The sequence below is a fragment of the Cynocephalus volans genome, chromosome 2 (genome assembly GCF_027409185.1).
Source record: "Cynocephalus volans isolate mCynVol1 chromosome 2, mCynVol1.pri, whole genome shotgun sequence".
NCBI lineage: Eukaryota > Metazoa > Chordata > Mammalia > Dermoptera > Cynocephalidae > Cynocephalus > Cynocephalus volans.
Genome location: NC_084461.1, coordinates 134,331,282 through 134,475,460, shown reverse-complemented (window position 1 = coordinate 134,475,460; position 144,179 = coordinate 134,331,282). Strand labels below are relative to the sequence as shown.

Sequence of the window (144,179 nt, the reverse complement as noted above, 5' to 3'; positions counted from 1 at the left end):
GGCGCCAGAGCTGCTGTGGATGCAGCCAGGATCCCGGAGGCCGGGGCCGCGCTGAAGGCGGCCAACTGCCCTATTCAGGATTCGAGGATTCAGGCCAGCATTAAAGAAGATTCCTGGGAGCGCCCGAGCCGCGCCGCGACTGAACAGCCCGAGGCGGCAGCGGCCGAGAACTGGGAAAAGCGGCAAACCAGAGACAGAGAGCGAGCACCAGACCTGGCACAGCACTGTGAGTGACCCCTGGCACAGCTCTGTTCGGGGAGTGGATGCCCACGCGGCTCCCGCCTGCACCACCAGGCCACTCACCGCCCGGTGCTGCCTCCATTTTCCCAGGTGCGGGCAGCTCCGCCCTGCTCAGCCATCACTGAGCCCTCCCACTTGCTTGGCCTGCTGCCGGGCTTTCTGGAGCCTGTGGACCGGCCTCCGCTCCCACTCCCTCCGCGGTTCTCTGGCGGGGCTGGTGGCGGGGGGTGTCCCGGGCCAGTGTCGGGAGGGCAAGGAAGTACGGGCGGGCTGACTGTCACTGCACCATACCCTGGACTCCGGCCCCAGGTAAACTCCCTGTTACTGGGAGGCAGATACCATCTCTGCGGCCACCAGTTTGGAAAAAAGCCTAACGAATTTCTGGTTGGGAATAGTGTGGTAGGAGAGTTCCCAAGTCCGCTTGAACCTGCCGGAGAGCAGGCTGCAGGTGGGCGCTAGACTCAGTTTATACTGGCGGGATACAAAGGTGAACAAGACCCAAGAAAGATCTACATAGTGCTACAAAGGCACCCAGAGAGACCGGTCGTCTGTGCCCAGCAGAAACCTGGTAGACTTCCTGGGCGAGGCGGTGCCGAGCAGGGTTTTGAAGGCCCAGTTGATAGACGAGGGGTGCAGAAGACACGCCCCAGCCCAGCACAGTGCGCACAGAGTGGGGAGAAGTGCGGCCAGGGAGGCAGAGACTCGACAGAAACCACACACCCGGTGGGGTCGCCACTGCACGATCTAACAGCCTGGGCCAGAGCACACGGAACAGGGAGAAGTCCTGCACAGGAAGTGAAAGCTCAACAGAGATCACACACCCTGTGGTACGTGATCCACCAGCCCAGCAGAGTCCAAGCTGACCAGAAAGGTGGCTCCCCAGAGAAGCCCAAGACCCGAGGCAACCACACACACAAGGCACTAGAGGCCAACTGAGCAGTCACGGTGGGAGCCATACCAAATTGGCAACCACAGCAACATCCTAGTTAGTCATTAGTCTCAAACCGGTGGACTGTGAAACCCCCTGCCACAATGAATAAACACCAAAAAAAAGATACCAGAAATACAAAAAATCAAGAAAGTACACCACCAAAAGATAATAAATCTCAAACTCTAGATCCTATAGAACAAGAAGCCCTTGAAATGACTGACAAGGAATTTCGAGTGATAATTCTAAGGAAACTGAATGAGATACAAGAAAACTCAGCTAGACATCATGATGAAATGAGGAAAAGTATACAGGATCTGAAAGAGGAAATGGACAAGGAAATCAATGTCCTGAAAAAAAATGTAGTAGAACTTGCTGAATTGAAGAAGTTATTCAACGAAATAAAAAACACAACGGAGAGTTTAACCAGCAGGCTTGTCGAAGTTGAAGAGAGAACCTCTGAACTTGAAGATGGGCTGTTTGAAATAACACAAGCAGACAAAAAGAAAGAAAAAAGAATCAAGGACATTGAAGAAAATCTGAGAGAGATATCAGACAACCATAAGCAATCAAATATCCGAGTCATGTGTATTCCAGAAGGGGAGGAAAATGGAGATTCCATTGAAAACATATTCAACAAAATAGTGGCAGAAAACTTCCCAGGTATAGGAAAAATCACAGATCTTCAGATCCAGGAAGCTCAACGATCTCCAAATGTATTCAACCCAAAAAGACCTTCTCCAAGACATGTCATAGTCAAATTGGCAAAACTCGGAGATAAAGAGAGAATCTTAAAAGCTGCAAGAGAGAAGCGTCAAATCACCTATAAGGGAGCCCCAATCAGGTTAACATCAGACTTTTCATCACAAACCCGAAAAGCTAGAAAGGAATGGGATGATATTTTCAAAATACTAAAAGACAAAGATTGCCAGCCAAGAATACTCTACCCTGCAAGGCTATCCTTCCGAAATGAGGGGCAAATAGTATATTTCTCAGACAAACAAAAACTGCGGGAGTTCACTACCACTAGACCACCCTTACAAGAAATCCTCAAGGGAGTACTGGGTTTGGTTCCTGAAAAATAACTACCACTGCCATAAAAACCCAAGAAAAATCTAAACGCGCTAGTATAATAAAAATGGCATTCATGAAGAGAAAACAAGCTAACAAAAACACTATCTACAACCTAAGGAACCAACAAACACAGAAAACAAACAGTAAATCAGAAAGCAAGGAACAAAAGACACCTAAGACAACCAAACAACCAATAAAATGCTAGGAATAAATCAACACCTTTCAATAACAACTCTTAATGTTAAAGGCTTAAATTCCCCAATTAAAAGACACAGACTAGCTGACTGGATCAAAAAGCAGGACCCAACTATATGCTGCCTACAAGAGACCCACCTCACCCATAAAGATTCACACAGACTAAGGATGGAAAAAGATTTACCAGGCAAACAGAAAAGAAAAATGAGCTTATATCTGACAAAATAGACTTTAAACTAAAATCCATAAAAAGAGACAATGAGGGACACTACTTAATGATAAAAGGACTGATCCATCAAGAAGACATAACAATCATAAATATGTATGCACCCAATGTTGGAGCAGCCAGATTTATAAAACAAACTCTATTAGACCTAAAGAAGGAAATAGACACTAATACCATAATAGCAGGGGACCTGAACACCCCACTGTCAATATTAGACAGATCATCTAGGCAAAGAATCAGTAGAGAAACACAAGATCTAAACAAGACTCTAGACCAATTGGAATTGGCAGATATCTACAGAACATTCCACCCAACAACCTCAGAATATTCATTTTTCTCATCAGCACATGGATCATTCTCCAGGATAGATCACATATTAGGTCACAAATCAAGTCTCAATAACTTCAAAAAAATTGGAATTATCCCATGTATCTTCTCAGACCACAATGGATTAAAACTAGAAATTAATAACAAACGAAACTCTGGAAACTATACAAACACATGGAAATTAAACAGCATTTTACTTAATGACATATGGGTCCAAGAAGAAATCAAGCAGGAAATCAAAAAATTTATTGAAACTAATGAAAACAATGATACATCATACCAAAACCTGTGGGATACTGCAAAAGAAGTATTGAGGGGAAAATTTATTGCATTAAACGCTCACTTCAGAAGAATAGAAAGATGGCAAGTGAACAAACTAACACTTCACCTTAAAGAACTAGAAAAACAAGAACAATCGAAACCTAAAGTTAGCAGACGGAAAGAAATCATTAAGATCAGAGCAGAACTGAATGAAATTGAAAACCAAAAAACAATTCAAAAGATCAACGAATCAAAAAGTTGGTTTTTTGAAAAGATAAATAAAATTGACAAACCATTAGCATGGCTAACAAAAAAAAGAAGAGAGAAGACTCAAATAACAAAAATTAGAAATGAAAAAGGCGATATTACAACTGATTCGTCTGAAATACAAGGAATCATTCGAGACTACTATAAACAACTATACGCCAACAAATTTGAAAATCTGGAGGAAATGGATAAATTTCTGGACACACACAAGCTCCCAAAACTGAACCGTGAAGACGTAGAAAATTTGAACAGACCAATAACAATAAAGGAGATTGAAGCTGTTATCAGAAGGCTCCCAACAAAGAAAAGCCCAGGACCAGATGGATTCACAGCAGAATTTTACCAAACATTCAAAGAGGAATTGACACCGATTCTTTACAAACTATTCCAAAAGATTGAAACGGAACCAAATCTCCCAAACTCATTCTATGAAGCAAACATCATCCTGATACCAAAACCAGGTAAAGATATAACCAAAAAAGAAAACTACAGGCCGATATCCTTGATGAATATAGATGCAAAAATCCTCACTAAAATACTAGCAAACAGAATACAGCAACACATACGAAAAATTATTCATCACGATCAAGTGGGATTCATCCCAGGGATGCAAGGTTGGTTCAACATACACAAATCAATAAATGTGATACACCATATTAATAAACTCAAACACAAGGACCATATGATCATCTCTATAGATGCTGAAAAAGCATTTGATAAAGTTCAGCACTCATTCATGACAAAGACCCTCTATAAGTTAGGTATAGAGGGAAAGTATCTCAACATAATTAAAGCCATATATGACAAACCCACTGCCAATATCATCCTGAATGGGGAAAAGCTGAAAGCTTTTCCTTTAAGAACAGGCACTAGACAAGGATGCCCACTCTCACCACTCCTATTCAACATAGTGTTGGAAGTACTAGCCAGAGCAATCAGAGAAGAGAAGGAAATAAAGGGCATCCAGATTGGAAAAGATGAAGTCAAACTGTCCCTGTTTGCAGATGACATGATCCTATATATCGAACAGCCTAAAACCTCTACAAAAAAACTCTTGGAATTGATAAATGATTTCAGCACAGTAGCAGGATACAAAATCAACACACAAAAATCAGTAGCATTTCTTTTCTCCAATAGTGAACATGCAGAAGGAGAAATCAAGAAAGCCTGCCCATTTACAATAGCCACCAAAAAAATAAAATACTTAGGAATTGAGTTAACCAAGGAGGTGAAAAATCTCTATAATGAGAACTACAAACCACTGCTGAGAGAAATTAGAGAGGATACAAGAAGATGGAAAGATATTCCATGCTCTTGGATTGGAAGAATCAACATAGTGAAAATGTCCATACTACCCAAAGTGATATACAAATTCAATGCAATCCCCATCAAAATTCCAAAGACATTTTTCTCAGAAATGGAAAAAACTATCCAGACATTTATATGGAACAATAAAAGACCATGCATAGCCAAAGCAATGCTGAGCAAAAAAAATAAAGCTGGAGGCATAACACTACCTGACTTTAAGCTATATTACAAAGCTATAATAACCAAAACAGTATGGTACTGGCATAAAAACAGACATACTGACCAATGGAATAGAATAGAGAATCCAGAAATCAACCCACACACTTACTGTCAGCTGATCTTTGACAAAGGCACCAAGCCTATTCAGTGGCGAAGGGAGTGACTCTTCAGCAAATGGTGCTGGGATAACTGCATATCCATATGCAGGAGAATGAAACTAGATCCATACCTCTCGCCGTATACTAAAATCAACTCAAAATGGATTAAGGATTTAAATATACACCCTGAAACAATAAAACTTCTTAAAGAAAACATAGGAGAAACACTTCAGGAAATAGGACTGGGCACAGACTTCATGAATACGACCCCAAAAGCACGGGCAACCAAAGGAAAAATAAACAAATGGGATTATATAAAACTAAAAAGGAGTTAAAAGACAACCAACAGAGTGGGAGAAAATATTTGCAAAATATATATCTGACAAAGGATTAATATCCAGAATATATAAGGAACTCAAACAACTGTACAAGAAGAAAACAAGCAACCTGATTAAAAAATGGGCAAAAGAGCTAAGTAGGCATTTCTCTAAGGAAGATATACAAATGGCCAACAGACATATGAAAAAATGCTCAACATCACTCAGCATCCGGGAAATGCAAATCAAAACCACATTGAGATACCATCTAACCCCAGTTAGGATGGCTAAAATCCAAAAGACTATGAACGATAAATGTTGGCGAGGCTGCGGAGAAAAAGGAACTCTCATACATTGTTGGTGGGAATGCAAAATGGTGCAGCCTCTATGGAAAATGGTATGGAGGTTCCTCAAACAATTGCAGATAGATCTACCATACGACCCAGCTATCCCACTGTTGGGAATATACCCAGAGGAATGGAAATCATCAAGTCGAAGGTATACCTGTTTCCCAATGTTTATCGCAGCACTCTTTACAATAGCCAAGAGTTGGAACCAGCCCAAATGCCCATCATCGGATGAGTGGATACGGAAAACGTGGTACATCTACACAATGGAATACTACTCAGCTATAAAAACGAATGAAATACTGCCATTTGCAACAACATGGATGGTCCTTGAGAGAATTATATTAAGTGAAAGAAGTCAGTCACAGAAAGAGAAATACCACATGTTCTCACTTATTGGTGGGAGCTAAAAGTTAATATATAAATTCACACACACACACACACACAGAGAGACACACACACACAAACCGGGGGGGGGGAGAAGATATAACAACCACAATTATTTGAAGTTGATACAACAAGCAAACAGAAAGGACATTGTTGGGGGGGAGGGGGGGAGGGAGAAGGGAGGGAGGTTTTGGTGATGGGGAGCAATAATCAGCCACAATGTATATCGACAAAATAAAATTTAAAAAATAAAAAATAATAAAAATTAAAAAAAAAAAAAAAGAAATTTTATGCTTGACTGTCTTAATAGCAAACTCTGGCTCCTGCAACTTAGCTTGCCTGGTTCCTGCACCTGTCTGTATCCATGTGTTAATAGGAGACAACAACAGTCTCACATCGCCCTAAGGTCTGGATGCAAATTAGGCCCCAGAGCCGACCAGTGGACTGTGTCCCATAATCAGCCAATACAAATTAGCAGGACAGAGTCCCTGATTTACATAAGAGGACCTGAATGGGAACTTGGGCGGGAAGTTAGGGTGGGAATTTTGGCTATATAAGACTGCCTCTTTCCTCTGTTTGGAGAGACACTGGTCTAAGAGTCTTCACTCCCTGGTGCTCTCCTTGCTTGCAAGCAAAAAGGTGCCATAACACTGAACAAAAAGCTGTAACACCAAATAAAGAGCTGTAAAACTGCAACACTGATGCTGGTCTTGGATTCCTCTGCGTGATCCACCCCCCAACACAACCTTCCCATCATGGACCCCAAGTAATATTAAATAATGAATAACCTGCAACAAACTTATGTTTTTCCTTTCGAATAAACTTACATCTATTGACAAAACATCTTTGAGGAAACAGAGCAGCAGTAGTGCAAGCCAGAATCGAATTAATTTGTGTCATTTTATTTAAAAAATCCAAGTTATACTTAATCTTAGGCCAGCAGCTATAGAGAACAAAATCGATACATTAATCACAAATTTCTCAAGACTCAGGTAATCTTTTCTTAAGGGCCTATATCTGCAACATCAAGGTCATTATGTAGCAAACAATTTATATCATGGGTCATTTTCACTTAACATAATTCTGGAAAACATGGAGGACACTATTGTAAATTCATAAAAAACTAAGTTCTCAGATAATTTTATATATGTTATATAAAGAAAAAGCTGGAGATCCACTCCTGCCAACAGATTCCTACAATAAAGTGTTGCTGTGGAAAAAAAAAAAAAAAAAGAAAGTAAAGAGCATTATACACTCCATTTCTTGCTCCTACCTTCATTTGGAAACCCATATATAAATATGGAGACTGTCCTTCCTTTATAGACTGCAATGAAATCAGAGAGAAGCAAATACAGTTTGTGGGAGCTGCCTCCCACCTGCAGTGCTCCCAGAGTGTTCAATAACCCAATAACCTCACCATTGGTCGATGCATTGACAGTGGAAGGCAATGTGGCTGCAATGCAGCTGCAGAAAATGCCCCGGAGGGCCTCTCCAAGGAGCTCCCATGAAAGCAACAGGAGTGGCTCCTGGCAGAATTGTCAGAGAAACAGGCCCATCCTCCTACCTCCTTAGTGATAGTCATCCCCCAGTATACACAGGGCTTTTGAGGCTTGCAAAAAACTCACCTGGCCTCCTTCCATGCTCTCAATCTCCTGGGATAGAAAGGGGACAAGACACCTCAGTTTCCATGTACAATGTGAAGTGACCTGAAAACTCCCACTGCCTAAAATGACCTCTCCTGACCCTGCTCACCACAACCTGAAATTCACAGCTTCCTATTCTGGCATGGAAAATCATTCCATAAAAAACAAAAACACTACAAATTCATTGTGGCTTTCCCGTGTTACAGGAAACACTTGCTCCCACATTCCTAGGCCTGTGTTCATTTCTAACCCAACTTTGCCTGCCCCACCTCCAACCTCCTGAAGCTGCTCGCCAGCACTTTCCCCACTTTGGTTTGCCCTTGTCTCTCTGGCTTTCTTCCCCACTGCTCTCCTCACTGTCCTCTGTTGAGACCCGCCCCCACTCCCCACCTTTGCCCCAACTCTAGAGTGCCCTCCTGTCTATGGCCAACTACTTGCTGGTCTCCAAAGTCTGAATTCCACCTCCTCCAGGAAACCTCTCCTGACATCCAGGCCATGGTGACCATCTCCCTGCCTCTCACACACTCCCTCTTAGAAACACTGAAGAGGCCGCAGGTCCCTCTGGGGTGTGCCCTAGGCCCTCACACTGCTCCCTTTATTGAACTCATCCTCCCACCACCACCACCATGTTGTAAGAGTCCATTTCCTAGACAATTAATTCCTTATGAGCAGGGATTATGCCATTTTCCCCACTGAATATCCAACACTGGATCTAATATCTCCTCCAGTGGACATATTCAAAGAAAATTGCCTAAATAAATATATCACTAATCAAATAAGTGAGTGAATACAGGCTTGGGAGTCAGATATAACTGGTTTCCAACTCTGATTCCACTACTACATAGCCTATTACCTTGGGTAAGTCACTTCAACTCTCTAAGCTTCAGCTTCATCATCTGTAACATTTGCAAGAGAGCCTGAATACCTTCCTCAGGGATCGTTGGTAGGATTAAATGACATAACACATGCCAAACTCTTAGCTCATGCCTGAAGCAAGAAAATCACTCAATAGATGGTACCCATAGTGGTAGACCTAGAACCTCAACTGTATGCCAGGCACAGACACAGGTATTGAAGATCCTGCAGTTATTAAAATATACAGACTGCTTTACATTTTCATTATTGTGTTTATATAAATCTTATTTTCCCAACTAATGATAAAAGAGCACATGCATTTTGCTAAACAGTTCATATTAAGTATCTCCTGTAATATTCACAATAACCCTATAAATTAGGTACATTTAACAGATTAAGAAACTAAGGCCAAAGAGTGAATTAACTTGCCTAACTAAGGTCACACAGCTAACAAGGGACCAAACAGACACTTGAATGCATGCTATCTGACTCCAAAAACCTCTTAATCTCAATACCAAGCTGTCTTCTGGTCTCTAAGAACCTGTCATTTACCTTTTCCTGTCCCGCGCTACCGTCTCGCCAGCAAGAACGACGCGGCACACAAAGGATCCTTCTGCAGATCAGCTTTAATGCATCTTGAGAGGGAGAGCATAAGCTTGCCAAAAATGGAGACCCCGAGCGAGGGAACCCGCGCCCTTTATATAGAGACTGCTCCTCGCCTAGGACGTGCTCCTACCTTATTGGTGGCTGCCTAATCGGCCCAGGCGTGTTACCGAGCAGCCCTGCCCTCCACCGGAAATCAGCGCCATCTTGTAATGGCGATTTCGGGCAGCTCCTCACATTTTCCCACCGAGGGTAACACTTTAGGTTACCGTAAACATCTTAAAATGCAGTTGGCTTATGAGCTATGAGATAGGATAGGTACCTAGGGGAGATAAGAAGTGCAGAAAAGAAGGCTAAAGCAGGATAATTGGTAAACTCTTCCCTCAGCAACTACCATGGTGCCTGGCATACTCCATGTTGACTGAATGAATGCCTGGGATGGAGACACTCAAGAAAGTACCAGATTGGAGACCCTGAGTAGTCAAGAGAAACTGAACAACTCAAGGAATTGGGAAGGTAAGACAGGACAAAAAGTGAAATGAAGGAGAATCAAAGCTGAGCTTCAGACAAGTGAGAAGGGCTTGTTCCAGCCCTTCTTGTCCCTTGTCTCACTGTTTGATGTTAGCAATTCTTCTGCGTCAGGGCTCTCATTTCTAAAACAGGACACCAAAAGTCTGTCCAGCAAGCTTGTAGGGTCACTGAGAGGCTCCACGAAGATTACTAAAAGTGCTTTGAAGAAAAGTTAAAGATATATTTTGTGGGTGATTTTTAAAATTTATTTCTTGGAGAGCTACAACTGTGATGTGGTAGAAAGTGCTTCACCCAACTGTTCAAGAAGCAGGGTTGGCATCCTAGTTGTGCTTCCTTGGGCTAGTTTGTTACCTCAGGCAAACTCAACCTCTTGGAGTCATTTCTTTATTTATAATCAGGGATATGAACATTGACTTCTCAGAGTTGGCCCGAGTGCTAAATGTGAAAATGTATACATTAGCTCATTCTATGTATATGTTAACATGTCTGAGATTGTCTACAACTGTGTTTTCTTCATTTGTTAAATTTATTATATAAATAATAAATCCTCTCCTGTAGCCCTCCTAACAGAAGACAGCATAATTTACTGTAAATGGTCCAAGGTTTAGGGTCAGACAGAGCTTCCTTGGAACCTCAACTCTATTCCTTACTAGTTGGGTAGGGGCAAGTTACTGCACCTCTGTGTTTCTTTTATCTTTAAAGCAGAAATGATAACACAACATCATTCCTCTTCTTTAAAATGGAGGTGATATTAAGTAGACAAAACATATATTTAAGTGCCTACCATGTATAATAATTTCTTATCAAGGAGCTTACATAAAAGGAGAATTTATATTTTTGAGTAAATTTTGTGCCACCTCAAACCTTGTAGGACAGACACTTACTCTAGGAGCAACTTTGCTCTCAACCAAAGGGTAGGCTGGGAACTGAAGATCTTTCCTTGCTGTTTTCTAAATGACCAAAGAACAAGAACGTATTTCCTATTCCCAGGGCACATGTTTTGTTGATGCACTAATAACCCAGCCACTGGAAATTCAGGTCAGGGATTTAGGGGGAAAGTGAAGAAACTGCCGTCAGCCTGTTGGGAACCTGATGTTAGACTCTAAGGTTTTAAAACAGCTTCTGAATCCAGGAGAAAACTGTCTTTATGAATGCCAGCAGCCAGGATCCCAGAAGAGATTGGAGAAATGATATTGTGTTTTTATCTTGCATTGTTAGCTTTAGAACGTGGCCAGAGGCCTCAAAGACTCAGATCTCTAGTCTCACAACCAGCTGTCAACTATCTTCTCAGAGGCACACACTCTGGGGTCTCTGAGGGAACTGCCCCGACCTCTTCTGCCTGCAGCCTGAGATGTTACCAGAAAGGAAGGACTGAAGCACCCCCAGGAACTGCAGGACACAGACATAGGCTAGAATTCATGGTAGGAGAGGGGGAGTGGCAGAAGTAATAACAACAGTAATAGTAATTGGACATTTTCTCTGTGCTAGGCACTGTGCTAAGTGTTCTTTGTGTATGACTTCTCAACATCCCAGTGAGGTAAATATTATTATCACACCATTTTACCGATAAGGGAACTCAAGTTCAGAGGTGTTTAGTAACTTTGCCAAGGTCACACATTAATAAGCAACGCAGCCAGAATTTAAGAACCTACATGGTCACTGAATACCACTGCCTGTGAGTATATCAAATGAGTGAGCATTTACCTCTTGAGTGTAAGCTTTTCTTCTAAGAGCATTCAAAAGCCAGTTACATTGAAGATCTCCTAAATACTGTGTGATCAGGAAGGGAGCCTGGAAGCCCAATCCCCCCTAAGAGTAATGAATCTCCTCTGCACTTTCCTTACCAAATGATCATCCAATATCCGCTTTCATACCTTCAATAACACAGACCCCCACTATTTTAGAAGGTACCCCCTGCACCTTTCCACAGCTTTGGCTACAGGAAATCCTATACTGAGCTGAAATATAGCTCCCTGAAATGCCTACCAATTGGTCCTATTTCTACACTTTGGGATAGCACAGAACAATTTCAACCCTTCTTCCACATAACAGCCCTCTAGGTACTTTAGAAACAGCATTTCTGGACCTTTGAAATATACCATCCCTCCCTTCCTCTACCCGCCCCCCCAAAAAGAAAAATAATTAAAACATTTATTTACTTATTCATACTCTCAATAAATAATTGTGAATTGCCTATGGTAGATATGCCTGAATAACTACCACAGATCAAACACACTGCTATCTGTGTGCTGAGGGGACTACAGAGCTTAAACTTTAGGAGAGAAGATAAAAGATACAAATGATTATATTACAATGTAGAAAATTATAAAACTGTACAGATACCTGAAAGAGTGCTGTGCAAGTTCAAAGGAGAGGTTTTTCCCAGCTGGATGATATGTGAAGATAATATAGAAGAGATGTTGTTCAAGCCTGGTCTTGAAAAATGAGAAGTATTACTGATGACCTGCTGTTGCAAAAAACTACGTGGTCAGAGGGTTATAGGGTGTTGTAATAACGAGAGCATTGACCTTGGAATGGATCTGCTACACTATTGCTGTGTCTCTCTGTACCTTGTTTTCCCCAGCTGTAAAATGGAACTTTTAACACTTGCCTTGACTATCCCCAAAGTGCCATAACAATCAGGTGCAAGGCTTTTGAAATGACATGAAAGGGAATTGCCCCCAAGTGTTTAGGGAATTGTTCAACACTATTTCCCTAGACCTGAAGATTACCCTTACATTTCCACAACTTGGTGAGAGCTGGGGAATCAGAAGACACATGCTTTGGTGAGAGCTCCATTGAGAGGCTCCCATTCCAGCAGAAGCAGAGAAAGAAGGAAGACAAATGCCAGAGCCAAGCAACATGGCCTAAGTATGAGCCAAGACAACCAAACAACAGCCCCAGCTCCTTCTACCATCTCATTACAGAATAATCCTGTAAGACATGATCAAAGAAAGGATCAACAGCTCAAACATATTATCAGACACCTAAGCCTTTAGAGAAGGCCCACTGAGAGATTAAGACACTTAGGACATGTTTGAGAGGTTTTCCTGCAGTTAGAGCTTCACTAATTGATATCCAAGCATCAGCAACCACTCCATCTGGTTCATTATTACCACCACCTGAGAAATAAGAGGCTGCCCTCCTGCAGAGGCAAGGGCCCAGAGCAGAGAGCTGAGGAAGTGCATGGTGAGATTATCCTCAAGGTCATACCAGACACCCTTTTGCCTCTAATCAGGCTGCACAGTTATCTCTTGGGTTAGGTACAAGTTGCTGTCCACACAGCTAATCAACCATTAACAAACATTTATGAACCACTGTACAAATCAGGGTTCTTTCAGGTGTAAGGGAGAGAGAAATCAAACTAAAACTCAGTTAGGCACAAAATAAATTAATTTGTACATTAAGCCAAAAAGGCCAGAGGAGATAATGGTTTGAAGCTGGCTGAATGTGGGTGCTCAAACTGATTCTCTCCGTATTGGCTTCATCCTTTTTGTTTTCTTCTGTGAGAAGGCAGGTGAGTGAGTAGTGGGGTCTTGATAGGGGGCTCTCCTATTTACACGCGTTAAGTCTTAAAGAAAAATAAATTAAGTGAGCCTCTTTCCAGCAAAAGACTGAGAATTAATTGTGATTGGCTAGATTTTGGTCATATGTTTATTCCTGAGCAAGTCCCTGTTCAGGGGCTGGACTACACTAATTAAGCATGGTCAGGCATTCCCTGGGTCAGGCCCTCCCTGTGTCAGGCACTCCCATGCCTGGATCTTGGGCTAACCACCCCCAGCCCCAAAGAACCGGGACTTACAGTGGGTGAGGAAAGGATATCTTTCAAGGAAAATCCTTGTGCTGTTACAAGAGAAATGACAAATAGATGCTGGGTGAGCAAATAAAAAACAAATGTTAACCCTCAAAATTCTTCTGGTGGAAACTCAAAAAGGAAATCCACAATAAGAACATATATTTATCAAGAAAACTATTCTCTAATTGAGAAGAGTTGCCGCATGTAAAATTGATAGAAAACATAGTTTATTATAACAAACAAATAACCTAAAATGTACAATACATATCATAAGTCTAAAAAAGAATAAAATGACATTAAGAATTAAAAGAGCAGATTTGGGTTAAATCCCAGTACCACCAGTTACCTGTTATAACTGGACAAGACACTTGATCTCTCTCTGCACCTTAAACATTATTCCTCTGTTAACTGGAGACAATAATAGACTCTACTCCATAGAATTATTAGAATAATTTAATAAGAGAGCGTATCAGAAGCATGAAATCAGAAGCATGTAACATAGTAAATAAATCTTGTAAGATTTCATTTATTTATTTAACGCTTACTGTGTGCCAAGAACTACTATGGATACTGGCAATATATTGGGTAAGAAGAAAGTCTCTATTATTCTGCTGCTTATATTCTAAAATGAAAAACTAAATACATAAATGAACAAAAATTTTAGATAAGAATAATTGCTATGAAGAAAAACAAAACAGAACAAATGATAGTGATGGGGAAAAGGTACTTCAGGGATGATAGTCAGAGAAGGCTTTATTGAGGAGGTAACTGAGATCTGGATGACGAGAAGAAACTACCATGTGAATATCTGGGCTCAAAACAAGAGGGAACAAAAGTCTGCAGCTTGGTGAGAGAGGAGGAGAATGGCAAGAGGTGTAGTCCAAGAAGGAGGTCAGAGCTGATCATATAAGTCCATGGTGAGTAATTGTATTTCATTCTAAGTGCAAAGAGAATTCAATGCAAATATTAAAAATTAATATTTTAAAGATTACTCTGGCTACCATGTGAAAAACAGACGATGGGTTGGATGTAAAACTAAAAGTGAGAGCTAGAGAGAAAAAAAAATCTTGGTGGAAGAAAAGAAGTAGAAAAGAAAAATTATTATTTTAAAGACTACACTGGCTACCATGTGAAAAACGGACTATGGGTTGGGTGTAAAAGTAAAAGTGACAGCTAGAGAGAGAAAAAATTCCTGGTGGAAAAAAAGAAAAGAAGTAGAGAAGTGACAACTGATCCCTGAAGAAAGAATAAGATGAGATAGAGAGAAAGGCTGAAAGTGAGCCAGTTGAGGGGAGCCATGGGTATACTGCAGAGTAGTGGTGGGAACACTTCAGTGGCTCCCCATTGCATTCCAGCTATTAAGGATTAATTTGTATCTGACAAACCCTCCTACTGAGAGCAACTATAAAAACTAAATCAAAAGTAAAATCAGGTGTTTGAAGACAAGAGGAGTAACCAAGGTCACCATGCCTTCACATACCAGAGAAAAGGAAAATATATTGAGATGGAGCTTTCTCCACTCAGGACATTGTCTGATCTCCTTGAAGAGCAAAATGGCAAAACAGAAAGCAGTGGCCTAGAGCTCATAGTAATTTCACTGGGAAAAAAGAATAATAAAATTAGTTAAAGGCAGCCAAATATTGCAGAGCCAATATCCCGGAGGAAAAGGAACCACAGAGAAGTGAGTCCGACATTCTGCATGTAATTTCTCATCAATGCATTTGCCAAATTCTCAACTGCACATATGTGTGGTTAGAGCTTGAAAAGCCAAGTAAACATAGCTGATAACCTCCTCCAGGAGGTGGAGCTAATTTCCCTCTCCTTGAGCGTGAGTTGGACTTAATGACTCATTTCCAAAGAACAAGAGTATGGGAATGGAAAAAGAGTGGAGAAACCTGGCAGACACTACCTAAATCAAATGACCAAGGTTAACATTAACAGTGATAAGTTATGTTGATATCAGTTACTCCCTGGTATTATGTGATAAAGGCAATTTACTTCTATGATATTCTTCCAAAAACTCATAACCTCAGTCTAATCATGAGAAAAACAAAATTGTCTCATCTAATCACTAGACAAACCCAAATTGAGTGACATTCTATGAAATACCTGACTAGTACTCTCAAAAACTGTTAAGGTCATGAAAAACAAGGAAAGACTGAGAAACTATCACAGTTCATTGACACTAAAAAGACATGGTGACTAAATGTAATGTGGAACCCTGGATTGGATCCTGGAACAGTAAAATGACAATAAGGAAGAAACTGAATATCCAAAATCAGTCTATAGTTTAATTAATAGTTATCTACCAGTACTGATTTCTTAGTTTTGACAAATATACCATGTTATGTCGTGTGTTAACATTAGGAGAAACTTGCTGAAGGGTGTATGGGAGCTTTTCTGTAAATCTAAAAATAAAACAAATGATAGTGATGTGGGGGTATTTCAGAGAGGATGGTAAGGGAAAGGTTCATTACAAAGTAAAATAAAAATATTATTTTTGAAAAAGTAGCTGCTAAGAATTGAAAAGCTAAGCAATAATTTTGGCAGTCTCACAGAGCTGGGGAAACAAAAATTGGAGTTCAGGGCTCACCAAAGAGAAGGTGCTGGATTTCAGTTGAGACACTTACAGGCTATGCCCAAGGAATAAGGTAAATCAGAAATAGATATGCATCACAAAGCCTGAAACACAGCTTCCAATCACCGCAATCCAGAACTGAATCAAGGTGATCTGTCCATACTCTCTCCTCCAACCACAAGGAAATTTAATCCTTTCCAGAAGATAACATAATTGTGCTACTATATCTTTCATATACAATTTAAGGTATTCACTCCAAAAATACTGATCATGTCAGTAAACAGACAGAAATGACCAAAATCTAAGGAAAAAATCAGATAATGGAAACATACCAATATATGACCCAGATTTTAGAATTATCAAACAGAAATTTTAAAATAATTGGGATTAATATGTTCCAGAAAATAGGCTTATAAAATGGAGAATTTCACCAGAAAACTGAAATCTATTTTTAAAAGAAAAAAGAAAAAAAGAAGGAAGTGGTAATGCTGGAGCTGAAAATTAAAACAATTGAAATTAATATGATGGATAATTGTAAAACTAGATTCAACATAGCAGAAGAGAAGATTAGTGAAAAGAGTACAAAATATCCAGATTGGTGCAGAGAAAGGGAGGGAAAAAGAATAGATAATGCAGGAAAGGGCATTAGCAACATATGGGACATAATAAAAATGTCTAACGTATGTGTATTTGGAGTTCGTAATGGAGAGAAGAGAGTGAAGAAAAAGCAATAAAGAAATACTTACTGATGATGAAATATACCAAAACACAAATTCGAAAAAGTTTTGTGAGTCTCAAGCAGGACATTTATAAAGAAAGCCAAATCAAAGTGCATAATACAAAGCTAATAAAAAAAAAAATCTTTAAAACCACCAGGAAATAAAGAATAATTTCCTTTGAAGCATCAAAAATAAGACTTACTGCTGACTTGTCAAAGATATGATGTAAGCCAGAAAACAATGGAATAACATTATTAAACAGTACACTTCTAACTACCTCTAAAGATTAAAGAATAAAGCAGAGTTGATACTAAAAAATATTTTGAACTAAGTAATAGTAAAAATGTAACATCACAACTGTGGGATGCAGCTAAAGCATGGCTCATGGGAAAATACGAAGTCTTAAATATGTATATTAGAAAATAATATTGAAAGTCAATTATCTAGGAATCCATCTTAAGAAGCCAGAAAAAAGACAAGCAAATTAAACCTCTCTCCCTCCCCACAAAGAATGCATAAGTTGAGAGTGAAAAAAAATATTGAATAGAAAACAAATTTATAATATAAAAAAATAATAATTTGGTTATTTGAAGTAACTGATAAAAAGACTAATCTGGGAAGAATAATCAAGGGGAAAAGAGGGAAAGCACACATTATCTATATTACAAATAAAAAAGAACATATCACTACAGGTTCTATAAGACTAACAAGGTAAAAGGATTATGAAGATTTTGAGCAAATAAATATAAATAAAATGACAAATGCCCAGAAAAATACAACTTACTATATAACCAACACAAGAAGAAATACAATCTGAATAGTCCTATATCTATTAAATAAATTGAATCTGTAAGTGAAAACCTTCCACCAAGAAACCTCCAGGTCCAGATGGCTTCACCAGTGAACACTCCCAAATATTTAGAGAAGAAATAACATCAATTTCACATAGATGCTCAATGTATATTAAAATTAATGAATGAGCCCATGAGCAAATGAGCAAAACCCAGAAACAGAATATCTTTTGCCAAGCCTTCTTAATCCCAAAAGTCCTTGTGGAGGCAGTAGGAAATGAGAGACCCAATCTGACTGAATAAACATGGAATAACAGTTAAAGGCAGAATGAAAAGTAGGGGGAAAGAGGCAGAGATGGTTTGAGGGAAAGATGGAAATAAAGCTCAAGGAGAAAATGAAAAGTCTCATGGATGTCAAGGTGCTAGAGCCCTGGGTATAGGTGTAGTCTTGGCTACAAAAGAAAATTAAGGAGTCTATGAGCAGGAAGCCAGGGTCTGATTAGCCTTGATATGAGGTGTTTCTTCCTCACCTATCCTACCTCCTCTTCTCTTATTTTAGTTCTCAGAGTGAAGGGTTTAGGAGCCATGACTTAAGAGAAAGGAGTCCTGAGATCTAAATTCAGTTTTGTATTTATATCTTAAGCCAACCATTCCACTTCCCTGGGACCTGAGTAACTAATCAGCAAAATAGGAGGAAGGTCTCAGTATTTTAGGCATCTATGCATTACAACTAAAAATTCTCCTGCTGCTACTGAGATTTCCCAAGTAGTTCTGAGGTTCCCTCTTTAAAACGCAAAGAACAGACTACTGCTTTGCAATAAAAAAGGTATCAAGAGCATCTCTAAGTTGGATTAGGAAAGGTTGGCAACAAGCCTCCAGTTACTTGGAGGAAAGGCTCTTCGATGGTCCCGTTTGCAGACCCATATTCATCATAAGACTTCAGCACAATTAGTCAAGCAGCTTGGTTGCTCAAAATATCCATCACCTTTTACAAAGTAACACTGAAGCCTGTCAAAGCAGTGTTGAAACATCCAGCACTCTCCTTTGTGAATGTCATTATGGACAGAGGCTTGTCATTATGTTAATTACATTAGCTGGCTCAGGACAATGTAATAACACCTGATTAACGTTATTCCTTCCTCTCCTTTTCCTCTCTTAGGCCCTTTGCCTGAATCTTTTTGTTCATTCATTTATTCACTCATTTATCCTTGCAAGAAATATTTACTGAACATCTCTTATGTGCCAGATACTGTGTAGGAATATTTATACATATATGTATATGTAATAAGCCAGGTATAGTCTCTTCCCTTATATATTTCTTTGACCTTCTTTCTGCATGCCCTTTACATTATTTGGAGCAAAAATGGTGGAAAGTCCCTTTAGCTATAATTAGGCTACCTGTGTTCTTGTCCCAGCTATGCTACTAGTCTAAGGGCTAAATCAATTAACCTCTCTGGATATAATTTTCCTCTTCTATAAAGAAAAGCGTTGAACAAGACCAGTCTCTAAGAATTTCTCACAAAGATTTTGTTTCAGTAACTCCTAAGTAGTCTTCCTATTTTCATTTTGCCCACCTCTTCCATCTTATTCTAAACACAGTAGTCGGACAAATCTTGTTAAAATGTTAAGTCAGATCTTGCTATTCCTCTGCTCAAAATCCTCCAATGGCTTCCTGTTTCACTCAAAAATAAAACCCCAAATCCTTACTACGTCTCGATGGTAACCTCATTTCCTGTCCCTGTCCCCTCACTCTGGCCAGGCACCTTGGCCTCTGTGTTGTTTCTCATACACTCCAACCATACTCCTCTCCTAGGGCTCTTGCATTTGCTCTTCCCACTGCCTGGAAAGCTCTCCTCCCCTCCTTAAGATTCACATGGCCGAGTGAGAACTTCCTTCAATTATTTGCTTAAATGTCTCCTTAGCCTGACCACACTAGACAAAAGAGCACCTCCACATCATGTCCCTTACCCTGCTTTTTTCAATCCTTATGATTAACTAACACTTCATATACTTCCTTGTTTACCTTCTATCTCCCTCTACTAGAAGACACAGTCCATCAGAATAGGGATCTTTACCTTTTTTGTGCCCTGCTATATCCCCAGTGCCTAGAATAGTATCTGACACATAGTAAATGCTCAGTAAATGTCTGTCAAATGAATTTTTAAAAGAAAATAATCTTTTCTATCAATAAAGTAAGTTTCATTGTGTGTCAAAATTTACTCAATTGGGTTCAAATCTGACTACTGGGATCTATAAGAGACTAATCAAGTATTGAAATTACCCTGGAATCAGGCTACACAGAATTCTTACCAATAGAAATAGACCATTAGTTAAAGCCAATTCATTCCATTCCATGAAGATTTTTGTTTCGTAGCACAGTGAGTTACAATAAGATTAGACCTAAATACCGTTTCTTCTGTGCAGTTTCTTCTGGTGAGAAGAGTGGGCTTTGTTACCTTCACTTGACTTATGCCCAGAGAGGTTTAGTCATTTATCCAACACATCCAGTGTTTCTAAAGCAGAGATAAAATAAGCATATAATAAATACCTGACCACCAAACCATGGTTGTTTATTTTCAGTAGTGACCTACACAAGAATAAGAATATCTGAGTAAACCATTTACAGGCATAAGAAATATGTGAGGTTTGGGGCAAGAAGTGTGGATTAATAACCATGAGGAAATTTTCCCATTGAACTTCTGAAGCAATTGCATATTCCAGGGTTCAAAGTACTGTTTATCTTATGTATTGTTATATCTCCAGTGTTTTACACATGCCCAATCCCTGTGTACTAATTAAATGAAAATATCAGCCTCATAGTAAACAGAAGCTAATTAGAAAACAGGTGCTCCCTGGGTAAAACTTACTTTCATCTTACTTTCATCTCACAGGCCACAGCCTTGGAGCCATTCACACTCAGGAACAGCAACAAACACACACACACACACACACACACACACACACACACACACAGCATCCCTTGAAAGAGAAGGAAATACAACTTCTACACACCGCATCCACACCTGACTAGGCAGGTGAGAGGCAAGGACAAAGTTGCCAGCTCACAGTTTGTTTCAGTACCTCTACAGGCACCACAGTGATACATATAGGTACATATATATATGCCTATGTGGAGAGAGATCCATTTACAAACACAAATGTACAAATACACATATCCACTTCAAATTCACTTCAGAATTAGGCAGAATACAAATCACAAATAAATTTATATATGCAGAAATATATATGCTGGTTTGCCCAAGCATACTCACAAATGTACATACATACATGTACAAGAACACATGCACAAAGATAATAGAATATTTAACTCAAGATGTGACAGTGAAAAGTAAATGAGATTATGTGAACATACACTAGTTCTTGGCATATAGAAGGCATACTAATAAATTAGTTATTGATTACATATATAATATATATTATGTAAATTGGTATCAGACTCATGGGAATACCAGCCTTCAAAGCAAAAGTTCGTTCTTAGTCACAACTCAGAACATCATGAAAATTCTGGTATGTGAGAGCCAATAAAAGGAGTAGCGTGGGATGTGCTGTTACAATGCAGGGGTCGGGGAGGGGAAATCCTACTGGTAGGAGTCTGATAAACAAAGCTTTCCAGATTTCTTTGCTTGGAAGAAGGCCTAGATGTGCAGAGAGCTGAGCTGTTGCAAACTTTTCTAGGGAGAACTAGCCGCCAAAAACTCCAAAGAAGGAGTTCCTAAAGTTACTGGGCAGAAGCGAGGGAGGGTTTTCCTCTCTCAGTAGCCTTGGGAGGGAGAGCCCCCAGAGTCCCAGTGTGTTCAAATCAGCCAGAAAATCCTGCAGAGGCTATTAATCCACTAAAGTCCCATAGCTTGGCGAAAATCTGATTAACTCCACATCCCAAGTAGGGCTCTTGAGTGAAATGTATAGCTGGTTTCTGAGACTCAAATCAGGTAGGAAAACAGAGGCAGACAGGAGAAAGAAAAAACAGGGAGTAGGAATAGATACATTTGTGTACAACTTGACTCTCATTAATTGGGGGCAAGCCACAAGCTCTATAAGGCTCAGTTCCCCCAGCTCATAAAATGTGAATAAAACTGTCTCCTGTCCAGTTGGAAGAGGGCATATCTTCCTTCTCTCCCAAAACTACAGCTCCCTCTTAACCCTGGAAACCACTCAAAGAATTTCTCCTGTATTTTCCTGCTGCAGTGACACTGGAAGGGGTCTTTCTCTATCCACCAGACTTCTTTTTGAAAACCTCTTCTCTTCTTCAGGAGCCAAATATTATAACTTCAGAGCTCTAAATATATTTAGGGATCTGGTTCAACTCTTACCTTTTAAAATGATAAACTGAACTCAAAAGCACATCTGAACTGGGACGCATGGTGTTTTACTCACATACATCTACATTCTTTTAAAATCATGGCAATATTTTGAGAGACCTCGAGAGATTAACTCCATAACTTACCCCCACCCCACCGCCTGCCCGCGAAGAAGCTGGGGCAGGGGGTCGGGGTCGGGGTGTGGGGGTGATGCGGTTCTCCTCCAGCACTCTAAGAGTTAAATTCAACCCAGAGTCTAACATATGATTGGCCGAGTACCGGAGAAGATCTGGTTTTTGTAGCCGCAGGCCAATGAACACCTCGAGTGGGAGGGTTTGAAGATACTAAGGAGTTTTCCCCCCTTTTTTCCCCTCTCCACCCTCTCCCATCGGCCATCGCCCCCCCATCCCCCACGCCACCAGTTTGTTAAATTAATGCAGTAAGAAAGTCTGAAGATCTGAAGGAGTCTTTGCCAAAGGAAGATGGGTGAGCTCAGAAAACCGAGATGTATGTAAAGCCTTGGGCTCCTGAGCCCCGCGGGGTAGCCATGGACCGCGGCAGCCCCTGAAACTTGCCCTGGGTTCTCTCACGCCTGCAGCCCCGAGCAATGGGACATCTTTTCTGCAGCAATAATAACTTATACGGCGGAGACCAGAAAACAGGGATCGCAAGGAGACAGCAGATCTGCACGGAGACAGGGGAACGAGATTCCGGGACACGGTCACGTTGCGCCAGCCTGGCAACACTCTACGAGCTTTAACTGAGGGCAGCGCCGTCAACCGCTTTCCTCTCGCCCCTAAGCCCCTCGGGCCAGCCCAGAGCCATAAAGCCCTGCTCTCTCTACCCAAGATGCTCGCCCAGTCTAACGGTCCTAGGCCAGCGCTCTGATCTCCACAGAAGATTTTTCCTTGCATGGAGCTGGCCGTTTAAACAGAAAAACAGAGGATTTTTTTTTTTTTTTTTTTTTAAAAGGAAAATATACCAACCCCCAAACGTGCCTCCCCAGCACCGCAGGAAGCCAACAGACACTCTGGAGTTTAACAAACAGCAATACTCTTCGCGCTCCTGAAAAGCAGTGCTGGACGCTCTCCGTGGTGCTGAAACGCTTCGCAGCTGCTGCTGTCCGTGGTACCTACAGCCCCCTCGCTCCGATTTCCCCTGGAGCTCTCCCTCCGTGCCCCTGTTCCCCGCCTCCCCTTAACATCTGGATTATTTTTTCAATAGCGCTCGCTGGTTTTGTAAGTGCCAATTTAAAACATTTTTGCCCTCATAACTCGTGGACTACAAAGCACAAGAACCTGAAAAATGTACAGCTTCAATACTCTCCGACTCTACCTTTGGGAGACCATTGTATTCTTCAGGTATGCAATTTTCTACTGACCACATTGCTTTGATGGAAATTGGGGCAAGGAGTACGGAGGGTGACTCTGTCCATGATCCCATTATTTGGGGGGAAGGGGTGTTGTATACCACTGCAATCGGGTCTTTCCATCCCCCGCCTCTTTTCTCGCCCCCCCCTGCCCCCCCCCCTGCCCGCAGGATGTCTGGCTTGTGCGTGGAGGTCTGAGACAGTCGCTGCTCTGGAAGCTGTTTGCCTGTTTCTTGCTATTTGTTTGTCCTTCCACCTGCTACACCCCCCACCACTGGTCCCCGGCGCCCCTGCATATTGGTTCTCACTCTGCTGAGGACTTTAAGGGGAAGCTTTAGGAGTTACTCAGTTTAATTAGGACTGCATTCTCTCTAACCGCAGTGCCGAAAACCTCAGCTCCCCCGTCTGGAGCCAAGTGACAACTAGCGGTGACGGGGAAGGTTGCACTCGAACTCGCTGGACACAGAACATTTTATTTTCTCTCTTTTGTTTTTGTTGTTTTGTTTTTCTGCGGGGAGATAGGGGTGTTACTGAGGCTTAGTGCTTGCAAACAATAATGTTATGACCTCAATTTGTAAAGCCCTGAACATGGGTGCAGAGAGGATCTATTTAGGAACAGATACTGAGAAACATTTCCCTTTTGGAACTTTGACTCCCTCCTTTCCCCCATCCACCTTTCCAAACTCTACTTTGTTAGCTGCAGATCCTGAACTGATGAACAGTTATTGTTTCTTTTGTTGCTTAATTTATGCCTATCCCTGACTCAATAGCTGAGTTCCCCCATCCATTGTCTTCCAGGTTAAAATTTTCTGCCTACAAGCTTGGCATTCTTATATTAGTACAAGTGAAAAGTGAAAAATCACTGCTTCGGGAAATATTGAAACAGATAGTCTTTTTGTAAGTGGGTGAATCATGCCATCTTCAGAGATGGTTATGATAAATTCCCTTTACATAAATTGAAAAAAATTATTCTTCTTCCATGTCCTGCAGGGATCATTAATCTTCCTCATTTTAGATGCCTGTCTTTCCTGTTTCACCACAGCATTGAATTAACAGGCATTTGAAAAACTACTCCAGGTTGTTTTTAAAAATAAGTGACCACCAAATATTATCCTCTCCCATCATAAGACAGGAAATAATTCTTGTTTTATTACACTACGTATTAATTGTTTCTTTACTAATCCATTGGTTGGTTTATTAAATGAATGACACTTCTCCTCAAATCGTAAGTTCCTGTATGTGAGCCTCTCTTGATGTCTTTCTCTTCAGATGATGAGAAGACACCCTCCCTTCTCCAAGACACCCAGAGCTAAAGCTTCTAATCTCCAGTTCAAATAATTCTTTCATAGGCCACAGTTCTGACCACAGCTCAGAATGCAAATAGTCAGGGATTCAGTCAGATAGAATGAAAGAAGTACAACAATCCAGGTCCTTGTGAGATATATCAAAATTTGGCTACTTTGTGGGGTAAAAAGTAGAAAGTGTCCTATTAGTAATCCTTTCTTCCCTATGTACCTAGCGGAACTATGAAATGCTGTGGAGGTGGGGTACTTGGTAACATTTGTATGCAAATTGATTCTCTGTTTGGCTTAATGGAGAGAGAACCAAACCAGAGAAATTAAAGAGCAAATTAATAAGACCAAGCACATCATTGTCCCCCACCCCATTCCTTTTTTCTTGATGAACAGTAAGTAATGCCTGATTTTCCTCTCCCAGACATTGTCTTCCAGAAAAGGAAGACTTGGTCTAAAAAGTCTGCATTGTAATCATTTTGATAAGGTTATGAATCCAGTGTTAATTCTCCAAGTAAACTGCTGGTGGCCTATCAGGAAGCATCACTTTACATCCCTTTCCCCTCTGTGTGTAAAGGCACATGTGAGCTACAATGGATCTGAGTTATAATTCCATGTGTTTATAAGGAAAGAAGAGTCATGACTATGGAGAGCTGGAAAGGCAGTGACACCATTGCACTTTCAAAATATAGGAATGGTTACTTCATTTGAGGAGTAAATGTTCATTTTTGAAACAAAAAATAATAATTGAACTTGGAAAATACCCTCAGCAATTTTTCAGATTAAAAAAAAAAGGTCACAAAGAGGTAAAATGACCTCATTTGTCTGTGTTCAATTAGTATTTCTAACACTCATTTTTAAAATTTTAGGTGAAAATACAGAAGCATTAAAATCTGGGGGTTGTAGAACTTATTAGAATGTATGTGGGGGTAAATGGAGGCTAGCAGCTCACTGGCAGTTACCATGTGAATAACCCTTCTACCCCGAGGGATAGGCACTGTGTTGGAGTGAGTCAATCCAATCATCTCAGGCACCCAGGTACTCCTTAGATTAAATTGTGCCAGCTGCTCACCTTGTTGGGAAAACCTGGGGGCTAAAAAATGCTCTCAATAGCAGCAGTGCTGCTGCATCAGCACGTAACCACCGAAGTGGCAATAATGACAGCAAAACAAACAAAACAACAATCAAAGTGACTGAGGCAGAAATCTCATAGGATGCCAACACAGAGAAGGAACTGAGGCCTTAGAAAGGGAGACATGGGGTCTTGGGGGACAAACAGCATTGCGGTGCTGACCAACTGTGTCTCCATAAGTAAAATGAGGTGATTTGGCTGAAGTTTCCGCTCTGATATTTTTAAAGGTTGAGGTGACATTTTACGATTCAATACCCAAATTCTGTCTCCTTATTTTCAGTTGGGGATGGGGCCTTTTATCCATACTGCACAAAAAATAATAGGCAAGGGTATGTTTTTTAAGAGGTAGAAGCACATTTCTTTCAAACCTCCTTTCAAGCCAGAGGGAACTTGGCTTTGATCCCCACAGTCCTTACAGAGGCTTATGGGTGGGACAGGCCCAGTATGACCCCCAAATTCTCTTGCCTTCTGAGTAACTCAAATAGATGTTTCTCAACCTCTGCAATATTGACGTTTTTAGCTGGATAATTCTGTTATAGGGGCTGTCTTGTGCATTGTAGGATGTTTAGCAGCATTCCTGGTGGCAGTAGTACCCCTCCCCAAATCATGACAATCAAGAAACATCTCCAGATATTGCCAAATATCCTGAGGCAGGAGGGAGGAAGTGGAGGGGGGAGCAAAATTGCCTGAAGTTTTGGACCACAGTATAGAATGACCAAATTTTTATTTTTATTTTATTTATTTTTATTTTTCATAAAAGATGACCAGCAAGGGGATCCCAACCCTTGACTTGGTGCTGCCAGCACCACGCTCTCCCAAGTGAGCCACGCAGCCATCCCTATATAGGGATCCAAACCCGTGGTCTTGCTGTTATCAGCACCACACTCTCCCGAGTGAGCCACGGCCGGCCCTGAATGACCAAATTTTCAATCAGCTGCTCTGATGTACCAATTATGAGGAAAGTCCAGTTTCCTTGAGAAAATGCCCCTCATGAAACATGCAAACCACCCCAGTGAAACAAAAATGGACCTAGTAAGTGCTTGAGAAGGTAATAAAAGCAGGGAGATAAACCAGGTTTTCATGTGCGTTGTTTTCCCAAAAGATGATCAGCTTTTCTTTACATGCCACTTCCATCTCCCATCCCAGTAGATGCTTCCTTGCATAGGGTTTTGGACTGAATATGGCACTCACCTGCTAAAAGCAGGTCATCGAAACCTTGAAGGGAAGATGTTTCTATCCACACTAGAATCAAAAAGAATATGATTTTAAAAGTATTTTTAAATACATTGTTTCATATCTCGGTCCTAAAAAAACACCCAGTTGAAAGGTAAATGAGCTTTCTCTTGAGTTGGCCCCTCTGACTTCCCAGTCTCCAAGCTTGCCAAGAGAAGCAGATGACCACCTTGATCGTTTCCTCCTGGTAACATAGATTTATTCTGCCTTGAATCTTACCTGCTGTGTTTTGGACACTGCGGAAAGTGTCTAGGAGCTTCGGAAATGGGCCAAGGTGTTTTTCCTAAGGAAAGAAGCCCCTTGGGCAAGTTTGCATTAGGGTCAATCAAAATGTCAATCAGCCCACCCCTTTTTTAAGCTTAAGAACCTTAAGAGAGAGAGAAGAAAACATCATGTTTTTGTTCCCAAGGGACAGCTTGGAGAGGGATCCTACGCTGGTAAATGGAGTTATGAATCAGCACATAACTTCTGCATATTTGCAAAACTGGTAGTGATCTATCAGGGGGCACTTAAGGAATTTATTTTTGAGACCATCTTATGAAAGAGGTTGCAACCATGTGTTGCAGCAGAAAGAGCAGCCAGGCTATGATTTGAGAGCCCCTGCTTCTAGAGTCAGCCCTGCTCCCATCTTACAGCATGGCCATAACAAGTCTCTTATCCTCATAGGGACTCAGTTTTCTTACCAGTCAACTCAAATGACTGAATCCAACACTTTTAAGTTCTCTCTAGTTTCCAATAAGTTCTTTATCAAAGACAGGGTCCCAAACCCACAAAGGCTTAATATGAATTGGCTTTAGTGGTGATGCTGCCTTCATTACTTCACCAGGCATTTATTAATCATGTGCCCATGTGTCCAGTCCAAAACTAGGCATTCTGCAGGGACAGATGCCACAGTACCTGTCGATGCAGAAAGGGGGGACACTGCTCCCTTTAAAGGTATTTTGAAAACCTATTTTTCTTCTTCAGAGGACCCGCAGAGCTCCCCTCCAGGCAGCTTGTGTGTGCGTCCTGCGACAGCATCACATTTATGTGGGTGTCATTAACTTTATTTCCTTCATCAGCTGGCAGAAGCCAGCATGATTTTTAAGATGGATGGCACTATCCCCTGTCTGGCCATCTTGGTGCTATTTTGCAGGTTTTAAAAGCATGCTTTAGGCAAAGCGGCCTTAGTCCAAAGGGCAGGAGACCTGGGATCTAAAATTTAAGTGGCATGACCTTGAGAGGATTCCATGACCTTTCTGGCCCTAACTTTCCCCTGCTGTAAAATGAAGGGATTCTACTGATCACTCTCTCCCAAAATTGTTTTTAGTTGTGCCAGTTCAGGATTATCTCATTCCAGTCTCTTCCATGATAGTACAGTTTTGGTCACAGCTATTGCAGCATATTTCAATTATTACATGAAATAGCCACATTAAGGTATATGCAGCCTAAAAGTTCTGGAAGGATTGAGAACCTCACTAAGCAACTTCATTCTTTGGAGAGTTATCCCAACCTGGGCACAATTATTCATTTCCTATAAGTACATCAATTTTCCCAGGAAATGCTTAGTATAAGGAGAAAAAATGACATCTGATCACTTTTTATCAATGATTCTGTTTGGTCTTTTTTTCCCTCATAAAGCCTATGTTTTAAAAAATTGTTTACTAAACCCCATTCATCATTGCCTTATTTTCCTCATCTTTATGAGTATTAATCAAAGGCATACATAACTTCCATAAATACTGAACATCGGGAAATAAGCAATTCCACCACACTGAGTTGACCAAAGAAAAAACAAAAGTAAAGACGTGATGCTTTTTAGTTAGTCCATAGAGCCTTGTCAGAAGTAAATATGCAATTTGTTAGGATCTTTGAAATGTTTAAAATGAATTCTGAGTCCTCATTACTATTTCATGAACCTCCTAGGTAACCAGGGATCCCATATAGGGAAACATTAGGTTTGATTTATTCTATACAGATCCAAGAGAAGAACTGGAGTAAAATTATATATATATATATATATTTTTTTTTTTAATGCACACACACAAATTCTGACTCAATGTAATTCAGAACTTTCTGGCAGCTCTGTCAAATGGTGCAGTGGGCTGCCTCAGTGGTACTGATGGTCCCTGTCAGTAGAAGGGTGCAAGCAGAGACTAGAAATCCACCTGCCAGGAAGGATGTAGAAGAAATCCAAGCTTCTTGGTGGATCAAGGTTTGTAATTTGCTGCAGAAGAGTAAATAAAATGCAGCTCGGAGACAAATCCTCACAATTACTATGTTTCCTCCTTTCCTGATTCCCAAATCACCATCTGAACTTTGTAAGCTCTCTGAATCATGCCATGAACACACACCGTTATCTTTTCCTTCTTTAAATTGGATTAGATAATGAATAAATTGGGCAATGAACATACACATACAATGTGACAAAGAATTATTAAAAGAAAATCACCTTGGTTAGGTAAGAGCCCAGAAATGAGAAGGACCTCAGAGTAAGTCAGAAGGACCCATCAGCAAATGCATTGGTCCACAGACAAGGCCACAGACCAGGATGGTGTTCACAGGACTGATGGCCTCTCAGCCCCGAACTCCAGCTGTCTCCCCTGAAACAACTCCCTGCTAAGCCTAACACACAACTGAAAACACCATAGGACAGCCAACAAATTCATTCAGAAGCACATTAGAAGAGAACAATGCCCTGAGATGCTGGGGAGAGGGGTTTATCCACACAGTGCCTACGCTTTGTAATGCAAGACCTTACGAGGGGTGCAGAGGCCCCAAAGCTTTTGAAACTCCTTATAAAAGATCCTTTTGTGGTTTTCTGAAGTTAGTACTGTCCGAGACTCCTGAGGCTAATTCAGTGCAATTAGATTACCACTCTCTGCCTTTGAATTTGGCTGTTTTTCAGTGTCTGTTTCTAAATGAGTTTACCATCTTGACAGAGAGCTGCCGACAATCATTAATGTGCAGCAACTTCTGGGCAGCATCCTCTCGTGCCTCATATACTGGACAGCCCACAGCCACTTAGAGAACAAGCCTCTGCTCCCTTTCTCATAAGGTTCATCCTCAACTTTCTTACCTGTTCACCCCGAGAATCACACTCTCCTTCAGAATGTCTTAAGTCTCAACAGAATCATGGAGTCTTGGTGCAGGAAGAGCTCTTAGCAGTTCTGGAATTTAACAAGCTCTCAAACCTAGCTGTGAGGGGCTTGTCAAAAAGACTGACTCCCAAAAATTTGCTAAGAGGGCAGATTTGATATTAAGTATTCTTATTACAAAATAAAAACATCAATACTAATAATAAGAGGACAGGAGGAACCTTCTGGCGTAGATTATGGTGACGGTTTCACAAGTATATATTTATCTCCAAATGCATCAAGTTGTATACATTAAATATGTACAGCTGTTTGTATGTCAATTGTACCTCAATGAAATGATTTTAAAAACTTAATAAAATAAAATACAGATTCCTAACATCATACCAGACTGCTGAAACAGAATCTCCCAGGATGGGGACCCAGAAACATATAATGTTAACAAGAGCCTCTAAGTCAGTGCTTTTCAAACTTCAGTGTGTATGGGAATCACACTGTAATGTAATCGATCTCATTAGGATGCAGATTCTGACTGGGAAGGTCGGGAGTGGGGCCTGAGAGTCTGCATTCCAAACAGCCCCCTGGTGATGCCCTTGCTTCCATGGACCAAAGGTTTGAGTAGCAAGCCTCAAATCACTCTGACTCTGAGGACCCCTGACATAGATCAACTCCTTTATTTTGCAGATGAGGAAAGGATAAATGACTTCCTCAAGGTTATGGAGTGGGTGACAGAGCTCCTGAAGTCATACACGGTCATGCACATTCCCCAAACTCATTCTCCACAGGTCATCTAGGAAGTCCATCTTCCCTGACTCTGCTGCTTCACATTCACTCCTTCCATTCTCTCACACACTGTCCTCCCTCATAAACATAAACACACTCACACTTCAAGAGGGTTCCTCAGGGAGCTAGTACCATCCCCGAACTGGTGGTTTGATCCCTGAAGTCTGGGTGCACCCGAAGCTCTTATTCACACAGTTGGGAACACTGACTGTGTAACGCTGGATAAAAAGAGGGAGACCCATGGAATGGGTTTTGAATCCCAGTACCCAGAGGCCCTGGGACACAGCAATGAGTCTGTCAAGATTGGTGAAGGAGGCGATTCAAGATGGTCAGAAGGAGGGACTCTGTTCTTTCTTTCCCCAAAGATGATCTCACTTACCAGTCATCCTGTGCACATTGATTGTACTATCAACCTAGCATAACCAGAGGCTTGCTTAGGACTCCCAAATGTTCAGAGACCACTGCCCCATTCTACCATTTGTCTGACCTTAGGACCATGTCCTTCCTTTTTCTCTACCCCTTTGACCTATCTTTCCACAAAGCATGTTAGTATCTTATACATAAGATATAGAAACTGCTGTGATCTTCAGCCTTTTGAGAGCTGCCTGTTTATTACTGTGTGCTCAGTTCTGCAACACTCTGCAGATCAGAGGAATGCGGCAAGGCTGCTGCACCCACACCTGGCTATCAGGCAGATTTGCAATACTCTTTTACAGAAGCACGTTACAGTTTATAGAGTGTTTCAAATGCAATCTCATATGAGCTGTCCAATCACCTTAAGAAATAGATACAGGACAATGGTTTTTATCCCCATTTTAGAGCTGAGAAAACTGAGGCTTGGAGAGGAAACATAAGTTGCCTTTTGGTAACAGCCAGTAACCATGCTGTTTATCTCAGAGTAAAGCCAGGATTCAAATATGGGTATCCTCCCAGCTCACCACACTGATGAATATTATATTATATTATATTATATTATATTATATTATATTATATTTATTATATTATATTATATTATATTATATTATATTATATTATATTATATTATATTATATTATATTATATTATATTATATTATATTATATTATATTATATTATATTATATTATATTAATTATATTATATTATATTTATTATATTATATTATACTATATTATATTTATTATATTATATTGTATTGTATTGTATTATATTGTATTGTACTGTATTATATTATATTACATATGAATATACATATATTCCTCTTAAAGCTGAAGTGCAGCCCCTGTGAGCTAGTGTAAATATCAGGCTAATAGCCCTTCCCCTCTGCCAGTGGGCCACTGGGGTGGAAATAATCCTACAAGAGAAGAGCTGGGAATTTCCCATCAGGCCCTTGGTTTGACAGAGCCATATTCTTCCCATTCTTAGCTAGACATGCATTTCTTTCTCTGCTCTTGATCATTTTTAATTGTACAATGTATGCATACATTCTCTTTTTAAGAAATTCTAATACTAGACATAAGCCTAAAATCCCCTTTGATAATGACCTCCAGGTCCCTTCCAGCTGTTATCCTTCTTCATCATTTTTATTCATATACTTATAAATATACTATATATATACATACATACACATGTGTGTGTAACTATTAAAATATACATACAATCATTTCATGGAATCATATTTTCCATATAATTCTGCATTTTGTCCACATAACAACATGTCTTGGGAAGCCTTATCTGTTGAGGCATACAGCCCCACCTCATTCTTTTAACCACTGCATTTTATATCATGGACGTCCCCTTGTTTTCTAGCCATCCCCTATTAGTGGGCCTTTATATGTTTTTCTAATTTTTCCCCTGCAATCAATACTGCAAAAATCACAGTGTACCTATGTCTTTGTGAACACATGTGGCATTTCTCCAGGAAGACAGGAACAAGAAGTGGAATTGTTGGGGCACAGAGCATGTGTATCTTTTGTGTTAATAGATACTGCAGGCAGATATTCCTTTCTTCCTGAGCCTTGTCTTCTGCCCTCTCTCATGATTCCACATCTTACCCTTAACTGTAATAACTCACTAATGATAATCATTAGCATTTATTGTGTTTATTGAAGGCTAGGGACTGTGCTAACAACACCATATGCTTCATTTCACAATTCTCACAAACATTCTAAGATGTAAGTAGTGATATCCCCATTTTACAGGTGACGAAACTGAGGCATAGGGAGGTTATGTAATTTGCCCAAGGTAAGACAACTAGTAAGAGAGGCATGGCCAGGATTCAAAATGGATCTGACTCCAAAAAACACTCTTTTAACCACTACACTGTCACTGTTACTCCAAGGACCAACCAGGGAGGAAGAGGGAGAAGCCTGAACTAGATGAGGAAGGTGGAAGAGATAAATTTGCCTCTCCAGATAATCAAGAGCTAATCTCTTACAATGGTTCTAGATAATAATAAAGTGAACAAGCATCTATAAATAGATATGAGTTTTCAGTCTCCATCCTCACATCAGAGAGAAATTGCTCTAACTTCTGCCCCCATCATAAGGAGTGTGGTTAGAGCTCTAAGGACAGAGATGGTTTACCACAACATATGCAACATTCTTTCTTCTTTGTCCCATCTGCCTTGTGACCAAAATTACTCAATTGAAAGAGCTAACTAAGATCATGGAAGAGAATTTCTGACTGAGCTGGGAGGTCAGGAAAAATGGCAGCATAATCTCTGGCCCAGGAATAGAATTCCAAAACTGTTGGTCCCTTGACCGAAAACCAAAGACCTTTTCAGCCTCATACGCTAACCCCCAAATACACAGGATTGGGCATCCCCAGTCTCCTTTTATCTTCCACATGGGAGGTTAGAGAGGCAGCCCAGACTCCAGCACTGCAAGTCCCACCACATGCCCCAGATTTGCTGCTTCTAAAGCAGACCCAAATGGCTTCTCAGAACATCTCTAGGCCAGGAAACCACACCCAGTTCAGATGAGGCAAACAGCCCTCCTTTATAACCATGAGCCTCACTCCAGACATGGCCTATGGGAGGCCCAGGCAATGCTGTCTCCCAGCACCTGTTGCTAATAGCTCTCCGAGTGACATCAGAGACATCTATCTCCCAATGTGTCCCTTACAGGTCTGTTGCCAGTAGAAGAAAAAATACAATAGAAATAAAGTCCACTCATATCAACTTTTGAAATAGACCTGATAGTGTCTTCCTTTGTTTTGTTTCTTACCTTATTTTTTTTTCATATTTATTCTCTTTTTTTAAATTTTATTTTGTCGATATACAATTATAAACATTATACTTGTTTGTTGTAAAATATTAAACAACATAGAAAGATATGTTTAAAACTAAAACACACAGAAATCTTACTTTCTAGGATAAATCATTTAACAGTTTGATATTCATCCTTCTGAATGATTTTAATAACATAATAACAAAAACATGAGTGCTTACTATATGCCTGCCCTCTTTCTAAAAGTCAAGTATGTGTTAACCCATGTAATCCTTAGAACAATCCCATAAAACACATACTATAATTCATCCCATTGTATAGATGAGTAATTTTAAGTAATTTTCCTAGGGTCATCCAGCTTGGAAGTAGCAGTGCCAAATTAAAATCCAGGTAGTCTGGCTTCAGAGAGCCTTTAGCTGCTGTGCTACAGTAATAAGCTGTTTCTGTTTTACAAAAATGAAATTATTCTAAACACTGTGTTCTGAAACTTCCCTTTTATCATTCATAGTACCTTGTCGATGTACATACAAATCTAACTCATTCATTTTTGCAATTGTGCTGACCTTCACTTGAGAACACCAGGTTTTAGTATAACAAAACTCTTAGCTTGCTACATGCAGCCCCCACCTCTATTTACAGATCCTTTACTTCACAAGAACCAAATTCCAACCCAAAATGGATTTCTCATTGTCCATAGGTATTGTTTCCATAGGTCTCATCTTTTTACTTTAACTCATGCTGTTCCCTACCCCCTCCATACATTTAGAAAACCCCCCACCCCGTTTCTGCCCTGAAAGGCGCACCAACCAGCTCTGGATTCAAGCTAATCTGATTCTGAATCCTTCCTCTGTTACCTCCTTGCCATGTGATCTGGGCAGTTTGCTTAACCTTTCTGATCCTCAAGTTCATCATCTTAAAAAGTGGGAATAACAGCTCCACGGATAGATACATGAAGTCCCATTTCAAATGCTTTTTCCTAGCAAAGCACAAGCCTTTAACAAATGGTAATTCCTTCTCCACTTCTCTGAGATCCTATCCATGCCCTGAGATCCACCTCTAGCATCACTCCCTCCACCAGGCATCCCCTGGATTGCCTCTGTTCCTATCTCGAACTGGCCATGGATTCTCCTTCCTAAGTCCCCTTGGAAATGTAGGCACATTACTCAGATTGCTCGAAGTGACTTGGATGTCCTTCTAACTTTCCTGCTGGATTGTAAATCCATCAAAGGCTAGGAACTTAATGAATTTCTTGGTGCATGTGAAAAGTGAACAAGAAGACAAGGAACACACCCGCTGGTGCTTCCCAGAGTTGTCGACTTGCTCCACGTCCCCCTTACAGAGAGTGTTATCCTAGTGTTTGCTGAATCAAATTGCTTTGTCCCCATATCCCTTCTCCCATCCTTCTCTTATTGGCTCTGGGGAAGGCCAGGACCTAAAGGATTCCAACCAACCAACCCAGAAGCACTGCCGTGTCTCACCATGACCTCTTTTTGCTTCAAGAAATGAGTCACAGTGAGAGGATGAGCTGGATAAGGCAGCTCAGCCCTGGCTCCATAGCTGTCGCAGTGAGTTGTCTAGCCTTATCCTTGCTGTCTGGTAGGGCACGTCCAAACTCAGGGCCTCTCAAAACATAAGGCTGCTCCCCACCATGACCCAGGCCTGCAGAGAGGCCCCTTCCACAGGACAAGGTAAGTTTTCTAAAATGGTTTTAATTGTGAAGAAAGCATGGATTTCATTGAAGGTATTTTTTTCCAATGTGACCTAAAACATCTAGTAGAAAAGAAAACCTCTTCACAGGAGCCAAGAAAAAGACTGTATTATACCCAGATAGAGGGGGCCTTGAAGGAATTCATTGAATATATCTTGAAATGTAAAAAGCTACATCTCCTGAAAAAGAGTGTGATAAGGCTCATTAAAAGATATAATGCTTTATGCTGCCTCAAAATTGGACAGTCTAGAGATTAGAGCAAGATTTTTCTCCCCTTTCAAGCTCTGCTCTGACTTTGAAACTGAGCCTCAGTTTTTCCATGCCTAAAATGAGATTCAACTATATAAAGACTACCAGTCCTCCCAGTGGTCACTGCATAATTCTTAAATTAAGCTGGCTCACAGAACACCCAGCAGTTAAAAACTCTAGCTTGGGGATCAGTCATGGATGTTCTGAGATTTTGGTTATGCCACTTGCTAGGTGTATGTCTTGGAGCAAGATTGCTTTTAGGATCCCTAAGCTTCCATTTTCCTCCTCTGTGAAATGGGAATGATAATTATCTACCCTGCCCTGACAGATTACCATAAGTATTAAATGGGAAAAGGCAGATAGAGTGTTAGCACTGCATATATGGTACACAACAATTGCATAAAGCAAGAAAATCATTATTACTATAATTAAAGGCAGATAGGTACAAAGTGTTGTAGGAACATGAAAAAGAGTCTGACTAACTGTGGAGGTGGGGAGGAACATAAAGTTGAAGACAATTTCACAGGACTCAGGACAATTAAACTGGGCCACAAAGAATGACTAATTCATCAAGTGGCAAAGAGTGCCAAGAGAGTGATGCAAGCAAAGGGAAAAGACTTGCAGAACAGGTCAGCTGACTGATGCCGAGCTCAAGGGCACTGGATGGACCAGCCTCCACCCTGTTCTCTGGGCTCATCTCAGTCCTGCTCCACCCTATGCCCTCCCAGCAAGCCTTTTATCAATCAGAAGCCCAACTGAGAGTGGATAATTTGTTCACTATCCAAAAAATATTTACAAGGACACTTCAAAAACTTCATGGAAAGATTCATTTTATCTTTCACAGATAGATACACTGATGAAGAGAAGAGTCATGGTCCCTACTCTCATGCAGCTTAACTTCTAGATGAGGGTAAAAGCAAATAAACAAATGGGAAACTATAGAATTTCTAGGCCTGGTAAGTGCTATAAACCCAATAAAACAGGATAATGGGACAGAGAATGACCCACAAGCGTCCACCCTCAGGACACCTACACTTTCATACATACCCGTTATCTCCCTTGAGTCTTGTATCATGGGAAGAGGGCAGGGTGAAGAGGACCATTCCTTTGTACAGATGAGGAAACGGGGAACTTTGAGAAAAGCAATGATTCATCTAAAGTCACAGGGCCAGTAAGTGCCATAGGCAGGTGATCTCACTCCATGCAGAAAAGACAAATATAACCAGGATGAAAATTAAGTGAGAGGGAAAAGCAAGTAGCAAAACAGTATGGATAGTAGGATCCCATTTTTATTTTTTGTATGTATTAGTGTTTTCATATGGGGAAAAAATGTCTAAAGAAACAGACCCAAAATTGTTCATGGTTGTTATAATCTCTTGACAATGAGACTATGGGAGACTTTAATTTTCTGCATTAAATATTTCAGTAATGCTTGAATGCTTTAAAACAACATGTATATTACTTTTGAAAGCTGAAAAAATTGATTTTTTCAAAAGTGGATGTCAAAGAGCATGGGCAAACAATCAAACTTAAAGCCCACCTTAATAAAAAGACAACCTGCACCAGGTAGGGAAAAATCTGGAGCCATCTGAACCCATGCTGAGTTGATTATGTTTTCTCTAAGTAAAAACCAGCCTAGGGGCTGAGACTTTGGTGTATTTAGAGAAATTTTATGAGCAAATGGAAGCTGCTTTTCCCACTGACGTCATTGTGCTGAAAGTAATACATCACTGAAAAATGGAAAGCCAAAGTTATATTATAGATTTGGGTTTCTAGAACAAAATGATGGATGAGACATAGTCTCATCAGGATGTCTGGAACCCTACCCAATTCGGTGCGCAATTTCACAAAATCCTCTTTAGTCATAACAAAAATAAAACAAAATAAAATAAACTCAGATATGGAAAGAATTATCTGGCCCAATTCCTTCCTTCAGGGAGGAAATGAGGCCAGAGGGAAAGGGACTTGTCCAAACTCAACAACAAATTAATGCCCAGCCTAGACAAGATCTGAGGACTCCAAGTCTTGTATCACCATGACAACTTTCTCTAAATCTAATAAAAGTTCCACCAGTAGTATGCAAGAAAAATTTCAATGTTATAGGACAATTTTCTTTAATTTTAGTCTTCACGAACTTTATATTACTAAGTACCAGAATTTACCAACTCTATTATAATATTGATAATGTTTAAGAAGAAAAACAAATTAAAAATAAATTAAATAATAGTACATTAATTGAGCAAAACTCATGATATGGTAAGCAAGGGATTTTGGTTTGGAGAATACCACCCTCTACCATTCTTTCTTAGGCACTATCTTGGAGAAAATGGAAAATATCAGGAGGACTTGTGAAACTGGGTCAGTTCTGAGCAAGGCCTAACTTTACCTTTAAGTCCCAAACAGCTTCTCAGGGTGTCAAGGACATTGGCTGCAATTTGAATTCAAATAGTTGAAGAAAAGATGGCACATTTGGGTTGAAAAGTGGACATATTCAGCAGGCAGAGTACAGCAGGGACCAGGTCACCCTTCGTCTAATTTACCAAACATCTATTTTGACATCTGTGGCTCCCAACCCTTTGCCTTGTGGACGGGATTCCTCTAAATAATATTTATAATTAATAATATTAGCAAATGACATGTATTTAGAACCTACTACATGCTAGGAATTTTTCTAAAAGCCCTCTATGTGTTAACTATTTAATCTTTATAGCAACCCTATGAAGTAAGTATAGTTATCTGCACCATCTTGTGGATAAAGAGACTATGGCATTAATTTTACCAACCCAGGACCCTTGTAAGCCACCTTGTCAATCCAGGTTCAAGGTCTTCATATGGAGAAAGACATTGTACAAACCCCTCCAGAGATGTGGTGGGGTAGGGTGCAGGGAGTAGATAGAGTCTCTGAGGAATAAAACTGAAAGATCACCCCAAATCACAGCTTTAAAAAAGGGGGAAGTGGGAAGAATTTGACACCACATTTCCCCCAAAGTTCATCTACCACCATGGAATTTATAAAGAGACAAAAGAGAATAAGAAACAGTATTGAGCTAGAAATAAAAGGAAAATTAAAAAGAAAAACAAGAAAGGGGAGAGAACGGGGAGACACAAGAGTGATAAAGAGGGAGGACTCAGCTCAGGACTCTGCTGGGTGCAGCCAAGAACCACTGCATGAGTCTCTTTCCCTCCCTGGCCACAGTCTTCTCATCTGTAAAACGGATGAGTGGACTATACTAGATGACTTTCAAGATCTTTTTCAACTCTGTCATTCTAGGATTCAGAAACAAATGAAGGAAAAGGAAGAAGGTAGAGAAACCAGAAGGGGAAAGAAATGTCAAAGGGAAAAAGCGAATGCTAAGAAGGAATGATAAAAAGAGGAGGAAACAAGAGGAGAAATAAAGGAAGGCATTTTCCAAAGCAAATGGAATCTGCTTATCTTGTTTAAAGAGGAGAAAGAAGGATCCTCACATGAAGAATCCCAACAATAAAAGCTTTATCCTCAGGCAGCCAACTCCATGTCTGCCACTGGTGAGACCTATGGCTGATGCTGGTAGGAACCTGGGTGGCTGTCTGCAGAGCAGGGGCCTGAATGGCACCCTTGGAGGAGGGATGATGCTGCCTTGTTCTCCATGTCCAGGAAGGAGGGCTGCCCCTCCTACTCTGGGCCTGACAGTGGACAATAATAACTAGCATATTCCCAGGCTCTGGGGGATGTCCTCGGGAAATGACTAGAGAAGGTGCCCGAGGGAGTCACAACTGCAACATTACCACATTGTGCCTGCTACAACAAATCCTGTGAACAATCAAAAGGAGAAAATCCCAGACCAGAAGAGATCTTCCAAAGTCATCTTCTCCAACCCCCTGCCTCTGAGCATTTCTTCCCTAACTGCTCAAGGGCTATAATCCAAACCAAAAGCTTTATCGCAGAATGATACTCAGTCAATCTTCTCACAGTTGTCAGAGCCATCACAGGCCTTGCGAGCTTTGCAGACAAAGACAGTGCCTCCAATTGAGTAGACATCCCTTAATCCACATGGTACATGCAGGGCACATGTGGGCTCTTCAAGCCTATCTGATATCTGACCTATAAGGTAAAGTGGCTCTAATCTAGCTCCCAATAATACCTGTTCTGCTGCTTTACATTTTGGTCTAAACATCTTTCTTTTGTTACTGCCCCTGTTTTAAAGCCTGACCTGTCATTTGCCTGAGGGTACAGAAACTGGCAGGTACCTGCCTCTGCAAAAATGAGGTAGAATACCCACTCTGGAGATGATCTCTCCAAATCTGGAATTGAACCCAAGGAAGAAGTGAATAGATAGTGTCACCATATAAATGAGAGCCACAGATGCAGATAGAAAAATCATAGATAATTGTTTACTTAATATGTAATGAACAACTTCTGTACACCAGGTTCTTGGCTGAGTATTTGATCTATTTTTTTTAACTCTCCCCAACAATTCTAAAATTAGGTAGTATTCCCAGTTTACAAATGAAGAAACTGAAGCTCAGAGAAGTTGAGCATCTTTTAAAAACACATAAGTAAGCTGTAAAGTCACAGTTCTAGCCCACTCCTCAGCTGTCATTCTTACCATATGCTACTGAGTAAAAGTTCAGCACCTACTTGGACACTTCCAGTGACAAGAAACTCGCCATCCACTTAGCCTCTTACATTGTTGGGTAGCTCTAATGTTCAAATATTCTTTCCTCACATATATCAGGCAGCAGCCTCTCTCTCTGAAAGTCCCACCTGCCTTCCCTGGTCACTTGGAACAAGTCAGTGGGCTGTAGAAGTTACCCAAACTATGGAATTAGAAAGATCTGGCTCCATTCCTACCCTGTCACCTATTAGCCACGTAACTTTCAACCAAGTGATTTCTGCCATTTACGCCTCAGTTACCGCACCTGTACAATAAGAACACAAATATGTACCTCATAGTGTTTGGGGGAAGAAAAAATAAATAATATTTGCTAAGGGTTTAGCTCAGTGCCTGGAAAATAGTAAATACTCAAGAATGTTATTTTGTTAAGTTGGGTCCCTCTTCCCCACAACAGCGCAACAGACTGATCCCTTCTGCCCAAGTCTTTTCTGCCCAAGCACCCACAGAGTCTTTAATTATTCCTTACAGGTCAATTTCAAGACTGTTTACCATCCCAGTTGTTCCTTTCTGGACCTGCTCCAGCCTGTTAATGTCCCTCTTAAAATGCAGGTCCTACAACTGAATATAATAAATTAGCCAAGAGTTGAAGTACAGCCCACATCCAATATTCCTGCCATTCTTGCCCCTTTCAGTCTTTAGATTTTTCTAAAGTTCTTCAGCATTATTATGTTTAACCTAGGCCGGCATAAAATTTTACTGAAGAATATTTGAACCTTATGAGCAGAAACTTTAATTTTTGTTTTTATTTATAATAATGCCTAACATACGAAGTGGTTTTTATATGCCTGGCACTGCAGTCAACACTTGACCCATATTTTCTCATTTAACCCCAACAATCCTAGGAAGTAGCTCTATTACTGCCCTTATTTAACTGACAAAGAAACAAATTTAAAGGAGTTAAGTGACTTGTCCAAGATCACACAGCTAATAAGTGGCAGAATTAAATTCAAGTCCTGTCCTATTCCCCATTTCAAGTGTTTAGAGGAGGGATGCTTGCAACACATAAGCACTTTCAGGGATAAAAATTGAATATGACACAGGCAGAAGACATAAGCAGGGCAATCTAACAGAAAAGAAAATGCAGTGCACCAAGCAGTGCTGGGCTTCTGCAAAATGTGATAAAGATCTCCCCTCTTCCCTCCAGCACCTTCCAAGGTCTATAGCTTCATGGTAATATGAGTCAATAGCGAAAAAGGAAAAAGGTAGAAGCAGTCACCCCTCTTCTTTTTAACTTTTACCTACTCATCACTGCCTTCAGCCCTTGCCCCTAGCAGACTTTTCCTCATGAAGAATTAATTTTCAATGAGGAGCCAAGTTGCTGGTTTGGGGTTGGGGTGGGGGGTTAGAGGGACTCCTTTATACTAATGTATCCTTTCTGCCTTAGAAATATTTCTACCCTTTAACTCAGCAATTCTGCTTGTAGGAGTTGAACAGGGTGTTGTGACCAAGGAAGTTTTTCACAGCATAGTTTATAATAGCTAAAAATTGAAAATAATATAAATGCCCATCAATAGGGAGATAACTAGATGAATACTAATTCAGCCACGCATTGGCATATGCAGTCATTCATTTAAAATTGTGTTTCTAAAAGTTTAGTAACAAGATAAAATGCTCATTTAGAATCTTCAGTTAAAAAAAAACAGGAAACAAAATTAATTATAATTTATAGAGAAAAATAACCTGAAAGAAATTTACCAATATGTTAACAGTAGGTATCTTAATAATGGGATTTTAGAAGGGTTTTATTTTTTTCTTTGAACCTTGTATTTTTTCCAATGTGCATTTATTGTTTTAATCATCAGAGAAAAATGTTATTCTTTAAAGGGTTGAAAGAATCTGGTCTGAGGGCAACCAGCCAGCTTGTGAAGAGCAGTTTTTGCCACTGGACAGTTTCCATCTGTGCAGCAGCAATTACTACCAAGTTACCATCAGATCATCTTAATCCTATTGATTGAAATGGCAAAGTAATGCTATTAATTTACTACTTAGCAGATAAATCACTAACAGTACAGCAGAAGAATCACCTGAGAGTGTGCTGGTACTCTTCTAGATGTGAGAGTGGATGGCCCTCGTAGATTCCAGTGGAAAGCACAAAGAAGCCTCAAGAAGTTCATATATTCATCCCCCATCATAGAGCCCAGATCAGCCAACTCTCTTTGAATCAATAAAAATTGTGTTGAACATTTATAATATGACAGGCACCAAAGTAAGCACTGTGAAATAATATTTATATTTTACAACCCTACGAGCAGCAACTATCATCCCCATTTTACAGATGTAGTAAGATTCAGATAGGATAAGTAACTTTTCCAAGGCCACACGATTAGTAAATGGCAGTGCCTGTCCATATGCTTAACCTTAGATCCTAACCCTATTTCAGCCAAAAAGTGAGTTTTTACTTGTGTAGTATCTTATGCTTTCTTCAGCATAATTTCAAGTAGTAATTTATAGTTAGGATAGGAGGTATCTATACTCTATTAATGAGGAAGCTGATGCTTATATAATAAAGGATTTGCCTAAAATTATATGAATACAAGAAAGAATTACAACAGGTAGAAGTCATACCCAGGATTTCCGACTACACATCCACAGCTCTTCCATTCCCTGGGTCACTACTCTTTGCCTCTGAGACATACGACAAGAAGCAGGAGGCAGTGAGATTCAGGCTCTTATTTGGTACCCCTGTGATCTGCTAAGAGGTGACACTGAAAGATAATCCTGAAGGTGCAGAGTAGAAAGGAAAGAAACCCAAAAGGAAAAGAAAGGCTCAGCAAACCAGGAAGGGGCACTGACCATAGCACCTTGTCCTTCCCTCAACATCCATCAATCTTCCTTCCATCTTGTTAAGTCCCACGAGCTGTCACTGACACTTCTGAATTCTCCTAAGTAAATATTCCTTATATAGGCTTCTACTGAACCACAGAGGTGCAAGAACTTTAAAACATGCAAGTTTGAGTTTAGTGAGCTGTTTTAGCAGATTTGAACAGCTGCTCCAAAGCTTATGCTAAAATTTCACCTCAATTAGAATCACGTATCAACTCTGCCACCAAGTCACCTTGATTAAGGCAGTCAACCTCTCTAAACATCAGTTTTGTCATCTGAAAAAATAGAGAAGAAAATGGTTGGTATTTCATAGAGTTGTTGGGAGGATTAGAAAACTTGTACAGAAAAGTTCTTAGCACTGTGCATGGCACCCAGAACATGTTTTCAGCCAAAAAAATGAGTATTTTATGTTGTATCTTAACATGATTTCAAATAGTAATTTATAAGTTAGGACAGGAGGTATCTACACTCATTCGTAGTCACTGCTATTCTTAATCTCTGAGTCAATTTTCTCATCTATAAAATAGAGATAATAGTCCCTACTGACATTGCAAGTTGTAATGTATGGTCATTAGTATATAGTAGGTGGTCAATAAATGTCTTTTCTTTTAATGCACAGGATGACCAGTTCGCATAATTCTATTACTCTTTTACCCACTTCTTCCTCAAGACTCTGAAACATGCTGAGTGAGACAAAGAAGTTCCACCCCAGTGGGCACAGCTGCAGCTCTGACTGTCTTGGAGGATTCAGGGGAATCAACGAGGGTTATTTAGAGAGCATTCTTCGAGTCCTGGAGCTTCCCTAAAACTCTGTTTTTACATACAAATGCTCACTTCAGCTAAACCCTCTCAACTCACAGTTAAGTGATCACTTTTTGAAGACCAGTCACTCAGCTTATTAAAGGCAACTTCAGGTGTTAATCCAAATTGCTCTTTCTACAATTTAAGATCATTTCTTCCTCAGGACCTAGTGAGGATTGTCTATTCTCTGAACATCTTCCTTTGAATTAGTCTTTTGGATGCTTGAAGACCACACACATCAAGCTCCACTCCTATGGAAACCTTTGTTTTCTCTGGAATAAATAGCACTGCTTTGCTGATGTATTTCCTATGGGTTTATTAAACTTGGCTTTTTTTCCACTGTAAGTTTGAACTAGTATAGATTTGGGAGGGAAAAGTGATATGTTTTTTTCTAATGGCTCAGATACTCAAGCACTTATTTGTTTTCACATAGGTTTCCCTCTACTACTTTGAGAGCTCCCAGAAAGCAATGAGTATTGTGTATTCATCATTGATGTAGTGAAGACGAAAGTCTATGAGGTCAGGTGAACCTGGATAAGTTATTTAATCTCTCTATGAACCTCAGTTTCTTCATCAGTAAAATGGGGGTACTGATACCCAACTCATAGAATTATTTGGGGGATTAAATGCTGCAAATAAAGCTCTTAGTGTAATGCCTGGTACTTTATAACCACTCAGTAAGGACTAGTTGTTATTATTTTATTATTTATATCCTTCTCTAACACCTAGTACAATCTCTGACACATAATAGGCACTCCATAATTATTTTGAATAAATAAGCAAATAAACAAAATGAACTAATGCCATCTCAACTATGATCATCATTACCTCAAAGTGCCTAATAAATGAAAGAATTTAACTAACCCAAGAAATAAAAGTTTGTTTCCACATCATCTGTAAAAAGCACCGTGACCTATCACCATTCAAACAACAACCACTGTTGGTAAAGGCAGGTAGTATTTTAAAGACAAGGAAGGGTAAAATGAAAGGCAAGTTGACTACAGAGAAATTCTGATAGAGATGACTTAATAAATAGTCAAAAGGTTTTGTCCATCCCCTTCCTATCTTTTGAAATTAGCCAAATCATCAAGCAGTTATTGCAGAACAGATCTGGAGATGCCCGGTTATGTTATGGCTCCATCCAAGACCCTGAGCAGGACTTTTAGCCTTTCAATTGAGCCTCAATTTCATCACCTGGACATGGAGATGCTCTCATGGGGATGGTATGAGGACCAAATGCAGTGATAGATTTGGAAGTGACATACAACTGCAAGTGTTAAATGCATGCAAGTGATTAGCACATTATTCTCAACCCATACTTTCCAGTTCCCAGAGCTCCAAATTCTCACTTGTAATTCCAAAGACATGAAAATACTTACATCATCAAGTGAGAGTGGCTCCTCAAAGGGACTTTGCAAATCACTATCACTTGGAAGAGTCACTAGAATAGTGTTTAATAGTGTAGGCTTTAGAAACCAGTTGATTCATGGGCTTGCCACTTATGAACTGCAAAACTTTGGCTAAATCTCTGAAAACAAACGTGTCAGCCATCTCATCTGTAAAATGGGGGCGATGATGTCATCTTAATGGGATTGTTGAGAAGATTAAATACAGTAACATACATAAAGTATCCAGCCCAGAGTAAATACTCAGTGAATGGCAGCTATTACTATAACTAGCTAATATCATGTCTTCATCTGTTTTTATCCTATTACTATTTCTCCTCAATGTTCATACTCCCAGGCCTTTGCAACTTCAAATGACCAATCCCTGCTGATCAATGCAATCTTTTTTCCCAAAACACTTTGTACAGAAGCCCTGAGCTACATTCTCTCCAAAGATGCATTTCTCCAGTGAGATTTATCTGATTAAAAAGAAAGCTGCATTGAAGTAATGAGAGCCATTTGCTCTCCTGTCCAACTCATGGGATGCATGCTTGTTGTACGAGGCCTGCTAAAAGCTTTTACTCAGGCAGAGTAAACTCCATAGGCCTTTTCTTTGGCACTCAAGCCTCTGAAGAATCCCACTGGATTCTTCACATTGTAACTTATCTAGGGGCTACTTGATGCCCAGAGGCTTAAGCCAAGAGTTCTTTCACCATGAGACCAGACTGTAGAATGACACTGAAGGTGAGAGGCACAGGAAAATTTCCCCAAGTGAGACATATAGGGATGGAACTGGGGGAAGCCAAACCCAGCTGCAACGAGGCAAGCTGCTGCTACAACCCTAGGGCCCCACCAGGGTCCTGAGGCTTAGAGCCGAGGAAGCTGAACCCAGCCACAACCAGGTAAAGAGCACACCAAAAACACCATTTCCACATGGGTAGCCCACCATAGACATCACAGTTGCCATGGCTGCCGCAAAAGTGGCTAGTCTCTACAGCAGTAGTCACAGCCACCATGAAGATGGCATGCCAGACTCTCAACTGCATCGACACAAGGAGAGACACCAGTGAAGACCAAAAAAAAAAAAGACGTCCTCTCTCTCCACAAAAATCCAGAGTAATAAAAAAAGCATCTGCTTTATGATAATAGGGGAGGACTTGATCACACCTGTCTCAGCACTAGGCAACAAACCAACAGAGGAACAGTTAATCTATCAGATGGAGAGAACTAATCTATGGTTATTAGAGGTGGGAGGGAAGGAGGAAGGGGGGGAAGGGAAGAGATTGGATAAGGGGCATAAAGAATAAGTATGATTTATAACATTGAATATGCTAATAAAAAATGAATTTTAAAAAATAAAAAGAGAAAAAAGAGAAAGAAAATTACCCCAAATGAGACGTATAGGGATAGTCAAAGCTGAGATGGTTGTTGTAGAATTACAATTAGTGGCAGAAGAGGGCAGAAATATGTGGTTTATGCACAGACATAGGTTTGACCTAGGCCAGTGATCCAAGTCATTCCATGGTAAGGTTGTGAATGTTCCTAAAAGAAAAAGGGATGTCTTCTTCCCCTATTTTCTTGCCTTGGATTTTCCCAGAGTATATCAAGTATTTTCCCAGGAGCTGGCTAAAGTTATCAGGGCTAGAGTTTAGGGCTTTTTTTGACTCGAGCCAAATCATATCACTGATGCCAAGTGGCTACACAGCTAAATTAAGCCTCCTCTGGAATTCGAGGTATATATCATCCATTTCACAGATATGTACTGAGTTCTGACCATGTGCCACACTCTGCACTTCATGAAAACCATGTTTATTAAGAGCCCAGAAAGAAGCTCGTGAAAATCATGCTTTCAGGGTCTTGTTTACATAACACGTTGCCCCGATTCTGAGAAAAAGGGAAGCTATAGAGCTGAAGGTTGAGCTTGAACCAGAAAAGACCAAGTGCTGCCGTGATTCTAGCCTCGACACATGCACATGGAGTAAGGAGAAGGGAGATGAGAAAAAAAGGAACATCAATATAATTTAAGCAAATACAACGTGGAATGACCGAGTTGGACAGACCACGTCACACGCTCCTTAAGCCTCAATTTTCTGTTCTGTAAAATGGGGAGAGACATCCCTACCTCTCAGGCTGTTTGGAGTATGAAAAGAGATAAAATATGTAATATGCTGCTCAGAGTGCACATTAGGGATGGTAGGTGCTCAATTAATGTTGTTTCTTACCACCAAATGAGAAAAATAAAAATGAAGCTTTGGGGAATTAGAATGGGAGGCTGCAAGAGGTACAGACTCCTTCTTCAGTTGAATACACTTGTTTCTACAGAAAATCTTACCCTGTCAGTTGGCTAGAGTGCAGCCTTATAACCCCAAGGTCACAGACCTGCATTCCTTTTACTGGCCAGCCACCAAAAAAAAAAAAATCTTATCCTAGGTGGACTGGGCTTGAAGATCTAGGATGCTGTAGCAGGGCCCCTGGACTAGGGCGAGGCAAGTGAGGTACAAAATGTAAGGAGGCGCTCACTCTCAGGTTCCTGCAGATGTAGGGTTGGAACTTACACAGCCCAGAGAGTGAGTGCCAACTTCAACTTAGCTAGGCACCTCATTCACCTCGTTCTTCTGCTGGCCCTGCTTTGTGAGGATACATAAGATAAAGCAAGAGAGTTAGTGGATGGAAGGCTATCCAGAGGAACACACTGGAATCGATGATAGAGTATTAGGGATTCCCTACAGAATCGGACTTCTTTAAGGGCAGGAGAAGAACTGAAGGAATCTCAAGGTTCCTTTCAGCCCCAGGAATCCAGGATTTTATCTTGCTGGCAAAAGACAATCATGTTCAAATACATGTGCTTCTTACCCAGATTAGGTTTTCTTATAGGAGGCAGAGAATGCTGCGGGAGGTGGGACAGGAACGGGGAGAAGGGTGTCTTGTTCCATAAGACCCTGAGGAGAATTGGGCTCAGGGCATGCCAACTGTGACATTCTGCTCCCAGGGGTGCTTAGCAGATCATGAAGTGAGAGTAATAAAATGTCAGGCACTCCCCAACCAGCCTAAGCCCTTTGCGGCAATCAAATAAAATTGGAATTGCACAGCTGGCCAGGGGAAGCCAGATGTTGACCTGATGATGCAGCCCAGTTAAAGCTGAGGTTGACTAGCAGGGCTCAGGCTGCAAAACCACCCCCAAGTCCCCTGTGGCCAAAGCCAGAGACAATGAAACTGGTTCAGTCCATAAGGCCAAGAGTGCCAGCCTGGCTCAGGCTCACCTCTTCCCAGGAGTCCAGGACACGAGTCCTCCCCATCACCCTCCATTCCTTTCCCAAGGACAGCTCACAGGCACAGGGACAGAAGAAAACTTTCTCCCCCAAATACACAGCTTGAACAATGACAAATGTTGGGAATTTCTAAAAGTGCACAGAGGGTAAAATTAATATAACTCAGAAAATTTCTGTGATTAATCCCCACCTCCCCCTTCCTCCCCCCACCACCTTTCTCCTCTGAACCACCATAGCAGTCCAAGTGGCAACCTCGTATTATAATTACTGAAGTAGGGGTGGGGGTAGGAGAAGTGGTAGACTAAGGGGTACAAAACTATGCTACACCCTAAGTGAATCATTGTGCAGTATATGCGTGTATTGAAACAACACACTGTATCCCACAAATATGTACAAGTAAATGTTAAAATAAATTAATAAATAAATGTATACATATAAATGCTAAAGTACATAATCTGTTCTATCCACTGCACAATAAATAATTAGAGGGCAAAGGCCACTCACCAACAAATGATTATTGATTGCTACTACATGCCAGGCAGTGAACAAGCCCCACCCACGTGGAGTACTTTTTCTGGTAGGCAGCGGCATATTTATTTGCATCTCCCCCACAGTGCCTTATGCATACAGTGGGTGCTTAAAAAATCATAAGGATTATAGGATTTTAGAGCAAGATAGCCCACAGGAAGCAGAAAAGCCAGTATTCCACAGTATAGTACCTTGGCAGAGACTAATAATCCATCCTGCTACCCTTTCCTGCTGGTTCAGGCCCCAGAACGCTTCCCTGAGCAGCCACCACCAGGTGAATGGCATCAGAACTCAAGGTAAAACTGTTTACCACGCCTAATCTAATCCAAAACTGCCATTTCACAGATGAAGAAACTGAGGACCATCCAGGGAAGAGAATTAGCCCAAGGTCATGCAGAAAGTTAAGAGAGTGAGCCCAAGCTAGCGCCCAGGTTTCCCAGCTCCCACCTTGATGTTCTTTCCTCTATTCCACAGCGACGGTTGAAATTGTGTATTAAGTAAATACTCATGGAAACCTAAAGCAGACCTTCAAACAACCTCTAACTAGTTTACAAGGCACTTTCTGCACAGAATAAATACCAGCTCATTGGACTACCTCCCTGCCAAGGCAAAGGGGATATTCTGGCCCCTGTCAGGGGACAAGGGGCCTGGAAACCAGAGATACTGACAATTTCAAGGTGTCTTTGCAGGGCCTATTTCCCAAGCTTGTCCAGTCCACAGTTCAATTTAACCAGAAAACAGATGAGAAATCAAGTGGATTGTTTTTACTGTAAATGAATTTGGCAGGAATAATCTTCCCTTAACTTTCAGACCCAAGATGAGGACATAGAACAGAGGTCCAATTGTTGCTGCTCCCCACCCTGCGGAAGCGTTCCATTCTCATCTCTTACCATCATCCATTCTCTCTCACTCTTTGTCTCCCTCTCTCTCACTTTCTCTCTCTCTCTCCCTCTCATCCTCCCTCCCTCATATACACCCTAAACTTCTTTCAGTTTCCCAAGTTCTCTCTCACCTCTAGACTTTATGCATGCTGTTCCTTCTACCCCAAACACTCTTCCTCCCCTATTTTTCCAGGTCAACTTCATTCCCAACCTTCAAGTTTCACTAAAATAGTCATTTTCTCCACAAAGCCTCTTAGAAAGCCCCCAGCCCTCCACCAAGTGCAGTTGAGTGCCTGTCCTCTGTGCTCACTGGCTTTCTCAACTACAGCGCTGACCATATTTCAAACACCTCTGCTTTCATGCTTTCCTCTTCCTCCTTTCACCTCCCTTTCCTTCTCAATCTGCACCTACAACTTCCCCCTCCAGCTCTATTGGTCCCTCCCTTCGTTATCCTCAGCCTATTAGTCCCTCTTCTGCCCCACACCTTGTCCTTCTTCCCCTTTTCCCAACCTAACCTCCTGAACCTTTCTGCCCATGCGAACTGGGAGATGGAATCTGTTGGAGGGATCCTTTCTGCTAAACCAGAGTGGTTCTTGGGGGTGTGGTACCATGGAAGGTGTAATTGAAATTGTTTCTCCCCAGTCTTTTTGCCAATCCTAGTTCATTTGAAATTCAGATTGACAGCTCTGTATTGATTTTCTATTTCTGATTGATGCTGCAACTGGAGAATGAGAATCTGAACACTGATCTGGACTTTCTTCCAACAAATCCTTGAGAAACAGGTTGACCCACTGGAGAGAAATCTTAAGACTGGATGGGGAAGAACCAAGACACAAACACACTCACATTTCCCCACAGAAGTCCAGAAAAATTCAGATCCTGAGACAAGATGTATGAAAAAGGAAAAAAGGGAGACAATATAAAAACTCATAAAATGATGGTTTAGGACCAGAAGGACTCTTAGAGGTTATCCTAGTTCCCTCATTCTATATCTTGGAAACTGAAAGCCAAGAAGAAAAGTGACTCACTGAAGCTCACACAGCCCCTACTTTGTGACATCACCCTGCCTCCAATCCCTCTGTTGAACTCCATTCCTGGACCTTTTCATGGTCTCTGTCATTAGGAGTCACCTGAAGGCCCTTAAGTACCAGAGTCTCTTAGTGTGACAAATCCTCCAACTATAAGGTGATAGTCTAATACTCTGTCTAGCCAGTGCATCCATCACCATAAGCCTTCTCAGTGAGGGACGGAAAACTTGGTCTCAGAAGACTTCACTGTCTTTCTGAAAATTACTGTTAATCAAATGTGTCTAAACCTAGTCTGATCCATACTTTACATTTTAGTAATCCTTGAAACAATTTGCATCATTTCCAAATACTTTTATAAGGTCAGAAAATCCTAACAATTGAGTATCTCATTTCTCAAATTCCTTCCCAGCTTCTCTGTCCAGTAGCTCATAGTCTATAAGCAAATGTTTAGATTAACCAGAGGTAGTGGTTTTAAATATGTATCAAGAGTTCCTTGATGCATGTTTACCGAACACAGATGCACAGAGCACAGATTCACTGGTGGGAGGAGGGGTGTGTGAGATAATCCCATGCAAATTGTACTGTCTAAATATAGACAGAAATGTATAAGGATTATCAAGTGGAGGAACATGGCCATTTTGGCAATAAAATGGAGCCTTTGTATTTGGAAAAGAATTAGGGAACTTTTGAACTAGGTCAGTGAGGTATGGGGGAAGATTTTACGTAATTCCCACACAATAACATTGAATTATTATTGATCCAGTTTTTTTCGTTTGTTTGTTTTTTTTTGTCTTTTTCGTGACCGGTACTCAGCAAGTGAGTGCACCGGCCATTCCTATACAGGATCCGAACCCGCGGCGGGAGCGTCGCTGGGCTCCCAGCGCTGCACTCTCCCGAGTGCGCCACGGGCTCGGCCCAGTTTTTTTTCAATCCTCCTCATTATCTCAAGAAGCAAGTCTCTGTTAGGTGTTAATCTGTCTCTAACACCTTTCTAACAGTTGCTGATCTCTCTTTGTAACTTAGTGTAGGCCTCAGGCAAGCAGCAGCAAGATAACTAGAATTTTAAACTCTTCTCTTTTTGTTTAGTTTTCACTTTATTTGCTATAATGTTTATCTCCTATTATGGCGAGTAACACTAGTTTTCCCTTTGTCAGTACTGAAATATAGTTTCCTTTTTTAAAAAGTGTAAATTTAAAAGAAGTAAGGCAATTTAATTTTTAAAACTAAGTGAATAATAGTAGAGGTGGTACACAAACAGGGCAAAAATTATGAATGCGATATCCAGGAAACCACTGGTAAATGATATGTGGGAGAAGCTGGACTAGAGAATCTCAAGATTTCAAAGAAGACTGCTGTGAATCACATGACAAAACAGAGGATCGATAATTAAGTAGTAATTTTTAAAAAGAAGAAAGAAAAACAAACCAGAGGATCATTTGATAATTCACAACTATTTTCTTCCCTATTTTTAAGTGTGGTAAATTCAGTGTTATGTATATAAGGATCACTAAAAGTTGCACATTTTGATTTTCTTGGATGTAATAGGATATAACAAGCTTCAAAAACAAATAGTAATAATAGCAACTATCATGATTTATACTCTCCACAATTTACAAAAGGATTTCCTACATGTTGTAGCATTTGGACAAGTCAGCACTTAAAAATTTGAGGTCTAATCCCCTCTCATTAAAGTACTGTGTGACCTGAGGTCAATTACTTAACCTCTCAGATTCTTCATTCCCTCCACTTTGGCTCACTGCCAGGGTTTTAAGTGAACCAACGGCAAGGAAACCAAGCTGCAAATACCTTGCTGCAGACAGCTAAACTAGAATAACCAGAATAACCAGACAATTCTTCAGCTTTGGAAAGGATTCCCCTGTTAAATGGCACATTATGCTATAGCAAATGGCATGAGATAATTTGGGGTGAGTTCATTCTCCCACTGTACCACCTAATAGGATTCAGGCTTATGAAAGAGGCCTAAGGGCAAAGAGATCACTTGTGCTCTGGTAACTGCTGGGAAGGAGTACTATATTCCCAAATCTTATTATCAGAGAGGAGGGGCTGGAGAGAGAACAGGAGCGTATGAAAGCTTCATAACTGCCACTCCTAGAGAGGTTCTAGAAGTGAATTATAGCAGCAGAAAAGCTGTAAATCACTAGTTGTGTGCCTGTGGTCCCCTCTGCTCACACCAGAGCCACATAGCAGCCACGAGTCTGGTGCTGAATGGAGAAAAGGCTGTGATGCTAATTGTGGGCCACAGAATGCCTCTGGGAGGACTTTCCAGCCATGTGGGGTCCATGGTGCTGCTGAAAGCTGTGTGAGACAAAAAGAAGCCCCCAGACTAGCTCTGAACTGCTTCAGATAAAGACAGGCGCATGCGCGCACGCGCATATGTGCTGCAAGAAGAAAACAATGCACTGAGGGCCTACTGTGTTTCAAGAACTGTTCTAGGTATTTTTTACCCATTACTCCTTATGCAAAACTCATTTGATAGGTGAAGGAACTAAAGCTCAATCAGGTTAAGTAACTTTCCCAAGATGACACAGCTAATAAATGTCTGAGACAGGATTGATTCCAAATTATCTGTTCATTTCACTCTTTTGCACTATTCTGTATTATATCTCACAGTACATTTCAAAAACAAGCACATGCAATATACACATTACAGACATACATCTATAAAGGCATCTTACATATTCATACCCTATACCCCATGCACATATATACCGCATACATACACAGAAAAATGCGCCCAATAAACGCCACATTTATCAACATACTTTCACCTGAACACTGGTATTCACATTTTTGCACATATAAATCTATGTAACACAATCCACTACACATCCGCAAACACCATCATGCATACCCAAATCCCAGCGCATATCCATACATATCCATCTGTCCATATACATCACACATACATACTCATACATCACACCTAGAAACCTATTCACATCATACAACTCACCTACATATTCACACACATAGAAACAGTAAAATGCATTTGTCCTTCATTCTGTCTATCAAAACTAGCCTTCAGGATATAAATAAGGGCTATTCAGACTGCAAGAATGTCTAAATAATCCTAGAATACCTTCTGAATCTTCAAAGGAATACAGGATTACTTTCAGTACTTTTCATTAATGTGTATAATATTTTAATTATTTTAAAATTGCTCATCTATATATAAATATTTATAAACACTATCTACTAGCCAGGATATTTGATTAATTCAAGTAGCATATTATTCATTCATTCATTCACTGTGCAATTACTGAGCATCAATTAAGTTTGAGACACCATGGTAAACACAGTTGGGGACTAAAACAAGAAATAGACAAACAATAAATAAAACCACCATTATTTCTTCTCTTAAATCACAGGCGCAAATGACTATATTCCATGGTAGCATAGCCCTGTGGCATGATAGGAGCTGGTAAGTGAGGAGGTGTGAGAGGAGCGGGAGACAAGGAAGCTAGGAGAGGGGGACAAGGAGGCAAATGGCTCTGAGGCTTCTAATCCTCGAGAGTCGGAACATATTGGTGTCATATGGGGAAACTGTGATCTGAAGGGGCAAATTTGGGAAGGAAACTGTGGCGTCCTATTTGGGAGATGAGTTTGAGGCACAGGCAGGATGTAGAGATGGACATGCCCTGAAAATGAGGAAAGAGGTTTCAAGGGAGAGACCAGGGTGGAGATATAGAGTTGAGAGTCGTACAGTAGAGGAGATCACTTAAACAGTTACAACTAATGAGATCAGAAACAGAGCTGAGGCAAAGAACAAGAGAGGCTGAGTACAGATCCTTAAAGAACACCATGTCCTACTTGACTAGGTGACAGAAGCTACCATCTTTCACACACACACACACACACACACACACACACACACACACACACACACACCCCTCTCCATCCATGCACTTCCTCCAACATAACAGCCCCAAAAGCATATGACAGGGTTGCACATAGCTTCCAGCTATCTCCTGGGTATAATTTGAGGACTAGGAAAGTTCAGTTGTCCACAGCAATCCAAATGATTGTTCTCTGATCCTTGAGCCTCTGCTCTTGACTCTTATTGAAATCCGTGTGCCTTTGAGAATTTGGCAGGGTGAGGGCCATTCCATTGTTCTTAGACATTACTAATTCATACTATGGTGTGAATGAGGACCTGAAACCGCTTTGGTGAGTGGGTGAGAGGGGGATGGTGACATGCTAACAAAAGTAGTGTGAAGCATCCCCAGAAGTTTGATTTCAAATCACCGAACTCCTGACATAAGGAGACAGGCTACCACTAATTATTCTGGGACCTGCATTGGCTTCCACTAGCTGGCATCAGTTTTCCCAATTGAGTGTTTCCTAAAGTGTATGTTTCATGAGATAGTAGTCCCGTAAGTATAAGCATATAAGCTTGTTAAAAGTTCTGAGGAGAACTGAGGTAAAAACGCCTGATTAAATTTGTGTTTCCAAATGTATTTGACTTTGACAACTTTTTTTTAAATCAGTGACTCTAATTCTGAAGAGCAATCTTGAGTAAAAGCTAGATTGTTTGATTTCTAAATTCCTTTCTTGCTATGTTGTTCCATGGACCTGTGAGAGTACAGGTACCCAAAACGCAGGGCCAGGTCTACCAGAAGGTTAACCCTTCAACCTCCTCTCTCAGACAGACCCTGCAGCCAAGTGTGATTACTCAAAATCCCAGAGATGAAGCCCTAAAAGAGTCAGTGGCTTCTCAGCATCAATCAAACACTTGGCTGCCTGCCAGGATTCCATGTTGGCTGATACTTGGGCTAGGTAAACAATTTAGTCTGGACCTTACCTCATTAAGGACCCATATTACCTATTTCTCAGGCTAAGAACACTCTAATGGTTCTACAGGAGCTGGACAAAGCTGGGATCTGATCACAGCATGAGAAGGAGCCTTTGTTAACCCTTTGCTTTCCTCTCTCCCTTCTTAGCCTTGCTGCTTCCAAGGAGGCTGAAGCTGCCCGCTCCGCACCCAAGCCTATGTCACCCTCGGATTTCCTGGATAAGCTAATGGGGAGAACCTCTGGATATGATGCCAGGATCAGGCCCAATTTTAAAGGTAAAGGAAACATTCCTTCCAGATCCACAGGAAAATGCTTTTCTAGGTTATAGAAACAAACAGCATGTTATCGTATATGGCTGGTGATCCAGGATAGGAATCTCATGAGTCTTTCCTTTACCTAAGGCAGACAATGTTAACCAATTCAGTCTTCTCTCCCACTAAGCCCAGACAAAGTCTCAGAGAATACAACTCAATAGTACCTGTGGTTGTCAGGAGTCATAAGTGAAAAGAAGGATAAACATGGAGTGTGGAGAATTAATGAGTTCAAGTTTGGCTCCGATACAAACTTATTTTCTGAGCTTGGATAAGCTTCTTTCTTTTTCTGGGCCTCAGTTTCCTCATCTCTGCAGTGATGGGCTTGGCTACACCTGCAGTTTTTAAATATACACTTCATGGAGCACTTAGGACTTCCACCAGGTGCCCCAAAAGGGAGAAGCAGAGGGCATAATGAGCAAGCCCAGCCCTGCTTCTTTCCAAACTGCTCCACTTTTGTTTTAGATAGGGGCTTCCAACTAAAATTCATCTGCTGAAAAGTTCTCATGGATTAACAAATAATTTTGAAAGTTCCTAGTCTAAATTCAGTTTCAAATGCCTACTGTGGTTAGGTAGGTAAAGTAAATGAACGAGGTGAGCCAAGAATAATATACTAGGGAGTGGTAGAGGCTACGGAGAAACAGAGGTGCGGGCACTTCTCAAGGGGCAGCCTTTCCTTAGCCCAGCCCGTAGTTGCCCTACAGGAATGTGAGTCCCATGTTGCCAGATCACCAAGTATTCCAAGAAGAGGCAGAAATCAAGGTCTATGTGAAACTGCCTAATTCCTAAAACATGACGATTCAAATAAAACATGTCTATAACCCAGATATGCCTTGTGGCTTGCCAGTTTACAAAACCTACTCCATGTGATCAGAGAAGGTTCTTTTCACTCTGTTAGTTCTATGGGATCTTAATGTCTGTAACAAAAGGAGACCAGTTCCCTTTGTTCATTAACACCTTAGGAGGTTGTAACCATCTCAAACTCCTGAACAGAATTCTGCAGGTACAGTCTTAAGGACATCTTTGGGAATCTATGCACTCTTCCTTCCCAGAACCCCTGAAAAATCTACTTCAAGGACCTGCAGACAGCCTCCTGATCAATTCTGGATTCCAGATGTCCTTCCTCACTGTTCCTTTTGGCTCAAATCCAAGACCAAATAAGGGATGTGACAGCTGATAACAGCTTCCTAATATTTGATCACTTTGCCCCCAGTTCTCCAAGTCCCCTTCTCAGAGTGCTCCCTCCACATGACTCTACAAAATGATCTGGGAGATGCACTGAGGTTTGCATTTGGGCCCACCTCTCACCACTGTTTACAGGTTCCTTCAATCCACCTGCACCTTACCCCTGAGGCCATGTCTTCACCGTCAGCATAACCTTGGTTTCCCTAAGGATAGGTGAGTTGGGACCAAGGTTGCCATCACAGCACACTCCACCCAGGCCGTTCACCAGGGTCACAATCTCAGATACCCAGAGGGGCCATGCAGGTATGGTGTATGAATGCTGCAAGATAGGGATAAGAAAAGAAAACCAGAAAGCACAGGGCTCATCTAAGGGCAGCCACTTCTCAGCACCTGCCGATGGCTGCCAGATAGGAAGGGAGGCCCAGGGCATCCAGGCCTTAAGTCAGGTTTTATGTAAGATCTTCCAGATCGGCAACTAAATCACATCTTTTAAAAGCACTGTCTGCCAAATCAAACAGATCAGAAAACTGGTGATGGCCGTTGGCCACCAGGTTGCATCCTCAGCCCCTAACAGTTTCCACGAATTCTGGTCCACCTCTCCCCCTGGTGGGCTCTCTCAGGACTTCATCTTGAGAAGAGGCCCCATGGTCTTGCTCTCCTGAGAAAGGAGGGACTCACTAATTAGTTGAGTATGGGTGCATCCAGGGTTCATGTGTTAGTATCCTTTGTGCATACCACTGAACCTTTCTTAAATGAGTGAATGAACAAGTGAACCAGCAAATAAGCTAGGCCTTAGAGCATTTAAGTGACTTTCCCAAATTATGCTGTCAAGACCAAGGACTTTAACGCAGCTGCTCTGATTCAATTCTTTGTCTAATGCTAGTGATTTCTTTATTTGTTTATTCATTCATTTATTTATTTACTTACTTAGCAGTGGGTATTTTTAAGGAATAAAATTTTCCCCTCCCCACTCTGAGAACCTTACTCAGAACACTGGGCCTAAAACCTACAGAACTAGATAATCTCTTAGACTTCTCCCAACCCTGCACTGGCTCTAACCCCTTCAACCCCCTCCTGACTCAGAGTGAGATTCAGTTTCCTGGAATCCCATCCCAGGAGCTGGGAACATTTCTCTACCCTCCCTTGTGGTGAGCGCTGAAACACTGACAAGAAGGGATCTCCTTCCACAGAGCCCCATGGTCTCTTTCACACTTCCACTAAGACACAAATAAGATTCACAAAAGCCCCACACAAACCACAGAGCTCCTGAAAAGGCCATGCAGATCAGGACCCCTGTGATCCCAACACAATAGGAAGAGACCCGCATTGTTGGAAAACTTCAGAGTGATTAATCACTCAGCAGCTTCCTTAAGCACCAGAAATTTTCCCTGTTCCTAACCGTGAGGAAGATAGGGGTGGCCAGGAACAGCAAACACAGTCTGCAGAGCACAATGGCAATACAAATCATAACACGGAAGTAAAGAGCACTAAAACTGGACTCTAGTCCTCCCTTCTACTTACCTGATATGTGTGACCCTGAGTAAATCACTTACTGTGTCTGGGCCTCTGTTTCTGCATCTGTAAAATGATCCAGCAGGACTTAGCCCTTCCAGCTCTTATATTGCGTCTTCTCTAAGACTTTGTGTATTATAATGGCTCTTAGGATCAGAGGCACAGCCTGATGAAAATACATACACAAAAGCAAAATTAAATTTTAATATTTAATGAAATATATACATTATCTTGCTGCCAAAGGCAGCCAGATTGTAATTTTCTCAAGGCTAATTTAATTTCAGATTTATTTCAATGAACCACACCTCCCCATGGGGCTATTTTGGCTGGTGCCCTCTTGCATACATAAATCAGGATCTAATTTATATGGGAGTCACAATGCCAGACACTTGCAGGGCCTGGGTGGGAACTCTGTGCACGTCATTTCAAGGCACAGGCAGTAATTCTTTGGGGCTTCTTAATGGTATGAGGCTAAATGAAAAGAAAAACCTGGGTCTGAATCTAAATGAGTAGAGAAAAAACCTGAATGGGCCTTTGTTTAGGCAGAAATGACAAGGAGGCAGACTTCTGCTCAGCATAAGGAAAAATTACTTTTTTAACAAAGCTATCCAGCTATTGAAAGGGCTGCTCAAGATGAAACGAGTTTCCCAGCATGGGAGGTGTTCAGGCACTCAGCCTTGGATGGGAAGCTGGTCTATAGTGGTGGTCCCCAAACCTGGCTGCACATGAAAATCACCCAAGTAGTTTATTAAACAATAGACTCTGGGCTAATCTCCAGAGACTTGGGTTCACTGAGTGTGGGGTTGGGCCGAGGAATCTGCAGTTTAACAAGTTCTCCAGGTGAGTCTACTGCCGATAGCCCTGTCTGCACATGAGTTGGAGAAGCAAGTGATGAGGTGACCGTTTAAGAAAACTTCCACCCTGAAATCCCATAATCCTGAAATTCAAATGGATAGCTTCCATAAGGGAATTCCAAACCACTGGAACTGAGAATGACTACATAGATCAAGAGTTACTCTCCCTCCAGGGAGTAAGGGAGAAACTGGTAAACGGCCACAAAAAATGTTTACACTGTGTAATGACAAAATAAAAAATAAATAAAATTAAAATTAAAATTTTTTTTAAAAAGAGCTACCCTCCCTCCAGATTGATGGGGAAATTGAGAACCAGGGAAGGGAAGAAGCATTTCTGAGGTCAAACAGCCAGTGAGTGCTGAAGTTACATCTAAGACCCAGAGGACCTGACACTCCCTTGAAGGAAAAACCTAGATTCTCACCCCAAGACTGAGTCCCCTCCTAAACACCAAGATTTTTGAAAAGAAGAAAATTTTGGCTGAGTTTGGGTAAAATGTTTGGGCTACTTTTTCAAAAGCGACAGAATGAAGTGGGTACCAGAGGACACAAGGTTAGCTACTTCCTTCTTTCCACAATCAGAAAACTTTGGTTCAAGTTGTGGCTCCACTGCATGTTAGCTAAATGAGCCTGGAAGAGTTACTAAAACTCTCTGTGCTCCATTTATGAAGTAGGGACAATAATTCTGCCCCACCTACCTCAGTCCCTCATGAGGACTAACAAAAAAGTGGGCCTGAAAAAATTCACAAATTGCTAATTACAATCTTCATGTGAATGATTATGACCTATTACCTAAGTCCTATCTCCACCTTAAGGTCATCACAAGGTCATCACCTTTATGAGGTCTTTCCTGTCTCATTCTTCAGAACTTCTCTCACCTGGACCCCTACTGCTTTTATCACTCTTACCCATGGTCTCACATTCCTCTCTGGTTATTTTATGCCAGCCCTCTTGTCAGCTTCTGTGGAAGCCCAGTGCTTAAAATTCTGGATTCTGCCACTGTCTGTGTGACCTTGAGCATGCCCCTTTCTTAATTTCCATTAAGATGATCACCATTGGAGTTAGACAAATATGAACTCAAACTGGCTCAACCATCTACCAGCTATGTGGCCATGGACAAATAATCTAACCTCTCTGAGCCTGTTTCCTCATCTATAAAATGGAGGTAATAACAATACCTTCTTGTGGATTTGTTGAAAGCATGAAATGAGATGATGCTAATAATACTCTCAGCAGAGCAGCAAACCCTGTAATGCTCAGTAACTGGTAAATGCTATAATTAATAATATAAAATAAGAGATTGGGCCTCAACTAAACAGAATTCTCTCTAACAATGAGATACTAAAGCAGAGAACACCCCTCCATTTCTTTCCTATGCTTTGCAGTAGGATTCAAAAACTTGCTGGGAAAGTATTTAGCAAACACTTGCGAACTTCCCCTTGAGGTTCCCTCTGGATTCTTCAGCTGGTAGTTCCCATCAACACCCTTTCAGACAACCATTCTTGGTTCATAAGTTCAAAGCAAGCAACTTGCTGTTGCTTGCAATTCCCAAAATGGTCTCCAAATGTTGTAGCCATAAATACATTTCAGCCACAAATTAGAAGGCAGCCGATGGGGTTTGGGGAAGGGATTTCAACCATATGGCAGAATGATGAATCATCCTGTGTTAATGAAAGTACATCTCGGCTCAGCCTCTGGTGTTCTGTACCTGGCACTCACTTAGGAACAAGGGAGTCTGGCATAGAGATGTTAAATGGTGGCTGGGAATTCTAGGTGCTTGGGAGTGAAGTGGAGGGCAAGTAAGGGTCACCTTCACCAAGGGGATCCATCCCTGAAGTCAGTGTTCTAGGAACGGGTCCTATCCTGTAGGTTTCTCTGTGGCCATGGAGCTAAGCAGGAATCTCTCTTGATTGGCAGGTCCCCCGGTGAATGTGAGCTGCAACATTTTCATCAACAGCTTTGGTTCCATTGCTGAGACAACCATGGTGAGTGAGTCACAGCACAAGCTGCTATTTCCTGCTGGGATTATCAGTCTCCCTGAAATATTTATCCTCTGCACTGGTCTTCCCCAAGGAGGTGGAGAATCAGGTGCTTTTTTCAGGTCTCCAGTGGTATACCATGAGGCTTTGAGGTTTTTACTGTTCTATTCAGTAATTTTGGTAAAGACATAACATTTGAAAATAGCCAAAGAGCTAGCAGGGCTAGCACATGCCAAACACCCAAAATTACAAAAACAAAATTATACAACAGGCTAAACTTTTAGATTAAAAGAAAATATGAAGACCTCCTGCCATTTAAAATTCAACTGCAGAATGATGGGAGACTGCTGATTATAGAAGTTGAAATGGGTAGATTTTGTTTTTTTTCAAAACATATGAAACATTTAACTCAAAATATGCAGATAAAAATATGGTATGTGAAAGTTTATTGTTAGAATGGAGTGGTTACTTTTTTTTTTTCCTTTTATTCTTTTTTTAATTATCATTAGCATGTTCATTATTACAAATTAGGATTTTTTTTTTTTTTAAGACAACCAGTAAGGGGATCTTAACCCTTGACTTGGTGTTGTCAGCACCATGTTCAGCCAGTGAGCGAACCGGCTATCTCTATATAGGATCCAAACCCATGGCCTTGGTGTTATCAGCACCACACTCTGCCAAGTGAGCCACGGGCTGGCCCCAGGATTTTTCTTTATGCCCTTTACCTGACCTGTCCCTCCCCAAACCCCCTCCATCCCTTCCCCCACTCTCTGCTAACCTTAGGTTTGTTCTCTCCTTCTGAAAGTTCAATGAATTGTTGTGGTCTTGTCTTTTTTTGCTATCTCTCTCTCTCTCTCTCTCTCTCTCTCTCTCTCTCTCTCTCTCTCTCTCTCTCTCTCTTGTTCTTTCATAGAACTTAATTATACATGAGAACATGCAGTATTTTTCTTTCCTGGTCTGGCTTTTTTCACTTAACATAATATTCTCCAAACTCATCCATGTTGCTGTAAATGGCAGAATTTCATTCTTTTTCATGGCTGAGTAGTACTCTATCATGTATATATGCCACATTTTCCTTTTTATTCTTATCTTAATCTATCAATATACAATGTTGTTGATTTTCATGTTCCTCTGCCAATTCCTCCTTTTCCTCCCTCCCTCTCCCCCTTCCCCTCCACCCCCATCATCATATCAGTTCACTTGTCTTAACAAGTTCAAGGAATTATTATGATTGCTGTGTCTTCTCCCCCCACCCCTGGTTTATTTGTTTGTATATTTATTTATTTATTTTTATTAGCTCCCACAAATAAGTGAGAACATGCAGTATTTCTCTTACAGTGCCTGGCTTATTTCGCTTAATATAATTTTTCTCTAAGTCCATCCATGTTGTTGTAAATGGTAGTATTTCTTTTTTTATATAGCAGAGTAGTATTCCATCATGTAGATATACCACATTTTCCTTATCCACTCATCTGATGATGGGCATTTAGGCTGAGTTTCCACTCTTGGCTATTGTAAATAGCACTGCAATAAATGTGGGAGTATAGGTGTCCCTTTGACATAATGATTTCCATTCCTCTGGGTATATACCCAGCAGTGGAATAGCTGGGTCATGTGGTAGATCTATCTGTAATTGTTTGAGGAACCTCCATACTATTTTCCATAGAGGCTACACCATTTTTCAGTCCCACCAACATTGTAGGAGTGTTCCTTTTTCTCTGCATCCTCTCCAGCATTTGTCATTCTCAGTCTTTTGGATATTAGCCATCCTAACTGGAGTGAGATGGTATCTCGAAGTGGTTTTGATTTGCATTTCCCGAATGCTGAGTGATGTTGAGCTTTTTTTCATGGGTCTGTTGGCCATTCACATATCTTCCTTTGAGAAATGTCTACTCAGCTCCTTTACCCATTTTTTAATTGGGTTATTTGTTTTTTTGCCATAGAGTTCTTTGAGTTCCTTGTATATTCTGGATATTAAGCCTTTGTCAGATGTATATTATGCAAATATTTTCTCCCACTCTGTTGGTTATTTTTCGATCTGTTAATTGTTTCTTTTGCTGTGCAGAAGCTTTTTAGTTTGATATAATCCCATTTATTTATTTGCCTGTGCTTTTGGGGTTGTACTCATAAAGTCTGTACCCAATCCTACTTCCTGGAGTGTTTCCCTATGTTTCTTTAAGGAGTTTTATTGTTTCAGGATGTATGTTTAGTTCTTTAATCCATTTTGAGTTGATTTGGGTATATAGTGAGAGGTACAGGTCTAGGATGTATACTTAATTCTTTAATACATTTTGATTTGATTTTGGTATATGGTGAGAGATATGGGTCTAGTTTCATTCTCCTACATATGAATGTCCAATTTTCTCAGCACCATTTACTGAAGAGGCCCTCTCTTCTCCAGTGTGTAGACTTGGTGCCTTTGTCAAAGATCAGATGGCTGTAGGTGTATGGGTTGATTTCTGGATTCTCTACTCTGTTCCATTGGTCCGTGTGTCTGTTTTTATGCCAGTACCATGCTATTTTGGTTACTATAGCTTTGTAGAATAGTTTAAAGTCCAGTAATGTTATGCCTCCACCTTTATTTTTTTTCTTACTCAGGATTGCTTTGGCTATTCATGGTCTTTTGTTATCCCATATGAATGTTTGAATTGTTTTTTCCATTTCTGAGGAAAATGTCATTGGAATTTTGATGGGGATTGCATTTAATCTGTAGATCACTTTGGGTAGTATAGATATTTTCACAATGTTAATTCTTCCAATCCAAGAGCATGGGATATCTTTCCATCTTCTGGCATCCTCTTTAATTTCTCTCAACAGTGGTTTGTAGTTCTCATCACAGACCTTTTTCACATCCTTGGTTAACTTTATTCCTAGGTATTTTATTTTTGGGGTGACTATTTTAAATGGGCTAGCTTTCTTGATTTCTTTTTCTGCTAGTTAGTCATTGAAATATAGAAATGTTACTGATTTTTGTGTGTTGATTTTCTATCCTGCAACTATGCTGAAATCATTTATCAATTCTCAGAGTTTTTTTGCAGAGTTTTTAGGCTATCCTATATATAGGATCATATCATCTGCAAACAGGGACAGTTTGACTTTATCTTTTCCAATCTGGATGCCCTTAATTTCGTTCTCTTCCCTGATTGCTCTGGCTAGCATTTCCAATACTGTGTTGAATAGGAGTGGTGAGAGTGGGCATCATTGTCTAGTTACTGTTCTTAAGGGAAAAGCTTTCAACATTTCCCCATTCAGGATGATACTGACAGTGGATTTGTCATATATGGCTTTAATTGTGTTGAGATATTTTCCTTCTATATCCAATTTTTAGAGAGTCTTTATCATGAACAAATGTTGAATTTTATCAAATGCTTTTTCAGCATCTAGAGAGATGATCATGTGGGTTTTATCTTTAATTTTGTTAATGTGGTGTGTCACATTTATTGACTTGTGTATGTTGAACCAACCTTTATCCCTGGGATGAATCCCATTTGATCATGGTGTATAATTTTATGTATGTGTTGCTGTATTCTATTAGCTAGTATTTTATTGAAGATTTTTGCATCTATATTCATCAAAGATATTGACCTGTAGTTTTCTTTTCCTTTTGTATCTTTGTCTGGTTTTGGTATCAGGATGCTGTTTGCTTCATAGAATGAGTTTGGGAGAATGGCCTCTGTTTCAGTTTTTTTGAATAGTTTATAGAGAATTGGTATTAATTCTTTAAAGGTTTGGTAGAATTCTTCAGTGAAGCCACCCCGTCCTGGGCTTTTCTTTGTTGTGAGACTGCTGGTAACAGCTTCGATATCTTTGATTGTTATTGGTCTGTTCAGATTTTCTGTCTTCTTGGCTCAGTCTTGGTAGTTTGTGTGTGCCCAGAAGTTTATCCATTTCCTCCAGATTTTCAAATTTGTTGGCATATAGTTGTTTATAGTTACCTCTAATGATTCCTTGTATTTCTGAGGTATGGTTGTAATATCACCTTTTTCCTTTCTAATTTTTGTTATTTGTGTCTTCTCTCTTCTTTTTTTTAGTTAGCCTTGCTAATGGCTTGTCAATTTTATTTACCTTCTCAAAAAACCCACTTTTTGTTTCAATGATCTTCTGTATCATTTTTGGGGTGTCTATTTCATTTAGTTCTGCTCTAATTGTGGTCTATCCTGGAAAATGTTCCATGTGCTCATGAGAAGAATGAATATTCTGAGGTTGTTAGAAGAAATGTTCTGTAGATATCTGCCAAGTCCAACTGGTCTAAAGTGTTGTTTAGATCTTGTGTTTATCTGTTGATTTTTTGCCTAGATGAGCTGTCCAATGTTGAGAGTGGGGTGTTCAGGTCCTCTCCTATTATGGTATTAGTGTCTATCTCTTTCTTTAGATCTAATAATGTTTGCTTTATAAATCTGGCTGCTCTGATTTGGGGTACATATATATTTATGATTGTTATGTCTTCTTCTTGGATAGATCCTTTTATCATTATACAGTGGCCTTCTTTATCTCTTTTTACGGTTTTTGGTTTAAAGTCTCTTTTATAAGAATAGCTACTCCAGCTCGTTTTTCATTTCTGTTTGCATGATATATCTTTTGCCATCCTTTTACTCTTAGTCTATGTGTGTCATTACAGGTGAGGTCAGTCACTTGAAGGCAGTATATTGTTGGGTCCATCCTTTTAATGCAATCATTCAGTCTGTCTTTTGAGTGAGGAATTTAATCATTTCACATTAAGAGTTATTACTGAAAATGTTAATTTACTACAGGCATTTTATTGATTTTTGTTTGGATGTTTTAAATATCTTTTGTTCCTTTCTTTCTGATTTACTTTTTATCTTCTATGTTTATTGGTTTCTTGGAATGGTAGGTAAAATTTTTTTCTCTTTATTGTTAGTATTTTTACTTTACTGGTGGGTTTTTTTCTTTCTTTAGTATTCATGATAGTAATGGTTGTTTTTCAGGTACCAGACCAGTACTCACTTCAGAATTTCTTGTAAGGCTGGTGGTGTGGTAGTGAACTCCTGCACTTTTTGTTTGTCTGGGAAATATACTCTTTGTTCTTCATTTCAGAACAATAATCTTGCTGTTTAAGTATTTGTGGCTGGAAATTTTTATCTTTTAGTATTTTGAATATATCATCCCATTCTCTTCTGGCTTTTAGGGTTTCTGATGAAAAGTCTGATGTTAGCCTGATTGGGGTTCCCTTATAGGTGACTTGACACTTCTCTCTTGCAGCTTTTAAGATTCTCTCTTTGTCTTTGTGTTTTGCCAATTTGACTATAACCTGTCTTGGAGGACCTCTTGGGTTGAATACGTTTGGGGATTTTTGAGACTCCTGAATCTGAAAGTCTCTATCTTTCCCTATACCTGGGAAGTTTTCTGCTATTATTTCATTGAATATGTTTTTGATGCCATTTCCTCTTTCCTCCCCTTCTGGAATAACCATGATTCAGGTATTTGAACACTTAAGGTTTTCTGTTATCTTTCTTAGATTCCCTTCAATTTTTTAAATTCTTTTTTCTTTTCTTTTTTTTTTTTTTTTTTTTTTTTTTTTTGGTCCACCTGTGTTATTTCAAACAGGCTGTCTTCAAGTTCAGAAATTCTCTCTTCTGCTTGTTCTAGCCTACTGGTTAAGCTCTCTGTTGTGTTTTTTATGTTGTTGAATGAATCCTTCAGCTCCACAAGCTCTGCTACTTTCTTTTTCAGGGCACTGATTTCTTTGTACACTTCCCCTTTCAAGTCCTGTATACTTTTTCTCATTTCATTGTGTTGTCTGATTCTTCTTGTTTCTCATTTAGTATCCTTAGAATTATTGCTGTTCTATAGGACTTCCTATTCTATAGGATCAAGAACTTGAGAATTATTATATTCCTTTGGTGGTTTCATACTTTCTTGGTTTTTCATATTTCTAGTATCTCTCCATCGGTGTTTAGTCATTGTGGCAGAGGGTTTCACAGTCCACTCGTTCCACTCTGGTGTCTGAAGCAGTGGTAGGGAGTTTTGCTGATGCTTAGCTGCCTGTGCCTGCCTTGGGGTCTGGGCGTCAGCAAGCCAGGCCTCTCTGGGCAGGGACTCACCTGGCCTGGATCCCGCAGATGCCGTGCTGCTGCCTCAGGGCCTGCGGGTGAGCAGGTTCAAACTCTTGGGGCTGGGGACTCACCTGGCCTGGCCTGGATCCCACAGCAGGTACAGGTTCAGTGCTGCTGCCTCAGGGCCTAGGGGTCGGTGGGTCCCACATTTTCCTTATTAGTCATCTGTCAAAGGACACTTAGGTTGGTTCCATATTTTGGCTATTGTAAATAAAGCTGCAATGAACATGGCAATGCAGGTATCCCTTTGACATGATGATTTCCATTCCTTTGGATATATAAACAGTAGTGGGATTGCTGGATCATATGGTAGTTCTATCTGTAGCTGTTCGAGGAACCTCCATACTGTATTCCATAGTGGCTGTGCTAATTTGCAGTCCCACCAACAGTATAGGAGAGTTCCCCTTTTCCCGTATCCTCACCAGCATTTGTTATTCATGGTGTTTTAAATAATGACCAGTCTAACTGGGGTTAGATGATATCTCAGTATGGTTTTGATTTGCATTTCTCTGATGACTAGTGATGTTGAGCATTTTTTTCATGTACCTGTTGGCCATTTGTATGTCTTCCTTTAAAAAATGTCTATTCATCTCCTTTGCTCCAAAGTGGGTATATTTTGTTAATTGTACTATTTGTTTTACTTTTGGATGTATTTAAATTTTTACATAGTAAAAAGTTTAAAATAAATCAATTACCCTAGAAAAAAAGGCTAGAAGGAAAAAGACCAAAATGTTAATAGTGATTATCTCTAGATCATGGACTTACAGATAATTTTCATTTTCTTCTTTCATTATCTCTATGCTTTTCAAATTTCTGCATGGACTGAATATTACATGGTAATTATAAATAGAAGCAATGAAACTTTAAATTTTTTCTCAGCCCTTGAAAATCGATAGTACTGGTGTAATCAGAGCAGCCTAAAGTTAACTCTTTATGTGTAGAGTGAGAAGCAGCCAGTCAATCACCTAGTCCTATACATGTCACTTTCTCAAAGTTCTCTAAACCATCTGCTTCTAGACATCCACCTGCCCCTAGTGTACTTCAGGCTTCCATCGTGGCTTGCTCACATTGCTGCAAAGGGTTCTCATTGGCTTCCATCTTGCCCACCTCCAATCCATTCCTTTTCACACGGCAGTCTCTCTAAAACACAAATCTTACCACACCACTCCCCTACTTTAAACCCTCCCCACGGCTCTCCATTATCTCCAGCATTAAACCGAAATTTCTTGCCAAGTTTAGAAGGCTCTTTGTGATTCTGCCCTGCGTCATCTCTTTTTTCGCCTGCTGCATACTCTACTAGTTGTTTAGCGTTCTCCCCATAGGTGGTCTCTTGATCTCTGGTTTACAGGCCTTTGCCGGGCCTCTGCGGAGAGCACCCACTCCAAGCTCCTTTCCCTTGCCAATTCTTATTCTCCTTTCAGACTCTGCTTAGAATTACCTACATAGGAAGCCTTCCCACTCTAACACAGGTGTATTTGTATGTGATTTCACATATGTGCTTGGCCCAAGGATGAGATGGTCCCTTCTGTCCATTCTCACGACACATTTTACAATTCCCACAATAGCACTTGTCACTTACATTTACCTCTGTACCAGTCTGCTTATTTGTCCCTCCTGTCACTATAATGTAAGTTCTTTTCAAGCTGAAATCTTGTCTCATTTCCCATGGTAACTTCAGCAGCTAGCAGCACAATGATTCAATAACAGGTACTCAATCATTTTTTAAAATAAATAAACCAAATCAGATATATCGTTTGTCAATTCAAACCAACATTTGGTCCTAAACACTTATGGAGATTAGATTGAAACTTTCAGTCCCAGACTGATGAAGATCACTGAGCTCTGTAGATCACAGGGCAAATGGTCCAAAGTCTGTCCCTTTATAAACAGGCCTGTCTTGATATGTCAAGAAGACCCTGCCCACATTAAAAGGACAACCAATGAAACTCCCTAAAGCTAACAGACCTCATCTCCAAATGGATATGATCCCACCGATTAACTAGAAACAAACACAGCTACTTTTCACTGGGTATCCAGGTCCACACTTTGAATGGATGTCTTACAAGAACTCTTAATGATTCCTTCTGCTTTTCTTCTTCTCCTCCCAAATCAGAAGCATGTTGACATTTGCATTATTCATAATGTTTGTGCAGTGAGTATGAATGTTTCTACTTTTCTTCCCAAATGGTAAATGTTTATCATAGGTTATCTAGGTGACTAGACCACCTGATTATGTAAAGGATGTTATTTAAGGACAGGTGCACATATCTGCACTCTCCTCTCCACCAACACAAGCCCCACCCCCAACCCCACCACAACACACACACACACACACACACACACAACTTGTTTCCCTGTAAAGACCAGCAGGAATCTATTTCCTTGATACAGATTCCTAAAAGAATAAGGACATACCCTTATTTTGTGTGGTGATTAAAAGTCCAGCTCTGGAGTCACTTAAACCTGAGCTCACTCACATCTGTGAGGAGCTTATTTGCTTCACGTCCTTAAGCCTCAGTTTCCTCATCTGTAAAATATGAATGGTGATTAAATTACTGACCTCCTTAAGTTATTGCGTGTGGGGTATGCAGGAAAATATTGGTTTTTGGTTTTTAATTCCAAGTTTTTATTAGAAAGCAAATTCAGTAATTCACTCTATCTTAATTTGTACCTGAATTTTCTCCAGAACTTCATTCTGGGACTTTGAACAGTTTGAAATCAGAGCCTACTGGGGAAAGGCTGGCAGTTAGTGACCTTACATGGGCTGTTGGGGCTGACTTAGAATGATGGCCTTACTTAGATTTTCTAATCTTTAAGTTGGGTGGAAAGAGACAACTTAAACATTAGACAATCTAAGTAAGTAATCTAATCTTTTTCTTCCAAAATTTTCTTCCAAACTTGAGTCATATAGCTCACTCACTTCTTTTACCCATGACACTCTTATGGCTCCAACCACACATACTTTCTGTCAACCTTAAATGAAGGCACTTTCCCTGAGGGAGAGTTCATCTGTCTCCATGGCTTCAACCTTAGGCTTTTGGCTTCAAACTTTACACCCCTATGCTAAATACTTTTCTGCGTTGCAAATCTCAGTTTCTATCTGTGTACAGTATGTCCCCTCCTTCTTCAAATTCCTCATGTCTAAATGCACACTTACTTTCTCCTGGGGGGAAAGCCTGCTTCTCTTCTTTACATGCCCTATTTTAGTTAGTTGTAACACCTTTTTTTATTTAATCTATTATTTCTATCATGGGGAAAGACATAGGGAAGGAAACAACAATTCTTATAATAGCGTATCTACCTACAGTAAAACACCTAATTGCTCCCTTCCTTTTCATCCAGCAATTACTCAGATAGAAACCTTTGCAATGGTAGCCAAATATTCTTCTGGTAGGGGCTTCCTATTTGAGGGAACCCTGGAAGAGAGGGGTGCACGTGTGTATATGAGGGTGTACACACAGGCATTCACAATTTCCTTTATTAGGTCACAATGATATTTTTGCTGACAAATATCCCCAAAGAAAGTAATGTTGGAGGGTGTGGCCAACACGGAGCACACCAAATATTCCATGTGTCTTTGTACTTTATCCAGATCTTTCTGCAATTAAGTTGGGACCATATGACTAGCTCTGGTCCTTGGGTATGAATTGAAATGATGTGTAACATATTTATGGTAAGGCTGGTAAGAGTCAAGTGTCTTCTCCATCCTTCTTTCCCTGCTGCAAAAATCATGGTCTTCCAGAGAATGTTGCTTTATGAGGTTGCCCGAACCATACCACACTTCACATAGGAGAGAAATATACCTTTACTACGTTAAGCCATTGACATTCCAAGGTTTGCCTGCTATGACATTAAGTCAGTTACTCTAATAAAGATTGCTTGGTTATCCTTGTTAAATCAACTGTAAATTTTAAACAGTAGTTTATTTTAGAACTCCTGGTATTTTGAAATTTATCAAAAATCTTCACTTCCATTAATATTTCCTTTTAGTATCATCTTTAAGATAATGAATCCAGAAGTTTATTTACTTAGTAAAGGAAGGTATCCAGATCAAGTTTCAAGGATTTCCATTTTAGTATTTGCAGATTTGGTAACTCTCTGTACGTGTGTGTGTGTGTGTGTGTCTGTGTGTGTGTGTGTGTGTGTGTGTGTGTGTAGGCATATTTTATAATGTTCTCTCGCATCTGCGTTCAAGTCCCCCAAATCATACATTTAGAAATTGCTTTTATCCATCTGTTAATTTTAGTTGTTTTATTCCATTGTACCTATCTTGAGGTATAACAAACATACAGATACTAAATGTTTGCAGTAGAGATATAATAAATGTTTGTGTCTTTGTATTTATTTGTAATTTTGACTGAAGGTAATCACTGGACATCAATTAGATGTTCCCTCACCAGCCATCTCTGAAATCCTTGTTTACGCCCTACAGTCTGAATCAGGTGCCCCTACAGAGACACCCACAGCACTGGAGCATGGGGGTGGGAACAGTTATTATATTACTGCATAAATGCTTGGTCAACAACAGGAAAGTGTTTATCACAGTAAACGCTTTGTAAATGTTTACTAAATGCTTTTGATGATAATGATAATGGTAATGATAGCGACTGGATATTGAAGCTGCAACACTATCACTGATTCACTGTGTGATCCTGAGCAATCCTTAGACTTCTCAGAGCCTTGGTTTCTCCCTCCCTCCCCTCCATGTCTTCTGTCTACCTTTACAGACTTACTCCTGCTGCATTTTTGCTTTCTACAGAGACAGTGTACAGCAAAGTAATTAGGACAACGTCTTCCACACTCAGACAAAATTTGAGGCTCTGCCCTGTGACCTTGGGCAAGCTAACCTTAGTCTGCTTCCTCATCTGTAAAATGGGGATACCCACAGCATCCACCTCGTGGCCTGTTGTGAAGACTAAGAGATAAAGTATGGAAAGTGCCAAACACAGTTCCTGACACAAAATATATGTGCAAAGAATGTCAGCTATTAATATTAAATGCCACTTATAATTCTCAGCACATTTTCACATTTACTCCCTCACCTGATTCCTTCATCAAATGGTAGGCCTTACAACCACTCTGTAAAGTAGATATAGGCCACGCTATGCTCCCCATTTTACAGCTGAGGAAACAGATTTGGCAAGATCATATCACAGAACTAGTTAGTGACTTAGCAGGGATTACAACCTAATTCTCATAACCTGTAGATAAGTGTGTGTTCTGCACCACACTGACATAACATCGAAGAGTGCAGACTCAAGAAATTGGGGGCTGGGGACCTACAAAGCACACTTAAGCTAAGTATTATCAAAAATGGAAATCCAATCCCATATTGTGCCAGTCTCAGCACACCTCAGGAGAAAACAGTAAATAATGACAAAAGAAATTACCAACAAGAGGAGCCCAGAAGAAATGGCCCCTGGGTGGAGATGAATAATCTTCAGAAAGGAAACGAAGGATCAAAAATGATGTGCTTCCTCAGGAGTGGTCCACAGGTGACATACTTTTCTCCCTGTTTATTAAAGTTAATCCAGCGTAGGGCAGAGGTTGCCATTTCCAGCTTGTACATTCCATAATACTGTAATTTTTCTTACTGGCTTCTTAATTATCTATATATGTTCAATTTCCTTTGACAATGACTTAGAGAAAAAAACTAAAAATATAAGCGCTAGAAGAAACCTTAAGAAAGCATTTAATTCAGTGCTTTATTTTACAGAGAATGACTCATATGGCTAGAGTGGTGACGTCACTTGAGCGAGGTCACAGAGCATGAAACGGTTGTGACAGAAACCCAGGTCCAATGGTCTTTGCAGTGGCCAAGGATTCCCCTCCCTTCAGCTTCTTTCTTCCCTAGATCCTGCCAACCAAACCCTTTGGACCACTTTCCCATTCAAGCCTCTTTCCTTGTCACTCAAAGTGTGCTTAGGGTGCAAGACTGGGCTCATATTAATATAACAACAAAAACCACAGCCTGTTTTTGAAGAACACATTAGATGCTACTACGTGCCAGGCAGTATACAGAGCACTTCTGTATATGTCATCTCAGTTAGGCCTCACAACAACCCCCAAAAGGTAGAAAAGGTTATCCTTAGTCAATAGATGGGGAAATGGAGGATCAGAAAGGTTAGGTTATTTACCTAAGGACACACAGCTAGTAAGTGGCAGAGGTAGAATTTGAACTTGGACCTATCCCAAAGCACATGGTCTCCTGAGCCAAATATAAATATTTATTTCCTGAATGTTTGGGATTATCCAGCCTTTTCTTGTCTGCTTTCATCACAGGGAATTAGAGCTGACAGGGAACTTCATTGAACAGACATGGAAACTGGAGGCCAGAGAGAGAATTGCACTTGCCATTGGACATGACACACAGCTAATTAGTGGCGTGGTCAGCGCAGGCTACCTGACTTCCAGCCCAGGGCTCTGCCTCTCCAGCCATGCAAAGAGCTGGCTGTACTCCATGAATGCATGATAATATGGATATAATTCCAATGTCTGAAACCTTCCAGGCTATGTTTGTTCTCCAAAAACAGCAGGAGTGCATAGCAGCTCTATAAACAGCTGGAGTCCCCAGGCCTAACTGTCTGCTTCCCAGGGCCTGGCTTTATTCACCAGAGCTAACAGACTTGAGAGTAGAGAGAGGCAGCCAGCAAAGCAACAGGGGTCTCTATCCATTCCTGACAAGGGGAGGGCTGAGAATGCCTGTCCTTCATCTGATCTTCCCAGGGACTCTCTTTGAGTCTATGCAAGAGGAAGGTAGAAGTCAGGACAGGAGGATGGACAAGGGAAAAGAGGAAAGGGGGTTCTGATCTAGAGCAGACCCTTTGGCCGTCTAACAGAGAAAGACCCAGAGCTGAGACCTAGAGGGAACCCTCCAGCTTGTCTGGACACATGTGCTTATGAGCATGCATAAGTGTGTGCACTACAGCATCTATGTGTTTGCATGTACATGTGTATATTATGGGATCGCAGGATTGTGCAAATGCACACGTAGACATGTGGATATGTTTATGCTAATTTGAATATATTTAGACATGTAACCACAAAGAGAAATGTGTATGACCACATATAGGTATATAGATATAAGTATATGTATTTCTGTGTTTATATATACACATATGGAAATATGTAACTGTGGATGTGCATGTACCTGTGAGTATATATATATCTACGATATGTGAAAGTATTAAGAATGAATGTACATTTATTCAAAATAATACAAATAATGTGCATTATTTTCATTTATGTATTTGTGTGTGGATATTTGTGAATGTATTTAAGTACACACCAGCATTTGTGTCAGCATATTTACATGTGTTTATATACATGGGCATGTGAATGTGTGTACATATGAATGCATGTGAATAAGTGAAAGAGTTATTTAAATATGTATCAGTATGTATGAGCACGTCTATACATGTGTGCGGGCATAAATGTGAGTGTGCACATATGGAGACATGTATATAGTTGAAATTCATATAGAACTACACATAAACACATGAGAAAGACACAGATTGAGAGAGGAAGAATGTGCGTGTGTGTGTTGACATCTTTAGGGCATGAATTCAAGTATTTCCATTATTATGACGTGCTCCAGCCTGTCTTGCCAAGGGTTGAGCTAGCCTGGTACAGAGACAGGCACACTGTGGCCAGGCCCCCTGGTGATTGATGACAACCTATGCAACTTCAGTCCACAAATTTGGCCTTTATTGTAGATATTAGGGGAAATGGAAATAGAGTCCTGAATCATGAGTCAAGAGACTTGAGTTCTTGCTCTGACACGATGTAACACCCGTGAGACTCAGCTCCCCCTAGGTACCTGGCTCTAAGAACTATGTGTAGGATATAGGTATGCAAGTCTCTCATGAATGCTACAGAAATATAAAAGATTGTTAAGACACTAAGCTATTCAGCCAAACACTCCAGCACATAAACATAAGCAAATGCCTTCCTGGTTTTATGTTTGTTTTTGTTTTTACTGTTCTCTCTTTATTCATTTTTTATTTCCACCCCATTTATTAAGGCCCTGTAAGTGCTAAATATAGCATTAGACTCTAGGGATAGAGTTCTGTTTTAGTCTTATTAGACTAGGCTTTCCTGCAGTAACAACCCCCAAAATCTCAGTGTCATAAAATAACAGATTTATCACTCATCTACAGTGTGCTGCAGATCTTGGGGACCCTCCACGGCTACTGTCATCCATTAGTGGCTCAGCATTGCATTTTCATATCAACACGTGAGTCCACATTTGCTATGCAAGGGAAAAATAAACTGAAGGGCTGAACACTGGTGTATTAGTCAGTTTGAGCTGCTATAACAAAATACTGATTAGGTGGCTTAACCTTACAAATTTATTTTATTACAGTTCTAGAGGCTGGAAGTCCAAAAACAAGGTGCCATCAGGGTTGGTTTCTGGTAAGACCCCCTTTCTGGCTTGCAGACAGCTGCCTTCTCACTGTATCCTCACATGGCTTCTTCTCTGTATGTACACAGAGAGAGAGAGTGATCTCTTACGTCTCTTCCTCTCTTTGTAAGGACACCAATCCTATTGGATTACACCCCAACCCTTATGTTCACTTAAGCTTTATTAGCTCCTTAAAGACTCTTTCTTGAAATACAGTCACACCAGAGGTATGTGCCTTCACGATGTGAAGGGACATGGTACATGCCACCATGTTTGAAGGGACACAAACATTCAGTCTGTAACAACAGGCAAGTAAACACTTCCCCTCCAGAAGTGATATATACCACTTCTGCTCACACTTCACTATCCAAGGGAAGTGATCTGGCCATGCCTGAAGGGAAGTATTATCCTCCCAGGTTTCCAGAAGAAAATACGAACCAGACATGAGTGAATAGTAGGTCTCTGCTTTCGAGGAGTCTATTGGATAAGGAAACCAAAGACAATACCACAGTATGATAAGTGAGATTACAGAGGTATGCTATGAAACACAGAGAATAACAATAACCAATAGTAACATTAGCTAACACTTACTGAATACATATTATGTGCCAAGCACTGTGAAAGTGCTGTTGTGTGACTTCAAGTAAGTTTTCCAGTGTAGCAATCTGATCATGGTGCTCTCCACACTAAAACCTTCCAGGAGAGAACAGTTTCATGGGATGACCCAAAGGATGAGGGCATTTAAAAAAACTGGTATGTGTTCAAGAGTGCCAAAAGAGGAAAAAAGTCAAGTAAGAAAGGAGAATAGCATCCGGGAGGTTTGGCAGTGGGAGGTGGGGGAAGGGAAGGAACATGTATGAAATTAGGGAATGCAATTTCAGGGGCATGAGAAAAGCAAAAGATGAACTGAAACAAAGACAGCATGAAGATATGTCTGTGAAGACAACGTAAGGTGTTGGTACTGCTGTTTGTCATTTGTTGAGTACTTTTCTGAAAACCAAGTCATTGTGGTTAGTAAATTATGTGAATTATTTTATGTAATACAATAAGCCCATTTTAAGATGAGAAAACTAAGGCTCAGAGAAGCTTGATTCACCTAAGCTTTTCCAACCACTACATGGCATAGCCAGTTATTATCCCCAGGCTTCCTGACTCCTGAAGCCATATTCTTGGTCTAGTCTATCTGCTGAGCATGAGGCAAGAGGGGAAGTGACAGAGCCAAGGGGATCATGAAGCCAGGTGAGGACACAACCTAATCCTGGTCTTCTGCCCTGTGGTTTGGCTAACAAGAGGCTCAGTAGGATTTGTGCAACTCTGTCAGAACATGTATCACAAGAAGACCTTGGCCATCCATCCCTTTGGGTATTTGCAAATAGGACCTCAAGACATAAGAAAACAGCTACCCACAAGGAGATTAAAAGCTCCTTACATCTGTATTAGTCTGTTTCTGTTGCTTATAACAAAATACCTGGAACAAGGTAATTTATAAGAAAATGAAATTTACTGCTTACAGTTTCAGAGGCTGGGAAGTCCATACTCCAAAGAACACATCTGGCAAGGGTTTTCTTTGGTGGTGGCTTTACAGCAATGTGTGGGTCTCACACATTGGTAGAAAATGGTGGAGCAGAGAGAAAGACTCTCATGTGCTCTCCTTTTAAAGCCCTCAGAACCACACCCCTGACCACAATTATTATTCCATTCACTATGGCATGGTCCTACAATCTAATCAACTCTTCAAGGCCCCACCTTTTAATTACTATAATAGGATTTCTCACCCTCCACAGTAACAGTGAGAATTAAGCTTCTAATATATGAACTTTGAGGAAACAATTCAACTAGTCCACAGCAAGTCCAACCATAAATATTAGCGCATTGGGTAGGAAGCTGTCACTTCACAATGCCAACCTATTCTGGGATCAATTGATTGAATGAAGCAGATATCTTGAATCACAGAAATAAAACTGAAATCCATCCACTTTTTTCCAAATTTGCTACTGTCAACCTTAGTTAAAATTGGCATCATCTATCTCCTGCTTGACAACAATGGCCTCCTAACTAGTCTCCCTGCCTCCCCTCCTCATGTCCACTACCACTTCTCACCATTGCTAGAGAGATCATTGTAAACCCCAAATAAGATCACAGAATTCTCCCACTTCAAGTCCTGCACCAGCTTACTAATGCTGTTACTGTATTCTCTTCCCTCTGTCCACAAAGATCTCTGCATGAATAGCTCTTCTCATTCTCCAGGTCTCAGCTCAGGTATCTCTTCAGAGGGTCTTTCTCTGATTCCCTACCTAAAAATGTTCCTCCTTCCAGTTACTCTGTCATATCACCATGTTCCATTATCTTTGGAGTAATTTTGAAAATTTAAAGTTCATTTGTTTGTTGCTTTGTTTGCTTTTTTATCTAGAGTGGAGAACTTGTCTCTCTCAATCACCTCTTTATTTCCAGTGCCCCACATATTGCTTGAATCTTAAGAGCTAATCAGTACTTGTGAAAAGAATTAACCTTGGAAGTTCTCAAGTCAAACCCTCATCTGTCATTGGAATCCCTGCCACAAATCTCACAGCCAGGGAGTTTCCACTTGCACACCTCCAGGGATGGGGAACCCAATACCTGCTCGGGCAGCCCATTTCATCTTTGGACAACTCTGAAACCTCCATTTACCCGTTGCTTTAATCCTGACCCTAGTGCCACACAGACCAATCTACTCACCCGACAGCCCTTCCGATAACTGAGGCTGGCTCTCTTGGCCCTCTCCAAGCCTGGCCTTCTCGACCAGTCTCTCTGGTCTTCAGTCCCTCCACCATGCAGGGTGGTGTCCTCAGAGTGCATCCAGTGCATTTATTTCCATCTTGAGATGAGAAGGCAAGAAATAACCCTGGCCCACAGGAGGGCTCAGAGCAGAGCAAAGTGGGGGCCATCATCACCCTTATTCTGGGCAATTGAATTTCAAAATATTGTTTTTAACAGCAGCCCCACCTCCACAGTTCATTTTTAAATGGGATGTTCTGGCTGAAGTACAGCAGGAGCCAGGAATCCCACTCTCTTGGCCTCTCCCTCAGTCTCAGCCTCCCCCAGGAAGCCCTTGGAGAACTTCCTCAGAGTCCTAGAATCCATTTCTACACATTCCGCCTGGAAGACTTTCCAGTTTCAGTAGCCATGTCACAATGTTGACTCGCACCACTCTGGAACATTTTTTCAGTATGTGAGTAATACACGAAAACAAGCTTTTGTAATTAGTCCAATAAAAAGAGAGAGAGAAATAAGAATGTCCCCACTCTCCCCTCCCCTCCAATTCCCATTGTCCTATCCTGAGTTAACCACTACAAATAAAATTCAGTGTAGACCCTGCCAATCTCCTTTCCCTGACTGTACATACATGTAGGCACGTACACGCATCTGTGTAGTAGGACTGCGCAATACAATCTACTCGTTCTGGTTTCACCATGGCTCAGTGTCTCTCCACATCACTGTACTTAGGGCTACCTAATTCTTTTTAATTCTCCATACACCCCCAAATTTGGAAAGATGGGAGAATACACAAGTGCTTTATTCATATTATATGAAATATATAACAAAATGCTATCCTTGTTTCCAGACTTTATAGCCTCCCTGTAAAATTCCATGGTATAAACACACGATCATTTACAATATGTAATCAACTCTTCTCCAGATTCACCTTTAGGTTTATCCAGTTTTCCACAATTGTTTGTACAATGCCACAATGGATATTATTTTGTATAACTCTTTGTGCGTTTCCTTAGGATATATTTCAGAAGTGGAATTGCTTTATGAAAGCACATGCACTTTTTTTCTTTTTTTCGGTGGATGGCCAGTGGGGGACCCTGACCTTGGTGTTACAACACTGCGCCAAGTGAGCTATTCAAGGACACATACTTTATAAAAACATTTTGACAGATATTATTTCCCAATTCCCTTCCAACAGTGCTCATTTCTCCTCATCTTTGCCAACCCAAGATATTATCAAGCTTTTTGGTTTTCACCAAATGGGACTTTCAATATGGTACCTCACTGTCATTTTTAATTTGCATTTCAGATTTCTACTGAATTTGAGCATCTTTCCATATGATGATTAGGTATTTTGAAAAATGTTACAGATTACTTTTAGAATTATCACTCGAAATTCCTTGTCAGTTATTTCAAGGGCTTCTTGTTCTATAGGATCTAGAGTATGAGATTTATTAACTTTTGGTGGTGTACTTTCTTGATTTTTTGTATTTCTGGTGTCTTTTTTTTGGTGTTTATTCATTGTGGCAGGGGGTTTCACAGTCCACCGGTTTAAGACTAATGACTAACTAGGATGTTGCTGTGGTTGCCAATTTGGTATGGCTCCCGCCGTGACTGCTCAGTTGGCCTCTAGTGTCTTGTGTGCGTGGTTGCCTCGGGTCTTGGGCTTCTCCGGGGATCCACCTTTCTGGTCAGCTTGGACTCTGCTGGGCTGGTGGATCACGTACCACAGGGTGTGTGATCTCTGTTGAGCTTTCACTTTCTGTACAGGACTTCTCCCCGTTCCGTGTGCTCTGGCCCAGGCTGTTAGATCGTGCAGTGGCGACCCCACCGGGTGTGTGGTTTCTGTCGAGTCTCCGCCTCCCTGGCCGCACGTCTCCCCCCTCTGTGCACACTGTGCTGGGCTGGTGCGTGTCTTCTGCACCCCTCGTCTATCAGCTGGGCCTTCAAGACCCTGCTCAGCACCGCCTCGCCCAGGAAGTCTACCAGGTTTTCTGCTAGGCACAGACGACCGGTCTCTCTGGGTGTTTTTGTAACACTGTGTAGATCTTTCTCGGGTCTTGTTCACCTTTGTATTCCCCCGGTATAAACCGAGTCTAGTGCCCGCCTGCAGCCTGCTCTCCGGCAGGTTCAAGCGGACCTGGGAACTCTCCTACCACACTATTCCCAACCAGAAATTCGTTAGGCTTTTTTCCAAACTGGTGGTCGCAGAGATGGTATCTGCCTCCCAGTAACAGGAAGTTTACCGGGGCCGGAGTCCAGGGTGTGGTGGAGTGACAGTCGGCCCGCCCGTACTTCCTAGCCCTCCCAAAACTGGTCGGGACGCCCCACACCCCCAGCCCTGCCAGACAACCGTGGAGGGAGTGGGAGAGGAAGCCGGCCCGCAGGGTCCGGAAAGCCCCGCGCCAGGCTAAGCAAATGGGCTCAGTGATGGCCGAGCAGGGCGGAGCTGCCCGCACCTGGGAAAATGGAGGCAGCACCGGGGCAGTGAGTGGCCTGGTGGTGCAGGCGGGGAGCCGCGTGGGCATCCACCCCCCGAACAGAGCTGTGCCAGGGATCACTCACAGTGCTGTGCCAGGTCGGGCGCTCGCTCTGTCTCTCAGATTACTTTTTTTGTATGTACGTCCTTAGTCCATTTGGAGTTTAATTTTCTGTTAAGTATGTGATGGTGATTTAACTCTATTTTTCTCTGATTAGGTAGCAATTAATCCAACACTATTTTTCAAATAGCCATTATTTCTTCACTGATCTGCAATGCTATCCTTCTCATAAACTAAATCCTTATATATTCATTTCTAGTTTCTAGAATCAGTTGATTGCTCCATTGCTCTACCTGTCTGTTTCTGCATGAATACCACAATCTTTAATTACTACAATTTAACATTATATTTCTATGTCTGGTAAAGAAAATGCTCCATTGTTCTTCTTTTACAAGTTTTCTCGACCTTTTCCATCCCATTCTGTCTTCCATAAGAACTTTAGAATCAGCTTGTTGAGGCCTATAAAAATCTCCTCAGATTCTGATTGGGATTGCATTGAGTTTACAGACTAACTTGGGAAGAAATGACATCTTTACAGTGTTTTATAAATATGGTATGTCTCTCCATTTATATAGGTATTTCTTTATGCCTTTGAGTAAAGTTTTAGAGGTTTTTTTTAAATGTATACAATGCACATCTCTTGTTAACTTTATTCCTAGACATTTTGTGGGGTTGGTTATTATTGTGGATGTGATTATTTTTTGTTGTTGCTTTTCCTTTTATACTTTCTGTCTTTCTACACACCTTATCCTAGGTCACTGTTACACTGTTGAGTTTGAAGTATCAGGGAGAAAGTCTATTAAATGTTATCCAGTTAGACACAGCTTTACACTCCACAGAGCATTGGATGCTCAGAGAGGGCTGAGGAGAGAGCCCTCAGAAATGCCATTAGTGTCTCTAATGGGTGGATAATGGGGTAATAAGTAGTCTTGGTATCGTGTATGGATGATATGCTCCCAATACACCACCACAGGAGGCATCACAACAGTGAATTTAGGACAGTCCAGAGTGTGGCCCTCCATCAGATTAGATTCAGGAAGGCTGACTCAGGACAATCTACTCCACAACAGACTGAGGAGGGGAAGTCAGACTGCCAAGTTATTTCAATTTACAGTATGGCTTTCTGTTCTCATGATAGGAAGGCTTGTATCCTCCACGACTGTGCTCCCTTGTCACTCTCCAAATACCAGGAAAGCCAAGCAAAAGTTTCTTTTGTCATACCTGCCATTAGAGGAAAGGAAAGTAGACAGTCTTGAAGGAAATGTCATCCAGGCCAGAGAGAGGTCTAAGAAACCTTCCCTGTCTCGTCACTCTGTCCAGTAACAGAAAGGCTGGTATTCCCCCAGCCATCCCCAGACACGGTGGCGCTATCCCCCAGATCATGCTGATTAGCAGCTGCCAAATTCCTGCTTCTTGAACTGTCCTTTCTCATACTGTCCCACATATGTTTATAAAATAGTTCTCTAAACAAGATTTAATACAATAAATTAGGCTTCTACTTATTAAATTACTAGCACATGCCTGTCGTAAATCGTTGAGATTACACATGGGCTGTTATGATTGATGCTGGGCCTCGCCAAATTCTCCCATTACAAATTCATCTCCGTTGTCAGTTTAACTCTCAGAGGGGGACCTTATTTTCCAAATTTCTAAGTTTGTTAGTGGCATGTCTCACTATTGTGCCCTGTACTACCAACACTGTCCTCTTTCCTCTTCCAGGTTAACACCCACCCTTCAGTTTGTACTCTTTGGCAACCAGTTGTGAATTCTCCTCACTATTTAATATCCCAATTCAAAGTTAGTGTATTTATTTATGAACCAACCTGTCACATGGGCTCAGTGGAGTCCAAGTATACTATCTCCACTATATTTCCTTCATCCAGCCAATAAATGGTTTAAAACATTAATACTGCATGTCCTCACTCATAAGTGGGAGCAAAGAAAGAGAGAGAGAGAGAGAGAGAAAGGAAGGAAGGAAGGAAGGAAAAAAGGAAGAAAGGAAGGAAAAAAGAAAGGAAGGAAGGAAGGGAGAGGGAGGAAGGAAGAAAGAGAACAATCACAATAATGTTGAACTTTCAAAAGGAGAGAACAAAACTGTGGTTACTAGAGGTGAGAAAGGGGGAAGGGAAGTGGTGTTAAGAAATTAGTTAATGGACACAAAAAATGATTATATTTTATAATCACGAATATGCTAATTATCACAGATTGTACACAAGTATTGATAGTCAACTTGGTACCCCACAAATATATATAATCAATTATGTTTAAATTTTTTAAATTTAAATATATTTTAAATGTTTAATAAAATATTTAATAATATTTTAAATGGTAAATATTTAATTTAAGATATTTGATCAAATAATAAATATTTAAAACAGGTGGTTTAAAATAAAATAGATGAAACTTGGTTTAAAATTTTTTTTAAAAAAAAAGGAAATAGAGAGACAGCATGCAACTGTCAACAGAGTGTAAAATTAGGAACCAGAAGTCCTGGATTTATATTCCTGCTCCAGCATCTACTAACTATGTGACTTTAGGCAAGATGCTTAACCTCCATTTAACCTCTCTGAATTTCAGTTCCCTCCCCTGTAAAATGAGAATAATAATACCCAGTATGCTAGGTTGATGAAAGATTTAGAGATACAATACATATAAAGTTCTAGCAAATGTTAGGCACCCAATAAAAGTAGCTGCTATTAGCATTTTTATGTAATTATTAAATGCATGCTGGGCTTTAGTGATCCCCTAAAGACAAACAAAGATGCTCAGTTCCACGGGTCCAAACCATCTATAGTTCTTTACAACAAATGTAGCTCTAACTGTGTGATATCCAAATGAGAGTGTATCAGGCAGTGTGGTGACTTCAGAGAGGTTAAGGCACAAAGCAGGCATCTGGAGCCAAGGAGCAAGAGGCCAGGCAGTCTGCTAGCACTGGGTACAGAGCAATGCAGACAGGTCAAATCCATGGGTAAAATCAGGAATAGGGCACTAGAGGACTGTTATACCTGGCACAGAAGCTTTCTGTCCTTTAAACCTTTTAATACTTCCTGCTAGTTGTGGACATCTACAAACCCACAGGTATATAACAGCAGCCAGGGGAAGTATCCAAGAAACCATCTCTCAGTGCAATTGTGGGAAATTCTGGGTAGTGAAGTCTTCTGGTTAAATGCTTGAGCTCTGGAATTAACATCTTGGCTTCAAATCCCAGCTTTGCTACCTACTAGCTGTGTGATGCCAGAAATACCTTGATTTCCCTAACTGTGAAATTAGAGTGATAACAGAACCTACATCACAAGATTCTTGTGAAACTTTTTGGGGGGTAGATTGGGGAATAGTGGCTGGCCAGTACAGGGATCGCACCCTAGATGCTGATGTTATCAGTACCACACTCTAAACAACTGAGCTAACTGGCAAGCCTTATTATAAAGATAAAATAACACACATAAAGCTCTTAGCGTAGTTTCCTGCCTGTGGTCAAGTCTGAATACATTAACATTATTTGCATAATTATCAATTCTGGATCTACCAGTAACTAGTGGTGGGAACTTGAGCTTTTAGGGGTTTAGTTCCACATATGTTCAAAGGGGATAAGAATCTTCTCTTCCATGCCAAAACTCATAGAACAAAATCGAATGTGAGGGTACTTAGAAAAGTAAAAAGCAGCAAGTAATATGACATTATTAATAAAAGTAGCCGTACAGTATATTACTTAAAAGCATAGGACTTTGGAGTCAAACAGTGCTGCAGTAAAGTCTTAGCTCTGTCACTAAGTTTAGACAAAGCACTAAATATCCCCAGTCCTCAGTTTCTCTGTAAAATATCATTGTGAAAATTTGGTGAGAAGATTCAAGCACTTAGCACATTATCTGTCATTCAGCCAGGGTTTAGTAAACCCTACATGTGCCAACTAAGGATTGTGAGGAGACTGAAGCTGACTCTTGCCACATTTTTAGGCGACATTTATGATCCTATCATTCATAGTACTTCTCAGAGTTTGGGGAAAGTGTTTGAGAGGAAGGGCAGTAGGTGGGAAAGGAAGCAGCAACTCATAATCAAGCCTGACCATCCCGCACTCTGAATGGGCCCCTGGGCCCCTGGTCTTTCGCAAACTGGTCCAGCTCTTAATGCATCTTAATCACAAACCCTGTCAGAACTGAGCCCATGTTAGAGCTCCCCCAGGGAAGCCAAGCCTGCCCAATGGCAGATTCAACTTGGTTCTTCTCCTCCTGGCCCTGGGGCTGTCTTCCAAGGCATACAACGCAAATAGATAAAGAAGCAGGATAGGGGTCAAGATTTCTGCATGCAAATCCCACCTTAGTCACTGAATTGCTGTATGGCCCTGGGAAAGTCCCTCTCCCTCTCCGGGCCATCTGTAAAATAAAGGATTTGACACAGAAGTCTCCAAGGTTCTTTCTAGCTATAGTATTTGATGATGATAATGATGATGATGATGATGACAACTATGATTCTATCATCTACCCCCATTCTCTGTTCCTTCTATCTTAGTTTAGATCCCCTTACCTCTCAACTGTCACAACAACCTCAAAACAGGTGTCCTTGTACTTGTTTTCTCTTGCTTCCAATACCCCCTGGTTGTTCCTGCCATACTGATCTTCCTGAAGTCAAACTGATATTGCTCCACTACTTAAGTCCTCAGTGGTACCAAACTGGCTACAGAATAAAATCCATATACCTTGATTTGGCAGCTGAGGATATCCACAATCTGAAATCAATCCATTTTACAGCCTTGTCACAGCACAGTGGGTGAGAATATGAACTTTATATAATCAGACAAACCAGGTTCAAACTCTAGCCCCACTGTTTACTGACTGTGTGAATTTAGACAAAGTACTTAATCTCCCTGTGCCTTTTTCATCTATAAAATTAGGTCGAAAATAACTGTGTCATAGGATTGTTTTAAAGATAAAATAAGCTGAAGTGTGTGGCATGCTTAGACACAATGCCTGGTACATACTAGATACTCGATAAGGGAGAACTGTTAATACTTATGCTGCTACTGACTGAGGTAAACTGAACCATGTGAATGCCCCTGCCTACACACCATTGCTTGTGCTAGTCCTTCTCCACAAGGTGCCTTTTACCCCCAACTCTACACATCCTAATCCTAAATACCCCAAGGCTGAAGCCCTAGTCTTCATGTCCTGTCCTGCTCTCAGCCTGTACTACTGACCTGTCCTTCCTCCTCACACATCACTGGTCTCCTTTCCAGGCAAAACCAGAGAGTGTTCATATCAGAACACTACCAGATCTAGAGATGCTAACTTCAGGAGGATGAAACAAGTGAAAGAAAGTGAGCTGAGATGCCGGGTACCATTCAAGCTTTATTAAAGAAAGAAATCTGCCAAGCTGTACTCAAAATTGAGGACAGCCTGGGGCTGCCCTGAAAATGGGGGACAGCCACTAACACAGGGCAGTGGGAGCTTATATTGGTATGTTGGCGCCAAGAGCTAGGTGATGTAATTCCGGGGTGGGGATTGAGTTAGGTCATGGGAGTGGAGAGTTCTGCGCATGCAGAAATGCCAAAAGTTTCATTTTCTCCGAAACCATGAGGCTTCTTGTAAAAGAGAATGGGGGAAGGGAGGGGAGGAGGTGGATGGTGCCATTTTGTACTTGGGCTTGTCTAAAATGGCACTGGTTATGTTGCAGATCTATTAACAAGGTGAAAGGGGCCATCTCAACTGCCACCTTCTCTCCAAAAGCTTTCCCAGATTCACCCAACCTGACTGCAAGTAATCTCTATGACTGGAGAGCAATGTCTACTGCAGTTTGTTAGAATTTCTTATACCCTTATCATTTCCAGTTTTGTATGATAAATATTTGTGACCATATCTTATCTTGCCTCCCAGATAATTTGAGCACTGTAAGTGCAGAAACCAAGACCTTGTGTCTCCACTCTCATGGTACTCACACTCAGCCTAATAAGTGTTTATAGAATGGATTGAGTTTAGAAAAGAGACATCCCTTTGAGAGCTGGACTTAAAAGGTATAAGAGTTTGGCCCCTTTATCCACCTCTTGGTGCTATCTATGCCTCTGGTTCTGACTACAGTGGGCTTGCCCTCCACATCTCCTTCCCACCAACACACTCACACAGTCTCTGGGCTCTTTCCTACTAAAATACTTCATGCTTCCTATTTCACCACAATACTGAGTTTAGAGGAGTTTATTAGGAGAGGTGAGAATCTGAAATTAGATGCAATGGGAGGAGGGGCAGATCCAAATGTAGGTGGCACACAGGAAGCCCTCGATAAATGTTTGTGGAATGAGTGAATGAATGAATGAATGAATGAATGAATTGATACTTTACATTGGTCTTACAAGCAAGGCAGCTAGTTGCCCAGTCACCAGAAATCAGACCATCAGAGAATCTCAGAGGCAGGATGGGTGAGTTGATGCTGAAGACTATTGAACTAGGGCTCTGAAAATCCCTCCTGCTTCAGGTTTATGGGCTACCCTTAAAAGTTTGAGACCTAGAAACCAGCTACTGGAGGTGGAATGTTGAGATTCTAGGGTGGAGAGTTTAAATATAGCACCTCAGGTCCCTGACCTTGAACATGGACCCCCAGTATGTTGAACACCAACCAACGTAAATGTACAGCTAAGTAAGCAAAACAGCATTTAGCTTTCAGCCTATTACACCAATTACATTGATCTTCCAAACTTTACTTCCCACTACAGTTTACCATCTAGGGAGGAGAAAATCAATGGAAGCAACTTGTTTGGGTAGCAGCTGCTGAGAGGAGTAGCCAGCAGCTGTGGGTAGAAGGAGTCAAGCTGCCTGAGGACACTAAGATACATTCTCCAGGTCTCTCACTCTAACTTTTCATTAGTCATCTCATAATGAGCCCTTACAGGTTTTATTGTTTTGTTTTTTTTTTAGATGATGCCCATTTAAAATTTTTACTGTCAACATGCTTTACTTCTGCAATAAGAAAAAATAAAATATTTTTTAAATATCAGTAATAGAATATAAATGTAATAATGTCCATCCCTATTTAAAATACTTCAGAGCCTCTGCACTACTACCAGGATGAAAGACCCATATTCCTCAGTGCAGCTTGCAAGACTCTGCTTTCCCCGACTCCTCTCATTCATTCCCTTGCAATTCCTCCCAAAGTGCTGGGCATACTTGCTTTGCCCTTAAGCCTTCACATATGCATTTCCAGCCACTCAAATGCTTTTCCTCTCTGGTTCAATCATATTTGGTAATATCATTTCTTCCTGGAGACTCCCCTGATTACGGCCCCCAAGTCTAGAGGGGAGATCTGTCTTCTATATTTCCCTAGCACCCTATACTTAACCCCTATCAGAGCCCTTGTTTCAGTATGTGGTAAACATTATACTGTAAGCTCTGTAACTGAATAAATATATCTTTCTTGTTCTCAGCAGACTCCCCAGTGCTTAAAACAGTGCCCAACACTTAGTAGATACTCAATTAAGTGTTGTTGGAAAAAATAAAACTAATCACAATTAGCTGTTAGATTTGAAAGGGTACTTAGAGACCATCTAGCCTAATTTCTTTTAACAATGAGGCCCAAAGAAGCAGAGCCAAGCTCTAATCCCGGGTCCTTTACAGAATTGCTGTGTGACCTTAGAAAATACCTTCTCCCTCTCGGTCTTAGTCTCTCTAGCTATAAAATGAGGAAAGCCCATTCTGCTCCAACTTTTTCTGATGGTGCCTCCTCCTCCTTCTCCTGGGTACTGGGTAGCTTGCAGGTGAACTGACTGGTTGAGTAGGTGAAAAAGTGCAGGAAAAATATAAGATCTTGTTCATCCCCTCAGATTGCTTCTGATCAAGCTGAGGAGATAAGACACACACAGTAAGGAAGTGCTCAATTAAATGTTTCTGGTGATTCGGTCTTGCTAGGTGTTTTAGTCCATTTGTGTTGCTATAACAGAAATACCTGAGACTGCATAATTTATAAGGAAAAGAGGTTTATTTGGCTTACGATTCTGGGACAGCTGCATCTGGCATGGGCCTCAGGCTGACTCTACTCATGGCGGAAAGTGGCAGGCAGCCAGCAGGTGCAAGCAGATCACATGGTGAGAGAGGAAGCAAGAGAGAGAGAGAAGAGTTGCCAGGGTCCTTTAAACAATCAGCTCTCGTGGGAACTAATAGAGCAACAACTTACTCACTACCCCTCCTCCCCCAGGGAGAGCATTAATCCATTCATGAGAGATCTGCTCCCACGACTCAATCAGTTTCCAACACTGCCACATTGGAGATCAAATTTCCACATGAGTTTTGGAGAGGACAACACATCCAAACTCCATCACTAGGAGATGAGAAAGGAAGAGGTCAGGGAATCCTGGGAACACCAACCCTCTTGTAAGAGATAAGGCTTAAACCAAACAGGCAGAATATGCCTCTACAATGGGGTTGAGAGTGTCTCTGACACAGACATGGCAGTCCATACCTGTGTGACCTAACCCACAAGTACTCACCAGAGGGTTAGGCTGATTCCAATTCCGACCCCAGCTCTACCATGCTTTAGCCCTGTGCCTTGGACACATTTCTCAACCTTTCCAAGCCTGCTTCCTTCACTATGGGAATCTGAATGTCTAGCTTGCAGGGGTTTTGTGAGGATTTAAATGTATGTGACAGTATCTAGAACAGAGCCTGGTGCCTAACAGACCATTTTAAGAAATGCCACTTTCTTTTCTTCCTTCCTGCCACATAAACAGGCTTGACATGTCACTGGCAAGAATATCAAAAGTGCAGCTGGGGTTTGGGGACTGAAGGTTTTTTCTGCCCAACCATTTATAGTCTGTTCCCTCACATGTGACCTGCCCTGTACCTCATTATAACACACACACACACACACACACACACACACACACACACACACACACATATGTAAAACCCAAGAGAGAAAGAGAAGCTGTTTCCAACCCCCTGATCTGAATGGGTCAGATTGGGAACTGTCCATTACTGTCAGCAGGAAAAACAAAAACCAACATCCAGGCCTGGCCTGAAGTTCTCCCTCCACCACAGGACACACAAGACACGAAAGTACAAGACCAAATGTCACTTTCTATGGGGCTGGAGGGAGAGGCTTCAATTAAATTATTGAACAATCCTGTAAAATACCTTGGAACATTTTATGAAGCCATTGATATTTCTGTAGGAAAAGAGAAGGAGGCATGTGCTGTGGAGGACGTGGGCATGGGTTAGGGTGAGGAGAAAGGTTGTTTTAGTTCATTTCCACCAATGACAGATCAAGACTGATGAAGATTTAGAAGCAGCACCCCAGAAGAATACATAACATGATCATATTTATTCAGCCCTCTCAGGGAAAGAGCAATAGCACACCCTCATGTGTGGAAATTATCCCTTGAAGAAGAACATTTCAAGTTGGACTTGAACGGAGGTTATTAATCTTTTTTTTTTTTTTTAATTTTATTTTGTCGATATACATTGTAGCTGATTATTGCTCCCCATCACCAAAACCTCCCTCCCTTCTCCCTCCCCCCCTCCCCCCCAACAATGTCCTTTCTGTTTGCTTGTCGTATCAACTTCAAATAATTGTGGTTGTTATATCTTCTCCCCCCCCCCCGGTTTGTGTGTGTGTATGTGTATGTGTGTGTGTGAATTTATATATTAATTTTTAGCTCCCTCCAATAAGTGAGAACATGTGGTATTTCTCTTTCTGTGCCTGACTTGTTTCACTTAATATAATTCTCTCAAGGTCCATCCATGTTGTTGCAAATGGCAGTATTTCATTCGTTTTTATAGCTGAGTAGTATTCCATTGTGTAGATGTACCATATTTTCCGTATCCACTCATCTGATGATGGGCATTTGGGCTGGTTCCAACTCTTGGCTATTGTAAAGAGTGCTGCGATGAACATTGGGGAACAGGTATACCTTCGACTTGATGATTTCCATTCCTCTGGGTATATTCCCAACAGTGGGATGGCTGGGTCGTATGGTAGATCTATTTGCAATTGTTTAAGGAACCTCCATACCATTTTCCATAGAGGCTGCACCATTTTGCAGTCCCACCAACAATGTATGAGAGTTCCTTTTTCTCTGCAGCCTCGCCAGCATTTATCGTTCATAGTCTTTTGGATTTTAGCCATCCTAACTGGGGTTAGATGGTATCTCAATGTGGTTTTGATTTGCATTTCCCGGATGCTGAGTGATGTTGAGCATTTTTTCATATGTCTGTTGGCCATTTGCATATCTTCTTTAGAGAAATGCCTACTTAGCTCTTTTGCCCATTTTTTAATTGGGTTGCTTGTTTTCTTCTTGTAAAGTTGTTTGAGTTCCTTATATATTCTGGATATTAATCCTTTGTCAGATGTATATTTTGCAAATATTTTCTCCCACTCTGTTGGTTGTCTTTTAACTCTTTTAATTGTTTCTTTTGCTGTGCAGAAGCTTTTTAGTTTGATATAATCCCATTTGTTTATTTTTCCTTTGGTTGCCCGTGCTTTTGGGGTCGTATTCATGAAGTCTGTGCCCAGTCCTATTTCCTGAAGTGTTTCTCCTATGTTTTCTTTAAGAAGTTTTATTGTTTCAGGGTGTATATTTAAATCCTTAATCCATTTTGAGTTGATTTTAGTATACGGTGAGAGGTATGGATCTAGTTTCATTCTCCTGCATATTGATATCCAGTTATCCCAGCACCACATGCTGAAGAGGCAGTCCCTTCCCCAGTGAATAGGCTTGGTGCCTTTGTCAAAGATCAGATGGAAGTAAGTGTGTGGGTTGATTTCTGGATTCTCTATTCTATTCCATTGGTCAGTGTGTCTGTTTTTATGCCAGTACCATACTGTTTTGGTTATTATAGCTTTGTAGTATAGCTTAAAGTCAGGTAGTGTTATGCCTCCAGCTTTATTTTTTTTGCTGAGCATTGCTTTGGCTATGCGTGGTCTTTTATTGTTCCATATAAATGTCTGGATAGTTTTTTCCATTTCTGAGAAAAATGTCTTTGGAATTTTGATGGGGATTGCATTGAATTTGTATATCACTTTGGGTAGTATGGACATTTTCACTATGTTGAATCTTCCAATCCCAGAGCATGGAATATCTTTCCATCTTCTTGTATCCTCTCTAATTTCTCTCAGCAGTGGTTTGTAGTTCTCATTATAGAGATTTTTCACCTCCTTGGTTAACTCAATTCCTAAGTATTTTATTTTTTTGGTGGCTATTGTAAATGGGCAGGCTTTCTTGATTTCTCGTTCTGCATGTTCACTATTGGAGAAAAGAAATGCTACTGATTTTTGTGTGTTGATTTTGTATCCTGCTACTGTGCTGAAATCATTTATCAATTCCAAGAGTTTTTTTGTAGAGGTTTTAGGCTGTTCGATATATAGGATCATGTCATCTGCAAACAGGGACAGTTTGACATCATCTTTTCCAATCTGGATGCCCTTTATTTCCTTCTCTTCTCTGATTGCTCTGGCTAGTACTTCCAACACTATGTTGAATAGGAGTGGTGAGAGTGGGCATCCTTGTCTAGTTCCTGTCCTTAAAGGAAAAGCTTTCAGCTTTTCCCCATTCAGGATGATATTGGCAGTGGGTTTGGCATATATGGCTTTAATTATGTTGAGATACTTTCCCTCTATACCTAACTTATCTTTGTCATGAATGAGTGCTGAACTTTATCAAATGCTCTTTCAGCATCTATAGAGATGATCATATGGTCCTTGTGTTTGAGTTTATTGATATGGTGTATCACATTTATTGATTTGCGTATGTTGAACCAACCTTGCATCCCTGGGATGAATCCCACTTGATCGTGATGAATAATTTTTCGTATGTGTTGCTCTACTCTGTTTGCTAGTATTTTAGTGACGATTTTTGCATCTATATTCATCAAGGATATCGGCCTGTAGTTTTCTTTTTTGGTTATATCTTTACCTGGTTTTGGTATCAGGATGATGTTTGCTTCATAGAATGAGTTTGGGAGAGTTGCGTCCGTTTCAATCTTTTGGAATAGTTTGTAAAGAATCGGTGTCAATTCCTGTTTGAATGTTTGGTAAAATTCTGCTGTGAATCCATCTGGTCCTGGGCTTTTCTTTGTTGGGAGCCTTCTGATAACAGCTTCAATCTCCTTTATTGTTATTGGTCTGTTCAAATTTTCTACGTCTTCACGGTTCAGTTTTGGGAGCTTGTGTGTGTCCAGAAATTTATCCATTTCTTCCAGATTTTCAAATTTGTTGGCGTATAGTTGTTTATAGTAGTCTCGAATGATTCCTTGTATTTCAGATGAATCAGTTGTAATATCGCCTTTTTCATTTCTAATTTTTGTTATTTGAGTCTTCTCTCTTCTTTTTTTTTGTTAGCCATGCTAATGGTTTGTCTATTTTATTTATCTTTTCAAAAAACCAACTTTTTGATTCGTTGATCTTTTGAATTGTTTTTTGGTTTTCAATTTCATTCAGTTCTGCTCTGATCTTAATGATTTCTTTCCGTCTGCTAACTTTAGGTTTGGATTGTTCTTGTTTTTCTAGTTCTTTAAGGTGAAGTGTTAGGTTGTTCACTTGCCATCTTTCCATTCTTCTGAAGTGAGCATTTAATGCAATAAATTTTCCCCTCAATACTGCTTTTGCAGTATCCCACAGGTTTTGGTATGATGTATCATTGTTTTCATTACTTTCAATAAACTTTTTGATTTCCTGCTTGATTTCTTCTTGGACCCATATGTCATTAAGTAGAATGCTGTTTAATTTCCATGTGTTTGTATAGTTTCCAGAGTTTTGTTTGTTATTAATTTCTAGTTTTAATCCATTGTGGTCTGAGAAGATTCATGGGATAATTCCAATTTTTTTGAATTTATTGAGACTTGATTTGTGACCTAATATGTGATCTATCCTGGAGAATGATCCATGTGCTGATGAGAAGAATGAATATTCTGAGGTTGTTGGGTGGAATGTTCTGTAGATATCTGCCAATTCCAATTGGTCTAGAGTCTTGTTTAGATCTTGTGTTTCTCTACTGATTCTTTGCCTAGATGATCTGTCTAATATTGACAGTGGGGTGTTCAGGTCCCCTGCTATTATGGTATTAGTGTCTATTTCCTTCTTTAGGTCTAATAGAGTTTGTTTTATAAATCTGGCTGCTCCAACATTGGGTGCGTACATATTTATGATTGTTATGTCTTCTTGATGGATCAGTCCTTTTATCATTAAGTAGTGTCCCTCATTGTCTCTTTTTATGGTTTTTAGTTTAAAGTCTATTTTGTCAGATATAAGAATAGCCACTCCAGCTCGTTTTTCTTTTCTGTTTCCATGGTATATCTTTTTCCATCCTTTCACTCTTAGTCTGTGTGAATCTTTATGGGTGAGGTGGGTCTCTTGTAGGCAGCATATAGTTGGGTCCTGCTTTTTGATCCAGTCAGCCAGTCTATGTCTTTTAATTGGGGAATTTAAGCCTTTAACATTAAGAGTTGTTATTGAAAGGTGTTGATTTATTCCTAGCATTTTATTGGTTGTTTGGTTGTCTTAGGTGTCTTTTGTTCCTTGCTTTCTGATTTACTGTTTGGTTTCTTTGTTTGTTGGTTCCTTAGGTTGTAGATAGTGTTTTTGTTAGCTTGTTTTCTCTTCATGAATGCCATTTTTATTGTACTAGCGCGTTTAGATTTTTCTTGGGTTTTTATGGCAGTGGTAGTTATTTTTCAGGAACCAAACCCAGTACTCCCTTGAGGATTTCTTGTAAGGGTGGTCTTGTGGTAGTGAACTCCCGCAGTTTTTGTTTGTCTGAGAAATATACTATTTGCCCCTCATTTCGGAAGGATAGCCTTGCAGGGTAGAGTATTCTTGGCTGGCAATCTTTGTCTTTTAGTATTTTGAATATATCATCCCATTCCTTTCTAGCTTTTAGGGTTTGTGATGAGAAGTCTGATGTTAACCTGATTGGGGCTCCCTTATAGGTGATTTGACGCTTCTCTCTTGCAGCTTTTAAGATTCTCTCTTTGTCTCTGAGTTTTGCCAATTTGACTATGACATGTCTTGGAGAAGGCCTTTTTGGGTTGAATACGTTTGGAGATCGTTGAGCTTCCTGGATCTGAAGATCTGTGATTTTTCCTATACCTGGGAAGTTTTCTGCCACTATTTTGTTGAATATGTTTTCAATGGAATCTCCATTCTCCTCCCCTTCTGGAATACCCATGACTCGGATATTTTAGCGCTTGAGGTTGTCTGATATCTCTCTCAGATTTTCTTCCATGTCCTTGATTCTTTTTTCTTTCTTTTTGTCTGCTTGTGTTATTTCAAACAGCCCATCTTCAAGTTCAGAGGTTCTCTCTTCAACTTCCACAAGCCTGCTGGTTAAACTCTCCGTTGTGTTTTTTATTTCGCTGAATAACTTCTTCAGTTCAGCAAGTTCTGCTACACTTTTTTTTTCAGGACATTGATTTCCTTGTATATTTCCTCTTTCAGATCCTGTATACTTTTCCTCATTTCATCATGATGTCTAGCTGAGTTTTCTTGTATCTCATTCAGTTTCCTTAGAATTATCACTCGAAATTCCTTGTCAGTTATTTCAAGGGCTTCTTGTTCTATAGGATCTAGAGTATGAGATTTATTAACTTTTGGTGGTGTACTTTCTTGATTTTTTGTATTTCTGGTGTCTTTTTTTTGGTGTTTATTCATTGTGGCAGGGGGTTTCACAGTCCACCGGTTTGAGACTAATGACTAACTAGGATGTTGCTGTGGTTGCCAATTTGGTATAGCTCCCGCTGTGACTGCTCAGTTGGCCTTTAGTGTCTTGTGTGTGTGGTTGCCTCGGGTCTTGGGCTTCTCCGGGGAGCGACCTTTCTGGTCAGCTTGGACTCTACTGGGCTGGTGGATCACGTACCACAGGGTGTGTGATCTCTGTTGAGCTTTCACTTCCTGTGCAGGACTTCTCCCTGTTCCGTGTGCTCTGGCCCAGGCTGTTAGATCGTGCAGTGGTGACCCCACCGGGTGTGTGGTTTCTGTCGAGTCTCCGCCTCCCTGGCCGCACGTCTCCCCCCTCTGTGCACACTGTGCTGGGCTGGGGTGTGTCTTCTGCACCCCTCGTCTATCAGCTGGGCCTTCAAGACCCTGCTCAGCACCGCCTCGCCCAGGAAGTCTACCAGGTTTCTGCTAGGCACAGACGACCGGTCTCTCTGGGTGCCTTTGTAGCACTGTGTAGATCTTTCTTGGGTCTTGTTCACCTTTGTATCCCCCCGGTATAAACCGAGTCTAGTGCCCGCCTGCGGCCTGCTCTCCGGCAGGTTCAAGCAGACCTGGGAACTCTCCTACCACACTATTCCCAACCAGAACTTCGTTAGGCTTTTTTCCAAACTGGTGGTCGCAGAGATGGTATCTGCCTCCCAGTAACAGGAAGTTTACCGGGGCGGAGTCCAGGGTGTGGTGGAGTGACAGTCGGCCCGCCTGTACTTCCTTGCCCTCCCAAAACTGGTCGGGACGCCCCACGCCCCCAGCCCCGCCAGAGAACCGCGGAGGGAGTGGGAGAGGAGGCCGGCCCGCAGGGTCCGGAAAGCCCCGCGCCAGGCCAAGCAAATGGGCTCAGTGATGGCCGAGCAGGGCGGAGCTGCCCGCACCTGGGAAAATGGAGGCAGCACCGGGGCGGTGAGTGGCCTGGTGGTGCAGGCGGGAGCCACGTGGGCATCCACCCTCCGAACAGAGCTGTGCCAGGGATCACTCACAGTGCTGTGCCAGGTCGGGTGTTCGCTCTCTGTCTCTGGTTTGTCGCCTTCCGTGTTCTCGGCGCTGCCGCCTTGGGCTGTTCAGTCGCGGCGCGGCTCGGGCTCTCCCAGGAGTCTTCTTTAATGCCGGTCTGAAACCTCGAATCCTGAATAGGGCAGCTGGCTGCCTTCAGTGCGGCCCCAGCCTCCGGGATCCTGGCTGCATCCACAGCAGCCCTGGCGCCGTGTTCCCTGTTTCAAGACTCGCTTTTGCAGCTAAGAATCAGTTCTTTTCCTGCTCCACACTTCAAAGCTGTTGCCTGTAAATGAGGCAGCCTCTCCTGCCGGGGGCAAAGTGGCGTTGAGCCCCCACGACCGGCCAGCAGCTGTAGTCCTCCCTTAAGAGATGGTGAGAGGAAGGTCCATAAGTTTCCCGGCTGCCTGAGGCCCAGTGGCCGCCTTTTACACCTCAGCTACTCCGCGCCAGGCGCTGCAGCCGCCGCCATCTTGAAACTCTCCGAGGTTATTAATCTTTGGGGGAACTATAGACCCTTTGGGGTATTCTAACACAGAGAGCTATGCCCTTCTTCCTTGGGAAACACAAATATACCCCAAATTCTACTTGCAGTTTTATGACAGTTATGGGTCCCAAGTTTACAATGTCTCTCTTAAAAAATAAATAAAAAATAAATTTAAAAATAAACTTTCTAATGGAAATATTTTTTAACTGCATTACCTAGTTTCCTGTCATTGAGACCTACCCATACCACTAATTGCTTCTCAGGTTGTGAATGGAAACTAAATGGACTCTTTCAGTTCCCTAGGATCAGCAGCAGCAGTTTGAACAAGCCCTTAGCTAGGAGTCAGGACACATGGGTTTCAGAATCATCTCAGCCCCTGCATTTTCAGAGTGACACTGAGCCAGTCTCAAGTCTCTCTGGCTTGTTTCTTCATATAGGGGACAAAAAAGGTTGGGGTGGGGGCGGAGTTTTGACTAGGACAGCAATTTCTAATGTATGTTCTGTGGAAGATGCACATCATGCACAATATAAAAAGTTCCCTGGCCAAAATAAACCAGGGAAATGTTACATATTTTATTCTCTACTTGGAGATGCACACAACTTATTAGCATATTGTCTCTAAGAAGTCCTGCAATAAAGAAACCTACTGCATTTCATTTAGTCTAATATTTTCCTAATTGATTTGATCCATAAATTTTTTTTTCCCAGCAGAATAACAACACTGCAGTCCCATCAGAGAAACATTAACTTAGCACTGAGTTTAGAAGTCAGTAAGATGTGACTCCATGACATCTATTAAACCTTCCCAAACAAATCAACACATCATAGAAAATTATAGAAGGCTGGTATTAAAACAGAGTGATGTGAACCTTATGCCCAGTAGGAACACTGTAGAATTCTTCCATTCATCCCTACTTCACGGCTTGCGAGTTAATTGTTTTTTAGGCAAAGTAGTTTAAATGCTCACACATCAGCTTTTAGTCTTTTCTTTTATTCCTTTAATTTGTCTAGGTCGGTGACTCTCAAACCTTAGTGTACATAAGAATTACTGTACTATTGGGGTTGATGGCAAAGGGGCACTTTAACTTTAGATGTATTATTTCTCTTATCAAAAAAAATGAAGCAAACATGACAAAATATCAACAGGATGATGAAAATGGGTGTTTAAACTTTTCTTTATTTTGAAATTTTTCAAAAGAAAGAGTAACATTTAAATAATCTCAGTTCAAAGTTGAATATACTTAGCAGGGCCCTTAGAGGATTTTCAGGGGTAACTACGCCTCTCATGGTTTTTGCCTGATGCACAGACTTTACATCTCACCGCCACATAAGATGCAACCAGGACTGGCTGGTCAGCGCAGTTGGTTAGAGCCTGGTGTAATCACACCAAGCTCAAGGGTTTAGATCCCTGTACCAGCCAGCACCAAAAGAAAAAAAAAACCACACTCTAATAACATCCTCCAGGAGGGATTTTGGAGAGCACTGGCCAAAAGCTCCTGGGCCCTCCAAGAGTTGGCAACCCAGGGCCTAACCCTGCCTCCACCTCCTTGTCTCCTGGCTACAGGACTATCGGGTCAACATTTTCCTGCGGCAACAGTGGAATGACCCCCGCCTGGCCTATAATGAATACCCCGATGACTCTCTGGACCTGGACCCATCTATGCTGGATTCCATCTGGAAACCTGATCTGTTCTTCGCCAATGAGAAAGGGGCTCACTTCCATGAGATCACCACAGACAACAAACTGCTAAGGATCTCCCGGAATGGAAATGTCCTCTACAGCATCAGGTGAGTTCTGTGCAGGTTTGTCCACTCTCTCCTGGGAATGTTTCTTGCCCCTCTGCCTTCTGGGAGCAGACAGTAAGAGGGAGGCCAGACAGAGGTAAACCAGCACTGGCAACCCAACATCTTTGCAGAATAGGCAGAACCAGCTCTGTAACTTACAATCGGCATGTAAAAATAAAATACCTTGGGGAGTCCTAGGAGAAAAACATTCTTTATAACCAAGAAGACCAGGGAAGTCTAGAGAAGGTGGAGTTTAAGCTACGCAGCATTTTAATAAAACAAGATAGGAAAGAGTATTCAAACATGGTAACCAATAGCAGGGGCAAAGGCACAAAGCCTGGAAAATCACAGCAACTTCAAGGTAAATGGGCCTGCCAAATAGATGGTGCTACTCACAGGTATAAGCCAGGGCTGCTCCATCCCTTCTATAGACTCTTTCGATCCCCCGTACTTTGCATTGAGTCCAAGAGGTTGGAACCCTTCCCCAGCTATGAGGTATCCTTCAGATACTGATTAGGAACAAAGTTTTCAGAGTCTCCTGCCACCCCTCCCACCTAGTCCCTAATCTCCTTCCCCAAGACATTGGGAAAATAACCAATGTGTAAGAGGTGAAGAAATTACCTTATACATGTAATAACAGGTACATTTCATTGAAAATTTACTCACTATGCTGGGTACTTTTCATGTGTTATATCTATCTAATCCTCCTAATAACCCCATGAGGTAGATTTTATTATGCCCATTTTGCAGATTAAACAAGTGAGAATCTGAAATTTTAAGTAACTTGCCAAAATTCCCACTATTAGTAGCAGAGCCTAGATTCTAACCTGTGTTAGTGTGGATCTGATACCTCTCAAAGCCTAGAGCAGTGCATGGCATTCTATTGGCACCCCAATATTTAATGAATGAATACATATGTTTTTACTTCAAAAAGATTAAAACAGTACTGGTCCTAAATGACTCCCTCCCCTCCTCCCCTTCCCTTTCCAGTTCCTCAGGGGAATAAATCTTATTTTCATTAGGAGATAAGCCTTAAATGTCCAGGCCCATGGGAGAGGCTGTACAGGTCCTAACCCTCAGGTGGGTGGGTGAGGGGGCTCAGGAGCCTCACCACTGCAGGGCAGGCTTGGAGGAACCAGGGGCCTGAGACACCTAGTTGGTGGCCCTTTTTTTTTTTTTTTTTCCTTAATTGGTGGTGTTCTAATGGAACTTAGCTGCTGGCACCTTGGCTTCACATGGCAAGCACACAGCCCTCTGTGAACTTCCTCACCCTGGAGCTTGCCTCACCTAGTGCACATCCAGACTAGAAGAATGACAGGCTTAGGAAATGACCACCAAGGCCATGGCTGACTGGAGGGAGGGGACAGTCACCCTGCTTGGATTTTTCTGCTGCCAGGCTAGTTTCATATCTGCAGAAAGCTAAGTCTCAGTGTAGCATGACAGAAGGACAAATCAGCAGAAAGTGTTGTTTCCAAGGTCACTCAACTTCAGGAAATTAACCCAGCGTGACAGCTGCCCCACTTCGGAGCTTTTATCTTCAGAAATTCAACTGTATTCACTTTCCCTTCACTTCCCCCCTCCTTCTCCCACTCCCTTCTTTTCCCTCTTCTTCCCCTTCCTCTCCCTCCCCTATTTCCACTCATGCTTGTGCTTAAAGGGGCCCACATCCAGAGCTGTGGGTGTGAGCTGGAGGGAGGAAGTTCACAGAGGGCTGGGTGCCTTGCCATGTGAAGCCAAGGTGCCAGCAGCTAAGTCCCATTAGAACACCACCAATTAAGAAAAAAAAACAGAATAAGAGAAAAGAATTTTTTTTAAAAAAAGGACCACCAATTAGGTGTCTCAGGGCACTGGGACTGGCTTTTCAGGACAGTGGTGCTGGAAAGGCTGCCAGCAAACACATGAATCAACTCCACAAGGACTCAGAATCCAAAGGCCAGGAGACAGGCTTTTGAAGCCCAGCTTAGCCAACAGCTTGTTGTGTGACCTTAGGCAAGTCTCAGCCTGTTCCTCTCTGCACCCTGTCAGATGAGGGAGTTGGCTTGATGATGATGATCTAGGGCTCTTTGGGTTCTGAGAGCCTTTCTTCTCCCTTCCTTGCAGCAGGTGCTCAGATGTTGGCAAAGCCTTTCAAGCTGAAGTCTTGTATCCCAGCCTGGGCTGCAGGCCTTAGGTTCTGTTGAAGAGACTCTTTCGGGTTCTGAGGCTGTGGCCTCTGCAAGGGTTGGACAACCCAAAATAAACAGCTAACCCAGAATCCTGGGGAGCCCACCACTTTCCAACTAACCCCAGCATGGGCCCACTGATGCGAGGCAGCTGTGTTTGGACACCCAGAAGGCAGGGGGCCTCTTTGAAATAACTTTTGATGAGCCCAGTGTGTGAAGGGAGGCAGCCAAGAACCACGTGCAGCACCTGCTGCAGGTGCACCTGGGGATACCTGAGGCTTGGTGCTGCTCGACTTAAAATTTGGCCTCTGTCCCTACCTGAGGGCTCTGCAGAAGAGTAGGGATTGCAGGCAGTCTCTGGTCTCCAGGCAACTTGCTAAAGAGGTCTCTAGAAGCCAGACAGACTCCGAAGAAACCCAAAAGTTCCACTGACTCTGTGTGACGTTAGGCAACCTACTTTACCTCTCTGAGCCTCTATTTCCATATCAGGAACTTGGAAATAAACATATATTTATTCAATAAACGCTAGTTCCCTGACCTCCTTTCCCTATCCCAGATAACTGATTTTCTGATAGTAACTAGAAAGGAGGTATATCCTCCCTAATTTGTGGATCTAGCATCATTCAACTCCCTTCTCTTCCCAGAATCACCCTGACACTGGCCTGCCCCATGGACTTGAAGAATTTCCCCATGGACGTCCAGACATGTATCATGCAACTGGAAAGCTGTGAGTCCCTTGCATGAGTCTTCTAGAAAGAACCAGGCTCCCATTTACCATGGGACTGACAGAAATTCACACAGTTGCTCCTAACTGCTGGACCTCAGGAGATTACTGTAATAAACCAAAATTCTAGATAAAGGGCTTTGCTTTTAGAAAATGCATTAGAAATATAATTCCCCTTACATTATCGGACTGAGGCCCAGCATTTGGAGCCAGTAACATTCTCCAAAGAGGCACTGTTCAATGTTTCTTGTGAATACACTCACCAGGAATAGAGAAGGCATAGCTTGAAAGAGTCATGGTCCTCAAACTTACAGGGGATGCTCATTCCAGTAGGGGAGATAGACAACTGACTGCACAAATAACTCTAATAAAGGACAGAAGTGGTGTGTTAGAAGTACAAAATGCTGTGGCCTCATGGCAGAAGGAGTGCTTCCTTCTGATGGGAAAGGAGAGAGGGTATTGGAGAAGGCTTTATGGAGGACCAAAATTTTAACAGAGGGATAGCTGACTTTGATCACAAACACAGAAACCAATCTGACTAATGTAAAAGTACAGAACCAGGACAGAGCATTTACGTGGCAGTAACTAATGGATCATTTCCTTGAAGCACTGCCTCTGAGGGATATCAGTACCAACCAACTCTGAACCTTTTGTGACTTCACTCAAGAGTCAAAGTCTCAGGGCAGAGAGTATGATTGGCCAAGCTTGTCACCTTTTCACACCTTGCCCACCCCACCAATGGTTAGTCCCACAAAGATGGCACACAATACTCCTTCCACAGAGGAAAATCTACTGTGAGCAAAAGAGGAGGTTGGCAAGGATGGCATGCAGGCAAAAACAGCAAATGGCAACTGCATCATATCATGGGGGTGAGGACAGCTAAGGCAGGGTGTGGAAAGATAGGAAGAGAGGTGGAAGAGCCATGGGGTGGATATAAACAATTAAACCAGTTCTAATCTCCTTTGTGAGGAGGAAAAAAAAACAACATGGTCTCATGAGCTCCACTGAGCTCTCTCAGTCTCTTACCCTAACCAACCCTGACATGCTTCAAACAAGTGCTTCTTGGTGGTGACTGCTCCTTCTTCTGATCCTATCCCAGTTGGATATACCATGAATGACCTCATCTTTGAGTGGCAGGAGCAGGGAGCTGTGCAGGTGGCAGATGGACTAACTCTGCCCCAGTTTATCCTGAAGGAAGAGAAGGACTTGAGATACTGTACCAAGCATTACAACACAGGTGAGTACAAAGGGCCACCCTCCTCAGATCCTATCACCCCAACCAGATGTCATTTCAAACATTCATTCAACCATTGCATTGATTCAACAGATCTTATGAAGTACCCATGATGGGCATAACTCTGTATTTATCACCTAGTGGTTAAGGGAATAGATTTTAAAGCCAAAAAGTGGCTCTGACATTTTCTTCCCGTGAGTCCAGAGGTGAGTAATTTAAATTTAGGCCATACCTAATTACAAGTGAAGCTGGTAAATATGGTCTTTTTATTCTGGGTAGCAGAAGGGATCCTATTCCTAAGGAAGAAGGGAAAAATGATATTGGGAAGACACTTAGCAGTCTCTGTCACAGAGAAACTGGCACTTCTGGTAGGGTGAAAGTATAGAGAATGCTCACATTAGACCTCAGCAGAAGGGAGTTGAGGTGACACTGAAGATCAGTAAGAAGTTGGAAAGGGTCCACTAGCCCATGAGCTACAAGAGGGCAGAGAAAGTACAGCTTTTTAGCTCAGCTCTCTATCTCCCACGCCTAGCACAGCTTTTGTTCCAAGACGGAACACATGAATGATCAAACCTGGCTTTGCATGCCCATCGCAGGCTGGGATGGAGCTCACGGAAGTGTTGTGAAGAAAGTCAGTCTGTTGATCTGCCAGCTGGAAGCCTGGGAAGGAAGCTGCTGTCTCAACCTAGCTGAGAAAACTAGAGGCTGCTGACAGGCCAAGGAGAGCAGGAGGTGGAGAGGGATTAAGAGAATCCATTGTGAGCTCTGGTGCAAGCAGAAAGTCCAGTGAAAGGGCAGGCAGCCTGGACCACCTGCAGAGATATTCTCTTCAACCCTGGGTAAATTGAGACTCAGAGATAATGTATACTCACATTAGCAGCCATGAGAGCAATGATTCCCCATGAATCAGATAATCACAACTGACCCTCACATACCATGGCCCTTTACTATTTATAAAGCAGTTTCTCTTTTTTTCCCACCTTTCTTGAGGTATAATTCACAAATAAAAATTGTATATATTTAAGATGTACAACTTGATGTTTTGATATATGTATACATTGTGAAGTAACCACCACAATCAAGCTAGTTAACATATTTATCATCTCACATTGTGTGTGTGGTGAGAACACTTAAGATCCACCTTCTTAGTAAATTTCAAGTATACAATACAGTATTGTTAATTATCAGAACCATGCTGTACATAGATCTTCAGAACTTATTCATAACTGAAACTTTGTACCTTCTGACCAACATCTCCCCTTTATCTCCCACCCCAATCCCTGGCAACCACCATTCTAATTTCTGCTTCTATGAATTTGACTATTTTAGATTCCACATATAAGTGAGAACATGTGGGTTTTTTTTTTTTTTAATGTGTCTGGCTTATTTCATTTAGTATAAAAATGTCCTTTAGTTTCATCCATGTTGCAAATGGCAGGATTTCCTCCTTTTTTAAGGCTGAATAATGTCCCATTTTCTTTATCCATTCATCCACTGAGAAATACCTTATGATCCAAAAATCCCAGTTCTGGAGAAATGCCTTAGCAGTCATGCCACGCTCAGACTTCGCATCCTCCCAGCAGCCCAGACGCCGGCCGGCGGGGAATCCACCATCACTGATCCGAAACGCAGAGCCCCACTCGCAGGACCGAGAGAGCCAGCCTCCCACCTGCCCCTAAACAGAGCCTCCGCGAGCGCCTCCCCAGGGCCCGCAGTCAGAGTGACACTGTTAAAATCACATCCTCGGAGTGGAGGTCAAGATGGCGGAAGAGGAGAGCTGCCTGCCGCTTTTCCACCACAAGTAGAAGCAGCCTCAGGCCCGCACCAGATGCAGGTGTAGCAGAATTGGGGCAAAGGAACGGCTTCGAAAGGGTGTCTTTACCCTGCCGAGAACCAGGACTCTTCCCCCAACCCGCGCGCCCGTGACCCGCCGGTGAGCCACAGCCCGTGTCCCAGCCGCAGCTGCAGACGTGGAAACATGGAGGCGTGAGCCGGCGTGTGACACCCCAGGCTGCAACGGTGACAGCGGCTTCTGACCCCCCACCCCCACCCGCCGTCCCTGGAGCTGGAAGCAAATCAAATGGCAGCCGAGACAGAGAGACGTCCAGCGAAAGAGGCAGAAGCTCCGCAGAGACCACACGCCCTGCGGGCTGCCACTGCCTGATCCAACAGGTAGGCTTCACTGCTGCCACCGGCTCCATCCCAAGCCCGGCCTAGTGTGCACAGAGCAGGGAGACATCCTGCAGGGGAAGGGGAAGCTCTGCAGAGACCACATGCTCTGTGGTGCCTTGCATCCAAGCAGCCTGGGCCAGAGTGCAGGGAACAGGGAGTCACTGAGGTAGCCATACCAAATTGGCAACCACAGCAACATCTTAGCCAATAGTGTCAAACCTGTGGACTGTGAAACCCCCTGCCACAATGAATAAACATCAAAGAAAAGATACTAGAAATATGAAAAATCAAGAAAGTACACCACCAAATGCAAATAAATCTCAAGCTCTAGATCCTATAGAACAAGAAGCCCTTGAAATGACTGACAAGGAATTTCGAGTGATAATTCTAAGGAAACTGAATGAGATACAAGAAAACTCAGCTAGACATCATGATGAAACAAGGAAAAGTATACAGGACCTGAAAGAGGAAATGTACAAGGAAATCAATGCCCTGAAAAAAAAATGTAGCAGAACTTGCCGAACTGAAGAAGTTATTCAGTGAAATAAAAAACACAACACAGAGTTTAAACAACAGGCTTGTGGAAGTTGAAGAGAGAACCTCTGAACTTGAAGATGGGCTGTTTGAAATAACACAAGCAGACAAAAAGAAAGAAAAAAGAATCAAAGACATTGAAGAAAATCAGAGAGAGATAGCAGACAACCTTAAGCGCTCAAATATCTGAGTCATGGGTATTCCAGAAGGGGAGGAAAACGGAGATTGCATTGAAAACATATTCAACAAAATAGTGCCAGAAAACTGCCCAGGTATAGGAAAAATCACAGATCTTCAGATCCAGGAAGCTCAACGATCTCCAAATGTATTCAACCCAAAAAGGTCTTCTCGAAGACATGTTATAGTCAAATTGGCAAAACTCAAAGACAAAGAGAGAATCTTAAAAGCTGCAAGAGAGAAGCGTCAAATCACCTATAAGGGAGCCCCAATCAGGCTAACATCAGACTTTTCATCACAAACCCTAAAAACCAGAAAGGAATGGGATGATATATTCAAAATACTAAAAGATAGAGATTGTCAGCCAAGAATACTCTACCCTGCAAGGCTATCCTTCCGAAATGAAGGACAAATAGTACATTTCTCAGACAAACAAAAACTGCAAGAGTTCACCAACACACGACCACCCTTACAAGAAATTCTCAAGGGAGTACTGGGTTTGGTTCCTGAAAAATAGCTACCATTGCCATAAAAACCCAAGAAAAATCAAAACCCACAAGTATAATAAAAATTACATTCATGAAGAGAAAACAAACAAAAAGGCTATCTACAACCAAAGGAACCAAGAAACACAGAAAACAAACAGTAAATCAGAAAGCAAGGAACAAAAGGCACCTAAGACAACCAAAGAACAATCAAAAAAATGCTAGGAATAAATCAACACTATTCAATAACAACTCTCAATGTAAAAGGCTTAAATTCCCCAATCAAAAGACACAGACTGGCTGACTGGATCCAAAAGGAGGACCCAACTATATGCTGCCTTCAAGAGACCCACCTCACCCATAAAGACTCACATAGACTAAGAGTGAAAGGATGGAAAAAGATTTACCATGCAAACAGAAAAGAAAAACGAGCTGGAGTAGCTATTCTTATATCTGACAAAGTAGACTTTAAACTAAAAACCATAAAAAGAGACAATGAGGGACACTACTTAATGATAAAAGGATTGATCCATCAAGAAGACGTAACAATCATAAATATGTATGCACCCAATGTTGGAGCAGCCAGATTTATAAAATAAACTCTATTAGACCTAAAGAAGGAAATAGACACTAATACCATAATAGCAGGGGACCTGAACACCCCACTGTCAATATTAGACAGATCATCTAGGCAAAGAATCAGTAGAGAAACACAAGATCTAAACAACACTCTAGACCAATTGGAATTGGCAGATATCTACAGAACATTCCATCCAACAACCTCAGAATATTCATTCTTCTCATCAGCACATGGATCATTCTCCAGGATAGATCACATATTAGGTCACAAATCAAGTCTCAATAAATTCAAAATAATTGGAATTATCCCATGAATCTTCTCAGACCATAATGGATTAAAACTAGAAATCAATAACAAACGAAACTCTGGAAACTATACAAACACATGGAAATTAAACAGCATTCTACTTAATGACATATGGGTCCAAGAAGAAATCAAGCAGGAAATCAAAAAATTTATTGAAACTAATGAAAATAATGATACATCATACCAAAACCTGTGGGATACCGCAAAAGCAGTATTAAGGGGGAAATTTATCGCATTAAACGCTCATTTCAGAAGAATGGAAAGATGGCAAGTGAACAACCTAACATTTCACCTTAGAGAACTAGAAAAACAAGAACAATCTGAACCTAAAGTTAGCAGATGGAAAGAAATCATTAAGATCAGAGCAGAACTCAGTGAAATTGAAACCCAAAAAACAATACAAAAGATCAATGAATCAAAACGTTGGTTTTTTGAAAAGATAAATAAAATTGACAAACCATTAGCATGGCTAACTAAAAAAAGAAGAGAGAAGACTCAAATAACAAAAATTAGAAATGAAAAAGGCGATATTACAACTGATTCATCTGAAATACAAGGAATCATTCGAGACTACTAAAAACAACTATACGCCAACAAATTTGAAAATCTGGAGGAAATGGATAAATTTCTGGACACACACAAGCTCCCAAAACTGAACCATCAAGACGTAGAAAATCTGAACAGACCAATAACAATAAAGGAGACTGAAGCTGTTATCAGAAAGCTCCCAACAAAGAAAAGCCCAGGACCAGATGGATTCACAGCAGAATTTTACCAAACATTCATAGAGGAATTGACACCGATTCTTTACAAACTATTCCAAAAGATTGAAACAGACGCAAATCTCCCGAACTCTTTCTATGAAGCAAACATCATCCTGATACCAAAACCAGGTAAAGATATAACCAAAAAAGAAAACTACAGGCCGATATCCTTGATGAATACAGATGCAAAAATCCTCACTAAAATACTATCAAACAGAATACAGCAACACATACATAAAATTATTCACCACGATCAAGTGGGATTCATCCCAGGGATGCAAGGTTGGTTCAACATACGCAAATCAATAAATATGATACACCATATCAATAAAGTCAAACACAAGGGCCATTGATCATCTCTATAGATGCTGAAAAAGCATTTGATAAAATTCAGCACTCATTCATGACAAAGACCCTCTGTAAGTTAGGTATAGGCGGAAAGTATCTCAACATAATTAAAGCCATGTATGACAAACCCACTGCCAATATCATCCTGAATGGGGAAAAGCTGAAAGCTTTTCCTTTAAGAACAGGAACTAGACAAGGATGCCCACTCTCACCACTCCTATTCAACATAGTGTTGGAAGTACTAGCCAGAGCAATCAGAGAAGAGAAGGAAATAAAGGGCATCCAGATTGGAAAAGATGAAGTCAAACTGTCCCTATTTGCAGATGACATGATCCTATATATCGAACAGCCTAAAGCCTCTACAAAAAAACTCTTGGAGGTGATAAATGATTTCAGCACAGTAGCAGGATACAAAATCAACACACAAAAATCAGTAGCATTTCTATTCTCCAATAGTGAACATGCAGAAAGAGAAATCAAGAAAGCCTGCCCATTTACAATAGCCACCAAAAAATAAAATACTTAGGAATAGAGTTAACCAAGGATGTGAAAAATCTCTATAATGACAACTTCAAACCACTGCTGAGAGAAATGAGAGAGGATACAAGATGGAAAGATATCCCATGCTCTGGGATTGGAAGAATCAACATAGTGAAAATGTCCGTACTACCCAAAGTGATATACAAATTCAATGCAATCCCCATCAAAATTCCAAAGACATTTTTCTCAGAAATGGAAAGAACTATCCAGACATTTATATGGAATAACAAATGACCACGCATAGCCAAAGCAACGCTGAGCAAAAAAAATAAAGCTGGAAGCATAACACTACCTGACTTTAAACTATACTACAAAGCTATAATAACCAAAACAGTATGGTACTGGCATAAAAACAGACACACTGATCAAGGGAATAGAATAGAGAACCCAGAAATTAACCCACACACCTACAGCCATCTGATCTTTGACAAAGGCACCAAGCCTATACACTGGGGAAGAGACTGCCTCTTTAGCAAATGGTGCTGGGAGAACTGGATATCCATATGCAGGAGAATGAAACTAGACCCACACCTTTCACCATACACTAAAGTCAACTAAAAATGGATTAAAGAATTAAATATACACCCTAAAACAATAAAACTTCTTAAAGAAAACAAAGGAGAAACACTTCAGGAAATAGGACTGGACACAGACTTCATGAATACGACCCCCAAAGCACGGGCAACCAAAGGAAAAATAAACAAATGGGATTATATCAAACTAAAGAGCTTCTGCACAGCAAAAGAAACAATTAACAGAGTTAAAAGACAACCAACAGAGTGGGAGAAAATATTTGCAAAATATACATTTGACAAAGGATTAATATCCAGAATATATAAGGAACTCAAACAACTTTACAAGAAGAAAACAAGCAACCCAATTAAAAAATGGGCAAAGGAGCTAAGTAGGCATTTCTCTAAGGAAGATATACAAATGGTCAACAGACATATGAAAAAATGCTCAACATCACTCAGCATCCGGGAAATGCAAATCAAAACTACACTGAGATACCATCTCACCCCAGTTAGGATGGCTAAAACCCAAAAGACTCTGAATGATAAATGCTGGCAAGGTTGCGGAGAAAAAAGAACTCTCATACATTGTTGGTGGGACTGCAAAATGGTGCAGTCTCTATGGAAAATGGTATGGAGGTTCCTCAAACAATTGCAGATAGATCTGCCATATGACCCAGCTATCCCACTGTTGGGAATATAGCCAGAGGAATGGAAATCATGAAGTCGAAGGTATACCTGTTCCCCAATGTTCATTGCAGCACTCTTTACAATAGCCAAGAGTTGGAACCAGCCCAAATGTCCATCATCGGATGACTGGATATGGAAAATGTGGTATATCTACACAATGGAATACTACTCGGCTATAAAAAGGAATGAAATACTGCCATTTGCAACAACATGGATGGACCTTGAGAGAATTATATTAAGTGAAACAAGTCAGGCACAGAAAGAGAAATACCACATGTTCTCACTTATTGGTGGGAGCTAAAAATAAATAAATAAATTCACACACACACACACACATACACACACACACACACACACACAAAAAAAAAAAAAAAAAAAAAAACCGGGGAGGGGAAGAAGACATAACAACTACAATTCCTTGAAGTTGATACGACAAGCAAACAGAAAGGACATTGTCGGGAGGGAGGGGGAGAGGGAGGAGGGAGGGAGGTATCGGTAATGGGCCACCATAATCAACCACATTGTATATCGATAAAATAAAATTAAGGGGAAAAAAAATCCCAGTTCTGGATATATTTCCAAAGGAAAAAAATCAGTATCTCAAGGAGATAGATGCACCCTCATTTTCACAGCAGCATTATTCACAATAGCCAAGACATGGAAACAACCTAAATGTACACAGCATTTTCTCATTCATTATCTCATTTGATCTTCACCAGTTAAGTTTAAATTAGAGCTGAGCTCTGTGCTATGTCCTGTGAATGCAAGGAGAAAAGACTGACAAGGCCCTGCCCACATGGAGCTTACATTCCAGGGAGCTCCAGGAAATCCCCTTATTACTATGATTCAGTACGCAGGAACTGAGGCCCCACCATGGGACTGGCCCTGCCCCAGTTCCAGGGATACACAGATGGGGAAGAGATAAGCTGCCCAGTCTAGTGCAAAGACAGAAACAGAGCAAGTCTGACTTGCCTACTCACTCATCATGTTATGCCTTAAAGCTTCTGATGACCATGTGAACAGTGCTGAGGGAACACAGGGGATTAAAAGAGGGATTCTGCCTGGGAGAGACTTCACATTTAAGGTGCCATGGAGGAGAAGGAAGATTTCTTTGGGTGGTTGTGGGAAGCGATAAGGGCATTCCAGGCAAATGGACTAGCAAGATTAGAATCTCAGAGGTGTGAAAGTGCTAGGCATGCTCAAGGCAAAGGATGGAGCGTAGGGGTCATGATTAGGGTGAAGAAAGAAGGTCAAGGTTATAGAAAGACAGGTGAGAGCTCTATCACAAAAAGCAAACTAAAGAGTTTGAATTTTTTCCTGTAGGTAATAGTAACTTCCTTGCATGAGACGAGAAGGAAGGAATGATAGGTTTCACAAGAGGAAGCAGTAGTATCGAATCATGTTTTGTGAAGATAATTGGCAGAAGGTTGGCGAAAGCTTCAACCTTAGGCAGGTCCACTCTTAGCAACAGAATAGTGGTGATGATGATGATATGATGATGGCAACTGACAAACCTGAGCATCTGTGATGTGTGAGGACTGTGCTAAGTTCCTCATAAGCATTATCTCATTTTATCCTCACAATAACCATATGAGTAACCATATGAGGTAGGTATTATTATTATTACTATTATTATTACCATTATTACTGTTATCCCCAGTTTACCATAGATGAGGAAACCGAGATACAAAGCAATTCAAACACTTGCCTCGAGACATGTTGTTCCAACCTTAAAGTTTGCTATCCATCAGGCTATATACATTGCCTTCTCACCACAATTTCTTGCAGGTAAATTCACCTGCATTGAGGCCCGGTTCCACTTGGAGCGGCAGATGGGCTACTACTTGATCCAGATGTACATTCCCAGCCTGCTCATTGTCATCCTCTCATGGATTTCCTTCTGGATCAACATGGATGCTGCACCTGCCCGTGTGGGCCTGGGCATCACCACTGTGCTCACCATGACCACCCAGAGTTCTGGCTCCCGAGCATCCCTGCCCAAGGTAAGTCTCACTGCCTGAGAGCACAGAATACCTGGACAGATAAGGAAAGCACTCACCTCCCTATGTGGCCTGAGGCATGAGGAGCATAAGGAATTGCTCACTATTTACCTGTCTACTACTCCTTGCAGAATTCAGCATTCTGATCCATCAAATTTTCCATTAGACTCAACATTACATTCTGTACAGGTTGCCAGACACTACATTCTGCTCCACTGTCTACCACCAGTAGACACACATTCTGCTTCATTTACTATTAACATCAACTGCACATTCTCCTTCATTCACTTTTAGGGCTAAGTATAACATTCTGCTCGTTTCACCACTAATGGTAAATACCTTGTGTCAGTCATCTGCAAGACCATCCCCACATTCAAAAATTTGACAGAAGGACTCATAGTACTAAGCATATAGTTGTACTCGCAGCTAAGATTGATTACAACAATGTATTCAGGATACACAGCTAGATCATAAAGGGAAAAGATTGGCCCGAGACTGGAGGAATCCACGCACAGGTTTCCTTACTCTCTCCTCCCACGAGGGGTCACTCAGAGTGTAATCTTGCTCCAGTAACAAAAATGCAGACACGTGTGTGATATTTCTGCCCAGAGAGACAAGAAGAGAGACTGTTTTGAGACTCATTAGAGACTAGGCACCCAAAATTTTAACTGGGGGCTGGCCATATAGGCACTCTCTACCTAGCATGTAACAAAACTCCAGATTTCCAGAAGGAAAACAAATGTTCATCATAAACCACATTGTTTATACAAGCAGTCTAGGCAGAGTAAGCCAACCTTACCAGTTAGGGAAAGTAGAAAAACTCCCAAAATCCAAGTTTCCAGATGCTAGCCAAGGGCCATTCTGTAAGCAGGCCCTTTTTAAGATAGCAGTCTCATGCCCACTGTGTTTAATCCTTTTCTGGACATAGCTCAATCTGATTCTCACATTTCTAATGTTAAACACCATATTCACTATTGACTCTTAACCCACAGTCTGCTTCATTCACTACTAACATAAGACACAGCATTTTGCTCCATTCACCATTAGTGTCAGATACACAGTATGCTCCATTTACCCTTACACTAGACACAACATTCTGTTCCATGTACTTGTAACACCAAACACAGCATTCCACTTCATTCACCACCAGACACTACTTCTCCCCCAGTCACCCTTACAATAAATGCAACATTCCGTTCCTTTCACCATTAACACTAGACCTCACATTCTGCTTACTTCACTTGTAACACTAGTGATAATGTTCTGCTTCATTTGCTATTAATGCTAGATACTACATACTCCTCCATTCACCCCTAGTTGAGGTAGAACATTCTGTTCCTTCATTATTAATGCCTCGTGCCTCCTGCTTTACTCTCTATTAATGCTAGGCTTGGCATTCTACTACATTCTCTATTACTGTTTGAGCCACAGTCTGCTCTATTCACTCAAGACTAGACACAACAGTCTGCTCTAGTACTAATGCCAGACACCACACTTTGCTTCCTTCAAACTTATACTAAACACAACATTCTGCACCACTTCTAACTAATGCTGCACTTAACATTTTGATATTAATTCAGTAATTATTATTGAATTAGAAATAATTGAATAATATCATCTGATACAGAACTTTTATCTAAATTTTCCCAGTTGTCAAAACAATGTCATCAATAAATATGAGGGATCCAATCAAAGATCCAATTAATTGCTCTATTTTGTCTCTCTCTCTCTTTTTTTTTTTTTTTTTTTTGGCAGCTGGCCAGTTGAGGGATCCAAACCCTTGACCTTGGTGTCACCAGCACCATGCTCTAACCAACTGAGCTAACTGGCCAGCCTGCTTTGTCTCTTTAATCTAAAACAGTCTCCTCACTGTTTTTTGTTTTTCATGACATTGCATGCTCCGTTAACTTTTAATGTGAGACACAACATTCTGTTTCATTTGCCATCAACAGTAGACAACACACGCTCCTCTATTTACCCTTACAACAGAACTCAACAATATGCTCTTTGCACCATTAACACTAGACCTCAAATTCTGCTACATTCACTATAAATGCTTGAAACCAAATTCCCTGATCACTATTAACACCTGACAACATATTCTGCTCTCTTCAATTGTAACGGCAGACATAATATTCTGCTTTCTTTCCCTTATGCTAGACTCAACATTCTGCTCTACACACTATTAATAGTTGATGACACATTCTCCTCCACTTATAATTTACACTAGATCCAACATTCTGCTCCACTCATAGAAATCCCATACTCATAAACAGTCACTCCTGGTTCCTCCCATCACCACCCCTGACCAGCCTCTGGCAACCATGAATTTTCTATTTCTATGGATTTGACTATTCTGGACATCTCATAAAAGTAGAATCATATACTATGTGGCCTTTTATGGTTGGTTTCTTTCACTTAGCATAATGTTTTCAAGGTTCATCCATGTTATAGAACGCATCAAGTACTTTGTTCCTTTTATGGCTGAATAATATTCCACTGTATAGACATATAACATTTTCTTTATCCATTCAGCAGTTGGTGGAAATTGGAGTTATTTCCACTTTGGGGGTATTATTATAAGTAATGCTACTATGAACATCTGTGTACAAGTTTTTATGTGAACATATGTTTTCAATTCTGATAGATACAGACCTAGGAATGAAATTCCTGGGTTATGACTTTTTGAGGAACTGCCAAATTGTTTTGCAAAGTGGCTATACCATTTTGTAATCCCACCAGGGTTCCAATTTCTCCACATCCTCACAAACAATTGTTATCATCTGTCTTTTTGATTATAGCCATCTTAATGAGTATAAAGTGATATCTCATTGTGGTTTTGATTTGCATCTTCCTCATGAATAATAATGTTGACCATCTTTTCATGTGCTTATTGGCCATTTCTATATTTTTTTTTTTTGGAGAAATGTCTATTCAAACTTTTTGCCCATTTTTAAATTGAATTATTTTCTTATTATTGTTGAGTTATAATAGCTCTTTATGTAGTCTGGATTTTAGACCTTTATCAGATATGTAATTTACAAATATTTTCTCCCATTCTATGGGTTCTCTTTTCACTTGATTTATAGTGTCCTTTATGCACAAAAGCCTTTAATTTTTTATAGATTTTTTTTAAAGATATGCACATTTATTTGTTCAAATAACAAACACAAACTGAATAACAGATAAATAACAAAATACTTTGTAGAAAGTATGGCTTCAAATTTTCACAAATACTGGAGATGTAAAACATTAAAATTTACATATTTCATTTTATAATCTCTACCATTAATTGAAATAGCTCTCTAAACTCTTCCAAAAGCATGCAAATATCAAATTAATTTCAACAGAGGAAGATGAATAAATTTTTCAAGGGCAAATTAATTTCTAAGATAATCAACAAGTCCACCTAATGAAAAGAAATCAAGAACAGAAATTAAATATCTAAGCTTAGCAACATAAATTGCATAAAAAATCCATAAAACAGAATGTAAACACAAGGGCACTTCAAAAGGTTCATGGAAAATAGAATTGAAAGATAATGGAAATCTTTCCATGAATTTTAGTTGTTTAAATTTTTAATTAAAAAAAAAAGACTAAGATCATAGAAAATATGTTCTCTGACCACAACAGAAGGAAATTTAGGAAACCCACAAATGGGTGGAAATTAAACAATACTCTCCTAAATAAACAATTAAAAGAAAAATCACAAGGAAATTAGAGAGTACTTTCAGATAAAGATTAAAGCACAACATATCAAAATTTATAGGATGCAGGGTTTATCCAGTGCTTAGAAGAAGATTTTAAATAAGAAAAATCTCAAATCAGTAATGTAAACTGCTACCTTAAGAAAATAGAAAAAGTCAAGTAATCTAAACCAACAGCAAATATAAATAGGAAATAACAAAGATTACAACAGAAACATGTGAAATCGGGAATTAAAAAACAATAGAGAAAATCAACAAAACCAAAAGTTGATTCTTTAAAAAGATCAACAAAATTTGCAAACCTTTATCTAGACTGACCAAGAAAAAAGAGAGAAGACTGAAATTACTAAAATCAGAAATAAAGTATGGGCATTATTACATTGCCATTATGGCTTTTTTTCATGTGGTAAGATTTAGTTTCGTTACCTTTCTCATTCGCATTTTTGTTCTACCAGTGGGTTTTGTTCTTTCTTGTGTATTCATAGTAGTAATTACCATTCTTCAGATTCAAGATGCAGGGCTTCCTTGAGAATTTCCTGTAGGGCTGGTCATGTGGTGGTGAACTCCTTCAGTTTTTGTTTGCCTGGAAAATATACTATTTTTCTCTCATTTCTGAAGGATAGAATTGCTGGATATAGTATTCTTGGCTGGCAGTTTTTTGTTTTGTTTTGTTTTGTTTGTGGCTGGTCGGTAGGGATCTGGGATCTTGGTGAGTTTTTTCCTTTTATTATTTTGAATATATCATCCCATTTTCGTCTGGCCTGTAGAGTTTCTGAGAAGTCTGCTGTTAGTCTGATAGAAGCTCCCTTATAGGTGACTTGATGCTTTTCCCTTGCTTCTTTTATGATTCTTTCTTTGTCTTTGAGCTTTGCCAGTTTGACTATCATGTGTCTTGGAGAGGATCTTTTTGGGTTGAATCTATTTGGGCATCTTTGAGCCTCCTGGATCTGAAGGTCCATGTCTCTCCCTATACCTGGGAAGTTTTCTGTTATTATTTCATTGAATAGGTTATCCATGCCTTTTTCTTTCTCCTCCCCTTCTGGAATACCCATGATCCAAATGTTTGTGTGCTTAAGGTTGTCTGCTAGTTCTCTTGGATTTTCTTCATTTTTTAAAATTCTTTTTTCCTTTTTTTTTTTTTTTTTTTTTTGTCTGCCTTGGTTATTTTGAAAAGACTATCTTCAAGAATTGAAACTCTTTTGTCTGCTTATTCTAGCCTGCTGCTTAAGTTCTTATTTTGTGTTTTTTAATTTCATTAAGAGAATCTTTCAGTTCCATGAGTTCTGCCATATTCTTTTTTAAGGTATTAATCTCTTTGTAAATTTCATATCCTGAATTTTTTTTTTCCCCATTTCATTCTGCTGTCTGAGTCTTCTCACATCTCAGTGAGTTTCCTTAAGATTGTTGCTTGGAATTCATTCTCAGTCATTTTAAGGGTTTCCTGCTCCATAGGGTCTGGTACTTGAGAATTATTATATTCATTTGGTGGTGTCATTTTCTTTGGTTTTTGTATTTCTAGTATCTCTACATTGATGTCTAGTCATCTGGCAGAACAGTTGCTTCTTCTATTACTCTGGAGTGGGCTGTGAGGAGAGAGATGTCCGCTTGTTTTTTTGGTCTCTGCTGGTGACTCTCCTTGTGTCAGTGCAGTCAAGTGTTTGGTGGGCCACCTGCATGGTGGCTGTGGCTAGTGCTGTGACATCAAGCTGCTTTTTTGGCAGCTGTGGCTGTGGCAGTGGCTGTGGTGAGCCACCTTCACAGAATTGGTATTTTCAGCATGCTCTCTAACCTGCTTTTGGGAATGGGCTACAGCCCTAGGCTCTTTGCCTTGGGCCCTGGGTATGCTCTCCTGTCTCCAAAAGTTTTTAATTTTGATAAAGTCTAATTTATCTACTTTTTCTTTTGTTGCTTGTGCTATTGGTATCATTTTTTCAGAAACTGTTGCCTAATCCAAGCTCATAAAGATTTATGCCAATGTTTTCTTCTAAGAGTTTTATAGTTTAGCTCTTACATTTAAGTCTTTGATCCACTTCAATTTATTTTTGTACATGGTGTGAGGGAAGGGTCTAACTTCATTCTTTTGTGTGTGACTATCTGGTGTCCCCAGCACTATTTGCTGAGAAAAGTATCTTTCCCCCATTGAATTGACAAACTTTTTCAAAAAATCAGTTGACTAGATTTGTTGGTTTATTTCTGAACTCTCAATTCTATTCCATTGATCTATATGTTTGTCTTTATATCAGTACCACATTGTTTTTGTTACTGTAGCTTTGTAGTAAGCTTTAAAATTGGGTAATGTGAGTCCTCCAACTTTGTTCTTTAATTCAGGATTGTTTTGGCTATTCTCAGTCCCCTGCATTTGCATATGAACATGAATATGAATTTTAGGATTAACTTATCAATTTCTGCAACCAAATAAAGCCAGCTGGAATTTTAATAAAGAATGTATTGAGTGACTTAATAAAGAATGTAGATGAATTTGGAGAGTACTGCCATCTTAACAATATTAGGTCTTCTAATCCATGAGCATGGGATGTCTTCCCATTTATTTAGATCCATCTTTAATTTCTTTCAATAAAGTTTTCTAGTTTTCAGTGTACAAGTCCTATGCTTATTTTGTTAAATTTATTTCCAGGTATTGTATACTTTTTGATGCTATTTTAAATAAAATTGTTTTTTAATTTTTAGATTATTCACTCTAGTGTATAGAGATATAATTGATTTTTGTATATTATGTTGTATCCTATAAGATTGCTGAACTCATTTATTAACTCTAATAGTTTTTTATGGATTCCTTAGGATTTTCTTTATACAAGACCATGTGATCAACAAATAGAGATAGTTTTACTTCTTTTCTGACCTAGATGCCTCTTATTTCTTTTTCTTGCCTAATATCTCTGGCTAGACCTTTGAGTACAATGAAGAATAGAAGTGGTTAGAGCAAAAATTGTTGTCGTGTTCCTGATCTTAAGGGGAAAGCTTTCCATTTTTACTATTGTGTATGATGTTAGCTGTGGGGTTTTCATAGGTGCCTTTATCAGATTGAGGAAGTTCTCCTTTATTCCTAGTTTGTTGACTTTTTTAAATCATGAAATGTGTTGGGTTTTGTCAAATGCTGTTTCTGCATCTATTTAGAGAATCATGTGATATTTGTCCTTTATTTTATACATATGGTGATTGATCTTTGTATGTTCAACTAACATTACATTCCTGGGATAAATCCCACTTGATTGTGATGTATAACCCTTTTTATATGTTGTTGTATTTGGTTTGCTAATATTTTGTTGAGGACTTTTTGTCTATATTCATGAGAGATATTGGTATGTAGTTCTCTTTATTGTGATGTTTTTCTGGTTTTATTATCAGGGTAATACTGGCATCTTAGAATGAGTTGGGAAGTGTTCTCTCCATTTCTACTTTTTTGAGAGAGTATGAGAACTATTGGTATTAATTTTTCTTTAAGTGTTTGGTAGAATTCACCAATGAAGCTATCTGGTTCTGGACTTTTCTTTGTTGAAAGTTTTTTGATTACTAGTTCAATCTCCTTAAATGTTATATGTGTATTCAAAGTTTTTATTTTTTCTTGAGTCAGTGTCATTCTAGGCATTTGCCCCTTTCATGTAGGTTATCTAATTTGTTAGAGTTGTTCATAGTATTTCCTTAATAATCTTTTTATTTCTATAAAGTCAATAGTAATGCCCTCTTTTTCACTCCTCATTTTAGTAATTTGAGTCTTCTCATTTTTCTTAGCCTAGCTAAGGGCTTTTCAATTTTTCTGATCTTGTCAAAGAATCAACTTGTGGTTTTATTTATTTTTCTCTATTGTTCGTCTACTCTGTATTTCAGTTATTTCCATTCTTATCTTTATTATCTTCTTCCTTCTGCTTGCATTGGTTTCAGTTTTCTCTTCCAGTTGCTTAAAGTAGAAAGTTAAGTTATTGATTTGAGAACTTTCTTCTTTACTAATATAGGTATTTAGAGCTATACACTTCCTTCTAAACTATTTTGGCTTCATCTCCTAAGTTTTGGTATGTTGTATTTTTGCTTCACTTATCTCAAAGTTTTTGGTTTTGTTTTTTGTGGCTGGTCAGTACAGGGATCAAACTCTGGACTTTGGTGTTATCAACACCGTGCTCTAACAGAGCTAACCACCAGCCCTCATCTCAAAGTATTTTCTAATTTATTTTTTGTTTCTTCTTTGACCCACTGATGATTTAGAAATGGGTTTTTTAACTTCTTCATTTTTGTGAGTTTTCCAACTTTTCTTCTGCTTTTGATTTCTAATATTATTTCATTGATGTCAGGAAACATACTTTGTATGATTTCAATTATTTTAAGTTTATTGAGACTTGTTTTATGTCTAATACATGGTATATGCTGAAGAATTTTCCATGTGCACTTGATAGGAATGTATATTCTTTTGTTGCTGTGTGGAATGTTCCATAGATACTTTTTAGGTCTAGTTGGTTTACACTGTTGTTCAAATCTTCTATTTCCTTGGTGATCTTCTAATTGTTCTATGCATTATTGAAAGTTGGGTATTACTGTTGAATCATATATTTCTCCCTTCAGTTTGGAAAGTTTTGCTTCATGTATTTTGGGACTCTATTGTTAGGTGCATAACTTATAACTGTTATATCCTCTCGATGGACTGACCCTTTTATTATTATAAAATGTCCATCTTTGTCTCAGTAACAATTATTATTCTTAAAGACTACTTTTTCTGATATTGGTTTTATTACCTACAGATCTCTTTTGGTTATTATTTGCATGGTATATCTTTTTCCATTCTTTTACTTTTATCCTATTTATGTCTTTAAATCTAAAGTGTGTCTCTTATAGAGAGCATACAGTTAGATCTAATTTTTTTAATCAAGTCTGACAGTCTCTGCTTTTGATTGGATTATTGAGTCCATTTCCATTTAATTTAATTAATGTGACAAAAATTGTGATTTGGTACAATTTATATGTCATTTTTCTATCTGTTTTCTACATATCTTGTCTTTTTTGTGCCTCTATTCCTCCATTACTGCTTTCTTTTGTATTAAATATATTTTTGTAATGTGTCATCATAATTCCCTTGTCATTTCTTTTATTATACATTTTGTCACATATTTTCTTAATGGTTTCCCTAAGGATTACAATTAACACCTTACTTTAGAACAATCTAATTTGGATTAATACCTATTAAATTACAGTAGTATATTAGCCTACTTGGGCTGCTATAACAAAATACCTGAGAATTGGTGGCTTAAACAACAGAAATTTATTTCCCACAGTTCTAAAGGCTGTGAAGTCCAAGATCAAGGTGATTGCTGGTGAAGGATCTCATTCTGTCTTGCATATGGCCATCTTCTCACTGTGTCTTCACATGGTGGAGAGAGAGAGCACTGAAAAAAACTTTGCTCCTCTATAGCTCCATTCCTTTCTATTTGATTCTTTTTAAATAATTTCTATCTCTTTATTACTATGCTCCTTCGCACCATTATTGTCATACAAATTACCTCTTTATTCATTATATGTCAATCAACACATATTTATAATTATTGCTTCATGCAGTTATCTTTAAATCAGATAGGAGAAAAAATACATTTATATTGTCTTGTATATTTACCTATGCAGTTACCATTACTGGTACTTTTTATTTCTTTGTACAGATTTGGCTTACCACCTAGCACCCTTTCATTTCAGCCTGAAGGACTCCCTTTAGTATTTCTTGTAGACCAGTTCTGCTACTGGATAAGTCTCTCAGACTTTGTTTATCTGGGAATGTCTTAATTTCTCTTCATTTTTGAATGATAGTTGTACTGAATATAGAACTCCTGACAAAAGTTGACAATCTTTTTCTTTCAGACCTTTGAAACTGTCATCCCACTGCCATCTGTACCCATGGTTTCTAATGAGAATGCAGCTGTTAATCTTACCAACAAACTCTTATACATGAGTCACTTCTCTCTTGCTGCTTTCAAGATTCTGTCTTTGTCTTTGTCTTCTGACAGTTTGAGTATGATGTGTCTAATCATGGATCCCACTGAGTTTCTTACTTGGAATTCATTAAGATTCTTAGATCTGTAGATTTGTGGTTTTCATCATATTTGAAAGTTTTCCGCCATTATTTCTTCAAATATTCTTTCTGCCTCTTTCTGTTTCCTTTGGGGACTCCTATTATACATACATTGGTGCATTTGATGGTTTCCCACAGGTCTCTGAGGCTCTGTTTCTATTTCTTCTTCTGTTCCTCAGACTGTATAATCTCAAACTCCCTGATTTTTCTTAAAGTTCCCTGATTCTTTCTTCTGCCTGCTCAAATTTGCTATTCGTCCCCTCTAGTGAAATTTTATTATAGTTATTTTACTTTTTGACTTCAGAATTTCTATTTGATTCTTTTTAAATAATTTCTATCTTTTTATTACTATGCTCTATTTGTTCAAACATTATTGTCATATTCTTCTTTAGTTATTTGTACATGATTTCTCTTAGTTCCTTGAACATATTCAAAATAACTAATTTAAAGTCTTTGTCTATTAAATCCAACATCTAGGCTTCCTCAGGGGCAGCTTCTTTTGACTGCTTTTTTCCTAGGTACGGGCCATACTATCCCATTTCTTTGCACATCTTATAATTTTTTGTTGAAAATTGGACACTTTGCATAATATAATGTGGCAACATGGCAACACTGGACATCAGATTCTCCCCCTCCTCAGGATTTGTCATTGTTGTTGTTAGATTGTTCAGTAACTTTTCTGAACTAATTCATTAAAGTCTGTATTCTTCGTTGTGTGGTATCACTGAAGTCTCTGCTCAGTTAGCTTGGTGATCAGCTAAAAATTAAACAAAAATTTTCTTAAATGCCTGGAATCTACACATCTCCCAGCCTTTGCCAAGAGGCTGCGTGTGTGTGTGTAAGGACACATCTTTAACACTCAGCCAGGAAGTTTGCATCTTCACCTTAGCCTTCACTATCTGCTTGCTCAGAGCACCAAGGTTAGCCAAAGGCAAGAGTTTAGGGCCTTCTCAGGTCTTCCTGGGCATGCACACAGCCCTAAGCACGCACACAGATTCCCAAGAATATATCAGAGCTTTCCAAAGCCCCCTGTGGGCTTCTCATCACCCAGCTTTGTCTTTTAAGCTTTTTGGTTAACCTGCTATACCCCAACTGCTTCAGGCACAGTTGCCACTGATTGTTTTCAACAAATGCCCACAGAGAAAAGGCTGTTCATACTGGGTCAGCTCCAAATCAGGTCAAATAAAGACAACCTTGTGAGTGGGGTCTTTGCGTGAACCTCAGGAGAGGGCAAATGATGACAATTCTCTGGGAATGGGGCTTTGAAGAAGTTCCAACTCTGTTCTACCCCATCCAGTGGCTGCCAGACAGCTTTCACTGTGTTTGCAGAATGTTGATATTCAAGTCTGGACTGGATATTCAGTGGAGCTGGAAGGTTGGGATAGGAATAGGGCAAGTTGAAATACAACAAAGGGAAATAAAACATAAGTCCTCACAGAAACTTGTACACAGATATTCACAGCAGCATTATTCATAGTAGCCAAAAGGTAGAAATAACTTAAATGTCCATCAACTGATGAGTTGATAAACAAAATGTCATATATCCGTACAATGAAAATTATTCGGCCACAAAAAAGAATGGAATACTGATACATGCTACAATCTGGATGAACCTTGAAAACATGATGCTAAGTGAGAAAAACCAGATACAAAAGCTGCATATTGTAGAATTCCATTCATGTGAAATGTCCAGAAGGGGAAATCTATAGAAACATAAAGCTCTTAAAATGGTGACTTAGGGCTGGGGAAGTAGGGAAGTGATAGCTAAAAGGTACCAGATTTCTTTTTGAGGTAGTGAAAAGGTTCTAAAATTGACTGTGATGATGGTTGCACATATCTGGGAATATTTTAAAAACCATTGAATTATACATTTTAAATGTGTGAGTTTTACAGTATGTGACATATCTCAATAAAAATGTTTTAAATCAAGTTTAATGTTTAATGTTCTAATTGTTTACTGTTTATCATTCTAATTGAGATTAAGCTGCTTTTCTTGAATAAATGTTCACAGGACTGCTGTAAGCCTTTGGTAATTAGCAGAGTTCTGAAAAAGTTCACTCTGACCATTTTGCCAGTGTTCTCATTGATTTTACGGAGGAGAGAATTTTTGGAGGTCCTTACACTGTCATTTTCACTGAACGTCCTCCTTTCACCTTGAATACTCAGTACAACATTTTGTTACTATCACTCCTAAAGTAAAGAGAGCATCGTGTTCCACTAAATGATAACGTATATATACATTCTCCTCTCTTTAGTACTCTTCTAGGTACCATATTCTATCCTCCGCAATATTCTGTTCAGTCTGTTTGATAAATTTCTCTTCTGTTTTCCTCTGTACCCTCCACCCTAATATCCCAGCTGAGAAGCAGACAGTAGAGGTGATGGGGGCAGTTACTAAAGAGCAAAAAACATTCCACCATGCTTAATATTTCACTGTCCTGTGCTTTTACCTCCCTGTGTCCCTCTCCCTACTCTAGGTGTCCTATGTGAAAGCCATTGACATTTGGATGGCAGTTTGCCTGCTCTTCGTGTTCTCAGCCCTGCTGGAATACGCTGCTGTTAACTTTGTGTCTCGGCAACACAAAGAGCTGCTCCGATTCAGGAGGAAGAGGAGACATCACAAGGTAGGCCTTTGGGTCATTGCCTAAGAAAGGACAGCTGGTGGTAAATGGATGATTTCTAAGCAGTCCTGTTTTGTGATACTTGTTTTCCTGGACCATCCTTCTCAGCAAGTAAGGCATGGGAGAACTAAGAATTAAAGTCCTAGAAGTCTTAGCTTCCCCTCACATTAAATAATGCCCTAGTTGGGTCTATAGGCAGTCGTTCTTCCAACCACAACAGTAATACTACAGAAATTTTCATATTACACCTAAAGGCAGAACTAATAGGGCAAATGCTGATGAGGTCAAGATAATAACTAGCTATAAACCCAAAAGATGGCAGGCTGGGAAATGTCTAGTAGTTTTTTCTACAAGTCTGCATTATTTCAATGGGCTTGGTTCCAGAAAGGAATTGCACCATAAAAGGTGGGATCTTAAAGTAGAATGTCCATGTTTCAGACCTTGCTTCCTACCTCCAGGAAGGAGACAACAAGCAAAATCCTCCCCCAGAATGGGTTTTCTCACCTTATGGGGGATTGAATAAAGCAGTATTTGGCAGGCCATCTCTGAAAAGTCACCACCCTCTGTTCACTCAGAGGTTGTGTTCCAACCAAAAAATGTCATTGGGGAGTGTTCAGCCTGTTGGAGCAAACTGTTCCAAACCCTGGTTCGTAACTACTTCCACAGAAGACCTTTCTCCTAGGGACCAGAGAACCTGCTTTCCTCCCTAGCTTCAACTTCACCTCACTTTCCACTGTGCTCTCTGAGCATCAACCACACTAGCTTTTTTCTTAGTTCCTCACAGGACTTCAGATACCTTGTTCATTTTTCCTGGATTGCTCTTCCAGTGCACTTTGCTTAGTAATTAACCTACTCATTTTCTAGTTCTCAGCTGAAGCATCTTTCTCTGATACTCTAGTGAAGGTCTAAGTACTTTATTAAGGTTCTTCATTTAAGTGTGGTTGTGCAGGTTGTATCTTTCAAAGGCCCCAGCCAAGGAGGCACTCTTCCCTAAGTCATGTTCTACCTTGGGACTGTATCAGTTCAGAGGAAGGGATTCCAATTCATATGCCCAGATGCCTTCTTTAGAATTTGGACAAAGGTGCTCTGTGTGCCAGCAAAGGCTATGTACTAATTGAACTCAATTTCTACTTTTTTAAAAAAATTTTATTTTGTGGATATACATTGTGGCTGATTATTGCTCCCCATCACCAAAATCTCCCTCCCTTCTCCCTCCCCCCTCCTCCCCAACAACGTCCTTTCTGTTTGCATGTCGTATCAACTTCAAGGAATTGTAGTTGTTATGTCTTCTTCCCCCCCCCCCGGTTTGTGTGTGTGTGTGTGTGTGTGTATGTGTGTGTGTGTGTGTGTGTGTGTGTGTGTGTGTGTGTGTGAATTTATTTATTTATTTTTAGCTCCCACCAATAAGTGAGAACATGTGGTATTTCTCTTTCTCTGCCTGACTTGTTTCACTTAATATAATTCTCTCAAGGTCCATCCATGTTGTTGCAAATGGCAGTATTTCAATCCTTTTTATAGCTGAGTAGTATTCCATTGTGTAGATGTACCACATTTTCCGTATCCACTCATCTGATGATGGACATTTGGGCTGGTTCCAACTCTTGGCTATTGTAAAGAGTGCTGCGATGAACATTGGGGAACAAGTATACCTTCGACTTGATGATTTCCATTCCTCTGGCTATATTCCCAACAGTGGGATAGATGGGTCGTATGGTAGATCTATCTGCAATTGTTTGAGGAACCTCCATACCATTTTCCATAGAGGCTGCACCATTTTGCATTCCCACCAACAATGTATGAGAGTTCCTTTTTCTCCGCAACCTTGCCAGCATTTATTGTTCAGAGTCTTTTGGATTTTAGCCATCCTAACTGGGGTTAGATGGTATCTCAATGTGGTTTTGATTTGCATTTCCTGGATGCTGAGTGATGTTGAGCATTTTTTCATGTGTCTGTTGGCCATTTGTATATCTTCCTTAGAGAAATGCCTACTTAGCTCTTTTGCCCATTTTTTAATTGGGTTGCTTGTTTTCTTCTTGTAAAGTTGTTTGAGTTCCTTGTATATTCTGGATATTAATCCTTTGTCAGATGTATATCTTGCAAATATTTTCTCCCACTCTGTTGGTTGTCTTTTAACTCTGTTAATTGTTTCTTTTGCTGTGCAGAAGCTTTTTAGTTTGATATAATCCCATTTGTTTATTTTTCCTTTGGTTGCCCGTGCTTTGGGTGTCGTATTCATGAAGTCTGTGCCCAGTCCTATTTCCTGAAGTGTTTCTCCTATGTTTTCTTTAAGAAGTTTTATTGTTTCAGGGTGTATATTTAAATCCTTAATCCATTTTGAATTGATTTTAGTATACGGTGAGAGGTATGGATCTAGTTTCATTCTCCTGCATATGGATATCCAGTTATCCCAGCACCATTTGCTGAAGAGGCAGTCCCTTCCCCAGTGAATAGGCTTGGTGCCTTTGTCAAAGATCAGATGGAAGTAAGTGTGTGGGTTGATTTCTGGATTCTCTATTCTATTCCATTGGTCAGTGGGTCTGTTTTTATGCCAGTACTATACTGTTTTGGTTATTATAGCTTTGTAGTATAGCTTAAAGTCAGGTAGTGTTATGCCTCCAGCTTTATTTTTTTTGCTCAGCATTGCTTTGGCTATGCGTGGTCTTTTATTGTTCCATATAAATGTCTGGATAGTTTTTTCCATTTCTGAGAAAAATGTCTTTGGAATTTTGACGGGGATTGCATTGAATTTGTATATCACTTTGGGTAGTATGGACATTTTCACTATGTTGATTCTTCCAATCCAAGAGCATGGGATATCTTTCCATCTTCTTGTATCCTCTCTAATTTCTCTCAGCAGTGGTTTGAAGTTCTCATTATAGAGGTTTTTCACCTCCTTGGTTAACTCAACTCCTAAGTATTTTATTTTTTTGGTGGTTATTGTAAATGGGCAGGCTTTCTTGATTTCTCATTCTGCATGTTCACTATTGGAGAAAAGAAATGCTACTGATTTTTGTGTGTTGATTTTGTATCCTGCTACTGTGCTGAAATCATTTATCAATTCCAGCAGTTTTTTTTGTAAAGGTTTTAGGCTGTTCGATATACAGGATCATGTCATCTGCAAACAGGGACAGTTAGACTTCATCTTTTCCAATCTGGATGCCCTTTATTTCCTTCTCTTCTCTGATTGCTCTGGCTAGTACTTCCAACACTATGTTGAACAGGAGTGGTGAGAGTGGGCATCCTTGTCTAGTTCCTGTTCTTAAAGGAAAAGCTTTCAGCTTTTCCCCATTCAGGATGATATTGGCAGTGGGTTTGGCATATATGGCTTTAATTATGTTGAGATCCTTTCCCTCTATACCTAACTTATACAGGGTCTTTGTCATGAATGAGTGCTGAACTTTATCAAATGCTTTTTCAGCATCTATAGAGATGATCATATGGTCCTTGTGTTTGAGTTTATTAATATGGTGTATCACATTTATTGATTTGTGTATGTTGAACCAACCTTGCATCCCTGGGATGAATCCCACTTGGTCGTGATGAATAATTTTTCGTATGTGTTGCTGTATTCTGTTTGCTAGTATTTTAGTGAGGATTTTTGCATCTATATTCATCAAGGATATCGGCCTGTAGTTTTCTTTTTTGGTTATATCTTTACCTGGTTTTGGTATCAGGATGATGTTTGCTTCATAGAATGAGTTTGGGAGATTTGCGTCCGTTTCAATCTTTTGGAATAGGTTGTAAAGAATCGGTGTCAATTCCTCTTTGAATGTTTGGTAAAATTCTGCTGTGAATCCATCTGGTCCTGGGCTTTTCTTTGTTAGGAGCCTTCTGATAACAGCTTCAATCTCCTTTATTGTTATTGGTCTGTACAAATTTTCTACGTCTTGATGGTTCAGTTTTGGGAGCTTGTGTGTGTCCAGAAATTTATCCATTTCCTCCAGATTTTCAAATTTGTTGGCGTATAGTTGTTTATAGTAGTCTCGAATGATTCCTTGTATTTCAGATGAATCAGTTGTAATGTCACCTTTTTCATTTCTAATTTTTGTTATTTGAGTCTTCTCTCTTCTTTTTTTTGTTAGCCATGCTAATGGTTTGTCAATTTTATTTATCTTTTCAAAAAGCCAACTTTTTGATTCGTTGATCTTTTGAATTGTTTTTTGGTTTTCAGTTTCATTCAGTTCTGCTCTGATCTTAATCATTTCTTTCCGTCCGCTAACTTTAGGTTTGGATTGTTCTTGTTTTTCTAGTTCTTTAAGGTGAAGTGTTAGGTTGTTCACTTGCCATCTTTCCATTCTTCTGAAGTGATCGTTTAATGCGATAAATTTCCCCCTCAATACTGCTTTTGCAGTATCCCACAGGTTTTGGTATGATGTATCATTGTTTTCATTAGTTTCAAGAAATTTTTTGATTTCCTGCTTGATTTCTTCTTGGACCCATATGTCATTAAGTAGAATGCTGTTTAATTTCCATGTGTTTGCATAGTTTCCAGAGTTTCATTTGTTATTAATTTCTAGTTTTAACCCATTGTGGTCTGAGAAGACACATGGGATAATTCCAATTTTTTGAATTTATTGAGACTTGATTTGTGACCTAATATGTGATCTATCCTGGAGAATGATCCATGTGCTCATGAGAAGAATGAATATTCTGAGGTTGTTGGGTGGAATGTTCTGTAGATATCTGCCAATTCCAATTGGTCTAGAGTCTTGTTTAGATCTTGTGTTTCTCTACTGATTCTTTGCCTAGATGATCTGTCTAATATTGACAGTGGGGTGTTCAGGTCCCCTGCTATTATGGTATTAGTGTCTATTTCCTTCTTTAGGTCTAATAGAGTTTGTTTTATAAATCTGGCTGCTCCAACATTGGGTGCGTACATATTTATGATTGTTATGTCTTCTTGATGGATCAGTCCTTTTATCATTAAGTAGTGTCCCTGTCTCTTTTTATGGTTTTTAGTTTAAAGTCTATTTTGTCAGATATAAGAATAGCTACTCCAGCTCATTTTTCTTTTCTGTTTGCATGGTAAATCTTTTTCCATCCTTTCACTCTTAGTCTGTGTGAATCTTTATGGGTGAGGTGGGTCTCTTGTAGGCAGCATATAGTTGGGTCCTCCTTTTGGATCCAGTCAGCCAGTCTGTGTCTTTTGATTGGGGAATTTAAGCCTTTTACATTAAGAGTTGTTATTGAAAGGTGTTGATTTATTCCTAGCATTTTATTGGTTGTTTGGTTGTCTTAGGTGTCTTTTGTTCCTTGCTTTCTGATTTACTGTTTGGTTTCTGTGTTTGTTGGATCCTTAGGTTGTAGATAGCGTTTTTGTTTGCTTGTTTTCTCTTCATGAATGCCATTTTTATTATACTAGTGGGTTTTGATTTTTCTTGGGTTTTTATGGCAGTGGTAGATATTTTTCAGGAACCAAACCCAGTACTCCCTTGAGGATTTCTTGTAAGGGTGGTCGTGTGGTAGTGAACTCCTGCAGTTTTTGTTTGTCTGAGAAATATACTATTTGCCCTTCATTTCGGAAGGATAGCCTTGCAAGGTAGAGTATTCTTGGCTGGCAATCTTTGTCTTTTAGTATTTTGAAAATATCATCCCATTCCTTTCTAGCTTTTAGGGTTTGTGATGAAAAGTCTGATGTTAACCTGATTGGGGCTCCCTTATAGGTGATTTGATGCTTCTCTCTTGCAGCTTTTAAGATTCTCTCTTTGTCTCCGAGTTTTGCCAATTTGACTATGACATGTCTTGGAGAAGGCCTTTTTGGGTTGAATACGTTTGGAGATTGTTGAGCTTCCTGGATCTGAAGATCTGTGATTTTTCCTATACCTGGGAAGTTTTCTGCCGCTATTTTGTTGAATATGTTTTCAATGGAATCTCCATTTTCCTCCCCTTCTGGAATACCCATGACTCGGATATTTCAGCGCTTAAGGTTGTCTGATATCTCTCTCAGATTTTCTTCCATGTCCTTGATTCTTTTTTCTTTCTTTTTGTCTGCTTCTGTGATTTCAAACAGCCCATCTTCAAGTTCAGAGGTTCTCTCTTCAACTTCGACAAGCCTCTCTCCGTTGTGTTTTTTATTTCGCTGAATAACTTCTTCAGTTCAGCAAGTTCTGCTACACTTTTTTTTTCAGGACATTGATTTCCTTGTACATTTCCTCTTTCCAGTCCTGTATACTTTTCCTCATTTCATCATGATGTCTAGCTGAGTTTTCTTGTATCTCATTCAGTTTCCTTAGAATTATCAGTCGAAATTCCTTGTCAGTCATTTCAAGGGCTTCTTGTTCTATAGGATCTAGAGTTTGAGATTTATTATCTTTTGGTGGTGTACTTTCTTGATTTTTTGTATTTCTGGTATCATTTTTTGATGTTTAGTCATTGTGGCAGGGGGTTTCACAGTCCACCGGTTTGAGACTAATGACTAACTGGGATGTTGCTGTGGTTGCCAATTTCATATGGCTCCCTCTGTGACTGCTCAGTTGGCCTCTAGTGCCTTGTGTGTGTGGTTGCCTCGGGTCTTGGGCTTTCCCGGGGAGCCACCCTTCTGGTCAGCTTGGACTCTGCTGGGCTGGTGGATCACGTACCAGAGGGTGTGTGAGCTCTGTTGAGCTTTCACTTCCTGTGCAGGACTTCTCCCTGTTCCATGTGCTCTGGCCCAGGCTGTTGGATCATGCAGTGGCGACCCCACAGGGTGTGTGGTTTCTGTCGAGTCTCCGCCTCCCTGGCCGCACGTGTCCCCACTCTGTGCGCACTGGGCTGGGCTGGGACGTGTCTTCTGCAACCCTCGTCTATCAGCTGGGCCTTCAATACCCTGCTTGGCACCGCCTCGCCCAGGAAGTCTACCAGGTTTCTGGTAGGCACAGATGACCGGTCGCTCTGGGTGCCTTTGTAGCACTGTGTAGATCTTTCTCGGGACTTGTTCACCTTTGTATCCCCCCGGCATAGACCGAATCTAGCGCCCACTTGCAGCCAGCTCTCCGGCAGGTTCAAGCGGACCTGGGAACTCTCCTACCACACTATTCCCAACCAGAAATTGGTTAGGCTTTTTTCCGAACTGGTGGCCGCAGAGATGGTATCTGCCTCCCAGTATCAGGAAGTTTACCGGGGGCCGGAGTCCAGGGTGTGGTGGAGTGACAGTTGGCCCTGCCCGTACTTCCTTGCCCTCCCGACACTGGCCGGGGATGCCCCACGCCACCAGCCCCGCTAGAGAACCACGGAGGGAGTGGGAGGGGAGGCCAGCCCGCAGGCTCCGGAAAGCCCCGCGCCGGGCCAAGCAAGTTGGAAGGCTCAGTGATGGCCGAGCCGGGTGGAGCTGCCAGCACCTGGGAAAATGGAGGCAGCCCCGGGGCAGTGAGTGAACCGGTGATGCAGGCGGGAGCCGGGTGAGCGTCAGCCCCCAAACAGGGCTGGGCCAGGGATCACTCACAGGGCTGTGCCAGGTCGGGTGCTCACTCTCTGCCTCTGGTTTCTCGCCTTCCCCGTTCTCGGCCGCTGCCGCCTCGGGCTGTTCAGTCGCGGCACGGCTCGGGCGCTCCCAGGAATCTTCTTTAATGCCGGCCTGAAACCTCGAATCCTGAATAGGGCAGCTGGCTGCCTTCAGTGTGGCCCTGGCCTCCGGGATCCTGTCTGCATCCACAGCAGCCCTGGCGCCGTGTTCCCTGTTTCGAGACTTGCTTTTGCAGCTAAGAAACAGTTCTTTTCCTGCTCCACACTTCAAAGCTGTTGCCTGTAAATGAGGCAGCCTCTCCTGCCGGGGGCAAAGTGGCGGTCAGCCCCCATGACCGGCCAGCAGCTGCGTTCCTCCCTTAAGAGATGGCAAGAGGTAGGTCCACAAGTTTCTCAGCTGCCTGAGGCCCAGTGGCCACCTTTTCCACCTCAGCTACTCCGCGCCAACCGCCGCAGCCTCCGCCATCTTGAAAAACCTCCCATAATTCCAAGTTCTACTTTTCTAAACATTATCTTGAATAATAATTATACATTTGATGACGTGACTGTTTAACACGCATCTCTTCCATTGAATCATAAGCTCCATATGGGCAGAGACCATTTCTATTTTTGCTCGTGCAGTATCCCTGGTGCCTAACACAATGCCTGACATGCAGTGAACATGCAGTAGGCATTTGTTAAACAAAAGAAACAAGGGATAAACAAACTAACAAATGAAGAGGAAGCCTTCCAGTCAGAGAGCCTGCCCTGAAGTCTTTCTAGTGATAGACTAGGGCAACCAAGGACCCATACACTATGACTTGTTAGGTCACACGACATATCTGCAACATACCAAGGCTCTACAAGCTTTAGATTGACCTATTTAAAAATAACTTTCTACCCAGCTACAGTGTGCTGTGACAAAGGATTCTGCTTCTTTAGCTCTCTTTGGTATGTGACTTCAAGGTACTCTCTTTCTGGGCCCAGTTTCTCCATCTGTAAAATGGGAATAATGGAGGACTGTGGTGAGGATTAAATCAGAGGATGCCAAAGTAGCTTTAAGTTTTGTTTCTGAAACACAAGTGCCAAGGCTTAAAATGATAATATACACAGATTTCTATCAGTGTATTTCTTAAACATCAGCAATCTGATTCATTTAACTTCTGGCAGTTTACGATAAGGAGGAGACAGACATTCCAAGACAGAAGATGTCCATGGATGGAGTTAAGATATCACCATCCTTCTAAATCTGTGTTGAAAAAGGAAACTGTCTAGCGTACAGCAAACAAGACAGGACTTCTTAAAATATCCCTAGTTTTAGTCCTTCCATGCTGTCCATTGAATACTTAGCCTTTGACTCTTCAAAAAAAAAAAAAAATCTAAGCAAAAAACTGACCAAATGCAACTCCCTGGGATTTATTTGTATTTTTCCTTTTTTTCTCCCATAGACTAGCTGCTTTTTGCTCTTCCCTCTGCTAAAGACTTTTGTTGTATACACTTATCTGGGAAGACCATGTCCAAAATATTTGACTAACACCAAGACTTTCAAATGTGTGCTTCACAACTCCAGGAGGTGCTATTTGCACAAACCAAAATGTGAATGGAGCCCCATGCAGATGCATAGTATGGTGGGCCTATAGTACTTCCAAAGGCTGCCTCCACCCTCCCCAAATACCTACCAGTTTTACACACCAGAGGAAAACAAAAGCTTTCTCTCTGGCCAGGTGAAGTGTGAATAAGGCCACTATCCAGATTTGATGAGATTCTCCTGCTCTGTTTCCTACTCAAAGAGATCTCAGAGATCATTCCATCCACTTCTGTCATGCAACTGATGAGGGAGACTGACTACAGTGAGGCTTAGCAAGCCCCAGGATCAAGAGGCACTGATGGCAAACGCAGGGGAGGTGCTCAAGGACCCGAAGTTCTTATCAAAACCATAGTAATATACCATGACTTATCTCTTAATAGTTCTTATCTGTTAATCAATGTTTCTATCTTGAAGCAGATAAAAAATCGTCCTACAATTATTAGATCTCAAATAAGAATTAAGGTAAAAGCTTATGCCAAGGTCAAGAATTCAGATCCCTATACCAGCCAACCACCAAAACAAAACTGAAGCTTATTCCAAAGTGGAGATAAAAAAACTAGTAGCCAGAAAACCAAATTTGGCATGCAAATATCTTTAATTTGGCCAGAAGAGTTTGAAAAATGTAGAACAAGGTGCCAGCATTTTAAAACCACACTTCTGGACTCACTGGGAAAATCATAGCATGTGGCCACTCTGGATGAGCTTTCCCATGTGTACTAGTACCTTGGAATTTCTTTCAGGTAGGGAACGCATTCTGCAGTTTACCACAGTTCCTTCTAACCAGCTCACTTCATCACTCACATTTCTCCTGCCTGTCTCCTTGTGTGTGGTTGAATTAATGTGACTTCATTCATAGGGGCTCTGAACTTGACCCAAATGTCAGAAACCACAAGGATGCAGAATTAAGCTCACCGTAAAGAAGAGCTTCCTCTGGAGTAAGCCACTCTGGATGTGGCTTGTACACTTAGAGGTATACAAGCTTGAACTGCAGAAACCTCACTTTAGCAGGAATTTTGCAGAGGGGATTTTAAGCCCCAGATGGTGATTGGAGAGAAACTAGCTACATACCTGAATTTCTCAGAGCCTGTGATTTTGGCCAGGCTCCCCAGCTCCCACCATCTTCCCATGTTACCTCATTTGTTGGGCAGAAAACATCTGGTCCTCAAATTCTCTGGCCGGCCTCATTAGGTAGATTATTAGGAAATCTCTGTGAGACCCAGACTCAGCAGGCACACTAGCAACCTCCCTGGGTTCCAAAGCACACCAGCAGATTTCCCCTGCTCCATTCCCAAGCAGCTCCAGATGTTGGGTGTGCGTTTCCTGCCACCTGCTGGTTGCAACAGGAATAGCAAGCTTTTTTTTTTCAGTCATTCCTAGGGCATTTTCTTTCTCCCAGATACAATGTGAAATTGATCATCTTCTAGCTAGATGGAGTCTTCAGTCCACAGCTTCACTCCTTCCACTCCTGTGTTTAACAGATAAGGAAGACAGAGAATAATTCACCCAAAAACTGCATAGAAAGGTAACTTGGTGCTTCCCCCTGCATAACAAGGGTCCCATAAAAAGCACTTTCAAGCAGTACAACCCACAACAAAGGCAGGTTTATTACTAAAATGCAATAGAGTCAAACCTAAACCCCCTTCCAGGTACTGGGTCCATTAATTTGGCCGGCTTCCCCCACTCCTCTCTTTGGCTCTGGCATTAACCTACTGTTGCCCTACTCATAGACAATAGTTATTGAGTACCTATTTGCCAGGCACTGAATGTAGCTCATTCTCTTTCCCCCAGCTTCTGCAGTGAGGGTGTTGTACCAGATTAAATCATTTGCCAAAGATTTCTTGAGCATTTATCATATGTCTCAAATCCTCCTGGTGCTATGAATACAAACCCATTTAAACAAAGCAAAAAAAAATTAAAATAAGGAGGATGAGACTGGTGAAGATATATAAGTAAAACTTTACTTATTCAACAAATACTTAATGAGTTTTGCACTTATGTGCCAGGAGCTATGTTCATATGTTCAGTTTTCAGTGTGCAGTGAACATGACAGACTTTGCCTCTATTTTCATGGAGCTTACAGTCTAATGGAAGAGACAGACATTAATCAAGAAATCACAGTACAATGAAATAAGAGCTTAAAAAAAAGAGGGAGATAAGTTCAGGGATCTTATGGAGCATACAGAAGGGAAGCTCAGGGAAGGCTTCTGAGTAAGGATTAGTTAAATGGGAGCTCAGGGAAGTCTTCTGAGTAAGAATTAGTTAGGTGAAAGAAAAGGAGTTGGAGGTGGGAATTGGAGGTGGGAGCTGGGGTTGGGGGTGTGTTCCTGGTACACAGAACAACTTGAACAGAGGTCCAGAGTTAAAGAGAAGGAACATGACTCTTTCAAATATGTGGAAATATTTCAGGGTGACTGGAGCATAGAATGCCAGACAAAGAATGGTATAAGAAGGGGCTGGAGAGGTAGACAAGGCCCAGGTCATCTAAGGCCTTTTTTTTTTTTTTTTTTTTACCATGTTAAGGATTTTAATTATTCTGAAGTCAGTGGCAGCCTATTAAAAGGTTCTAAGCAAAAGATGACCAATAAGATCTGGGTTATAACTACCCAGATAGGTCAGGGGTGGGAGACAGACTGGGAGGCAGCTGGAAGACTAGACTGGAGGTCATCACAGCAACTCCAGATACTGGCCCATCCTAGGGTGGGACTAGTGGAGATGGAGAGGCACTGGTGGATCCTATACTGCATTTCTTGTTCTCTGTTGGCCCTGTCCTTCACAGGAACAAGCAGAAAACAGGGTTCCTATCCTAAAAGCTCTCCCTATCTAGGAAAGCAGTGTGAGCTAAGAAAATCTCCCCAAAGCCAAACACAGAATCAATAGCTCAGCTGAGACCAAAACACTGACTCCCAGTGCCACCTCAGAGCTCACTTGGCAAGATAACAAAGCTGGACATGAGAGCAGACAACAGTGTGCCTCCATGATTCAGACCAAGACAAGATCACCATGACCTTGGAGAGGGACAAACTGAAGGCCAAGGCAGCAGGCATTTTGGTAGTGAGCATGAGGCAGGGAGGTGAGAATGCACAAGAGAAAGACTACAACAAAGCTGGCTGCAAAGCATATGATGGGGGCTGGGGAAAGCCTGGAAAGGTAAGTTGGAACCAAATGATAAAGGGTCTTAAATGATGCTTAATAAAAATCTAGAGGTCTGTCCCAACTGCCAGGAATGTAAGAACATGGAGTCAGGAAGAAGCTGTGGCTTCCCTGGCTTGTGAAAGAACAGTGAGGGCCAGAGCTTCTGCTCCCTCCTGGGCCACATACCCTCCCTCCACCCACACATGGGAGCCATCAATTGGGGCAAGGGGTGGGGTAGAGGGCAAGGAGGCAACAGAGGCAAAGCAGGGGATCTCTACAGATTGTCCTATGAATTTCTAACCAAAATCCAGTACAGCATTGAGTATCTACTCAATTATAATCTCCGATGGTCAAAAGAACATTGTGAGGTAGTGGGGTGAATCTTATTCCTCACTTACAGGAAAAAATATTTTTTATTAACCCTGACTCATAGATGGAAGTGACTTGCCTAAGGTCATACATCCAGCAAGTGACAGAGCCAAGAATGGAGCGCAGGTCTCTGTACTCTATAAGTCATCCCTATCCCCTGGTTTGCATCTGTTTCAGCATGCAAGTGGCGCCCCTCTATAAGGCAGAACTCCCCAGCCAGCCAAAAAGCCTTAGAAACCTGGAATGGTGCCATCTGGGAGACAAGGAGAACCAGATGGGCATGGCCTGGCCCCCAAGGGAGTGCCTTGCAGGGTGGGTGCCCAGACCCTGTCTTATTTTAAGTAGAGCCCCATGTTGAATCTATTCCAGGAGGATGAGGCCGGAGAGGGCCGCTTCAACTTCTCTGCCTATGGGATGGGCCCAGCCTGTCTTCAGGCCAAGGATGGCATCTCAGTCAAGGGCGCCAACAACAACACCACCACCAACCCCCCTCCTGCACCATCTAAGTCCCCAGAGGAGATGCGAAAACTCTTCATCCAGAGGGCCAAGAAGATCGACAAAATATCCCGCATTGGCTTCCCCATGGCCTTCCTCATCTTTAACATGTTCTACTGGATCATCTACAAGATTGTCCGTAGAGAGGATGTCCACAACCAGTGAAGGGTCTGGGATGTGGGGGGAGGCTGGGAGAGGGCAGAGTGGAAATAGCACAGGAATCTGAGAGCCTAAGGAAGAGAAGGGGAAGAGAGGGAGAGAGCACACATACACAACTCTCTTTCTCTGCAATAAGTGCAATAGCAAAATGCAGTGATGCATGAACTTTAGAATGTGGCACTATCTATTTAACCTTGGGTGGGCTGGTGGGAGGCGGGATGGGAGGGATTTTTCTAACATAGGAACTGAGAGCTGGGAGGAAGGGGTGGGATAACGGTGAAGTAAAGTTGCGGGGTAGAGAATAACAGCTTTCAAAAATTTGAGTCCATCCATGGGCTGTACAGTTTTCCTATTTGGAAGGAGAGTGCAGTCTGCCCCAAAGCAGAAGGAAAGCAATGTAATATATGATATATATTCATGCTTAATATTAATGCAAAACCACAAAAACAAAAAATTTGTTTCTTAACCTATCAGCCTAGTAACTGCTTAAATTTTTAAATTCACAGAAGTGATGGACAATTTTCCCAGAGTGGAAACAGTCACAAATTAGCTTGCTCTGGTATGTGTCCCACATTACACCCCTCCAAATGCCATACCTATCTTCAAATTGGCCAAAGCCATTCTGCCTCTGCTTCTAGATGGTTATGCGGCTTGGCCATGGGTAATGGAAACGGGGAAAGAGGTGGAGAGAAGAGAAGGGAGTGACTCAAGAGATGGGACATTTCAGAGGCCCAAGGATTGACAGTCAAGGTAACCCCACTTCAATCCTCATGTCTCAAGGATAAGAACCACACTTGCCCCTCTCTGAGCCCTCTTGCTTCTGTGCTTCAACACCTACCCCACTCACCCTCCACCACCACCCAGAAATGGCCACAATGATTTTCTCATTATATTGCCAATATGCAATATTTTTATGGTTTAAAAGAAAAAGTAATAATCTTGAGAAATAATATACAGATAGATTGAGTGTAAACAGATGTACTTTTTTCAGATGTCTATTTTTTGGAGAGTCTCTTTGGAATTGCCAGTGGGTGCATGTTTGGGAAGGTGGGAACAGCGGAATGAAACAGATTTATTATCTAGTGGTTCCAAAAGAGTAGAGTTTTAAGAGGTGAAGGGTCTGTACGAGGCTGCTGCAGACTAGGTATGGTAATGTTTAGAAAATGTTTATTATATTTTGACATTTCATATATCATAAATAATGTGGGAAGTTTGGGGGATGACCCCATTATATTTTTATAAGTCTTTACTTGTTTTTCCCTTCAGGTGCTTTATTTAGCTTTAACATTTAGGAAGGTTAGACAACTGCATCTCTTTCCTTCTAACTCTGAAGTGCCAAAATTGTCCCAGGATAGCTAGGGCACTCCAGAAAAAAAGGAGAGGGACTAGAAGATGAATTGAGTTTGCTTGGAGGGGAGTCCTGCTGAAGGACATGGATATTCACAGATGCGAGTTCTGCAAGCTGAAGACAGCAGGCCTTTGTCCACTCTCTGTCAACACCACTATGCCTCAAATGAGGGAACCATTGTCTGCATCATTCTCCCTGCTTTGGCCCATGGCCAAAATACTGGGGCTCTATTTCTTCCTTTGCACTTTAGTGTCTTGGCTTTGGATCGAAGTTGTAGGTAGAATGGTAAGAGACAGCTGACAATCAGTTTGTACTGAGACTTGGAGTTTCACTTGTGTCTTGAGAGCATCCCCAACTTGGTGCAGGATGGAAGGAAAGTGGGGTGAAAAGATGAGACACTGAGAGCATAACTCCTCCCTAAAGCACCTTCTTCTAGGTGCTTTTTTTCTCATTCCCTGTGGCACAGTGGCTAATGCCTATAGAGGCCTTAAAAAGCAGGCCAAGACAAAGATCTAGAGTGATTTAGGTAAAGAAAATGCACTATGCAACCAAAAAGGGATTTAGCTTTAAGCTTTGAATGATAAAAGTGTTCATATCCTGGTCCAAGGTCAATGAGTCATTGCCTTCCTTTCTCTTGGCCTGTGTAGACCAAAAAGCTAAACTGTATTTCAGCTTTGGATGATGTGAGATAGAACCTAGAATCCTTTTTTCTAAGAAATCTTGAGGGATGAGAGCCAAGTGGGTAGGAGTATCTCATCTAAACATCCTTTTCCCTACCACAAACATATGTCCAAAGGAGGAGGAGCTACAAAAAAGAGAGACTTAAACAATATTACCAGTTTCAGACTAGAACATCAGTCTTTGAACTGCTGGTAACACCTTTCATTAGCACTGTATTTACTTTATTTAAAGGAGGAAAAAACCTCAGTTCTCAAGTGATGCACGAGGCTATTGTCCCTTTCACTAGCTATTAGTCCCTTTCACTATCACTTTATCTAGGGAAAATTCATCTTTTAATAATAAAAAAAAAAAAAGTAAAGAAGCTCTTCTCCCTACTTTACTCATTACTGGACTAAATTTAAAATGTCTAAAGTCTAGGTGAAAAAATATTTTAAAAATTTAAAAGTCTAGGTGAATCAGGCAAGCAGGACACGAGGCTTCTGTCAGACACTTGAAAAAGTACAAGTTGTTCTAAGACATTCTGCCTCCATGCAAACAGAAAAATCCGCAAATTCCAAACTGCCCTCCTTCTATCAAGTGTCTGGAATCCCTCTTAGAGAAATCACTGGGCAATTTGCTTAACCTCTGCTGGGTCCTTGAACTTCTGCCATCGAGTCACCATATTCAATGTGTGGGCACACTGAGAGCTGCGAGGTCTAGTTGACAGTGTCCTGCGAACAATGGAATCATCTCTTTGAGACACATAGAGGAATGTCACTGAAATCTTCTCTCAGAGTATTTTGAACTTAGTGTCCCTAGTGGAAAATTAATGTGAATGGAGGCATTACAGCAGTAAAAAGAACCTGAATTTTAGTCCTGCCACTAATATTCTGAGTGACCTTGGATAGATGACTAAGCTTTAGTTTCTCTAAATGCGCAATGGGGAAGATGGTATAGTGTTTAAACTCTCTTTTAGCTCTAACTGCTCTATGAACCTGGATTTAGATTGGTCTACAGGAAGTAAACACAACTAAAATTTAATGTCACTTTGATTTCTGAACGCTCCAGGTGGATATGTGGACACATACGCACAAATATTCGAACACACACAATTCATGCTGCCTTCTGTCTTTGAAAAAAATTGCAGATCTGTTTTTCCTTTCGCCCCTCTTTATCAAAGATGAACAGTGGTAGGGAAAGGACATCAAACGTTATAAAGCCAAAAATACTATCATGAATTAAGAATGGAAGCATGCTTAAGGAGAAGATATTATCATTGATGTACAATGTAGTACAGATTCAGCAATAAATTACATGAATTTCACCATTATAGAAAATCAAACCAGATAATTTAGGCCAAAATTTTTTTAGGTGGCTCCAGTGAATAGGTTAATAGTTTCTTAATTTCCTCTTCAATTTGAACACAGGGAATACCATGCCTTGGGATTATGGATGCAAAGTGGTATGGTGGGTGAAAACTGACTTAGGTACAATGAGTGGTTCACTGGTTTTCAAACTCTTTACACATATAGACTGGTATTTGTGCATAGTGGGAGAATTGGATACTGGCATAGAAGAGTAGGTGATTTCAAAACTGCAGCTAATCCCAGGAACCAAATTTGGGAGGTATCAATTAAGCAGACAGATAGTAATACCAATAACTTCTCACCTACTAGTTTACAATGTATCTCATTTGTTTCAAGAGAAGCCAAAATAAATAACTCAGCTCTGCCACTCTCTGGTCCTTTCAAAATCCAAGAGTCCATTCTTGGCCTAGGCTATAGGGAGTTAACAGAAAGAAAAATGTATGTTTGTGTATGTGTATGTGAGTGCAACATCTTAAATTAACTCTAGTCTGATTCTAGAAAGACAAAAGAGGGTCATTCATTTGGCCCAAATTATTTCTTCTAAACTATCAGTAAATAAAAAATGAATCCCTCTGAGAAGCTCACCAATATTTTTCATAGGCTATTTTTTTCATACTGGAAAGAAAAATAAACATGATGAGAGATGATCCCCTTGCTTCATAGTATGCATCTTTATGAGCATCATAAAAAAGAGATGGTGTTTTGTGAGGCTGCATGATATGAGATTGCAGAGTAGGTCTTTTGTGAAAATTAGATTTCTTAGTTAATTGTAACACAATCAGTATGTCTGCAGTAACTGCCTCCTAAGTAGAAGAAGCTAGCAAGCAAAGGGCTTGGTGGTGGCACAATCTCTATCAGTTTTAGAACTGGGGTCAAGATCTGACATTTGTTGCTATTTCCCCGTCTGGCTGGAAGCCAGTCCAGGAATGATGAATACTGCTCTAGAGGCTATCAGATTCAATGAGCACCTTCTGCACATGCTACCCTCCCTCCACCCCAAATCTGAAGAGGCAGGGCAAGACTGGGTGTTCTCTGTGGACAATGCTTCCTGTGTTGGCTAGGCAGCTTGCACTCTGAGGGGCTGGTAAGGTCTGTTGAGAAAGGGTGAATGGACCTCTACCCCCTGAAATACAGCATCTGTATTTCACGAACCAACCTGACCAAAAATTCCCTAAACAAGCAAGCAGGAAGCAAGTTCTTAAAATATAAGTTAGGTTCTTCTCCTCTACTAAGCCCCTTCTCTCAGAAACCAACTCCAGAAATTTGAACTAAGAACCTTCCTGTTTTCCTATAGTTCTATGAAGCTGGAAACAAGAGCTTATCCTGACTAAAAGTAGGAGTAGAAGAAATGAGCCTTGTTTTCATTGAGCTGGCTTGCTCTTGAGTACTCCTGTACCAGTGTAAGGACAATCACATATGTTGGCAAGACTTTGGTCTCATGGTATCCTGAAATGCCCACAGATAGAGAGAACAACCTTGGATAGGCCGAAATCCCTGCAGAAATAAGCAACTTTTAAAAAATCCTGAAATCCTGCCCTCCCCTCCCCAGCCCCAAAAGAGAATAAAAGTGGTGGCTTTTTTCTGACTGTCTCAGCTGAGGATCCCAGAATGTTGAGGAAAAGGGAACCCTGCAAACATCTCTCTCAGGCCTGAGTAATCTGGAATCTTGAAGGCCCCCATACTAGACGATGTCCCTACCAAATTATTATTGTGTAGCTTCATTAGGATTTCTAGGTTTGCTCCTATGTGGGTGCTATTTTGTGCAGTTTTGATGGAGTTGTGTGGTCATTTAAAGCAATAATTAAGGTGCTTTATCATTCTTTGGAACAGTAAAATTAGTTCCAAAGTAGGAATTATTGCCCAATAATTTTTAGTATCGTTAAAGCTTCAGCTAGCATCCAGACCATTACTTCTCCCTCTTTCGCACTTCCCCTACTCCTCCTGCTGCCTCCCTCTCTCTGTCGGCATTTCCCGTTTCATCAGTTTGTGCATCTTATTTTGTGAAACCAAACTCTGCCAGAAGATGCTGATTTATTTCCAAGGGAGATGGGGAGCAGGGAGGGGGAGACTAGAATGCACATAGTAGCTCCTGTCTCATTTGTTGTAATTTCTATTTCTCCTCTTGCCTACTGAAATTTTCCATTGGAATATTGGGTTGAGCAGTCAGAGTGTAGAGAATGGCAAGCCAAAAATATACACTTCTGAGAGCC

General features: G+C 40.8%; 1 protein-coding gene across 2 annotated transcripts; it reads left to right on the top strand.

Annotated features, from left to right (window-relative positions):
- Positions 1-23,334: 23,334 nt before the first annotated feature.
- GLRA1 (glycine receptor alpha 1) lies at positions 23,335-138,600 on the top strand. Of its 2 annotated transcripts, none has more exons than XM_063086878.1 (9): positions 23,335-23,390; positions 56,409-56,536; positions 62,038-62,105; positions 99,592-99,815; positions 102,619-102,701; positions 103,798-103,935; positions 112,829-113,043; positions 125,289-125,435; positions 138,310-138,600. In XM_063086878.1, exons 1-9 carry the CDS (start codon positions 23,335-23,337, stop codon positions 138,598-138,600), a joined length of 1,350 nt encoding a protein of 449 aa, XP_062942948.1. The 2 variants fall into 2 exon arrangements, with proteins under 2 accessions (XP_062942948.1, XP_062942947.1); XM_063086877.1 differs by having other exon boundaries at positions 138,286-138,600.
- Positions 138,601-144,179: the final 5,579 nt, after the last annotated feature.

Bases quoted from the DNA above. Each gene is read 5' to 3' on its own strand.
- GLRA1 (XM_063086877.1), top strand. From the start codon at position 23,335: ATGTACAGCTTCAATACTCTCCGACTCTACCTTTGGGAGACCATTGTA. The intron at 62,106-99,591 runs GTGAGTGAGTCA...TCCTGGCTACAG, and splicing joins CCATTGCTGAGACAACCATG to GACTATCGGGTCAACATTTT. The intron at 99,816-102,618 runs GTGAGTTCTGTG...TTCTCTTCCCAG, and splicing joins AATGTCCTCTACAGCATCAG to AATCACCCTGACACTGGCCT.